Genomic DNA, 144,179 nt, shown 5'->3' with positions numbered 1-144,179 from the left:
TAAGCACATAAGCATGCCTAAGAGGGCAATTATGTTTTTCATGAATGTGATGGAAATAAATTGTTATAAATGAAACAAGTGGATGGAAATAGATGTAGATAATAAGAATTCAGCATGGAAGTAGTTTCAAAGTTTTATTTTTCAGATTTCCACGGATGCAAAAGTCTTCTAACACCTAAGAATCAATACTAGAATCTCAATGGACCTTGCGGGTTTAAAATTAGCTATAGCACGGGTTCTGCTCTTCATGCCAGGACAAACCAGCATCCAAACTGGCAAACACTGCTGCTTCCACAGCTGGGTGGCAAGCACTATGGTAAAAACACCATGAACTCAGGCCTTTCCATGTGAGGAGATACTGTAGCTACCATTTTGCAGATAAAACCTCAGTATCGCTCTTATATACCTGTTCAATAACCAGCTGTGGAGGATATGTTTCCAGCCACATAAGTTTTTTTAGCTTGTGGGGGAAACTGCCACTTTTGTATCATGGAGAGAAAATAGGTTACTTGAGACAATCTTCAACCACACTTAAAGTGTAAAGGAGAGTAAATGAATATTAAGATAGAATGGTAGACAACTTTCAGTTCTGAAAATTTGAGCTCTTTTTTATTTTTACAGCGGTAAGCTGCCACTGGAATTTCATAAAAAAACCTTCTCAGTTCTCCAGCATTCTCCATCTGGGCATCTCAAACTTTGTCCATGTTACGGTGTGCAAAGACAATAATGTCATCCTTTCAAGGGGTGGTGAACTAAGCTCCAGAAACTCAGACAAAGTTTGACTTTTCACTCTTGGGCAGGATGTTGAAACAGAAAAATAGTACCCTTATGTGTAATTTCCTGCTTCTGAAGCTTGGCCTTTCTCAATATAAACCAAGAGAAAACCAAGCCCAAACTTCCTCCCAGTATGGAATATTCATGAGCTTATCTAAGAGCAGACTGTGCTGCTGTTCTTTTTATAAGAAATAGCTCAGGCCACACCTTAATACCAAGCGATGAACATTTGTGGCATTTGAGCAATTAATTTCCCAGACAACATTTCTGTTGGTGAATGGCAGAGGATAAGGATGTTGTGTGGGTTTGTTTTTTTTTTTTTCTCTCTCTCTCATCTTCCCCCACCCCTGCTGTTGGTCTTGCTGCTGTGTCTTTATCATACTTTGTAGTATGGCATGTCTACTTTGGGAAATGATGATTCCAGTGTGGGTGGATGGAAAGAGATCTGCCAGAGGGTGCAAATTTCAAATTGCTGCCACGGATACACCCTTCTGTGCTGTCTTCTCAAGATACCAGAAAAAGTCTCTAAGGAATGCCTGGGGCTTGACTCTTGGTGTAAAGATAGACTTCCATACCACGTGTTTTTCTTTCAATATTAAGGAAATAGACAGCGTAAATACAGCTAATGAATTCAAATTGACTTAATCACTTATTCATACAGGAGGCTATTATGAAATCCTTACTGGAAGTGGTGAAATATTTGTATATTTATCCTGCTGCTCCCATTATTGGGCTCAGAAAATTGTTTAAAATGCTGCTTCCAAGTCAAGGTGACTTATCATTGATGATCTTTACACTAAAGTTAGACTACATAATTTTAAAATATTGATAAGCACAATGTGTAAGAGATATTCCAAAGTAGGGAATAATGTTTACACAATAAATGTAGGACTTCCTATGTGAAATATAGGAGAAATGGAAACACTAGGGAAGTAAAAAATTTCTGTCTGAAATAATGTTAGTAATGATGACATACCGTATCTACCTCAGCAAATAACATGCTTTTCCCAGACAAGAAGAGTGCCTGTCTTTAGCTGGGTAAACTGATTACTCAGTTTCTGGTTCTCTGCATATCTGTCCTTATTAAAAGGAAGTGCAGAAGTTCAGCTGGGTATGTGCTGTAGCCTGTGCTGCTGACTGTTTTGGGAGCTGGGGGGGGAGGGAGCTGATGCAAGGAGGAAAATGAAGATTTCAGAGGCAGGATATTTATGGTAAAGTATTCACTCCAGAAGTCACTTGCTTAGGAAATGTTTTGTTTATTGAAAAAAAAAAATATATGTATATATATATATACATCCCTGTTTAAGGTCTTTATTCCCTCACATAGTATAATACAGACTCCCAAGTGGATGTTTCACCGGAGTCCTGAGTAACCTACAATGTCTGTGTGTATTTAACGTTTTGTACATGAAAACTGTTGGCTGATGTAACAGCTTCATCTTCCTTGAAGTATTGCTAGACCACTAGATCTAGTCTGCTTTCCGTTAGCTTGTATATGTGTGTGTCTGCCACCTAGCATAGTACTTATAAGAAAACTCAGCTAACTCATGGTTTCTGTTCATCAGAGCAAGATCTAAACAACAAGGGAATATGCAGGTCTACCTGCTTAACCTGAACCATATTGCACACCCAGGTTATGCCATTAAGACCCATCAACCTTTTTTTTCCATGGATACTAACTTATGCTTTCCTCCCAACAGGCACACTTAATCACTGCATATGCATAATGACTAGAAATCATGGGTCTTGATAATAATATAGGATGGAGTTGCTTCCACAAATTACTGCTTGAAATAATGCACACTGTTCTAAATCAGCGTATTTATGTGATACAGAAGAAGGGGGGGAAAAAAGAATACATGATCTGTGTCAGGGAATTAAAAATAGCATTCTTCTTCTATGAAGAAATAACAGAAATTAGATTCATCAAAGCTTAGGCATCAGTGCTTGATGTTTATTAGCTGAATTAGTGCTATATGCTGGTTAGTGGAAGAGAGAGAGAAGCTGTATTAATTTCTTTCCCAAACAACACAAGGTCTTCTGAAATCAGGACATTTTCAAGGCTGTGTTAGACTCCAGGAAGTCTCAAACAAGTGTAAAATTCATATTCATGTGAATATAGTTTTCCTCTCCCAAGAAAATAGCCAGATACTTTGATACTATGATTGGTATTATGTGAACAATGTAACAGGCAGCTGTATGAAGTCTTAATATTTTGCTGACACTTCTTTTTGCTTTACTCCTCTGACATAGACATATTTATGAAGCCATATATTCTTATACAGTTAAAAAAAGAAGCATACAAAACCCAAAGCCCAAACAAGAAAACTATTTGACGTGAGTTATGCAGTTGCAACCACACCTTTGTTACAGTTTTTACCAGTGTAACTGTGGCTCTGCAGAGATGTCCTCTTTTATATCTAGCTGTACATTTGAAGATGGTGCTGTTAACAGACTCTTTCTGGTGGAAGAATCATGTCAAGCAAAATCAGACCATTTAGCTCCTACAGATCATTTAGCTCCTACTCTCCTCATCCCTGGAAAAGAGGCACATATCTTTGAAAAATGAGAATTGCCCATGGCTTATATTAGTAAAAGAGAAATAATATTAAAATAATAAATATTATCCTTCAGTCTTTCACAGTTGTAAAGTCAAAATATTTGAGGCTTTTTGTGATCAAGCCTAATATAGGTATGTGAGCTATTGGCAGTTGAAGGGAAAATAAAGAAAAGAGGATAAACAGAGAACTGATGAGGTGTTGAATGCTTTAAGTGAATACTTATTTGTGAGTTTGTATTGGTAATGAGGTATAATCTTATCAACATTATTTCAGTATTACAAGTTATGTGTGTGTAGAAGGAATATATCTGTTCACCACACATACCTTCCATTTTGTGAGCCCTTGTAATGTATATGTAGATAAAGATATACAGAGTATGGTATCTTAGTTACTATACGTTGACTTATATGTTTGTGAGTATGTATATATATGTATGCATACATGTACATATGCATGTATATATATATGCAGCAAAAAAGAGACGTGTATTTAAGCTCTTAGAATCAGATTTGGCAGTGTCAGTGATACAACACAGCTGTTTTAAAGTGGTTAGCTCACCACTTATCTATTACAGCCAGGAACAATATCATTAGGAACATTATTATTGTATTATACAAGCTCTAGAGTTTCCAAGTAGGGAAAAAAAAAAAAAAAAAGAAAAGGAAAAAAGGCAGATGCAAGTGGGTACTGTTTAGGAATGACAAATTGTATTACGGTTTTTAAGCATGACAGACTGAACCTGAATTCTCAATGGAATGAGGAGGCAGAGATATTGACTCTTCAGCATCCCATTACAAACAACTGTAAAATATTTGTTTTCCAGAAACTATTTTTGGTCTTCACTGAATAGCCTGCTGTTAAAGTATCCTGTATTAACCATGAAAGCAGCCTGCTGCAATGTTGATTCTTTGGTGCTTAGAACCTCTCACCCTGATACACTCAATTTTCAAGGTTTTGGTACGTATCTAAGTGAACAAACAAACCTATATCTAGTCTATTTAAGCAAAAAACCATGGGACCTTAGGAAAGGCAAATGGAAAATTCGTATGCATTTAGAGCCTTTTTGAAGGACTTCAGTAGGTGTTAGTGTATTTTCTTTCTAAAAGCACTTAGAAAGTCACTGCCAGCAAATCAGATAATCCGAAATTGACGAAGTGTAAACTAATGTGCTGCTTAAAAATATTTATATTTGACACAAAAGAACACTACTTCTTCAAGCAGTTACCCGAGTTTGGGATCACTGAACTTCACTACATATCTCTGAACCTTAAGTTAGTGAATCATCTGCTTATGAGAACTTTAACCACAGTAAAATCTGAATCTGGAAGGAGCAATATGTCAAAGCACTTTTGAACCCTTATGTTCAGAAGCTTTTGAATAATTAGGTTGTCTCAAAGTCTCCTTACTGATTCTGAAATTAGTATAATACTCCAATATACTGATAAAATCAAATGTACACAATAGCATATGTACTTACAATTACAAGTAATTCAGTTACCACACATTGGCAAATTATTGCTTATCAGACATCCACAGTACATGGTTCTATGTGAGCTGCTTGCCTTGTGCCTGCTGCACTTGTGAAATAAAATCTATTAGCATAAACTTCCTCGTTGGTTTCACTGTTTTTGCAAGGAGGAGAAGCATGCAGATTAGCCATTATCGTAGCTCAAATGACAAGTGGTAACTTGTTAAATCCTGACAACTGGATCACTCACAATGGCTTGAACACACCCCTGATATGTCTCTAAGAAATCCTTTTGAGCTACAAAATTACTTTTTTTTTTTTTTCCAGTAGAGAATTCCTGAAATTATAATCTTCCAGTGAGAAGGAAAGAAGGACTTTTTAAACTGTTGATGTAAGCATGCTAAGTATTTCTTTTCCTGTTTCACATAAAGACAGAGCTTCTAAGAATGCTTAAGAAAATAGATTTAGAAAATTTAGTGAAATTTCACAATACCAATCAAAACTTCCTTTTGTAACATATGTTACAGCAAGCTATTAGGTGAGATGCTCAGGACTCTGGTACAGAGTTCCTTGTTCCGGCTGAATTCCAGTGACAGAGCCACACATTACACAAGCCAGTCAGACACAGCACATTAAATTCTTTGTGCGTTAGACAACTACAGGCACTGAGCTAAAGAATCTTCTCCACTGAGACATCTTCATTGAAAGAGTGGCAGAAGTAAAGTATGACAAGAATGTCAGCTAGCTACTAAACAAGACTTTGTCTTGATATTGAAACTATCTGTCATAGAACAAGATATCCCACAACGGCTGTTGGAGTAATTGCCAGGGTGCTGAGCCCACCAGGAGGCCCTGTGCTCCCATCCCCTCCGGCAGGGTCAGCTCTGATACCATGGAGCTGTGTAACACTGGAAAAAGCTACATGTGAGAAAGGGCTATGAGGAGCTCTGTCTGAAGCTGCTCCACCTTGGCTCAGGAGCTGCTCAGCCCTCACCTTGATCCTTCCCTGAGCAGTGGTGGAGGCACGATGTGCCTAGCTGTGTACCTTGCTGGTTTTGACCTTGCCTTGCTGTCTTGGCTTCCTAGCTTCATCTTGGACCAGTCCTGCCACTACAGATTTGCCTGGACACCACAGGGCTCTCAGCTGACCAGGGTTACTGCGATGGTCCCATTCTGCTCACCTTGTTTGAGGGCTGTGAGATGAGGCCTGAGTCAGTGACACCCTATCCAGCAGAGCTCGCTGTCCTCCCAGGCTCCCGGCGCCTCTGCTCTCACAGGGAAGCCCACCCTTACTGCTCTTGGACAGTACAATCTTCTGGACTAAAAATAATTTTTGTTCTGCTCTGCATTACAAACAGAATAATTGTTCTGGAATAAAGTCACTGTGATGGCAAATTTCTTCATGTAGACCAAACCTAAATGGATTTCCTACGTTTAGGATTGGAGATTTGATGGAGGTCACTGTCCATAACCTGGAAAATCCTTTGCAGTATGGAAAGAACATGTAGAGAATTAATGATAGAGCTGTGTGAAGCATTTGTGATGAAACCAGACAGCACAAATTGACCTCTTTGGGGATTTCATTATGAAGTAAAAAAAAAAAAATAGGCCTGTGTTGCCAAGAGTTTTCCTAGTGTTTGCTGGCATTACGGGTCAACCTTGCCACCTTGTGTTTTGCCTTGCAAGTCAAGCAGTGTTTGCAATTTCTTGTGGCTTTTATGCAATGTCAGATAGAATGTGTTTTTACTACATTTTGCTTTGCATTGCTGAACAGATTTCAACCAAGCACTTAGGAGAGAAAAAGTAAGTTTAAGTAGCTTGAAATGGAAGGAAAAATTGGCAGGAGTCTCAGTGAAGAAGTACCAGAATGTTTCTCATAAAAAGTAACAAAACCCCATCAGTATTTTATCAAAGACAGTTAGCAGGATAGTTCAGGTGACTTCTAGTCTGTTCTGTGGCACCAGTGAGAGCAGAATAATGGAAAGGGTTGTATGGAATTCAATTAATAAAGAATTGAAGGATCAGAATATATTTAATGCCAGCCAACATGATCTAATGGAGAATAGGTCTTGTCACAAAAAAAGGAATTAACTTTTTGATGAGATTACAAGTTTGGTTGACAAAGAACCTATGTAGACATAATGTGTTTAAAGTTATGCCAGGATTTTTTACTTCGTGGGGTAAAAGAAATATAGCACTGAATTATGTCAAGAAGGCATGCAGTAAATGAATTCATAATTGGCTGACATTTGAAAAGGTAGCTGTCTATGGCAAACCATCATCATCTTTGATAAGATCAGAGTTCTGCCAGGATCAGTGCTGGGTTGATTCCATTGCACACGGATCTTCATGGGAAGAAGATGATAAATCCTAAGAGGCAGTTTCATCTGGGAAAGGAGGGTAAAACAAAAATCAATGATAGAACATTTTAAGTCAAGCAAATTAAAATCAGAAAAATTAGGCAGAGGCTTTCAGCAGTCAGGTTGATTACCATTGAAATAAACTGCCAAGAGAAGTATATTAGTCAACTACCTCTTCCTTTTTTAAGTGTAGAAGTAATCCATAGTAGCTTATAATGTATAGGAAATCAGAAAAGATGTTCTAATGTTTCCATAAACACAATAAATCTCACAAGGTTGATCAATCATGCCTGCTGAGCTCCTGTGGATGTGTTGTTGGGGGAGCCACAGGGAGCTTCATGAGTGTCATCCCTAAAAACACTGGGTAAACAAGCCCAGGATGTAGCACATGAACCTTGTCTGCACTTGAAGAGGCTGTTAAATGCAGGGGCAGAGAAATGTTGGTCAAGAGCACCCTGCAGAACACAAAGAAAGAGTTAAAGGCTTAGTTGTTTTGTGGCCAAAGGCATTGTGCCTAGGAAGGTAATGATGGAAGAAGTACCCAGCTATCCCCAGGGATCATCTTGCATGTGAACCCTGTGAGGTGCCAGGTTGTTACCGTGTGTTCAAAGCATCAAAAGGCACGGCTACTTGGAAAGCAGAGTAGACTCTTGTCTTGGCACTGTGAGTCCATATGAACCTCTTTGTCTCAGACCAGAGTTGGACTACATAAGAATTTGTCATGACAGAGAGAGGACACAACCAACTATCTCATATTTGGATAATTAAGACTGTGATGTCACCCATTGTCTGGATTTTACAGGACCAGGTATTCTTATCCTAATACTTTCTTTAACATCAACTGCAGTGGAGGTACTAGGTGTCTGATTTTCAGAGAATGCAGGGAGTAATCCAAAAGTCAGATAAATATGGTCTTTATTTATGGGTACCCATGTATTGTATTTCTAGGCTTGCAGACAACATAACAAAAATGATCGGTTACAGCTTGTAGATTAGAATAATTATAACAAAATAATAATGACTACAAACATGCCTGAGGAAGAGTAAGAACAAGAGCAAGAACAAGAATAAGAATCAGATAAAGACTGAGGCTACATATATCTGCCTGTTAATGTTTTCCTAGCTTCTGACTACTGTTTAATGTAGGAAGTGTCTTGACCTCATTGTAGTTTGCCTGCTTAGTTACCCTTAATGGATCTCTCTTCCAAGTGCCTGTTGAGTTGCCTCTTGAAATACTGTAAGCTACTTGCATCCGCATCACTCTTCAGTGAGGAGTGCCATAGGTCTGCTACCTGTGGAGCAAAGAGCTAACACTCAGGGCTTCATTAAATGAAGGAAGAAAGAAACCACTCAAAACCGACAGTATCTGAAACTACTCATGTATGACTCATTTGAGATTTGATAACTTAGGTAGACCTGTTGCTTTTATTTATATGTGTATATAAGAAGACCAACATGAATGATTCCTAGCGTGTAATGCAACATTCGTGGCAGCACCATGACTTCCTTCGTTTGGTAGACTGCTTTAATTGTAAACCTTCAGGAAATTAATTATGCCTGAAGATTTTCCAGCACCTTACAGCCAGCTTCACATTCAGCATGGCCAATGGACTTCAAGATTTTTTAATCACACAGTGCTGTTTACAGCCAGTTATAACACACTTTCATCTGCTCTTAACTGTCTCAGCCCGCTACATGGATATGAAACATCTTTAAGAAATATTGATAGAAACCTCAATTTAAAATGTTTTTGAAGTGTTGTTGAGCACTTTTTTTTCCCTACATTGATGTAATTGTTTTCCTTCTGCTATCAGTGCTGAAAATATGTTAAAATAAAATTTTAAAAGATTGGGTTTGAAATTCTTGAAAGCTGGATAAGGACTTTGACACAGAACCTGTAGAAGTTAAGTTAATTTTTCTTTATTAATTTTTAAACAAGAGATTATTTCCTTCTGGGATACATGAGAACACTGTCTTCAAGACCTTGAAAAAATTGAATGTTGGGTCTCATTAGTGCTGTCAGGCAGCAAGATAATGATTTGAGAAGTGGCTCGTGAATGGGAATATTTTTAAAGTAATTCCTTTGTTTCATATTTTAAAGGTTATTCTGAACAAAGAAAATGTGCAAACTCTGTCTTTCACAAAATATATCAATATTAGAATTGGAGACTGCTTTGCAATTTAAACTAGAATAATTGCTCTGCCAGCCAAAGAGGCCATAGGAAAGACCTGGTCTCAGCTCAACTTTTATTGAAACCTGGTTTCGTAGCTGGGAAGGAGACCTCAAATCCAATATTGATTGCAGTCCAATAACCCTTGGACCCCCAAAGTCTCTTCTGGTCAGCAATACAGTATATTACTGTAGTAAAATGAAAAGTTCAGCACACAGAGAGGAAGTGTTCCCTCTCCCACCACAGCTTGGTTATGTCTTGAGACAATGGGGAAATGAGTCCTTCCACTTTAACCATAACTAGTTCAGATACATCACCATAAAAGCATGGACAAAAGGACTGTTTGCTCTTCTGAAACATTATGCAAATTTTTCATTTTATATTTAATCTTTAGCAACTATAAGGTAAAAAACCACCAATACCTAAACTGAACAATATCCAAGCTGTATGATGAGAGTCTATTTGTTAAAAAGCAACTAGTAATTTTGCTAGAGTAACATAATACCCCTTAAAGCAACCTAATCTTCAAATACATGTTGCTAAGTTTGGTCTGAAACTCAGGAGTCTTTACAATCTGTTCTCTGTAGACTCAAAAATGGAGGCAACCAGAATTGCTAGCAATCCCGAAAATGTAGGTCAAAACGTTTATTTTGTGTGATGTTGAAGATTTGTTCTTAATTCTTCATAATAATAATTGTTATTAATTGGGATAATGAAATCATTGAGATGCCTGATCTCATACCATTTGTTGAATAAGGCAGTTTAGGAATACTGCCATCTGTTATTATGTACTACAGTGATTAGAGACAGGCACAACTGAAGTCCTCCATTTCAGCAGTGTGGAGATCATGAATATAAGTCATCAAAACATACTGAGGAAAAACGCCCCTGCCTTAATGGGAAGAAAACTGCTATGTTCAAGCAAATAATTGTGTAGCATCTGAACACTGAATTGCTAAGACTAAACAGCTCTAGGATATAATACAGAATCTAATGAACAAACACCTCACTTATGATGGTGCCACACAGGGTTACGCCAGAGTTATTGGGAGGTATCACAGGAATCTATTGTTAAAAAAGAGAAAAGTTTTAAAAAGTTTCATTTCCTGCAAACTGCTCAGAAAGTTTTGCCCTCACCTATTTATCTAGCCTTAGTTCTCTGTTAAATACCTGGATATATCTGGATGGGAGAACGGGTGCATTTCTATTTTAAATTTCAGCCAAGGGAAGGTGTAGCCTGCAGTCAGGTTTCTCCCCTGCCTGAGATATTTTTCAGCTGTGCCAGGGTGGGGGTCCCTGGCTAAGGCTCAGACCAGACTTCAGGTAGGTTTGGGACAGGCTTAGGGTGAGGAGGAAGATCAAGCCTAGAGCCCCAGTGGGAGTGGGACTATGGAGGGGTCACCTGCAATCTGTTCTCTAGAAATACAGGCCTCCTTTTTTTCCACATCACAGCTCAGCCCACAGACTCAAGCTCAGCAAGTTATTCCCAGATCTGCTCAAGCAGCTGAGGGAACTGGGGTGGTTTAGCCTGGAGAGGAGGAGGCTCAGGGGGTATCTTACCGCTCTCTACAGCTGCCTGAAAGGAGGCTGTGGGCAGGTGGGGGTCGGTCTCTTCTCCCAGGTAACTAGTGGCAGGAAAAGAGGAAACGGCCTCAAATGGCACAGGGGAGGTTTAGATTGCGTATTAGGAAAAAATTCTTTACTGAAAAGGTGGTGAAGCATTGGAACAGGCTGCCCAGGGAGGTGGTGGAATCACCATCCCTGGAAATGCTTGAAAAACACACAGATGTGATGCTTAGGGACATGGTTTAGTAGTGGACTTGGCAGTCCTGGGTTAATGGTTGGACTTGATGATCTCAAAGGTCTTTTCCAACCTGAATAATTCTATGAATAAGGCTTTGCCCCACAGCAGTGCAGTGTCCTCTGTGCACAGGGGTGTTAAAGGTACACAGCACTGTCCCTTTCATTACTGAGTCCCAGCAGAGACAGAGCAGCACGGCAAAAAATCATAAGGCACAATTTTTGTTTGGATGGAGGATTGCACAGTGTTGTTACAATGCTGAATTACTAGTTTTGCACTTCAGGCCTGTTTCTCCCATCATTCACACCAACTGCCATAAGAACTCAAATGCAGTTACTACCTCAGCACGGTCCCATTAAACACAGAAGACTAAACCTGAACTAAACACACTGCCTGGTCAAATGAAAGAAGAAAAACCTTAGCAGATTTAGAGACTATTTCTTGTGTATTTATTGTAAATAACTCAGAATTTCAGAGCAGGATAATATATCACGAAAATAGCATGGCTTTGGCACCACCTTTTAATTTAAAACTATCACCTCCCCTTAAATACATCCTTTTCATATTTAGAACTAAATTTACTAGAAACTCTCCACATGACAATATTTTAATACCTTCTGGGAGACTGGTCTGGAATAAGACTAGACTGTACCTACACACCAAGTTTTGGGACAAACACAAAAAATTATATCTGGCTTATTGTGCTGCTTTATGCAGTCCTCAAAAAAAAAAAAAAAAAAAAAGACTCACTGTAAGTGCTCAGTTTGAATAAAGAGTCTCTACCTGTTTGGCGAGACCCTATTATGTTCCAAATACATTGTTGCCCTGGTCATAGTGTCTTGATAATGAACTGTATAAAGCAAGGATTAATTCATTGTTAACTGCTTTATCTCAAACTATGCAGACCTTGCAAATCATTTGCATTTCAAAGCAGGGATTTGCTCAAAATATTCAGATTGGCTTGAGAACACCTGCTTTTCAGATGCAGCAAATAACATACACACACTGTTTCTGAAAGGCAAACTTCAATCTTATCATGAAATTCAGTATATCAGAAACCAAAGGATGGAAAAATAAATAATTTGAAATGCATAAGCAACATTCTAGAGCTTTTTTTCTCTATACTAATGCACAGGGATATATTGGAGGTTGAGGCTTTTGCCAGGCATTTTTGTTCCTTGAGTCACCTCAGTAGCAGGACAGAAGCATCAGCCAGAGGGGAGAAGCTGGGGTTTACAGTGTGCTGGCACATGACTGGCATCTCATTGTGGAGCTGCTCAAAGAGCAGCTGCAGAGGAAAGTAAGTGTGCTGCCTCCCAGCTCCTCATCTAGGTCATACATGAAGACAGCACATTAAAGGAATACGAAAGAAAAAAAAAAATGCAAACACAGTATTTCAAGCGGTGCCGGCTGAAACGTTGAAAACAGATGAAAACCTTAGAGCTTTCTACATGGTATGCATAGGAAGCACAGAAGGGAGGAGTGCCAGGGGGATTGGAAGTGACCTGGCTGAATTGTTAAAAGCATGTAAGTAACCATCAGGAAATGTTTGACTGTCAAATGCAGAATGACACAGTGAGTATTGCATTTTTCAAGGATCCAGAAAACTTAAATTCTGTCTTTTCTGAGGCGTTTATCTGACTAAACATTGATATCTACAATGGAGGTGCCTGAGTTTGTTATCTTAGCAATGGAAGGAAATAGGTATTTTTTGACTGATGAATTTGATTTAATTCAGATACTTATATCGGGAGGTGATGACTCACCACCAAGAGGTGACTGTATCTCCGATATTTGGTCAGAAGAATCCTGCCTCTGTCTTCTTGAGACACTGCTAACCCTTTGCAGTTAACCCTAACGTGCCTCATTTATCCCTTACTGAAGCAGAGATATTTGTCTCAAAGAGAAAAGACTTAACCATTTGTTTTTAAGGAATACTTGGATAGAAATTATTACATGTATATATAGTTCTGTGAATACAGAGTTAACAGCATTTTTAGTACTCAAGGAAATGTTCTCATAGTCACTGCCAACCAAAAGAAGCTACCCACAATGCAGCTGGAAAGCCATACTACTGTTCATACATTCAATGATATAATCTTTTGTAATAAATTTACCGAATTGAAGACAGATGTCTCAGCTTTCTTGCATTGCTCCTGTGAAAAACATTAATTGTTTGACCTTACCAACTTAAACACTATGCATGCAGAATCATAACACTTTGGGGGAAACTTTTGCTTTTAAATTGCTCATTCAAATCTAAGATGGTTCAAGAGAAGTTTCAGCTGTTGCCTGGTCAGAAATTTGAAAGAAATTTTTAAAACGGACTTTAAAATTTAAAATTTTTAATTTTAAAATGGAATTCCCTGGCCATCGGGAAAATTTTCCTCATGCAAAAATTCTCATGGGATTTGTTCATTTGTACCTTGAGCTTGGGTCACAAGCTGACAAGATGCTTGCAGCTTCAGGAGAGAGGTTATGGATGCAGATTAGACTCATCCCATCAAAACCAAGGCTAAAGGCTAAGGCACCTGTGTTACGATGACAGTCAGCCATGGTTCTCTGTAAGCCATGGATCACCTGTGGTTCTGCATAGCCTTCTGGGAGAGCCTGTTTCTTCAACTATGAGACAGAAAGACTGAGCTGACCATTTACCATTATTTCCCATAACCCACCTCATTGAAGGGTGCACATTTTAATGTAATGTTTCCAGACATATATTTCCATAGGTAATCCCGCAACCACTTTGACCTTCTTAATTTGGAGGCACATTAGAAGACAAACATGAAAAGAAATGCTTCAGTTACAAAATAATATTCTACGGGACGAGGGGTTTGTTTGTTAATTTTCTTCTTTAATTGCACCAGTGAGTTGTAGATGACTTACTGAGGTCCCTACCAAAAGAAAGTGTTCTGTGATTCTGTGTTTCTATTAATAATCACTAGAACTAGAGTTCTCAAATATTTATTTTCTTTTGAGCAAAAAAAAGAATTCCAAAGAAAAAACTTAGTCATAAAAGCAAAAATTCTGGTTTGTTTGATGGTTGGTTGGCTTTGTTGTGTTTTCTTTTTTCCTAAATGATATGCAGAAAAGAATTTAGGGTTCTTTTTTAAAGTTTTTCAAGGTAAAACTGTAGTGTTCAGTTTCAATGCCATTGCATTTTTTCAACACCAATTTCTGTTTGATTTATCTGAAATTTCTCTGAAACTGGAAGAGATTTTTGTTGGGATGAGGCAGTCAGGCTATCACTTGGAAATTTCCCATCCAGATTGGGGCATCCTCTGAAAGACAGACTGCAGTTGAGCAGGCATTGGTACTAAAGGAGTAACTGGGTGAAATTGTATTGACTGAGTCAAGCAGGAGGTCAAACTACATAATTATAATGACACCTCTGGCCTTAAAAATCTATCTCTACCTGCATAAATAATGCATCAAGCATTATACATGGTACGCAATAATGATATGATTAATTATTTCTGATTTTCATTACATGTGCAGCTGCTAGTCTTTACTTATCAAAGTTACTCCTTCATAAAGGCATGATCTTTGAAAATTTGAGGATATGAAGAAAAATGTGAGTCAATTTGTTGCACAGGGTTCACATTCATGAGCTGGTTGATAATTTACTGACTATCTTGTCTTCTCTTTTTCAGTTGTTTTTACCCTTCTTCTTTTCCTGGCTACTGCTAACTAGAGACCAGAATTAACTAATATAAATTTGTTCATATAGAAAATCTTGTTTCTTTTCCTCTGTGCCAGTCTTTCTCTAAGTTCTTAAAAGGACTCAGCATTTACCCACCAATGTAATTACCCATGTCCTCAAAAGAGTTCAGAGCTCATTTAATCATGAAACACTTGAGTTAGACTTTCAAAAATGTTCTGTTTGCATAACCCATGTTTTGAAATTCTTATCTTTACAGACACGTCTGTGCTTTGACTCTAGTGAGGGTAAGGATTAGGAAGACCAGTATTCAAAACATAGATGAAACACTACTAACAAGAAATACTGATTCTTTGAAGGTAGGGGAGGAGGAGAGTTCTGCAGGGAGACCACCCCACCAGCAGACCGAAATGCAGAAATTGGGAGGTATTAAATGCACAAGCAAGAGAACCCTGTGGAGGCTGCTGTGAGCACACAGGCTTGTTTGGGGGCTTGTTTTTCTGGAAAAAAAGTGAGCGGCACTTCAGAGCCATTCTCCAGGCTTTTCTGATATGTCAAAGCCACATTTGGCTTTGCTATTACATGGAAAAACTAAGTTACAGAGAAAAGCTGGTCAACTCACAGTCAGAAGTGGAAATCAATGATTTCCATTAAAGCCATTGGCCATATTTAGGTAGATTTCAGTAGGAAGGGAGGGTGTTGGTGCTCACAATATTTCAGTATGTACTTCAACAGAAATAACCCTTTCCAAAAAATATTTTATTAGGAAATATCTGAAGCCAAATAGAAACACATGCACAAAAAGCCTTGTGGAAAATGCAGGGGGAAAAAAATCCAATATGATAGTTTAGTTGGTTTTTTTTAAGTATCAGTCCACAAAAAGTTCTGTTTGTGCTAGAAAAGTATAGCATGATGTCTCTCAATAATACCAACAAAACCAAAACCCATCACAAAATAAAACAAAAGAAAAAACAGACCAAGCTGCCAGGAAATTTTAGAAGTTATAGCTGAATCTTTAAAACAGTCAAGAGTGTGTTGGCATCAGGAGGGTGTTGCATCTGGTATGTGGCCTTCCATGAAAATGAAGGTGTAATCCTGCTCCAGAGATAACACTTAAAGGTTTGATACTGATTTCAGTGAGAGTCTGGTGAAAAAACAAGGTCCAGGCCTCCCCCATTCCACCCACATAATTTAGGCACCTATCTCCAGTTAATGTAACAGAAAGCCAAAATCTTTCTCTCTGATATTACCTAATCCTGGAGATGCCTGAAACTTATTGGGACCTTTCTGATCAGCCTGAAAATTCCCAAGGCACCTCAGCTTGTGTTCCTACATGTTGTTAGGAGCACCTGGCTGGGGAGTTGGCACTGACTGCTGCTTCAGGGCCACCATAATGAAAAGTTCAGGTGGAAAAGTGCCTGGGGCTACAGCTTTGTGTAGTTTTTTGTTTAATTTGGTGGTGCAGCTGGCTGACAAGATTCTTCCCCCATCTGTTTTTCCCACCCCCACATCATAATTTGCCTGCTCCTCGGTTGCTCTCTTGCAACAGTCTGTGGGGCTTTGCTGGAATAGGATTTTTTAAATGACCCCTCTTTGGAAAAAAATTTAGAAAATAACTGTGTTTCAATGCAACTCACTCTTGTTGTCCAGCTTACAGCTTTGCTATGTGTGCAATTACACCAGAAATACCGAGCAGGTAAAAATCTGTGATGTCAAAGCAGGAACGGGATAGCAGGAGGGATGAAGTCGTAGTGAACAGGCTTTGCCACGGGTGGGAATCTCAGCACAGGTTTCCTGTGAACAGAGGTCACCAGATGTACTCTGAACGTGCTGAATTCCTGCTGACAGCGTGCAGTCATTTTGACCCAGGCCCACGTCTTGTGCAATAGTCATAAGAATTGATTTTGCAGCCAAGATGTATCCATGTATGGCTTTTAGGCCTTGCCTAACGTGATGGGACTTAAAACATATATTTCAAAGAATACCAGAATAACCAGCTACCAGGGCATGTCCAATGTGTTGAAGCAAGGCTTTACTGGACTGGACATTTGACTGCTTCTGGTTTTTAATAATGGCTGTGCAGTGTAAAAGGGGAGTAACAGTGAAACATCATATGGTCAAACCCTGCTGGAACTGCAAAGGCTTGAGTACTGGGGTCAAGATAATTTAAATAGGTGAAATCTGAAAAAAAAACCCCAACCTTATGATGATTCACCTTTGTGAATCATCATAAACCAAACTACTTTCTGAGCTCTTTTCTCCTTGTAGAACTGCTTCTATAGTAAAGTTTAAGACTACACTATGAGCAGAATTATTATTTTTTAGGTCTGGGATATGAAACTTGTGATATTTTAAAAATTAGGCTCGTTAACGTAGTCATACCCTTTCTATGGCAGCCAAGGACCTCAACAGCAATAAAATAAAATGTAAAGGCCACATGTGAGGCCTTCCTTGCTGAAAAGTCAAAAATTGCTTGTCTTGCTGGGGCACAAGAAGTTGTGGAAAGCAGGAAAAAGAATTGCAGTGGCAATGCCTGAAGTCAATTTCTCTGGTGAGTGGCCCCATGCTAAACACAGTCTATAAATCCTGTGCAGAAGACTGATTTGAATGTTTTCATGCACTACTGACTTTCAGGTGAATACTTTCTGGCCCAAAAGTAGGTTAGAAAGAAAAGAGATTTGAGGAGTGTGACCTGTTTGTTGAGTTGCACAGTTAAACGTGCCAAACCAACCGGCTTTCAGGGAAGTATTTTGAGCTCCCAGTTTGGTTTACTTCAAATGGAGATGCACTTGCAATTGGCACAGCAGATGCTGGGACAAGGCAGTGAGTGGCAGCCAGCGATGAAGTCAGGAATTTGTTAGCAAAGCCAGCAGCACACCACTGAAAAAAGCGTTCACCTTTAGGAACAGAGAATTAACGTGACTCACCAGACACTGCAGTATTGTGTATCTCTGACAGTTATCTTCTGTGCCTCACTATTGCAAGCCGTGCAAACATCTCAATGTCATCCTGCTTGTTTTTTTCCTGCGGTGTTTGCCTAAGACATATGATGTGGGATGAGAGCAGAGAAAGAGAGAAACGACCCCGCTTTTGAAATCATTGAAAATCCCCGAAGCTCATCAGGATATTGGGTGATGTTATCCTTGTGTGTTTGTCTGGGGGTGGTTGATTTTCTCGGAGGAAGCAGGGAAGTTAATTAGACTCTACTGAAGTAACAATGAAGATTTAAATCTCCTTCTTCTGCTATTCATGAGCAAATAGACTAGAGATGGTTGAACCTGATCCCACTGTGGCACCTCACACATGCATCTGGTGACTTTTACTGCAGCAGACTTTTCTTAGTTCAGATTTTCAAAATTCTGTCAGAGCCTGCTACTCAGCTGAATAATCTAAGTGTTTATTTACATGCACATATATGCACTCAAAAATAATCGACTGATGGAATGACTATGTATTTGTATTCTGTGGATTCATGACTATTTTAGTTATTTCAGATTGGCATTACATGTTAAAAAGAGCCAACTGACAAAGTACAGTATTTTGTTTATTCTTTGCTTTCATTTCTTTCTTACAGTGCAAAATCTGATTCTAACCTGGGAAGGAGCTTGTGAGTGACCTGTCCAGCACTTTCCCCAGGCCAAGAGCCTGAGTTACGACGTAAGGGTGGCAGAAAATGCCCCTCCATCACAGAGGCATATTAAAACAAGTAACCTTTCCTTAATTTTGAGCTAGGGTGCTCTGCTAACCACTGAAGTCCTGCTTCATAGATTCAGTGTCTGGAGGACAAACTGCCATGCAATGTACAAATTACCCCTATCTCTAGCAGATACACACAAAGATAATCACCACAGGTTTAGAGAGGATCATTACTGATGCTCATGCTAGTAACTGGCCAGTCAGAAATTTTTCAGAGAAATATTTTTGTGTCAGAAAAACGCTGATGCACTGAGGTGGAGCCTCTTACAGGGAAATGCTGAGCTAGGTGGAAGTTTTGGTGAGAAGGGATGCTCAGGTGCACTCTGTAGTGTCTTGTCAAAGTCAAACCTAAAGAGGAAGGGAGAGGCTTTGTCCCTTCACCTACCTCACCCTCAGCCCATGGGTCGACACCTCTGAGCCCCTATGTCTGTCCTGGTCACTGGGAACAGGGATGGAGCAGGGTCCTGGGATGGAACAGGGTTCTACCTCCTCTGTTGCCCTGCAGGGTCCAGCCAAGAGCCTTCGTCCTTGCAGGGCAGCTGGGTGTAGCCCCAGGGCTGCAGCAGCTTCCTGCACCCACAGGCACTGACCTCATTGGGGAGCCCAGTGATGTCCATGCAAAAGCATTATAGATGTGGCATAAGAAAGAAACCCTCATTTTTTCCAAATTATTTATCAAACAGGGAAAGAGATGCTTGTTCAACTGTTACCCACAATTTATGGGACAGATTAGCCACTGTGAGTAGTATCGGACAACACCTCCCAAGATATCCAGCTGTGCAGTAACACTTAGTACTGCCTTCCATTTAAGAAACATTTTACACGGGGCTTCTTAGGCAAGCTAGACTTTTAAAATTAGACTTTGAGTCCACACAGCAGATTGCATAATTCATTTTGCTACTACATAAATGGCAGTTTACTAATTTCAGTTCCTGAACCTGACTGTCAGAGGGAACCTTCTGCACCATTTTCAGCAGTCCCTCCCCGCAGAGCTCTGTGGAGGCATGAAACTTCCCTTCCCTGGCTGCAGCCCTCACAGCCATTTCTTATATATAAGTGCCTGTGTATTAATATAGGCATACAGTGCACAGGCAGGCACACATCACTACACAGGAATAGCTTGGCATACTGTATGCGGGTGGGGAGTTAAAGTAGCAAAGGGATGGTATGAACAGACAATTCAGGTCCTTTTAGGAATATTTGAAATAACAGTTTTAAATGCAGAGCCTGGCTGTGATTTTTGTTTAATTATTTTTTTCACTAACACTATACTTCTAGAAGCACATAAAGAATCACAATAAAAAAAATAAATTAAAAATTAGAACGGTATGTTTTGTTAGAAAGCGGCAACCTGATACTCTTTATTGGTACCTCCTACATTCAACCCAATTCTTCTGAAGCTCTAGAGCCTGTAGAGAAAGGTCTTTTTCACATTTCCTTCCCACAAAGAACTCCTTTGCTATGAGATCTGTAGTATTGTGACATGGACATGCAACTGGGTCACTGGTAAATCCTCTCTACACCCAGGACCTTGAGGCAGCTTCCGATGCAAACTCAATAATTTATGAACCCCAAATCCAACTTGACTGTAGCTCCTGGATCTTTAGCAATAAGGTTAGACCCCCAGGAATGCCCAGGTTGTATTAGAGCAGCTGGGAGTTTATAATCTCACGTATGTGGTCAGGAGCGTGAAACCTCTGCTTTTTGCATAATTTTCAGTCCCCTTCCCACATTTGGAAATCTTGGATCAGTCTTCCAAAGTTTACAATTCCAGGGTAAATCTGGCAGGAAGATTCCCCCTCAGTGTGTACCACAGGGCTTTCAGACTCTCGACCAGCTGATCCTTGCCTTTAGTAGCAGCAAAATTAGAAACGTAATTTACAGCCAGGTTTCAGCAGCACACATTCCTTGCGAACAAGCAGGTGCTTTGGAAATTTAGCTGTTACTGTGTCTTTTTTCAGATTATTGGAAATAAACACATTGAAATTGCCTAGTTGCAGATTCAATTGACTGGGTTGCATCCCCAGTAACAAGCTGGTATGGAGTGGTGTGGTTTTGAAGTGAAACCCCTGATCAGCTCCATGTAGTGCACATGGTTCTGTTTCCAGGGCAAGCCCATGTAGAAGGAAAGGAGACAAGAAGCTCTGCTGGAGGCATGCACCAAGCCTGCTCCAACCTCTGATGGGTCATAAAGGTCCAAAATAGTGACTGGGCCTTTGGACAGCTTCAAACCATATGTGTAGTGGTGATATTCAGTCTAGACTAAATTTAGTCCAAAGCAAAACCCCTGGACCACATGTGGTGCAGATGTAGGAGCTTCAGCAGCAAGGGCTTTGATCCATTGATCTGCTTTTATTGTGATGAAATGCATACAAATATAAAAACCTTAGAGTATTAAAACTTAGCCTTCGCTGAAAATCTCCAGGTTTGGCAAATCTGATCAGTCATAATCTATCAGTCTTTCAGAGCTCATTCATGAAGTGTAGCAGAGATCACATCTTGAAAAAAAATATTAATGTGATTTTTATAACCTGTAGTGTCATTTATTTTTTTCTGTCTGTCAGATGAATAAAAAGGGTATTTTTTCTCGTGATGGTATTATCCACTGAGGTAAATCAGGTCCAGATTCTAACAGGAACTTTTGGCTTTGTTTTTTTATTATTATTATTTCAGTTTAAATTAAACTGCTTACTTATCATCTTGAGTAAAAGTACGCATTTCCTAACAGAAAATGTTCAGTGTGAAAATCCCTGCTTGAAATGCCCAATTTCCTATATTTATAATGAAGTATATTGGGAAAGTTAGTTTCGTTTATTAACTTTTGGGATATCATGTTGCTCATGCACAGTACTTGTTACTCTTTATTTGCAATCCCTCTATTTTAAGTGCTTCGTTATCTATTTAAGAAGTATAAACAAATGCATGTGATTAAAACTGGAGACTGTACACCTCTGAAGGATTAAATTAAAGAAATAAGGAGGAAGAAATGTGATACAAGTACCAAGCCCCACAGTACTTCAATGCCCACTCAAGTTCAGGAGAGTGGCAGTGGCTGATAGACGTGCTAAGCACTTGCCATGAGGTACTGACTTTCCTCCACCCTTCCTTCCCATGCAGGATGCTTTGTGTAGTCCAGATACTTGGTCATCCCACTCTCCAGAGATGGCTGATGCAGGGACTGCAATAGCTGAGGCCACACACTTGCTGTGACTGTGTGCTGGGAAAGTGCTGTGTCTGCTCCCAGGTCTTCTGTTTCATGGCAGGAGGCAAGAGGCACTGCCAGGGGCAAGTCTGGTGGGTAGAAGTACAGCATGGCAATAGCCCTATTCTCCTCTGGGGGGACTGGTGTGTGTCTGATGTTCTGTGTGGCCATGTCTTCCAGCTGCTTTCAAGGCCACTGAAGGGATCTCCATCCTCTGGTGAAGGCAGTGGGAATAGGGACTGTGGGATTTCCCCAGGCTGTTCCCTCACACTCATCTTCCAAGGTTTGCAGTGAGGATGCCAGGCCATCCTCAGATCAGTCAGATATGAGGAAAAATGTTTAAATGCTGCCTTGAGGCAACTGGCAAGCAAATGAGCCATTTACCTGAGATGTAAATGAACAAAAAAACCCCCTGAATTTAAGGCAATTCATAATCTGCAAATTGTTTGTTCTAAGTCATCACCACATATTTCTGAATAGTAATTATTATTGAAAATTTTCAGAACTATCAGAAGTTATTTGCACAACTAGAAATTATCCATATTATTAAAGAATATTACTGCAACAGCTATTCTAGTCTGCTGAGTTTATCATTAATCATTTATTATTATACAGTGGTCATAGTTTCGCAGTGTGGGAACAAGTGCAAACAAATGTAATATGGATGGGGTCAGCTACTGTGTCAGTAATGTCATTTGGTCTCTGAACTCATGGCAACTTGGAGAGCTTTCCAGCAGAACACCATGCAAAACATAATAAATCTTTCTTACCTGAGGTAAAACATGGGGTAACAAATACTTCAGCTATTATATGCCAGGGAAAGACTAGGACAATGAGCCAGGAAACTTTTAACATCAAGATGTTGTGAACAAAGCTAGTGTTATACTAGAACATATAAACAGAACCACACATAGTCTGTAAGACAGATGAAATCCTCTTGGTACTCTCTGCCAAACTGCTAAGGCTTCAACCAAGCAACTATTCAGTTTTGGCCATGGGACCACAAGAATACGGGTACCGATCACAGAGAGCTCGCTCAGGGGGGAGCAGCAGAAGTTATGAGAGTTATGACTATGTTGCATGACATACAACTGTTTCCTGAAATGAATGGGATTGCTTAATCTGAAAAAGACCTGCCAACAATTTTCAAATATGTAATAGGTTGCTGTGAAAAGAAAGAGAAAAAAAAATTATTTTTGTCCTTGGCAAACACAAGAAAAAGGATATAAGTTAGGCATCTGGAAAAACTTTCTAGGAAGAGTGCAGCATTAAAAGTAATAGGCTGGAAATATTGAAGAATATGCACCCAGAAAGGTTTTTAAGAATGTATGAGGTGGGCGTAGGCTAGGAGTGACATGAGAGTGACATCTTGCCATGGGACAGGTGAATTGGCTAGATGATTTCTCAAGACTGCAGAATCACAAGTCTACTACGATTGTGTCTTTCCTTGCTTCTTTTCCTTAAGCCCTCCATAATCAATGTTTGCTGTTTCCACTACGAAGTGCTAATATCTGTTGCACTAGCTGCAGTCCAAAGCAGTCACCAGAAAGGTGACAGCGTTAGTGAAACAGCATTTACGACGTAAGCCCCAAATGCTGTGGAATGAAAATCCTCAGGCACATGTGTAACATTTTCCAGGATTCTCCGTTTTACCGTGAGAACTGAGAAGTATGTAGTTTTGTTTTTAAGTCCTGATCTTTTAACTCCTGTATCTTGTAAACAAACAGGGCTATAACAATATTCTCTGCTTTGCTTCCCTCTTTGGGAAAGAAGCCTTGAAAGCTTAACTTGATACTGCAACTTTCAGGTGAGCCTTTGGCTCTGTGCAACTTTTGGCTTAAAAGCTCTAGGAAGAACACCTGACTTCAAAACAGGTTTATTGTCATTCAGCTACTAGATGAAAAGTTCAGTGTAGCTGTGTGCAATACACAGCACTAAAATCTTTGATCTTTTACATTTCAGTTCACATTTACAGTTGTGGAAGTTATGCATACCATTTCTTTCAAATGCATCTGAAAGTGTTTCCTTCAGCCTTCAGGGTTGTTGTATTTTCCCAATGCAAATGTATTTGTTTGTTGCCATGTATTTAGACTTGGAATTGTTTCCCACACACCATCTCTGAAAAATAATGAGCATGAACATTTTATTATTAAAATAACCCATATCCATTACAATTAGCAATGGAGGCTAGTGTCAGGGTTTTCTGACCGACAGTAATGTGTGAATTCATAACAAGATTTAGTACAGCCAGATTTTAGCATCCTGTCAAACATGTAAGTAGAATTTAATGTATTCAAATCCATGTTTTACAGCGCTCAAGTTTACAAGCTTATTAGCACTGATGGTATGGTAATATAAACCTTTTCAGCTATTTGTACTGTAAAATAGTGAGAAATATTATTGGATAATTAATTACATATTCTTTCAAAAAGCTCTCCATCTAGTTCCATTTCTCTGTCTCCACCTAATTCTGGATAAGATTAATTTCTTTTTCCCTGCGCATTATTATTATTCAGTTCCTGCTACATTACTGCTACCGCCACCAGTTACACTGAACAGCTGAACTCGAATATGAAGCGACATATTTTTTCCAAATAGGTAAGAGTGCAACTACAGTTAAGTTTCCTTGTAAGAAAAATACAGTCTGTCCACCTCCTTTATCAGCTTCATGGATATTCAGGTAGCAAATGTTGACAAGTTTGTTTCTTTTAATTATGTGTTACTTTATGAAAGCTGGAGCTTGTCCTGTAAGATGTGGAGCTCGTAACATGTTTTTGTTGCCTCAGATATGGGCTACTATAATATGCTACCCTGGTGCTTAGTGTAAGAACATTTGAGAATGGCATTTCTTGTTGGATAAGGTTCCTTTCTTACAATATTGTACAGGAACAATATGTTTTAGCTCTGCTCCATGACATGTACTGCCATCAAGACGATTTTTGGGTAGAGTTTAAGTGACAGTTTTGGTGTGCTGTATACAGTCCTGACTATCCGAAAGATTAATTCATTTCTGTGCAATAATTTCATTGCTAGTATAGTCACCAATACCCCTGAAGTCACATCCCTTAGTTTAAATGAGGGACATTCTTCAGTTATGGTCCTAAAGGCTGGAATGCTTTTTTGCTGCATTCCAGTAGAGCGCTTTGTGGGTGATCAGAAGCTTTTACATATTTTTCTGGAGAAACATAGGAAGAATGTGGAATAGCCTTTCTGACAAAAGGAAGAAGGGAAGCTGATGTGGTGGTGAGATCCAGTCCTTCATACATATCTAGATCTGCTGTTGGAGAACTTGACTTCCCAGAAGTCTGGGTTTGACCTCAGCAGCCTCCATTCCATTTAACATGCAACTCAGCACATTTCAAGTCCAAGTAGACCTCTCTAAAAAATGGTTTAGGAAGGAAAGATGCCCTGCCATCAAGCTTGTAACGTGATCCTGTATTTTGGGACACTTCTTAATACTGGTGAGCAATTAGTTCCAAGGCACAGAAGGCACATCCCTAGCAAAGAGCAAGGATCAAGTTTTCCAGAGTTACATTCGTTATACTGGAAGGACTGGGAATAGTGCTGTCCCTGCTTCAGCCTGTTCAGATCTGGCAAGGCTGTGGTTGTGCCACTTTTATATGATTAATGCTCTGTGCTTGCAGTACCAGATTGACTGTTTTGATAAATACAGCAAAATCAATCAATCAATCTCTCAGTCTCTCTTCCTTACAGTTCAGATTTATTACACCTATACAGGGACTAGAATAAAACACTTTTCTGTATTAAAGGATGACTAAAACAGGCCTACCTGAAAATCCTAAAACTGGGGGATTTAAGACAGAAACTAACGTACAGAGAAACTACTGTGTTTTTTTCCGTTTCCAATTCTTCTAAAAACAGTTAAGATATTTAATTTTCTCTACAGAAACAGACATTTCTTTGCATTTGTGTTTTCCATAGGTGTGAATGCACTGAATACAGGAATTGCAAATTTGGCATAATTTATTATTTTAGAGGAAACTTCATTCCCATTTCAAGATGCTACTGAATTTTGATCACTGAAATGAGCTCACAGTCACATTTCTTCATATACATCGCAGAGGAGTTGACTAGCAGATCTCATGATAAATGAGCAGGGCTTTTTTGGTGTGTACCCACTGGCTCCATCTCTGCCCTTGTTGTTCCTCCTCATTTGTCATTCAGAGCGATGTGCCTCAGTACTGCTCTGACCAGCAGGTCACTGGGGTAGGATGAATTTGCTGACAAATAGTTAGGGCTGGTAGCTCTAAGGCAGGCAGTGCATTGGTTGCAGACTTCCCAGGCTGTCAGCTGTCACAGTTGCAGAAGTTGCTGCACAAAGTGATCATGGAGCAAAACAGTTTTTTCAAGCTGAAGTTAAACTGTAACAATTAAATGTATCACATCATAACTAATGAGAATGACTTTGTTTAAGGGACTCCTGGCACTTAAAACTTGGGGGCTTAGTGTGTGCCTCCCTGTAATGATTACGTAATATCACAACGGGAAAATTTAAACACATGAAATATAAATTAATATAAAATAATGTGATGAGTCACAGTATTATACGAATAGCAGAATTTAAGCTCCATCAGTCAATGTGAGCAGATTCTAGCTAGGAAAAGGGGAGCAGTGCAAATGTCACTAAAGACCTTTTTGGCCTGTATTGACTATTTCAGTGATGCAAGTTTGTGAAATGAGAAAACATATCTTTGTCCACAATGAATTTGGAGATCAGGGCCCCAGAAATATAAACCAACTTAGACCATTGAAGACTCATCCTACAATACAGTGGTGTTTTGTGTTTCTCAGTGCTGTTCTAGTTCTGAGCTTCTTAAACTGCGTAACATTTTTCTGCTTCACATAATTGGAGACATCAGATGTTGAAAAAACCTTGTAGATCCCCTCATCCACCCCCATGACAATACAGAATTGTCCCCACAGAATATTTATTAGTGCATTGTCCAGTCTAGTTTTAAATGTCACAGCTGATGGAGCTGTTCCATTTCCCTTGGGATAATATTACACAGCCTAATAGCTTCTGCTTTCAGGAAGTTTTACTTAGTATCCAATCTGAATTTTCCCATACACAGCTTGATCCCAGCTGTAAAACCTTGTAGCAAACAAAATAATCCTTCAACCTCTTTGTAAAAGTGAGAAAAAGGAGAACAGGGTAATAAAATTGCAGTGGCTGGTACCAAAAATATTTTCTTACTGCTGATATGGGAGGAAAAAAAGGGTGCATGTGTACATCTTTTAATCCCAACTGTTCTAAAATCCAAGAGAATTTTTGGCCATTTACTTAAATTGGGCCAAGCTTTAATGACATGTCTATTCAGAGTTCCACATAAATGAGGGAAAAGGCTCTAGAGTATTCCCTTGTGTAGATGATGAAGGCCACATCCTTACAAATACTTAGAACTTGGAAAAATAATGAGCAGTGCAGAGTTCTCTTTTACTGCAAGACTCATGCTTGTAATTGTTGTGATCCATGGCAATTTCAGGCAGCTCCATAGGTCATCACCAGGGTCAAAATGTGAGCAGCAGTGGTGCAGGGAAGAGATCTCCCAGCTTTCTCATCTTCCACTAGATGGAAAAGTGAATGAGGCTGGATGACGCTGCACCTCGGAATTTTCATTTTCTGTCTGTGCCCAAGAACATCGATGAAGGACTGTAACACTTTGAGGAACAGCCCATCTCCTGCCCCATCCTGAATCTGAACTGCTGAGCTTAGCCCCATCCATCACGTACACTGGGAGTCGTTGAGACAGCTTCACTAAGGACTCCCCCATTATTTCCCTTCATCTCCTTTATTTTACTCACCCCCCCCCCCCCCATTTCCTATAACTTGATTGAAGACATAAAAGGGAGGCACAATCTTTTCCTGTCTTTTAATTTTATTTTTTTATATATATTTATTTTCTGCATCAGTTTTATCTCCTTTTTCACTGCCTCAGGTTATTTTCTATTTGGTTTCAGCTTTCCTATTTCCTGCTGAACCAAGAGAGAACCACACTCCTTCGGACAAGAGTCTGACACAGCAGCTGGTAGAAATGGGAAGAAATGGCCTGCTTTTGTGTATTTATTTTCTAATGAATCAGCCTAAAGGTTAGGAATATGCTAATTCCAAACCAGAGTGATGTCAGAGAAATGGGAGGAATTTTCAGGTTTTTTAATGTTTGTTTGTTGTTCCCAGGATCCTTTCCCCTTTAAAGTGAGATTGATAATTTTGTTTGAAGGAACACCTTTTTGATATGCAGATTTTACTGGAAATAGGTGAGAAAAAGCAATACCTTCTATGGAAAACAGGAAGGAAGATACCTTATCTACAAAATATATTTTCTGTCAAAACCAGATTTTGATGGGAAAACTTCATTGTCTCATCTTAACTTCCCAAAATCATTTTATGTCTGATAGTGTACTTAAACACTGCTGATTTATATCTGCTCATGTTAGCTGTGAAAATGAAAGACAAGCTTGGGAGAATGGCTGCTAGGAGACATTTTTCATACATTTACATTTATTAATTCATTTTAGTGACAATTTAATTAATGGATTTTAGCTTTCTAAAACTTTCTGAAGAACATCGGCTGAGCCTTACAAAGGGCTCAGGCTCTCAGTGTACTGCACCAAAACTCTGGACTGAGGATTGGCACTACTCCACTTTCCCTGCAAATCGCATTAAGACAACAATCCCTTTTATAGGAATATTTACAGTCAAGATTCATCCTGGTAAGGTGCCTGCAATGTAGATCCGACAGCAGAAGTTTACCTTCACAGCTAGATTAACTGATAAGAAGTGGGTGTGAAATTTCAGAAGTGCCAGCACATTAAATCTTCTTTGAATTTTGACTGGAGTACTCTGCTCCCCTTTGAGGAATTTGGTAACACAGAGCTCACAAGGAGGGTTAAATACAGAAGCTGTTGTTTGAAATGAAGCAAGATAAATCATTTTAGGGAGAGGATGGAAACAGCTTGCTAGGTATTTTGAGTCCATACAAAGATATTGTCATTCTGGAATATGAAACCTCTGAAAGGTTATCTGAATCATAAAAGTTTGTGCCTCTCATGTTCAAAGGAATGAAACAGTCTTAATAAAAACTGGCAGTACTCAGGCATTACAGCCAGCTACCTGCAGGAGCTGCAGTGAACTTCACCTAAAGCTGAACAGCACAATCTTTCTTACAGTGCCCATCTAAATATGTTGTTTGGACACGTTTGGGGTTTTACATCGCACACACTTTGAAAACTCCACGACATGTGATAGCACTTTGCTCAGAGGCAAATTCTCACAGGAACCTCATGTTACATATTTTACATCCCTAACGTAATTATCAGGCCAAAAAACATACATGGGAGCAATGAAGCTTGACCACTGGAACATTGCATTTCCATTTCATGGCGGTTATTCCTGAAGGAACCAAAGAGAGAGAGGAAATCCGGGGGGTGCTGAGCTGAACTTCAGAAGCCGGTTCAGATTAATGCTGGATCATGGTTTGTTAAAAGTGAGCTGCAATCTCTGCCTAGCTGCTAGTGATCTGTCTGAGGCTACAGCATGAGGACTGCCTGCAGGGCTGCCGGGCATTTTCTATTGCTAATTTATGGTTGCCAGGGATCTTTTGTTATGGCCACATGTTATGTATTTATTCTTTTAAAGTATTATTTTATTTATATTTTTTTTTTTTAAAGCCAAGAGGAAAATGCGAATTAGCCTGTGCTTTGCAAAATCACTGCAAGCACGCTGCACTGGAGAGAGGATGTACCTAATAATCACCAGCCCTGAGTCAAAGGGGAAAAAGGAAGAATATCATTGCAGTTTTTAAATCTGACTATCAGTAGTGAAACTCTTCAGCTAGACTAGATCAAACCAGAAACAAAAGGGAACTGGAGTTACGCTAGCAGCAGCTTAATAGCTGCAATTATCAGCTGGGCTACCAGTTGGAGTTCCCACCCATCGGAGCCCGAGGTAAAAGATGTCAGGGGAATAGAGTGAAAGGCCTGCCTGAAAATGCAAAACCACAGAGCATTCACTTGCTAAAAGACTTGGATGAGCTACTTGTTCTGGTCTTTGTGCTCTTTTAAATACAGCCATCTAGTTGTCTTGGAGACAGGCACGTGGGAAAAAAAAAAAAAAAAAAAAAAAAAGCCACTCAATATTCCTACCCCTGACTATAATCCCCTGTTATGGATCAGCTAAGTAATAGTCTAAATACAAAATGTATAAAATATTAACCTGACAAACTGCTCTGCTTAAGTCAATGACATATGGATAGAAGATGGGGGTAACAAGAGGTTTATTAAAATGCTCCGGTTCAGCTGCAGCAGGAATGACAGGATAAAAGCATGACTTGTAAAACAGAAAGGTTAGGGAGATATGAACACTGAAGTGCAGTTGAGCAAATTCTCCTGGAAATCTCAGTGAAGCAAACAGCAAATGAGGTTGATTAAAATTACTATAATTGTGGTGACAAGTTGTATGCCACTTGAACACCCTACTGTACATAGTTGCAGATGCAAATTTGGGCTCTAATTTGCCTGTCCTTGAAGACAGGGATGAAACTCCCGTTGACTTCAAAGGAGAGCAGAAACAGACTTTTCAATTCATAGAAAAGAAATAAATGTCTGACTTTCACACGTAAGATCAGCAGCCCTAAAATATACCTTGAAAGCATCACTGGATTTTATTGATGGTAACCTGATATTAATTGCTTTTATGATCTTCAAATAAATTAGAAAACTTGAGTTATTTCTTGTTTGAATGTGGTAAGTCTGAATCTGTGTAACCAAATAACAGCAAACATTTGTATTAATACTTTTCAGGAACAACCAACATTAAGATCAGTATTTTCCCAGGTAGTGGCACGGGAAAACTCAGCTCAAGCACAGTGCTTGGTTTTAGATATGTTAAAAGGGAATTATTCTCACACTGAGCTCTCACCTTTAGAAAATCAGTCCTTCTAAAAGGATTTAAAGCAAGGCACTTAGAAGTCATCCAGAACCATTAATCACTTCTAAAAATCTTGGCAAAAGCATTTGTTTTACCAATTTACACTAATGAAGTCATGCTGTGTCTATGTTAATACACTTCTATTTAATTCTGAGACAGCCACTGTATGCTTCCTATCCAAAAGTGGATGTGTCTTAACCTCCCTGAAGAGGACAAATATGTTTTAACATCTGGGTAACTGAGGTAGAACTAACAGACATGCTTTGCCCCTAGCTCGTACCATTAGAACGGAGTCCAGATTTGTTACTACAAACCATCAGGATATTTTTCCCCTTTATATCCTTCTCCCACAGATGGTGTGTGCATCACCACAGCCTTTTGAACGCTGTTGTTAAACCAACTGTCCGTAGTCTGCAACCTGTCAAATTCCCTTAAAAAAAAATAAAGCTAAGTATTTGCAAGAATATATTTCTATCACCTGCTGTCAGAAATGATTGCACTAGTTACAAAAGTCTCACTGTCAAAGTGATGCTGAAATAGAAGAAAAGAAACTGCAGTTAGGTTACCACTTACGGATGGCATTTGTGCCTAATCTATTCACTACTCACAGTACTTTGAAATTAGTGCACTTCTCTGAGAAGTCGCTATGTTTATCCTAGTTTAAGTCTACTGAAATTAATGGGGATGCAGAGTTTTGTTTGTTTGGGTTTTTGTTGTGGTTTTTTTTTTTTTTTTTTGGGTGGGGTTGGTGATCTATGAATGACATAAGCAACCTTAATCATGTAGAAGGGGTAATAAAATCCTGCCTTCAGCAAGGCCTATGAGATTTGAATGCTATGCAACTATGCTTACAGTGACTGTGATTTCAAAAAAAAAAACCCTGACTGCTAATGAAAAATAGGCCTGAACACAGCTGAAGAGGTATTCAAGCTTGTGGTTAGGTCGATGCCAGATGTTGATGCAGAGGAAAGGGAAGCTGAGGAAATTTAAGAAAAATAGGTACATGAACCCTTAGGATATTGGGTTACCAGCCAGCTGGGAGACACCTGGAAAGCGGCTATTTAAATCTGTTTGAAGTAAGGGTCTCTTGTAGAAGGCTTGGTCAGAGGATCTGGAGAGCAAAGAAGGTGGATCTGAAGCCCTTTCTGGTCCTCCTAATGCCTTCTGCCTGCCTCGGTCTGCAAGGGGCAACCTGCAGAGCCCCACGGCCTTGGGAGAGGGGCCAGGGGCAGCGGGCGATGGCTGTCCTGCCCAGGGAGCTGGGTGCCAAGGGCACTCCAAGGGCATGGCACAAGGGGTGGCAATGGACTATTTGCAGAGAGAGGTGGAGGGACGGACAGAGAGGGTGGGTTTTATCAACTGGAAACAACTTTTCTGGGTTTTTTTATTAGCTTTAAGTTTTTTCCTACTTTTTTACATTATCTTTACATTAATGCAAAATTATTTTTGTGATGAGTAGCTGATTAGTTGGCATTTATTTCTGTAATTACCTCAAATGTCATTTTATTCACCTACATCCAAAAGACTGCTGCTAACTTTTACAGATTTCTTTTTTACGAGGTCATATATACACATGCATGAATTCATAAATACACAGAGAAATAGATAAAAATTAATTCCTTTCTACTTATACTATTTATATATAGATGTGCAATTAAATTATTTTAATCTCCAGTGGCTTGAATTGCAATCTTGCATAAGAATACAATATTTCATTAAGTATGTATGATATATATTAGATATAAAATATATTATATGCTTTGTATATATACCTCATTTTCAGAATTACATAGAAAAAAATTGAAAAAGGAAAGAGAATGCATTTTAAGGGCTATAGAAGTGAGAAGGCAAATACAAATCCTTTATTTGTTATTCACAGAATTGTTATTCACAGAATTCACCCACATTCTGTGATCTTGAAACAATTCAGTACTCAGGTAGGATTTATTTTATTACTACCAGTGATAGTCATGAAGCGTAGGAAAACCAATCAGCGTTTAAGGCACTTTTTGGAGACACTCCAGAGGATTCGTTCTTGTTTTGATCACGGGCTTCTCCTGCCTCAGTTCTCCACCTGTGGAATGGTGGTAACCATCTTTGCTCTGCATGGCATGACGTGCTCTGAAACAATGTGCATCCAAGGATATTTGGAAATTAGTGCAAGGAATCGGTATAAACATTTCATAAGGGGGCAAACAGAACAATATAAAGTGCATTAAATGATTACTCTCTGCTTTGCTTTGTAGTTTTACTCTTTTGTGTTTGCTTCTTGCTTCTGCCTGTAGTTTTGCTGAAGGGGTATGTTTCTAATTAATAAGAAGCTGAGTTTTCTGGTTGTGGCTCAGCATTTTAAGCCTAGCTGTTGCTCTCACTATTGTTCAGAAGCACACTACAGCCCCTTGGGGAAAGCCTAATTCAGACTTTAAATAGCCAGTTCAGACAGAGTTCATTTTAGCTCATCTCATTGTGGTCAGTTCCTCAGGAGAAGGGCTTGGCGTGTGCCCAGCAAAGCACCCCAGAGCCCAGGTGAGGCACCCTCCCTCCCTGTCAGCATCCGCTTAGGGAGGAGGGTGTTCACACAAGTCTCTTTCCCCACTCCTTGGTGCTATTCATACTTATCTTCCTCCAGGGCATATGTATTCAAAGGTAACAGGAGATACTGGGTGACTCAGTTTTGGGATGCTCTGTTAAAAGGGCTTTTGGTTTTGGAAGTCTCTGCACCCTTTCCCGGTGAGTATTGACATTTCCTTAAATGCCGTCCTTAATCTGGGCATTAAGGACATGACTGAGCACTGCACAAAGCCATGTTTGAGCCCTCCTTCCTGCTTCAAGACCCACTGGCCCCTTCACAAACTTCCTTGCCTTGCACTCCAAATATATCCCCCGTCCCAAAAAAGCACCTCCATGCAAGGAGTCTCTGTGTTTGGCAATAAGACATCTATGGTATCTTTGAGATAACATCACACTTTGATACTAAATGCAAGGAATTACAAACTATTTTTAACCTTTCTTTTTCTTATGGTAGAATTTATGTAGGTAACAGAAACAGTGATGCATTTCATTCTCTACAGGAAGTATTTTTAAAACATGCTGTAGCTGATCATATCTGCTTTCTGTAAGCCTTTCTGATGTATACTAAAGAGCGATGTGGCTCTGTTGTAAAGTGATCCAGTTTTGAAAAAGAGCACTCTGATATTAGTGCATTTTAACACTGCTTAATGGGTTTATAATTGTATTCAACATTTTAACTGGAAAGCAGGAATAGAAAGTAGGTGGGAAAATATGCCCATGGAACCAGCCCTTATTGATCATTATGCACCAAAACCCAGAAGACGAGCAGCAGGGTGTGGGATCTGGTGTCTGTGGACAGGTAGGAGACACCAGTACATTACCAATCATTCAAAACTTGCATTTTGAAACCAAAACAGCTGTGAGTCTGTTGAAAAGACTGAATATTTTAACACACATATTCTGCTCATAAAAACACTTACTCTCACTTGCCAGTGCTGTCATTTTATCTACATTAACAAAAACCATTATGAATACAAGTCAAACTGGCTATTGCAATAAATGAAAATGGCAATTCCATTTATTTAATTGGCAGGTACCCAATATCTTTTTATTTTTACAATGAAACAGCTGGGATCTTGTGAAAAGTAACAGCAACTATATAATAGCTGCTGCATGATATCATAGCTTTCATAGGAAGAAGACAGAGATTCACCTGGCAGAGAAGAGATGGTTAAAATGCACAACATTAAAACATAAAATCAAAATCAACAATATCTTTTGTCCTTCCTACTCTTTGGGGAATAAATTTCTGGGAAATAGAGTCATTATTTCGAGTATTCACTCCAAGATCCATTCCATCACTGTTAGTTCCGATGAATAATATCTGTTCCATAAATAGCCTTAGTGGTAGAGTCTGGGGTCCTTTCACTTTTCATACTGACTCATTATTCATGACAAAGAAATTATTTGTTGGGTAAAATACTACTTAAATTAGTGAGTAGTATAAGAATTGTTCATATTGGTTAATCTTTTTGTGTGCTTAGGTCCCCAAGCTTCATGACCCCACTTCTGGGTTTTGATGGGATAACTAGAACTATTTTTAGCAAGATGGCATGCAAGGATGAATACCAAGTGCTACATAATTAAAGATACTGGTGTGCAGATAAATGTAATGTATTTTCATTTTCTTCTTGATATCTCACCCCCTTCAAATTATTCAGGAAGGAAGGCTTAGCATGTTACAGAGGCATGAAGCACAGACTGAAAAAAGTCCTGGAAGCTTTTTCTCCAGAGCTGTGGCATTTTGTACAGTCTCTGAAATGTCTACCATGGCCTTTGTCCAATCTGACCACATCTTCTTTGTTGACTTGGAAGCTCTTCACAGGAGGGTTTATGCATCTAAGGGTCTCTGCTCTAGCAAGGCTTTGGCCAAAGTATTTGTGTATCTTCATAAAAAGCATTGTCAACAGCAATAGGTAATATCATAATGTTTCCTTAATATGCATCCAGAGTCAATGCAGCAAGCACCACCTGCCAATACATTTCTGTTGATGTCAGGGCAGTTTTGACTGTTCTCTGGAAATGATTATTATTCACCCTAGGATACTTTTAGCCCACCTGTAGAACCCCAGGCACATGTGTGTTAACAGCAATAGTACAACGAGAAGCGATATTTTAAATAAATCCATAACTTTTAAGACCAGAGGGATTGTAAGGTTATATGGTCTGATTTCCTATGCACTAGAAGCTATAATGTTTTTCCCATAAAATTCCCTTTGCTGAGCTTAGTCACTTCTGTGTGAACAAAGCATACTTTTCATACTTTATTTTTTTCATGCCTTTAGTAGCCACACCTGTAAAGCCAGGCTGTTGGGGTTTTTTTTGGGTTTTTTTGTTTTTTTAATATCTAGGTTTTGCATCTATAGTTGGATGCCAAAACACACAAAATGGTGACTTTCTCAGTCATTACTAAGTGTGGCAGAAAAGCTGGACAATATTTGCAGAGCAAATTGGGTAGCACAGAGGACCCTACATCTGTCCCGTACACATTTTGGGAATGGTTACTTTGGACTAGCTCTAGTCAGGTTGAATGAATACTCCCTGGCTCTCGCAGCATCTGAGGCGTGCTCCTCCACGACACCTTCCAGGTTTGATTTATTTTGTGTAAAAGAGGGGCCAGTTTTGTGCTCAGAAACTTTCCCAAAATATAAGCCAAAGTATGGTAAGTGCAGGTGATTTGCTTCAAAAACGCACTCCTGAAGCTGAGAGGGAAAGTGACTGAAGTGATTAGCTTAAGACCAATATTTAGCAGCACGAGTCTGTAAAAGAGACTTTGAGAACAGAGGGAAAAGAAACAGGTTGCCAAGTTACCTAATGCCTGAGCCTCCTGTTCAGGTTTGCATTAGTATAATTGGGTTGGACCATGGAGTTTAATGACTGACAATCATTTAGGTATGATCCCAAACACTGTGTGGAATGAAATCACAAGAAAAGTGATTTATCCTGCTGCTGGTGCGAGCATTTCACTTTTTCAGTGTTAGATCGTCTGTCTGTTTCAATCATGTAAAAGACTCCAACGACAAAACTGCAGGGCGGGCTATAGGAATCTATAATCAATATTCAGCAAGTGTTTTTAAATCCTGTACATCTGGATGAGAGGATCCAACTCAAATTTTAAAAAAGGAGGACTGGTTCATGGAAATGCCTCAGAACATGGACAAGCAGTTAGGTTAACATTTGCCAAAGTCAACAAAATGAATGGAACATCTTCCAAAACCAGATAACTGCACAAATAGCAGGAAAGCCAGAGAGCTGCTTCAATGGGAAAAATGTTATGTTTAACTGCAAATGACTTCTATCACAGGCTACTGGACCCTCTGACAATTTGTATATTCCCAACTGAGGTGAACTAAATGGTCTGTCAGATCTACTCTACTGACAAAAACTGTATTAAACTATTGGTAGTGCTAAAAGTAAAATATTACACTCCCTCCTCCTTTAGAGTTTGGGCACAAAATTGAGTTAAGGAGGTAAAACAAGTTGTCAGCCAGTGGATGATAACCATAACTGCTCATAAATGTCTGTATCAGTTTTAGTCAGTTTTATTTGTCATGTAACGGGCCTTAATCTAAACTTCAGAGAAAGAGGCTAAATTACATTAATGTTCATTTGGCCAGGCTAAGTGCACAGACACATTCACTGCAGTCTGTTTCATGAGCAGTAAAGCTTCTTTAACACTGTCTTCTGCATGCTGCCCTGTGTGGAAGAAAAAAATCCTCATATAAAAATAGTTGTACTCTGTAGCTACTGAAATAGCTTATTCCCACAGGATGGAAAAAGGTTAAACTTTGTTGTATTAACAACAAAGTTAAGAAACCGGTAACTGTACAAAACTGGTGAGAAGCAGAAATGTCTGTGCAAAGAAGGCAGGTTGCACACACCCAGCCATGCAGGTTTGACGAGGGTGGGATTTCAGCACGACATCTGTTTGCTCATGAGTGATGCCAATAACCTTTTGGGAAGTCTCTTCTCTTGGGCAAGAAACTGCAGGAAAGCAGTTAGAGAGGGCTCAACATTTGGAAGGGACAGACAGGGCTGATCTGATATTTGTGGGGGAAACACCCTAAGCCCGAGAAGGAAACAGTGAAGCTCTGTGGAGGCTGTGATGTGTGTGGGAAGAGCCAGCAGGGCAGCCACTGGAGACTGGTGGGAAAGAGCAGCCAAAGCAGGGACAGAGCAACCTGCAGCTAGGAAGTCAGGAAAAGCACTGCCATCAGGGTTTTGCAGGTCAGGAACTGCCCTTCTTCCCCAAACCCAAAGAAACAGTGTGTGTTTGCAGATACGTTAACACCACAGCACCTGGTATCACCCACGAAGGGCATGCAAACTAGCTCGGTGTGAGTGTGACAGGAACAGATGATGACACAGCAGCACGTCTCTGAGCAGAAGTAGGAGGCAAGTTCTTGCCTTAGCACTCGCGAGCTCTGTTTCTATGTACTAGTTGCTCTTAGCTGTCGCTCTGTCCCCCCAAATTTATACCCCATGTGTTTATATTATTTTCCTAAAATAGCAGTAAAATGGTGCATTTATGTCAGGACTATGCTTTTTATTTAATTTATTTTTTGTAGCTTGAAATTTTGTACTTGCAAGTATTTGAGTTCTCTGATCCTGTTGCCTAGTTTAAAATTTTGCCTGAGAACTTTGTGCTTTCTTTCAACTTTTGCTTATAGCTAGGAGACAAATTAATTTTTCATCTCAAAGGCTAAAGTAAAAACAACTAAAAAACCCCATGTCAACTTGATTGGAAATTATTAATTATTGTATTATTTTCTTTTTCAAAGGAAAAAAAAAAGAGCAATTCGTCCCTGGCCCCTGAGTGCCATCCCCACACACACACCCACACCCCGCCCCCAGTAAAAGTTATCAAGCGGCTTTAAAAAAAGTGAAACAACTTATTTAAAAATATATCGAAGTGGAATTTCACTTTTTCAGGATTTAGTCTCAATTTCTTTTATTTAAAACTATGCAATAAATTCATTTTACTCCAATTTTGACAAAATCTTAACTTACTGAGTATTGGTATAGTTTTTCTCATTATATTTTTTAGACATATTTCTGACACCATTAAAATTATAAGGTAGATAAATTGAGAGACAATTTTTTTTTTTCTGAGACATTTACAGTGTGGAATAAAATTGATCATAGTGTAAGTTAACTAGCCACCTTTATGTGATCTGGTTTAATTGTTGAACTGACTAGGAAGAGACTGAGATGATGGCAACAGGGTTGCCCTGTCTGCTATGCCCAAGTGACACCTTGCAGCAACTGGGAAATGGAAAGTGAGCTCCATGTGTAGATTGTCAGAAATACTGGGAACAAAAAGCTTAAAAATAAAATACCGTGCGAGATAGAAACTTCGAAACTGAGGTTTGAATGAGATGGGAGGTCAGCCCATAGACAGCAATCATGCTGATTTTCAGTGATATTTTCATTGTAAAACAGTTGCTTAAGTCTTTTGTAGCCTGCAAGATCAATTGCTGGATCAGAGCAGTACGTAAAAGAAGATTAATTACAGCTGGTGTTGCAGCATAGGGAACAGTGCAGGAAGGGCAGGCGGGCTGGAGAGTAGCCCTGGAGCTGCCCATGGCAAAGCCTAGAGCTGGGAAGGTCTGTCCTTCCGCTTGTCCTTCACTCCCGGTGGCCTTTGCCTGCTTTGCCTGTGCCAGGACAAATCAGTGCTGCCGGGATGCCGTGCTGCTGTTGCTGGCACAGGTCGACGCTACCCTGATGGTAAGGAGTGATGCTGCTTCCTTCCCTTCCCACACATCCCCGTGCCACGTCACATGATGACTCTCCATTTCCCATTAAGGCCTCAGCTTTTAAGCTGCAAAGAAAAGGCTACATAGGTGTGTGCTCATCCTGGCGTTGAGACTGTTGTGCTGCTTCTCCCTGCCCGACTGGCTCTCGGCTAAAATCCCCTGCTTCTGGACTAAGCACAGGCAGAAGCATTTCAAGGCCTGATGGTAGAGAGGAACCTCAACTCAACGTCCTTAAGCAAAAGTGAACTCTTGGTGTCTCTGGGTTCAGCTAACTACCTAAACATAAACATTCAGAAAAACAAATGCAAACCTCTAACACCTCCAAATCCCCTTCCTTCTTCCTTCCAGCTTTTGAAAACCCCAGACTTGGGCTGTTTGAAAGGAAAGGACAGTGCTGACAGAAGCATAGCCAAGAAATAGCCCTGCCAAGAAGGGGCACGTCACAGTATGCTGATTTCATTGCAGTAGAATTAAAGGTACATAGGTTGAAATGCTTCAGAATGGCTGAGAAACCCCCTGAGGAGATATCTGGGCTGGCAGTCAGGCTCTCCGGAAGGTGCAGGGAGGGCAAAGCATCTGGGCTGAGGTGCTCACAGGCAAGTCTGATCTTGATGAGATAAGAGGTGCTATAGGAAAAGTAAATAGGTCAAAAGCAGAGGAAATGTTATCTGTATCTCATATTTTCATTCTATTATAAATGTAGTTACCATGGCAGCAGCAAGCAGTTTTGGTGTTTGGGTTTCTCTACAGACATACAGGCATCTTTTGAACTTCCCTCTTTTTCTGCTGCCATATCTGCTGCCAGGAGGACAGGCTAAAAACTCACTCATGTTTGCTTCCATGAGCAATATATTAGTAATGAGAACAACAGCAACGAAAGTAGTATAAACCTCCCTCCCCAAAGCATGATGATAGTATTTTAATCTTTTCTTCCAGAAAACCCAGCCCAATCCTCCCACTTCAGCCCCCCCCCCCCCCAATTTCATCAGCAACAGAATGGTCTTTGCACTGTTTCTGCTACATTCCCTTCTCTTGCTGTTCTTACTCATTTTTTAGAGCAAGAAGAGAAATTCATCAACATCCATTCATATTTCCAGTCATTCACATAAGTTGACTATTTCTCTCACAGTCCTCTTCTTCAGGCTCCTCTTGGAACGCAGCATAACTCAGGACCTTCCAGATCTTATGGGTTGAGCTGACCTGAAGAAAAATGCTGGATGGGAAGAAGAAAAATTTCCATATTGACCTGTGTCTGTTTGAGCCCAACTGCAGGCGGGAGAGACCAAGCTCTCATACTGAGGCACCCAATCATTCTGGCCACCAGTAGGTTATGGTTATGAGATATGGGGTATGAACCTCACACTTAACACTTGAATGACAAGAATCACTGATGCTTAGTTCTTTACAGAACCTCTCTACTAAAGTAAAAGGATTGTAGTCTTAGCTGCTTTTATCTGAGTATAAGTTGAGAGAGTAGCAAAAGAGAAGTAAAATGTGACAGAGCCTGCTTTCTTTTGTGCTACATCTGAACCTAGCACAAGATAATATAATAAACAAGATAACAAGATGAAAGAGAGCTTGAGAGGGCCTCTTTTCCATTCCCTGGTCCCAAAGGAGAATCAATTATTTCTAAACCATTCTTGAAAGATGTTGGACTAACCTGATCTTTACTGTAGATGCCTGGCTATTCTCCTCTCTGCACCTATGGTTTCTAGGTAATTACAGAGGACTTCTAGGCAATTAAAAGCAAAGAACAAAGTAAGAAATCCTGAATATACTGAGGACAGTTCTAAGTAGCCAAGTATTTTATTTACTTAGGATTAGACCTCATTTTCATAATACTTTCAATTATTTATTGACAAATACGGTGTATTAAGGACATGGTGTTACCCTTGCCTTACGCCCAATTGTACCTTTCCAGGGCTTACTCTGTTGTTCCCAGGGAAAAAAAAAAGTTTCTCAGCAAAACCCTCCCAAGAAAGCACTCCTCCATTCTTTTTGAAGATTCATTTTTGAGCTGAATCACTTTGTTTGGTTTACAGATGAAAAACATTTCATAACTTACATCAGCAGAGGAGGGGGAACTGTGGTAAAACACAGTTTGGAGTCAACAATAAATAGCCAGTGGCCAGAGCTACTGGAAGTCACCGTGTCCCAAGAGAGCAGCCTTTAAAAGCGTGTGGGTTTACAGCACCCTGGAAACTGGACACAAACTCCTAGGTGAGCTTATAATATGTAGCAGAGGAAAGATGACTAACTCCACTCTTAAAGCCATGCTTTTGCAGTGAGTATATGCCTTCCTCCTCTCCTGCGTGAGAGGAATGTTTATCTGGCAGTTAATGCAGAACAATCTCTATGCTACTGAGTGCTAATTTCTCTTGACACACACCCCCTCAAATCCAGCCACTATCAAATAACTGTAAATTGGTAACTTTAATTGCTGAGGACTTAAGCATTGTAGTTCTCAGTGTGTTTAAAGGAAAAGAAAAAGCAAAAGCAAAAAAAACCCCAAACTTAAATCATCTCTCCTGGGGTGTCTACTTCCCAGTCAACAATGTCAAGTTTTCAGGAAAAGGAAGCATGGCATTTGCAGACTTAATTAAATATGAGCAATCAGAACTCCTCATCAAAGTGGTAGATATTTCTGAGGCTGCAATTCATTTTGAGAAACTGCTTCGGACCTGGAGGGATACTCACAGTGCTATTTTACACTATACTGAAGGTAAGGACCTAAATGTAGCTTGAGGGTAACTGGAAGGCTGGTAGTGCTCCCCTATATTGTACGGGCTTTGTGTGTCACACCAAATGATTTACAGCTGTTGCACGAGGCGTACATGCTCACTGTATTGCCCTTCCATGATCAAAATATTCTTGCCTCACAACCTTGCAGCCTGCAAAGTATTTCCACATGTTTGTAAAAAGGAGGTCAGATACCCCATGGCATTCTACTCCTCTGCTCTTCTAACTGCAATGCTGGGTTGGGGTTCACTAAAGACATTTGCATCATAATGGTTGTACACATATTAATGCAATCGCTGTGACGTATAACTCTGAGGCCATTTTTGTCTCTTTCTGACGACTGTCTACATCTCATCCTTCCTCATCTTTATATTTCCCTCCTTCTCTCTAGATAAGTTCTTTGAAAGTAAAAACTTTTGAGCTCTTTTTCCTCCCATGGAGATGAGTTAGACAGGTTTTTTTAATGAAAGCAAACACCCCATGGATGCTGCAAGGTCTCGGCTTCCACAAGGAAAAGAAACGTGACAAGCATTATTTCAGCAGCATTGGCATCAGGCCAACAATAATATGTCCATAGTTCCCAGTGACCTCTCAGTGAGCTCCAAACTAAGATGATTTTATATTATTCTTCTTTATATGTATCCTTGACAAACAATGCAAAGGAAAGGCAGGGATTTAACTTTGGGACAGACCTTGTAAACGAAAGGTGAAGTAAAGGCTACACATCTAACATTTGCTTCACAGGCTTGTGGTAGAACTGATATTTAGAACATGGGGTAAAGCAGGGGGCAGACGTTGTGGGCTGGTATTTGAACATTACCTTTAACTTTGGAACTTTATACAGCCTTTAATCTGTTTCTGGAGTGCTGGGAAGTGTTCTGTGGATTTTATGAGTGAACTTTTTGTATTAAACATTTATTGCATGATTTTGTCTATCTGCAAGCAGCTAGATCAATGATTTAAGCTAATCCCTCCAGATCTATGTTTCTATCGACTGCTTTTTTTTTTTTTTTTTTTTTTGAGAAGATACCTGAGCCATGGTTTCAAGTGGGGAAGAATTCTGCTGAAAAATGCACTAGGAAAACTAAAATGCTAATGTGCAAGGGCAATCCCCTTTCTGACAGAGGGAAGGAACCATGACCAATACTAAATATGTGAGAAAAACCCTGCATTGTTCTGTAAGTTTTGAACAAAATAAGCACTACCTTTTCAAAACCAAAATTTAATATTTTTGATAAGTGTAGATTAGTGTGACGTGTCTTCACCTGCCTTAGGCTTGTCTTCCTCTGTGTCTGCCAGGACAAAGAGGTCACATAGCTTAGTGTCGCTGTTGTCCCGGACATCACTGCACCAAGGTGTTCATTGAGTGCAGTAGTGGGATCTCTGGGAATTAAGCAGTTGATCTTACAAACATCTCCACAGTGCTCAGCCACTGTTCTTTTCCACTAGGGAGGGGCTTCCCTCTGTCTCTTTTCCCTCCACTCCTTCACCGAACTGACAGACATGTGTCTGCATCCTGCTGGCCAGAGGTCAGCTGCATCTGCAATCACGGCTGTCCCTGGTGGGCTGGCATGTCAGGGACTGAAACGTGAGGCCATGCTGAGGCATTATGCGTGAGTGATCAATCAACAGCCAGAAGTATGACGGGATGCACGGATTTTGTGTGTGCCAGAGTCATGCAGGATGGCGCATGGCAGTGTGCCAGCATCTGCATGAGGCTCTTGTGCCCAGTCAGGATGACCCCAAAGCAGGAGCAAACAGACAACCCCGTTATCTGGCAAAATGGAACATGAGGTGCCAGCAGAAGCGTTTGACAGGTGCATTCTTGTTCCTATGGGGTAGGGATGCATATCTGTATGTATCAGTTACACCATGGGTAAACATGTTCAGCACCTCAGAAACCTCGTTCCAAAGAGGATTTGAGTGCCACATGAGTCACAGTTGACATTGGTTGGGGAAGCAAGGCATCCTAATGTGAAGCATCTCCAGTTAACCTTTCAACAAGTACTAAATGCAGGCAAGTCTTTAAATATAGTGCACAGCCACCTCCTCCAAAATGAACACAAAGCTGTGTGACAGAATATCATGAATGTACATGACAACAAGCTACTGAACTTTCCAGAAGGGGGAAAATGTACATCAACATTAGAGCATCCTACAAGAAGTTAAAGAGTTTTATTATTTTAAATAGGGACGTGCTTTTAATGAAAAGGTCTCCAGTCTTCAGCTATCTGTAATAATAATTATGTGTCTATTTTTAAATAAGTAAACAAGAAAGCTAGGTGAAATAACAAAAAACCTAACTAGAGACCTGGCTAACTGTCTTTTATGCCAATGATAATGCCTATATTAGAAAAGATGTAAGTGTCCCTCCCTTATTCTTGAACTTCAATGATCTTCTGATAATGTATAAATCCTGTTAGCACTTTCCCCAGGACTCAAAAATACATCCCTGCCCATATCCTCCCTGTATCAGCCGGCTCAGACAGCCAGCAGCTGTGTAACAAAAAGGAAATGAAATTTTCCTGTTAGCAGCCTCCTTCAATTCAGGGAAACAGAGACAGGCACTGAATTTTCCTGCAGTACTCTTAAGGTTTCTCATATGTTAAAAGTACTTTCTTGGAAAGAGTGGTTAAATGTGGCTCTTAGACAGGTGAAACCATGTGTGGCTGGATCTTTTTTTTTTTTTTTGGGGGGGGGGTGGGGGGTGGGGGGGGTTGGATGTTTTAACAGTTTTTTGATATTCAGGTCTCTATTGCTAGTTGTAAAGAGACAGGTAAAGGTTACATTTGCTGAAGTTCAGCCACTACAGAAATAAGCCATAAGACCAAGTGAACGAAAGCAGCATGCTTTTGGAGTATACTTGTACAGTTCAGAAACATATAATCAACCTCTCAATACTAGTACAAGACCTTTGATAATAAACTTTGACTGATTCAATTTAACTACAACTCTATGATAGTTGAAAATAATTAAAAATAATTAAAAATAATTGATAATGTAAATTCCATTGATAATATAATGCTGTGTTTACACCACTCCTGACAGTCTAGCCCTTGATATAACTGAAGATTGAGTTACAAACAAAATGAACGATGGCTCACATGCAGATTCGCATGCAGATGCTGCTCTACTGTGTCTGCCCCCTGGAAATGCATTCTGGATCTGGGGTTTGTTAAAAGATGCTCCTTGTCCACAACCCTTTAGTCTAATGGTAAATCAGCTCCAAAAGTGGCAATCATCTATGGGGAAGAAGAAGAAGAAGAAAAAGAGGAAGAAGAAGAGAAAGAAGAAGAGGAAGAAGAAGAAGGGATAATTGTTTGGTTTTAACATGATTCCTTGTCTACAGTTATTTAATAATCTTTCAAACAACTCTCCACGTTTTCAGATTGCACATAAAATACGTATGTATTTTATGTGCAATCATCCTGTAACATTTATTTATTTTTATTTATTTATCATCCTGTAACATTTTTCAGGGGAGCATTTTAAGAAATGAAAATCTTTTCCCTGTTAAAATCTTTCTCAGCTCAATTTTCCACCCCCTGTAATTAGCTTCAAAAATCCTCATTCTGAAGGATTGCACCCTTACACATATTTCAGCCATTAACCAAGCCGACTTCATCCCTGCTGACATTGTGGCTTCAGGCTGTGCTAAGGGCCTGCATAATCTTGTTTTCCAAGGCTTCTGCCTTCTCTGTGAATGACAGGAGGAAAGAGGAAGCCAAGTAAGATCCAGAATTTCTTCGAAGATTAAAGCTCTAGAAAGCATGCAGTAATCCAACATCTGTTACTTTCGTCCTGGAGCTGTGAAACTGTGCTGCTGTTGTGCCATCTGCTAGACAGTCCAGGCAGAGGAGAGGCTGCTCCTTCGCCAGTCGGTGTGATTAAGGTTGTCTATGTGTTTGTGTTTGTATGCAACAGGGAAAAAAAATGATTGCACACTTTGTGCTTGCGCAATGCCATGTGCGATGTGTCGGAGGGGAGAATGTGGGTCACTGTACCTGCTCACATCTGGACAAAGCATAGGGAATAAATGAGAAAAGCAAAAGGCCACACAGTTGTTAACATACAAGTAGCATCTATGCCTCATGTGCGATTCACACAGAAGTCACATACCATCCTGATTTTATACCGGTGGGTGACCAAGGCATGATTAATTCACCATTGAGCTTTAAGGGACTTTTGGTTTGCTCAGCAGGAGTGACACGAACCACTGCTCTCCCGGGAAATGTTCATTCTGAGGGGGAGGCATAAGTTTTTCATGCAATTGCCAAGTCACCCAGGAAGATTGGTGGTGATTTCTGTGCCTCTTGATGACTTTTCTCTGTATTAATAAAGAGAAAAAATATTTTTTCTGTATATGCTACTAAGGCATAGTCCATTTCAGCCTTACCATTGAAGTCTGTCGGCACCCTCTGCCTACGTGTGCAGTGACTGTGCAAAATGTCCTTGTGTAGCTGCAAACCTTTTGGGTTGACTCTGACATAACCCTGAGTCATGCCATGAATGGGTACTGAAAAGAATGAAGGGCATCTTGCATGAAGGTGCACTTATACAGGGGTTATGTTGCTCTTCAGAACTGGGGAAAGTTCCTGCCTCAAAGAAGCACCGTCTGGACTATAAACATTAACATGCCCAAGTCATGAGCACATTGACAAAGAAGGAATGGACACCAGACTTGATTTCCAAGGTGTCTTTGGAACAAACCTTTATTTATCAGCAGGAAGAATCCATGGCTTCCACCCTGATCTGATGGATCTGAGCCCACCAGATTTAGGTTCATTTCTCTCTTCTTCTTGATGAAAGGGATTTTAAACTTGCAGGCCTTATTGGATCATAGATAAAAGTTGTTCTACATCAGAATTAAATGGTTCTAGACTTTCCTGGAAGAAGATATTTAAATCTTTAGGGAACTTTCTGGAAGTTTTGTCAATTCCAGTAACTGGCACCCAAGTCAGAGATTGGAGCTTTTGCAGCTGAAGCACCTGACATGACAAGTGGAAGGGACACGAGGGCTGTGCGCACTGCTGTCCAGATGTGCGATGGCTGCTCACAGAAACATTCACAAGCTGGATTTAAGCTAGCTAGACTCAGGACAAGTCATAGGGTGGTGATGGCAGAAAAACCATCATGCTTCTCTAGGACACCAGCTGCATGTTTAGTAGGCTGGAGAGAAGGCTATGCTGAGTCTGGTTCTTGAAGCTGCTAGTTTAAAACGGTTGCAGCCGTGCTGATAAAGCTGTGATTATCTGTGAATTCGGCAATTTGTACGGTCAGCAGCAGCTGCACACAGCGGACAGTGAACTGCTTTCAGCAGGGCTACCGAGAGCAACAGTCTGGCTCGTGGCGACTGCAGGTGGGAAGTGAGCTCGCATACCTGTGGGCTGACGTGGGTCGGGGGCATCTCCGTGTTGCTTTATTGCAAGAGCAAACTAGAAAATCAGGCAAGGCCTAATGTGCAGTTTTTCACCTCTCTTCCTGTTCTTCTCAATCGAATCACCAATACTCCCTTTGTGCACTGGCTTGCCATTTTCATGTGCAAACCATACACTCTGGCGTTGATGAAGGGAGGTTTGAGACCCCAGCTCCTCCTGCTGACAGGTCCTCTTCTCAGGTGAGCAGGCTGGATCCTGCATCCTCTTGCCATTTGCTGGCTGGCATCACCCAGGGAGGGGCAAAGAGCAGAATAAAATAGGAGGACTTTCTCCGTTCTGTGGCTGACAGCCCTGACAAGCTGGCCCTATGCTTAAAGAAACACAAGGCGTTCAATTGTGTGTCATTTTGATGTTTCTGAATAGCATCTCTCTGGAGATGAAATAGTAATCATCACCAGAGCTACAGATTAGCAACTGATAGAAAAAATAGGCATATCATTAAGCTTACACACTCCCTTGTTATCTCACCACTTCTCATTCAATCCTTGTCTGCAAACAGAAGAAGGGAATCCCTGCATGGCTACACTGCTGGGTTTGCATATAATCAGGTGTTGAAGCCTGCCTTACTTAGACCTTTTGTTCAGCTACAGTCCCTGCTGGATTTTTTTTCCTAAGATTTGTGCTTTCACCCCTGGATAATAATATAACAAATAGCTCTTTGTCTCTTTAGGTTTGTTCATATAACTTGTATTAATATATTGACAATGTAATAAAAGAGACATACAAAGAATCCTCTTGTCTTCCCCAGCTACAGCAAAAGCTGTAGCAATTATTGCTGATGTGAAGCACAATCTGAGACTCCAGCGGATAAATGTGAAAAAAAGCAATTTTGAAACTCAGCTGTAGAAACAAAATAAACATCAGTTTAGACTTATGAGGATTTGCTTCATGTTTAGTAAAGCCCTTTTTATTAGGCCATTTATCAGATGGTCTGGTGGTTAAAATGAATGTTTTTAAAGGTATTTTGAATACAGCAGTGATGACACCTTGAAAAACTAAACAACTTCCAGCAGGTTTTTCACTGGAGCTTGATTGTAAAAATAGTGTATTTCAATGTTTCAAACACTCCTACTAAAAGGGTTGATGTTAAAGTGATTTTTTTAATTTATTTTGTGTTGGGGATCTTCAATCTGGATTCTGAGGACAGCTATATGCTTTATATTGCACTGCCAACCAAAATCCAGAGTCCTTTATGCTGCTGCAAGTAAGAAGAAAAAAATTATGGTAGAGTCAAGCCCTAGTATTTTCTGCTCACAAAGCGTGCAGGATCCTGTCTCCCTGGGAGGACATGAGCCTTTGGTGCAGAGCAGCATGTCCCTTCTGCCATCCAATGAAGAAAATCTCTCTCCTATTCCCTACTCTGCTTCTTTCAGTCATATTCTAACCTTGTCCAGGTTTTGCCTGAATCTTCCTTTCTCATATCTTTACTGTGCTTCTCACTCTAACACATGAGTACACCTACACGATCATACTCAGTGAAGCTGTCTTTTCAAATAGGTCAAATTTCTAAGTATATTCATGTATGCCTTTAAATTCTGGTGGTGATGTGCACTTGTATTTTTGTCTTAAAAATTACTGTGGCTTCTCAGGAGGAACCTAAATCAGAGATGACTGTTAATCTCATCAATTCCAACCTACCACAGTGTGGTACCTAGTGGGAAAAAGTTTTGTAAAACTCGCTAGAAAAGTATCCATATAGAAAGAAATAGAAGGAGGAAAAATAATAATAATAAAACTCAGCAGCTAGGCCTTAATAAATCAAAGGCAATAGTGTTGACACGCAATAGTTCATATTCCCTTTTAATGACAGAATCTGGAATTCAGTTGTTTGGAGCTCTGTTTCAGGGTCTGCTGTGGACTCATGAGCCAGAACAGTTTTCACAAGCTCTGAAAGTCCTAAATTGTATTCATCTGCATCTCAAAAATGCTGAAACGTAGTCACTGCTTTGAAATTTTTTCAGAACCACAAATGGAACACTTGTCTGAACAAGAATGGAAGTGTAAAGAGTAAATTTCAGTAAAATTCTGATTTTACTGAAACCAGTGGGAAGTTTGCCATTGAGTTTGTAGGGCTAAAACTTACCACCTTTGTTCCATTGATAGCTGAGGTTGAGAACAGAATTTGGCCCATAATTGGTGCTCCATTGTGTGAGGCATGTGAAGAGCTTAAGGGAGTTAACAGCCTCCCAGTTTTGTGCTGTGAATAGGAACTTTGAAATGCCAAGGTTTTTGTGTTTTCCCTCCCAGACACATCTTGTCATGAGGCAAGATTATTATTGGAGGCAAATTCCATGGAATTCAGCTTGTACAACTGGTATTTGTGCGTCAAACACCTTTAAAAAACTGACTGGGGGATGGAGTGAAGAATGTTATGTGCATCACCTTGATGCTTCGTGTAATTTTAAATATCCAGTATTACTGGTCTTGAGAGTTCTTTATTTCTTATATACTGTTTCACCTACTACTTGGGTTTTAATTTGTTAAATGATCCATTACTTTTATTTTGAAAGAATTAACTTCAGGAAGAACTTTACCTTAAAAACTACAGAGTAAAACCCCTTAGAGTTTTAAAAGCTAAATGCACTTTCCTCCTCCTTATATTGGCATCATCCAAGGAGAATAAACTCAACAACTTACCAGTTTAACACTCACATGCCAACCCTTAAATTACAGCTCTAGTACATCATTGCTGATTATTATTAAAGTACATGCATCACTGATAGATCTGTAGATTCTGAAAAAAAAAACACCGAAACAAGACAGAAAAAAGCAAAAAACTCAACAAGTTTTGAGATAATATGAATATTATGTGGAGACCAAACATTGTTGCTAATGCAGACAATTTTTAAATTAATTCAATTTTTCAGTATTCTGGATAAACCTGTTCTCTTATTTGCAAAATTTTGAGTTTCAACAAACTCTTTGGAAAAAAGTAGACAATATTAAAATAATCTTTATGAGTTCTGCTTACCACTCAAAACTTTAATTAGAGCCAGGCATTTATTTGTGGGTTTCAGTTTGGTTTTTCAATTCGTCTGGTGTTGTGGTTTTGGTATTTTTTTTGGTGTGTTTTGTTTTGTTTTGGTTTTTTTTTTTTGGTTTTTTTTTTTTTAGGAAACAGCAATTTCTTTGAAACTTCAGCTGGAAATGGTTTCCCTCAATTGTCATTTGACATGAATTCATTCAAATGGCTTCAGCTGGGAAAAAAATACTGGGACATAATCCACAAACCTTGTGAATCCCTGTACTTTTGTCTAATTGACAAGAAGCCTGGGGATCCATGGAGTTCATAGTGGCATTGGAGAAGAGTCACAGCCTTCTGCCTTTCAGGGTGGCCTGGAGGAAGGCATTTGCAGCTGCTGGTATGCATGCCATAGAGGTAGGTGCTGCTGGCTCCAGGTCCCTTTGACCTACCAGCTGCCTGTCACGGCTTGATGCAGCTCCCAAGATATGGTGAGGGCTTCTTCACTCTCTTCTGCTGGCATTGTCCAGCTTCCCAGATGACATTTAGGTGTTTCCCAAGCAAGAGGAGTCTTCTCTGGGAGTGAAAGCTGCACAGTCACTTTCCAAGACCAGGGGGTGGGGTGTGAGGAGCACAAACTGGGCTCCTGAGAGCATTTTGAGAGAAGGCACCTGCTATTTTTGATTAGTATATCAGCTCTCAGAGCTGCACTTTATTTAATTAATTTTGGCAGCTAACAGAAATGACTAAATTAAAAAGAGGGGAAATCAACACATCATTCCTGCATATCTATTGACTGATTAGCATGGGTAAATGAGTTGCAAAATGAATTTCAGCTTCAGGGAGGACATGTTAGCTGCCTCTTACACTTCATAATTCAAACTGAAACTCTAGTGGTGGTGTATGCATTTCTTTTTGAAGCAGAGATAAGCATTTCATCTTTTTATTTATTTATGGTCTTTCTGAAATGAAGGACAGGTTGCCCAGAGATATTGTCGTGCCTCCACCCTTGGAGTTATTCAAAATGAGACTGGACATGGCCCTAAGCAACCTGCCTTAGCTGGCCCTGCTAGAAAATCTCCAGAGGTCCTTTCCAATCTCAACTATTCTATGATTCAGTCATTCCCAAGCACTGCTTGAGAAGAGAAAAAGTGGAATTACAGTAGTTTAAAATAATGAAACTGAAGATCCTGACTGCATTTTTTTATATGACAATTACTAGAGAAAGAAAGTAGTTGACAGACCAGACTTTCCAATATTTAATATTCCAAATACAGAACAGATAGCTATGACCTGATTAGAGCTATCCTGTGCTCTGCCAGTGTATGTAGAAGGCTTCAGTGATGATTGCCCTACATCTTACTGCCAAATAAACCTCTTTATCAAACAGTTTCTTCAGACATGGTTTATTGTTGTTATTAGTGGCATGTGGCTATTAATAGCCTGACCACATGAATTTAACATTCTCGTTGAACCCAGAGTACACTTAGGTCATGAGCTGGTTTCAGCAGTTTTGTAATGTTTTATCACATAGTTAATTCCCTGCTATTAACGATAACCTCGTGCTCTAAGTCCCAATATGATCTTGGATGGTTTGTTCAGCATTTGTAAAAACATAATAAATGCAAGTGGATGCTTGGCAGGGAGAGCTGTGTCAACAATGCAGCATTGACTTGTAATATCAAATAACATTTCCATTTCCTTAGAGAGGTTTTGGGGCTTGATACTAACAAGATTTTTTTTTTCTCTTCACAAACACACACACACACACACAGACACACACACACACACTTACATGGTTTAGTCAGTGGAAAAGGTTATCAGAAAAGAATACAGGTTGTCATTTTTGATACTAGGTTTTATGTCTTGGTATAATGTTTCTGTTACATCTCAATTCAAATGTCTGATTTGTTCCTTTCAAATTTTGGGTGAAGATGCAGTCATCTTGAAGGTGAAAAGTTACCAGGAAAATATAACTCATCAAGCGGTGTATGTTTCTGCAAAATAGGTAATTCTAATAAGGTGAGGTTCATCTTTCTCAGCTCAAGCATCAGAAAGTTGGTTGCATGTAGTTCTCTTATTGCTACTGGAGACAAACAGGTGCCCATTTCAGCTCATGTCAGACATCTAAGGTAAAAAAAAAAAGTAATTCTGGAGATGTTTCTTTCTCTCCATTGACTAAAAGGCTTTGACATGGAAACTATCCTTAAGTGTGTTAAATTGAATGAGGCAGAACCCAACCCTGGAGACTAAAACAATGATTTTCAGCTTTCTCAGAATTCATACCAAAACAAGACCCACCTCTTCATGATTTTTTGGGCAGTTATAGAATAACAGAAAAAAATGAACTGGAAGGGACCTCTGGATGTCATCTCTTTCAAACTTCTTCTCACAGCAAGGCCAACACCAAAGTTAAATCAGGTTTTGTACAAAGACCAAGAGGTGTATTATTAAGATAAACAAGGTAACATAAGTACTCACAGGGGTTCCTCTCCTTTCCTTGCCTTGCCTTGCCTTGCCCTTCCCCTTTCCCTTCCCCTTCCCTTTCTCTATAGAGGTTTTGGTTAAATCTGTTCAAACTATCAGAGTACAAGCCTGTTTTCAAAGAGGAAATTTGCAAAGAAGACAAAAGTCTTTCAATCTGGAAAATAAAAAGTAGGAAAGGGACAGCTAGGAGGAGGGTATAAACCTGCCTGGCTATGGGAAAGGTGGCTGGATGCCAGTGTGACCAGCACTCCTGGTAGACTAAAGAAACCAAACTGGCCAGAAGCAGAGATGGCAAAGAGAAACAACTCATCATTTCAAGAAAGTAGGAAAGGGAGAGGGTGCAATCGCGGTCCACAAAGGGCGGATATACTTTCAATCAGAACCCTGTGCACAAGACAGCAAAAAAATGTGGGCTTTTCATATGAAAAATTTTCTTTGAGAAATACACAGCTACAATGATTCTGGTTTTGCTACTGTTATTGTTATTATGCACTTGAAAAGTCTCAGTCTTGAATTATTGCCACTTTGTCTTTGTGAACCATTGCCTCCTCATTGCTGTGCAGGTATGAAGGTAATGAAGGTCCCTCTCCTGGTAAGCTCAGAAGTTAAGTGTAACACAAGAGACAATACAGCTGTGTGGAAGGAATGATAAGAAAAAAAAAAAATTGAAAAATTATGGTCATCATATTAGGCAGTTGGCTTAACATACCAGAAAGCTGTCAGTTGCCCATGACTACTTGATTTTTTAAGAAGTCAGGAAAACAAAGAAAAAAAGGAAAAGAAAAAAGAAAGTTTAAGGATACAGATATTAAACATCAGGGAAACATCAGGAAAAGCACAAACCTTATTTTTCAAAATATAACAAGGGGTGAGGTTGGTATTACAGGCCAAGTGGAAGAAGCCCTAAATGCAAACAAGCTTCAAGAGTAGTTAGGGGTGCAGCAGAAAATGCACAAGGAATTAAACCTCCTTTATGGTTGATGCAATAAACAAGGAGAAGGGGCTGAAGAAACTCAGAAAGAGGAGTACCATGAAGAAAAAGACAGGCTAAATAATGCACAACATTGTATAATACTTTCAGCTGTGTGAACAAACAGAAAAGTCCTGCAGAAAGAAAAAGAATAAAATTTGCAATTGAAAGTACTTGGTATACTGTTTTTAATCTGGTAAGTATCTGGTGTGCTGCCCTTTAAACAAATTTATGTGATTATCCAATTTTAGGTTTGTTGGGATGCATTTTCATTGCTTTTATGATTTCAAAAATTCCTTGTGCTTTTTTTTATGACTAAAAGCAGATAGGTCAGGTTTCTTGCTTTATACTATACTAAGTGTGTTGAAGAAGATGCTTTAAAACTGAGATAGGCAACTGATGATGTAAAGGGAAAAGGACAAACAGGAAAGTTTAGACCTCAAGCTCTTAATCCTGGATTACTCCAGTTGTGAATGTGAACACTCCTTTAGCAACAAGGACATCAGACATACATCAAACTAATACACGCATGTTCATTACATATATCACACCAACATTTCCCTTGGAGATCTTCTCAAACCTAAATAAAGCCCAATTTGCTGGTAAAATTAAAATGTGTCCTAGCCCCAGGCAGCATAGTGACAGCCAGAAAAGAAGAGAAGAGGGAGGCACTTCATCTGGTCCATACATGGGATCAGCCTGGTTACAGTCATGGTGGGGTGATCTTAGGATGACCTTTCTGGGCCAGCAAATGTCAGAGCTGGAAAAAAGAATTATTTGCTGATCATATGGCAAAGTGCTCTAAACTTAGTTAAAGAGCACATAAGCATTAGCAGCATCATAAATGTGTTCTTACTTTTTAATAAGACTTTGAGGTTCTGAAATAGATAACAGTTCCACATTGGGTACCTGTAACACAAAAGTTTTGGTTACTGCTCCAAAGAGCTTTCAAGGTACAGAGCAGCCACACATTATGCTGATGCCAAGTCTTCCTAGACAAAATGTGTTTACATTTATGTTCTGAGAAAGCCTAGGAATTGCATTCTGTGCCTTGGAGCTGAAATGCTGGAGGGGACGTCAGTCAGAGCTGAATTGGAAACAAAACAGGGATGCAAGTAAAGGGAGGTTAGGAAGCCCAAAGCCTGAGGAAGGGCAGCTGGCAGTGGAGAGAGACTGTGGTGCCCATGGACCGGGGCAGTACAGTGCAGTATCTGCGTGTCAGCGTGGGGGACCTGCACCCCCAGAGTGTTCTGGTCCTCCAGCAGAACAGGGAGACCTGGTCCCAGCGAAGAACCTTGAGTGAAACCAATACTTCATAGTGTGTAACTCTAAGGGGAGAGGTGAGATCTCTGAGTTTAATGAATTGGAGAACCAGGCAATACATAAAAGCAAAAGATTTGCTGTTAAACAGCTTCTTCAAGGATATAATTTTATCTGTTTCCAGGAGAATCAAGTAAAAACAAAGGAAGGATTCCATCCACACAGAAATACACATTTGTATGGAGACTACAGAGAATATTCTGCCTTAAATTATCAGTTGAAAAAATCAGTTGAAGTGTATGGAATGAAATAGAGTTTGCCATTTAACTTCTTTTTGGCATAGTGAAATTGTGATTTCCTGTGGATAATGTCAGCTAGAAAGGTAATGATCTGAGTTAAATATCATCTAATGAAACCTCTTGGTAGGGTAGGAATACTGATGGTGGTATGAAAAACTGGCTTCCTTTTCCATATATGATTTCTTATGTTATGTTCATTAATGCTTCAGTCTTGCAGAGTGTACATACCGCTCCCCCTCCCATCCCACACCTTGCAGCTTCAAGGAGACCCGAATACTGGATCTAGATATGAAGATCAATCATAAAAATAGGCTGAATGGTGGTAACCGATCTGCATTTTGTTTTGGTTACCGTTGTTTACATTATTAAAATACCCCATTGAAAATAACACTGCTATTCCTGTGCAGCTGGAGATGAACTTTAGCATTGGCTGGGCTTTGCATGTCTGAGTGTTCAGCGCCAGGATGTTCTATAGAAACTGTCACATTTGTTGAACTGCCACAAAGAGAGGAAGACTGCACTAAACTATTTTTCATTCTTAAACCATTCCCATTAAAGTAAGCAACAATCAAATGCTTAAAATGATATTGACCTACTTGTGAAGTGCTTTGGGATACGTATTGTTATTCAAATGCTGTGTTGTTATTATTTTTATTTCATTTTAATTGCATCTGTCATGTGCAAAACTTTTAAAGCTTCTATCTCCTCAGCATAACACCTCCCTGCTTGTTCTCTGCAGAACAGTGCTTGATTTTTGTAAGGGCAGAGCAAAATATTTTCAGTCACTTCTGAGTCAGAAGATAATAAAATGTACTCACGGTAAACCAAAGTCTCTTTTTTTTTTTCTTCATTGTTAAAGCTAACTGTGATCATATGGATTGAAAGGAGAAAGAGTAAAAACCTGTGAAAATTGACTTGGGAATAATTCCCATTATGATGAAACACCTTTGCTTAAGCTCGGCAAGGGGAAAACAAGGTTATAGGTGCTCAATCACATCAGCTAAAATCTGAGTAGAATCCCTTCAACACACTTGCTGTGCCCTACATGATAATCAGGGTTAGCTGCTTTTCATTAATAAGGGGTTTGGGCAAGGACTGGGGTTTGTTCTTGGAAAAATTTGTGCAAAAGACACAGTAAATTACTCATATTCATGATTCTCCAAGGCCTGAAGCCCTATCTAAACATAGAGTTTGCATTGCTTTAAATATGCAGGTTCATTTAAAGTAGTAAAGCTGCAAGTCACATGCCATCTTCCCCTTTTCAAACCCAGCTATAATGACATGAAGTGATTATATCAGGGTAGTTGATTCCAGTGCAGAAAAGGAAATGAACAAGCTACACTGGTATTATCATACATATAATGGTATGTTTCTACCTACATCAAAGGTTCAAATGGTCTGTGCATAATGTTTAAAAATAAATGACATTTTTAACTGAAGCAGTTGAACTGATAGGAAAGCAGTTTTGATAGGGAATCTATTTTAGGCTCAGCTTTCTTTCCCCAAGTATCATCACTAGCAGCAGCAAAGGACTGCGGAGGGGATCGAGCATGGGACTATTGTGATGCTGTTGGTACTTCTGCTGGATATACAACTGATTTTACACTTAGAAAACACTTTGAAAAAGTTTAAGCAAAACAAGAAAATACTTCTCTCGCTTCCTGACCCTCCAAATAGTAAAGATAGGTCACTAGTGCTGCCGTTAAGAGGAGAAACAATTATTCTGATTTTTTTCAGAGCTTCTGTGGGTGTAGTATTTAACTTAATGACCCATTTCAGTCACCTCAAGACAAGTTCAATATTATGAGGAGCTGTGATCATTTCTCAGCACACAAGATACCACTGTAAATTTTTGGAAATCACATTGCCACTGATCCTTGAAACACCTAAAGGATGTGTATTACGTTTACTGTTTTGATAGATTATGACCAACCAACATGACCTTCTGCAGACCACAGGTCAGAGAATTTCATCCTTGTCATGCCTTTTTCTCTTTCAGCAGTTTCTTCTTCATTAAAGACTATTGTGAAACAATGAAATCGTTCCAGAAAAGTGATATACTAACAGGCAGGTCTGAGGCATGCCAACAGCAGAAGCATCATCACATCTACAGGTCTGTTTTCGTTACATTCATTTCAAGAGACCATGCAGTTTGTAAAGGTACTGCAACATCTTCCTCTCTCTATTTTTGGAAATTCTGACTGCAAATGATTCAATAAAAGATTGTTGAATTCAGGGTTGTGGTCTTGAATTCAAGGAAATTCTAGTATACTAGTTCATATATTTCCATATTTATTTCCCTATTTTCCTTTGTCTTTTTTGTTTTTTAGCCTCTGAAATGTGATGAAAAGAATAATGTGTGTGTTTATTATCAAAAATCAGCAATGGAAGAAAGAACTGCTCACATTTTAATGGAAAATTTGTCATTTGTCTTGATATTTTAAACATTTTTTTCACAAATGCTGCTTTTCTGAGGATGTTTCTGTTCCCATTTTTCTATGGAGATATGTTGTTAATAATTTTTCTAATGAAATCAAGTTAATGTGGCTGATGATAGAATCAGACAGACAAATTCTGATCTTTTCTGTAATGACTGTATAGACTAATGAAATTTCTTGGATTTGCACTATGAGAACCGGGAGCAGCCTGTTTCCTGGTTCTTGCTGCTCACATGTGTGCCCTCTCAATATGGGGTGAACAAAGATTTAATCAACTATTAGACTCGGTGTTTTGGTCATCAAGTTGCCTGTTGTCCATCCATCCGTCTCCCCCACTTTAATCTGTTTAATTTGCTTTTGTTTTCTTTATTTTGTTTGTCTGATTTAATGACTTTTCTTCAAAGCTTCCCCCCCAGCTGCTATGAACTCTACGGAGGTATTGCAGTGAACACTTTCCTCTTTTTCAAAACTGAAGAAATAGATTAATGGGGTGAAAACTTCTGATTAAAAAATTGCTCTAGCCTTTCTTTTCCTAAACAGATTCACTCACCTGCATCTGCTAATAATAGTCCTGATTTTCCCATCATGCCTTATTACTATTCCACCTCTTCTTATCTTGTAGCCATGTAGGTTTTTCATGCTGAGAGGCGGGACTGCATGAGCATTGATACCAGTATGTGCAAGATAATTTTTTCACAAAAAAAACCCCAGACTTCATACAGAATTACTTGAGGAGTTGGAAGAAGGACAAATCTAAGTCTTGGATTATATTCCATAAACACAGGGACATTTCTTATTGTCTGTAATAGTCTTATTAAAAGCCTTGGGTTACCCATGTGACCAAGATTATATGACCAGTCCCTGAATATGTTAAACCGTCAGGGTACACCACATTTTACAATTTCAAACATACCACTGTGTACTTACAAAATATAAATTTTAAAAATACTAAACCCAACAGATAAAATGTATAAAATAGCTATTCAAAGAACAGCTTTTCAACTGTTTGACCTAAAAAATATCACGGTAAAAGACATCTACAAAACACACATTTTCACTATACATTTTTAATATAACCTGCTGGCTGCATGTTGCACATCCTGCGATAACACTTGCATTGAAATCAACACAATGAAATGTGACGTGTCAGATCAATGAAATGACCCGCACTTCTCCATGTGTAAATTGGAAAGGCATGCAGAAAGTTTATGCAGAAAGAATTGACAAAACAGATAAATTATATTGTTTGGGGTGTTCTTTTTCTGTCACTGATAACAAAAGAATTGGATGGGGCATAAAACAGTAGTATGTCTTTTTATTTCTTCATCATTTTCACATCTTGCAATAATCATTACCAGGATAAAAAAATAATAGAAAAGAGAAATATTTTTTTTAGGATTTTGTTTTGTAAAGGATTTTGGTTTTCTTTTTTCTACTTTTTTTCATAGCCATTTTGCACCTTATCCTTGTTTGCTGCTCTGTGGTTTTATTCTTTGGCTAAATAACATGGGAAAATATATTCCACATGTAAACACTGACTCTGTTTTCATCTGTTAAAATGAAATGGTAATTCCATTTAATCTATTAACCACATTTGCTTGCAATTATAAGACATCTATTGCATACTTTCTTGCCTCTAAAACAACTTCACAATCTGTTACCTTCCTTTTTCAGAAATCGAAGTGCTATAGTCATTCTTACTGTATGCTTACAATTCCTCAAAATATGAGCAGTGACATCACACTTCCAAAGAAAAGCTAATGATTTAATAGCCATTTTTAACTGCATATTGTTGTTGTTTTGAAACCTGATATTAAATGTACTTCTTCCTTGGAAGACTGAAAGAACACCACATAAATTAATCAAAGCATAGCAGCACATTGCTGCTTGAGGCCTTGAAAGCTATTCTATACATTCTGTGTACTTGAGAAACAACAAGTAATTAAATGGTTTGCTCCTTCAAACTAAGCTAGTCTTTAAAAAAAAATAAATCACGAACCCACAGCCCTCTCTCTCATAGCAGAGTCTTTTATGCCTGTGCACAAATACAGAACTAAACGTTTTAAAAAAAATACTCCTTCCTGGAGAAGGCACGTTGGGATTTAATATTTGCCCCCAACAACGGGTTCACTTGGCTAAGCATCACTGAGCATCAATGTGTAAATTGTGCGCTCTCATTCAGAGCCACTGCATTTCCACAATATAAGTGCATGAGACCACATGCTGGTATTCTCCACAAAAGTCACTTGTTATTTAAATCAGAACTACAAACCTGCTCCCTCACCTCCCCCTCTGCAGCCCCTAGAGGGGCATATTCTCATTAACATTCTTAATGTTAATTGGAATTACATGTGCACATCAAGAGGAGAATACACCTCCAGATGCGATATTTGCAAGCTTCATATTAAGCCAGGTTGTATTGAAATAAAACACATCATTGAGCATACAGTCCTATCCTGATATTGAACAGTAATATATGTGTTTATGTACAAAACTAGGTCTTACACACAGACAAAAATGAATTCAGCATGATACAACCATAGCCTCCATTACTGTAGGATCTGATCTTGCCGTTTCTCACTCATGTGAAAAATCCTACTGCCTACGAGGTACATATAGGCTTATGATCCAGCACATTTTTCTGTAATGGAAATTACTTGCAGATCTGAACAATTTCTAAATGGTGACAAGAGAGCATGACTTAGACTCACTTGTTCAGAAAAGAAGCTGTACAGTTCAGCACAAAAATTAATTTTTAAAAATTACAGGTCACCGCCCATGTTTTCTAGCCTCATAAAAATAATGAAATTTTGTTAATAAAAATCATCAGTTCTCAAAATACAACCTGCTCAGAAATAAACCTGCAAAAGTATAAAAAGCAGCCAACACCAAATGCACTTTCAAACATGCTTTAAAATTCACTATAGTTTTACAGTTTAAATTATGTGTACACTAATTTCCCTACAATTTCTCTCTGCAAAATGTAAATGCAGAGTATATTAGAAAGCAGTGCAATCTGAAATCTGGAAAGCCCAAACAGATTGGTTTAATCTTTGCAGAAAATCCATGCTGGAATAATATTTTCTTTACTGAGCCTTTCCACTTCCATGTAATGGGAATTTTCTATTGTTATTTTTAAGCAACTCACCTAACAAATCATAAGCATCTCCAGCAGAATTACATAAAAGCTCAGTCCCAGAAGAAAGGGACAGATTTGACTCAAAAGGCATAAACTGAGGTTTCATTCCTTTGAAGAAACTCTCCTAATTTTGGTAGAGAAACATACATTGAAATAATGTCAAATTCTACTAGAAATCCTAATAAATAAAACCATATGCTGCAGCATCTCAGCTAGAATTTGCCAAGGCTATAAAACAGATACATGCAAGTCAAGACAATATCAGGGAGAATGGGGTTGGAGCTGAGGAAAATATTCATTTAGTAATGATCTTTCTTCATGTAATGACATGCTAGGTTTAAGCCTCTGACATCTTGGAAGTGCTCATGTAAAATCTGATTTGCTTATTCTTCTTTGCTAGCAAAGATGGTCATCAAAGACAAGGCTTGTTTGGGAATAAGTAATGCAAGCATCATGTCTGTCTTGCTAATATTATAGGAACACAGAAGAGGTGTATACCAGAGTATTTTTAAAGAAGAAAAACCCAGTCCCCTCCCCACACTACAATAATATACTGAATGCCAGCTTTCGGGTATGTTGCAGTCACAAAAGCATAGAAATTAGAGAGAGAAAAAAAGAAAAAGAGAAGCCTTTCTAGGTCATCTATTCCATCCATCTGCTGGAGTAAGATCACTCCCTACTATACACATGCTAGAGCATTTCTCAGGCTGATTTTAAATGTCTTGTTTCCATCTGTTCAATTTGACCTTACCTATTTCATCTTGGGTAGTTAAAATGGCTGCTGTATAGTGCAATAATTCAGGGCAACATCTAAAAAATTTAAAAAAATCGGCACGCAAAAGTCCTCATCCTTAGTGCAGCTAATTTTGAAGATTTGTTTACCCACAAAAGATCAAACTGGACAAACAATGCCTATAAGACTGTGCTGTCTGCATGTGAAGCGTCACCTTTTACTGTATCATATGGATTAGATCCTGAGCTAATCAGTCAGATTCAGAGCTGAACTGCTTTGGGTCCATCTTACAATGCAAATATTGGGGGGTGGGGAATGTTCAGCTGAAGTCTTCTGTGGTTAATGAGTTGCCTTTTCCATTCTTATTAACTAAAATGCTTTAACCACTTTGGTTTTTTAAACTTAAACAATTATATTAGATGTAATCGTTATTTTATTAACATTTTTCTCCAAGGATATTTCTTTCTGATTATGAGTACTTTGCAATTTCAGACAGTATGATGGATGCTACTCTTCTATGACAAGAATTTTAACAGCCCTCCTTCAGCACTCAATGCACACCCAATTATGCGTCTGAGCTAGTAACCTTGAATTTATGTTGCCATGGCGACAAACTGGTCATGCATTATGGATTATCATTGAAATTCTACACCCCTACCTAGCATAATGAGAGTTGGGGACTTAATCAAATCAGCCATTCTGTGTGACACAAAGTGAAGAACTAGCTCTTATTGTTCAGCCTGGAGAAAGGAAGCAGGCCTGATGGAGTGGCAGCTGCAGTGCTGCAGCCTGATAGATTGCCCTTATATACATTTGTGAATGTATAGACAGATGGTTTTCAATGCCTGGAATTTCTGGCTTAGGAAGCAGCTGTTCGGGTAACCTCTGCCGTCTCACCTTGTTGTCATGGAGCGTTGCACCAAGACTGAGAATGCGGACGGGTACATTGCCAATCTGACTGAATTTACGCGGCATGGCACCCCTCTTTCATCCCGGAGCGGCAGGGCTGGGGGAGGCAGGGCGGAGGGGGAGCGCTCTTCGGGATGAAGCTGGGCGCTCAGGCACCCTCTGGCCCCTCTCCCACCCTGCCTGTGCGGAAGGGGACAGGCAAAATTGTGGTGAATTGGAACCCGGGGATTTGATCTAGTTTGCATCTCCTCCACTGGCTTGAAATCGCCGTGTGAGGTGCGTGCTATTCACACGCAGCTCAGGCATCAGTAAGTGCAGCCAGGTCTCAGGTTCCCCTACTGCATCTTGTCAGTGCCTGAGAGAGGACACCAGCTTTGCTGAGGTCAGGGCTCAGGAAGGTTCAGTGCCAGAACAAAAATCAAACCAAAAGGATATGAAAAATCAACCACCGTTACATACTTCTTACCTGCCAGACTCCTTTTCTGCCTTATCACTGAAATTTCCCTTCCTAGTCTGAGGTATTGCAGGAAGCTACAGAAACTACTAGAAGCTCATTTACTTCTTTTTCTTTAATAAAATAATAGAAAAACTGTAGCCATTTCTAGAAGAATTGGGCCATTATAAACATTTATAAAGCGTAAATCTGTTTAGTGTAAGTACCTGAGTATTTTGCTCTGCAACAAAAGGAAGCTGATCTATGTAACACTACTCATTTGTTCTTACGGTTAATTTTAATTATTATAACTGCAAGAGCATTATTTTTCTCCGCTTAGTTCTACATCCCTCAAAGCTTTAAAAGCTTTAAAGCTTCAAAGCTTCTGATTCCTCATAAGCGTGCTTCTACTAAAAGATCCTTATCTTTCCAAAATCTTGATTAGCCAATTATTTTGTGTCACCGTTATATTTTGGAAGCCTAGGTGTTGTTGCTGTAATATCGATTATTTACTTATTCATATGTATAAGGTGACCATCACCATGGTTTCTGCATAGAGAGCGATATATGTCTGTCAGCCCTGCCGGTACAGGGTCACTAGACCTGTGATTTCAAAACAAACAATATTCTCCCAGAACAAAACCTGATATGACAATAACATTTCAAATAAATACTTTATTTTAGATCTAACTGCTTTATTAACGTCACTTTTCTTTCTGCCAAACTGTGTTTGTGTTTTGATGTATAAAGTGTATAGCATGCATATATTATGAATTTTAATTTCCAGTGCATGTGCAGAAAATGAATATTCCAGCAGGCTTTTTAAAGAAATCAATATACAAGTTATCCAGGAGCCTTCAGTAACCACCTTTTATCTGTCTATCTCTCTGTCTATCTACCTATCTACCTAGCTACTCATTCATCTATCTGAAAGATCGGATGAACCTTTTTCAACATTAATTTACAGCGCCTGGAATTTCCTTGTGTGTGTAAATTTAAGCCAAATCCTTAAATCTGATGTTTATATCAACTTTTCATTACTTACATTAATTTTTTTATGGTTGAGTAGCTTTTATTGTGGGGGCATTTTGGAAAAGGATGTTACAGTTGAGTCTAGCAGAGTGAGCCAACAAAAATAATAGTGCATGCTCTAAATTAAAATGTATAGAGAAAAATAAGAAATAAAAGAGTACCAACATGGGCACAGGGAACTAAGTGCTGCCTTCTGTTTAAAAACATTCCACAATAAAGAAGAGAAAATGTTCAGAACCTACTTTCATTAGGTATTTTAAAGAAATAATTTTTAATAGGGTAGGCTAAATTCAAAAACAGTATAACAGGATGGTAAGGAAAATGACATTAGGCTAAGAATAAATGCTCAGGCCCAGTACCTGATTCATGATCAAATTGTATACCTCAGGGAATTAAGACGTATGTGAAATACTGTTCCTAATATTGACAGCAAGGAAAGAACTAGATTTAGAGCCTATTTTTGTAATCTTTATTTAGGTTAAATAGAAGGTTTTCAAGGAAATATTTTTGTTGATCTCAGTAAAATTATTATCAGGAGTAAATTTTTCTTTAGCATAACTTAAGCTCACAGAGAAGAATCTGAATATCAAAAAGTATTTAAAGTTTCTGAATTATAACATTGCCATTAGCAGGAAAAGCTGAAGAACACACTTCTGTGTTACTGTTGCTTTATTTTTATGCTAACTTGCACCAGGCATTAATAACAAACTGTAACTGGAAATAAGCCATAAGCATTTCCTTGGAAACTTTAACCCTGTTGGATTTAAAATACTGTCTCTTGACCTTTTTAATCAAAGATTCATACAGCCCTCCCCGCCCCCCAGTAATCAAGGATTAACTATTTCCTCGATAAAACAACTTTAAAATTACCATATTGTGGGGTGCAGACTGCATAATTTTTCTCTGGCAATTTGCAAAAAGGAGACAGAACTGTAAATTTTAGTTTACTACTTTTATTTTTCCCCCTAATGTTATTCATGCACTTTCTTGCAGGGGTAGTAACTTCGTATAAATGTATACTGGGCATATATACATATAAATGTATACTGGGGTGGGTTTTGCAGTCATTTTACAGCCTTCCTCCTGCTGCTGTATGGACCACCAGCAGCCACGTGGCTGCAGGCTGGGAGATGTCCCTGGTGTGTGAGCAGGGTGGCTGCAGGTCACCTCTGCGGTGCCTCATCTCCTTGGCTGCGGGTCTTCCCTCAACATAGCAAGCAGAAGAAAGGATACACTTCTCACGTAGCTCCTGCCCGCCTTACTGTGGTGACAGCCAAATTGTTACCATTTCGGGGACTCAAAATATAACTTCTTAAATTCTTAAACTTTGCAGGCTTTTTGAAGAGAGACTGGGGGAAAGCTGCATTTTAGTCACTTTGGAACAAGGAGGTCAGAGCTGAAGAGTTGTGTAGGGTAATACAGGATACAGGTAGTCTTGGAATTTCAAGGTTTAAGCAAAATACTGTTTCCACCATTTCTAAGAGGCCGTGACAGTGAGCATACCAGTAACTGTAGGTTTGCTTAAAGACACTACTTCAGTCTTAGTATGTAAGCCCTCCCGTTCTGCTTAAATTCACCCATTTTGCCACAAACAGTAGAGCCAGATGATATGTTTCCCTTCGCTGTGAAATGCATTTAATCACAAGAATTGAATGCTTGTGTAATGAGAATATTTTTATAATCCACTGTGCCAGCTTGCTCCCTTCCAGGACCTGACTGGTGTGCTCTGAAATCTTTTTACTGTCAAACTGAGATGTTTCATTTCTAACTGGAGCTCAGCTGATGAGAAACATCAGAGTTTGTGATAATCCTGACAGCAGGACTTCCACAAAAATATAATTAAAATTGTCTTCTTTTATGCATACATGTGTGCAAGACATTTAGGATGGTCACCCGAAAAGCCCACCCTCCCCATGCCTTGTGAAGGGTAATTTAAAAGCTAAGCATTTACTGGTGTAATTAAAACTGCTGCTAAGATTCTCTTTTATTACATTTTGCTTGGATATTTGCTCAAAACTGTGTACACTTAGGGTTCTGAAGGCACCAGGATGTCTAACTGGCCCTGGCCAGCCTCTCCCAGCTCTGTCCATGTGCCCAGGACCCTGCTGCAGCTGGCCTCGGAGGCATCAGTCCCTGCCCAGCAGCATCTGCTCCTTGGCCCTGCTGCTCCCCTCAGTTCAGCATTTACAGCAGCACAGAAAAGTAAAACTTTATTTTTTTTTTTTTCCCAGCCTACCAGAATTCTTTGATATCTGTATGAAGTTCTATGTTGCATATTTACTTGCTGTTCATTTATACGGTGGTACGGCAAATTGAGGCACATGAAATTGTGCATTGACATCATATACTTATTTGGGCATCCTGTGCATGGATGTGCGTGTATGCACATTTCGCTAATACATGAATGCTCTTTCGGACACTTTGCTTCTCCTGTGAATACTCAAACTTGCATTTTATATAAATATTTGGGACTTTTGTTCATCTTTTAAGGCAGTTGAGTGCTTAAGGTACAAATATATCTATGCAGTTACATACACAGTAAGATGCTCCAATAAAAGCAAGTGGACAAGGAAAAATTTAAAGAAGGAGATGCTGTTCCATGGCTTATCTGCCTGAGAGCTGGGCTCATGCCATGGGTGAATGCCTTTGCCTCCGTGGGGGTGGCCCGGCTAGCATGGCTGGCTCAGCTCCAGCCACCTCTGCTGATATACACCCACTCAGCTTTTGATCCAGAAGACCAAAAGCTGATTTTCAGAGAAAAGATATCAGATAGGAACTGGAGTGTTTGCAGCTTAGCAGGCAACCTCCAGAGGCAAGAGACTGGTCTTTGTAAAAAGCAAAAAGTAAGAAATGATTCTTTGCTAGTCAATTTGTGGCATACAAGTTTTCTGATACTAGAGTACGTGTGACAACTCAGATATCAGAATGCACATTGAACCAGCAGTATATGCAGACAAGCTGCTGCAGATTTAATGATGCTAACTGGGGTAGCTGAAAGTCTGCAATGATGCTGTGGAAAAGAGGCAGCTTGGGATGGTCATTTAATCTGGAAATAGCTTTAAAAAATGGAAGACATGTCCCTGAGGACAGTCTCAGCCAGATTAACCGCCTAAGGCAGAGTATTCTTTTACTTTAAAACTTGTAAGAGGAAGGCAGGCAGGACAAGCATGGGCACAGTCTGAGGCAAATGCTTTGCAATGAAAGATACAGTGAAGGCAGGCAAACAGTGTAAACAACTCTACTTTTTACTTTAAGTTCCTCATTTAATATTAGGAAAATCAGGCACAATTATTTGACTGTGGTTCTTTATTTAGCAGCTCTCCTTATGTTACTGAGTCTTTTGATTGAAAACCCCTACTTCAAGTATCATCAAATTTTTTATTCGTAAGTAAACTTTCTTCCAATGGAAAAAGGAGGAACTTTCAAAATCAATTCTAACTAGGCACAGATATAGAATCTAGCCCCTTTTAACACCAGAACATACCACTGTGTAATTCTCTGGCATATAAGTACACATAGATAAATACAGTGATGTTGTTAAGATTCAGTGTGTACAAAAAAGACCCATTGGCACACTAATAACAAATAAAGCTGAGTGGCGTTAAACATGTCATTTCTACCAGAGCTTGGCATGTGACATCCGTACACTTTTCTTTTCACAGTACGTCATTTAGCCCTTCTTCCCTGGCAAAGCCTCTCCCAAACAGATGTTAAGACAAATAGTAAGATACTTTTGTATCTTTGCGAAGTGTAAAGCAAGCATTAAGAAAATGAAAATTACATAGACTGTAGAATAAGAATTACATGGTAGACTAGATTCTAACATCAGATTTATACAAAAGCATTATTGTTTCATGTGAATAGGCAACTAAATATGTTGATGCAATGAATGAACAAATGTAGATACTGGACTTCTTTTATACACTCTCACTCCTACCTCACCATATATGTAACATGATACAATAAAAGCTTTCATTTTGTATACAATGAGGGAGCTTAAATAAGCAGGCCAGTTTTTTCTTATGGAAAACTGTCACCAAGATAAAGTTTGGAAACAGATACACAGAGCTTTTCTTGGGGAAATAAAGAAGGTTGGGGGGAAGATCTGTGAGAGACGCTTTTTCTTTTTCTGAGTAAAATAAATGAGAATTTCTCTCAGATACAAACATACTAAGTGTCTCTTCTTCCCATAGATAGTGATTTCCTATAGGAACAGGTAAAAAGAAATAACACAAACATTGTCCTAGTTACACAATTAAGTGTTTCAAAAAATTTGTAGAGATAAGCCTTTGTAGCGAGAAGGAGGATTTCCTGGTGTTGCAGTGCTCAGAAACTGGCTGAGTTCTTTACTGAGGCAAAACTCACCCTGAAGAGCTGGATGATGGGCAGTCCTCTATTTACAGGCACTGGGAGACTAAGGGAATAAGGAGTCAATCGTCCTCGTGTTCTAGTTACTTACACTGCAAAGCACAGCTCTAGACAACCTGGGAAAGGGCTCCTGAGTGCTAAGAAGGTGCAGTGGAAAACTCTTCCCCAATTTGCTGGCAGCATTATGAAGTATGTGGAATACTTAGTGATGAGGAGACATAAGATCCAACCACTCACAAAACACAAGAGAGAAAGGAGACTACAGACTTCGCCCCCAACATGCAAGTTAGTGCAAGAGCTGGCCAGCAAAATGATGGTGTCACATATATAGCATTCATGGCAGTGAATCCAGCAAGTCAAAAATCTGGATTCAGATTTTACTCTCATTTGTATGAATAATGTGAAGAAGGTCCATTCGGAACAGCCCCACATTATAGAAATATTTGGACTAGCTCGAATTTTAATTATGTCCTGCTTAAACCTGTCCTGCTTAGGCACATTTTTTTTGAAGGCACAGTGATCCATAGGAACATATAGTTCCCTCAACAGGGTTACAAAATACAACTTGGCGCTTTATAAACCTACAGAGCAAGCTTAACACTGCTGAAAATACCTCAGACTTGCTGCCGGACCACAGTGCTTGAACACCATGAGCATGTGGGCTATGAGATGCAAAGCAGGTTTAAAGAGCACATGCACAGCTATTGCATTGAAGTCCCACAGAAATTTTAGAACTTCTGAACAAGGATAAGACTAATACATAGGACAAAATCCTGGCTGTAATTCCTCAGAATTTTCCCAGCATCCATCTCTGGGGGGAAAGTGGGCACTTGTCTAGAAAAAACACAGTCAAGCATCTTACTTCTCTAGCCAGTAAGTCAGTCAGGTTTTATGGGGCTTTCCTTAAGTGAAGAAGCATTAAGTGTTTGAATATTTTATGCTTTTATGTAATAAATGTGATAAAATAAATAATCCATAAAAGGAAAGAGTGAAGTTTGAGAAATATCGTGCTAACCTTTCTTGCAAACAAGTTGTCTGTGACTTGGCTCCCAAGTGGTGCCTCTGCCTGGGTGATGGGTATCTGCCTCCTTCATCAACAGCAGCAGCTCAAGTGCAGGGATCTGGAGCACATCATGTGTAAGCCTGGCCTAGAGGGATGCCCACAGGTAGGAAGGGCTGACCCAGACCTCACTATCTTAAGCTTTAGGCTGCTTTTTCTAACTTCTAGGTGGAGCAGTATTTGTATTTCACAACAGCTGCCTACCCTACATAAATAAACCTCTCCATTTCACACCCAGTTGTCCCCTGGGAGGGGGGAGGAACCACAGGCCTTGGTGGAAGTGGCTCGTGGCAGGTTCAGGTAAGGACTCTATAAAAAAGATTAAGCAGACAAGAGGTCCAGGAGCTATCTGCTCTCTCAAGGAGAGAGGCACACGTTTACATGCCATATTTTCTTCCTGAGTTCTATTTTTAAAAGTAAGTATCAGAACCATGGGATTTCTTGTTTCCTTCCAAATATGAAATGTAGCACATAAAAAACCACAGGTCTTTAAACAAGACATTTCGTTTGCACACTTTAGTTAATTGCTACTTATCCTGTCCTGTGAGGAAAAATGTCATTTTACAGCCTCTTTCCACAGTGTTTAACTTTGATACAAATATGTGCAGTCCTCATGTTAGATTTTTTTTTTTTCCTTAAACAGAAACAGTTGGCTGGAGCATAACTTAAATTGATTTTTTAAAAGATATAATATAACATTATCTGCTATTATACAGTAAGAGAATTGGCTTGTGTCTGCTGCCTTATGTTCTTTAGATCAGGACCATCTTACTGCCTCAGTGAGTCTATTTCGCTGTGTGACCTGTTTAACTGTAATCATACCTTGGAGTCTTTGATTACAGTAAAAGCTGATGCCATGGTGAAATTCCCTTTAATATTTACATTGTGAGACCTGTTGAAATGATGCAATGTCCTTCTTATCTGAAGTGCATTACCTCAGTGTGTCTGTGAATCACCGTCATTAGAGCTGCATGAGTTCATGCTCAAAAAGGAATAAAAACCATTACCTGTTCTGGAAATGGGGGGAAAAGCACTGTTAATAGCAATTCTTATTTTATTCAGGGTACATGACGTTTCTGTCCTTGTTCTGCTTTTCTTTTCACTTAAGGTATTTAATAGTTGAGAATAAAACTGCTGACGAGGCAATGGGTGGACAGAGATTTTTGGTGTACACTGCTGTTTTTCTGTAAGATATTATTCAAAATAATCTGTTCAGGGGGGAGTTTTTAGTATATTCCTCCCCCTCCTCCTGCCCCCGCCCCGCTGTTTCTTTCTTATCAAAATTGCTTAGAACGCTTTATCTGTCTGATGTCTGGATGTGCAGGATATGCTTTCTATGGGTAGTATCTTACTAAAAGGCAAGAGGGGACAGCAAGAAAATAGTAACATTTGTTATGTTACAGGAGTGCCACTAATAATTCTAGTTATATCTATGCTGGGGTTTGTACTGAAATAAGAATTTAATTTTTTGTGGCACTTAACATAAATTGTTTGGTTTATAATATATTATTTGGGGTAACAGCATACAAATATAATTTAAACTACAAATTACATTTTGTCGTATATGTCTTGGTAGAATTTTAAGTCCATATTATTTTAGATGGCCTTTCTGGAGGGAAAAAAAAAAAAGTAGTAACCCTTCAGTATTATAGGTCTCCTTTCAAAGTATCACAGCTTTTGTTGTCCTTTCCACTTGTCCCATCACCCAAGAGCATAAAAAAACCCAAACCTTGTACATTCTTCTGAGATGAACACCATATTATATATAGAAAGGCTTCCTTTGTGAATCATTGGTTGAAACAAATTTTATACCCACATTTAAATTCGTTGTTACTGCTTACTGTAGATGAGCCCAGGAAAGGAAGTGTATGTTATACTTTATGTGAGCCCTGAAATGCTCTTGCCAATGCAAACTGTATGAATAGCTCTAAATTGTTCTCTCACATTGATCAAGATAACAAGAACCACTTTTCTCCTTGAAACATTTTGATGAGATTTTGTTTCTTCTAATCTACATTTTTCTTCATATTTTTCACTTCGATTATCAGTTTTGCTAACATCCTGGAGTTTTGGTTTTCAAAAGTATTAGAGCTTCAGAATTTCTCTGAAAATGAGAATTTTTCAAAAGCATTGCTATTATTGTCAATTTTTCAGTTAATAAAAAAATTCTAATATAACAATATTTTGTCAGAATTTATATGACAATGTTGTACAGTCAATGTATTTGCATAAGCCAGAATGTTAAGAGCTAGATGTGGTCATCAATATCACTCAGTTTCAAATCTGGATTTCATACAGACACTATGATTATTGTATGTTTAATATATTCTGAAACAATTTAAAAGATTTTTTTAAAAAAGCAATCAAAAAAATTCTTTTGGCTATAATGTCTAGACATAGGTTTTGATTCAAGTGTAGTTTTTCTCAAAATCAAGTTACAGCCGATTGAACTGGGTACCTCAACATTTGCTGTTTGACATTATCACATGTAATCTCATTCACATTACTGTGAGACTGATAATGTCACTTGCCTGGAATGGCTGGTAATGTAGTGGAAATCCAATGAAACTACTTGTGAAAGCTGTTCAGGGAGAGAAAACTGCACTGGCAGTGTGTATAAAACACCATACATACTCAATATGTATACACATGCTTGCATACAGAGATATGTTTACCTTTATTGAGTTTTGCATCAGTTCTGATGCTATCGTGATTTTTTTTTTCCTACTAAAGACACAAAGTGAAATATGAAAATGCAACCATCCAAGCAAGAAAAATTATTGTGTGAGGTATGCACTTCTTAAAAATGGGGTTACATGCACTTGGAAAAAGGCAGAAAATGTACGTAGACACTACTTATATTCACTTCACCTCCTCCCTCCTCCCAAAAAAGTGATCAGACAGCTAATACTGTAAGAATACAACCTTCTAGGCTGACCAGTATTTTACTTCACATCTATTTATGTCTGTAACTCACTTATCTGTCATATTCAGATGTGATCTTCTAGGGGCAGAAACCATCTTTTTGCTTTATATTTGAATAGAGCATGTTATATTGGAGCTGTGCTCTGTGGTAAGATCTCTGTGTACTGATACATAAAAATAATATCATTACAAGGCATTTTGAAGCTAACAAGATAAAAAATGGCATTATGAATGCTCTAGACTTCTTGGCAATGAATGGTTATTGATACAGGTTCAGACAGCCATGCTCCAGCTCTTTAGCATTTTATCTAGGAAGTACCGCAGCAAGAGCAGCTTTCTAGAGCCATCTCTTTAGAGGAAAGGAGAATCTGATGCCAACAGACCTTTAAAAAAGTCTAAGGGACAGATACTGAATCCCTCAGTCCCGTTACACAGTACTGGATTTTACATCTGATCTTATTTCTTCTGCTAGAAATGAGATCTCACTGCTGGCAGTGTATGTGTCTTGTGAACTTGTCTAGAAAGAGGAAAGAACCACGTCCTGAGCTGGATGGACTGTCGGTATCGTTGTGTGCACCAAGGCACTAGAAAACACTGTAACTTGCTTGCCTAACTGACCATACAGAAAATCCAAAGAAATGTTCTAGGGAAAGGGGTGATTTGCTTCAAAACATTATGGTACAAAAAGCTGTTAAGACACAGTTCTCTTGATATACTTCCCCAGTGTATTAGCACAGATACCAGTTCATTCACATGGAGCTTGAATAAACTGGAAGAAACTTCTGGGAAAGTTTTCAAAGAGTTAAGTTAGGCTTTTTGCTCTTGCTTCAGGAAGCTGTATTATTCATTTCAGGGTCTTAATAAATCAGGTATTTAAACTTGGTCATGCTATATAAACATGATATGAGAGAAAGTAATTACTTATTATAATATAGTCTAGCTAAAATTAGACACTGATCCTTCAGTATCTATTTAGCATAGGCCATTAATTTTTAAGAACTGTTTTCAGCTTGATGTTGAATGGCAATAAGAAGAAAATGTCACTTCCAGAACAAGTATTACAAATGTAAGGCCATCTATTTAATACTTGGAGAGTTTCATATCTTCTGAGTGTAAATGTTATATAAACTCCGCAATGGTGACAGAAAACAAGACACTGTATTGCTCTTTTTCATTCAAGAAAACTGCAGTACAATGACTCTGAAGTGCTTACCTAAGTAAATCAGAGAGGCAAAAGAGATAAGTGCTATTTGCAAAAATCCCTTGGGTAGAAAAATGTTAATTTTTAATTTAGGAATTTGAAAATTTTTTATAACCTTAGTGTTTGGAAAGACTGTTTAAAGGTGACAGCACTGTACAATATCAACCGGCTAGAGTATCTACCTGGAAAGTGGGAAAGGAGCATAAGAACAAGCTGAACCTGAAAATGTTTTCCTGACTGGATTTCCACGGGCAAAAGGCAGCTGGATCATTCACCACACATACTGGGCAGAGCTATTCTCTGTAAAGGGAATTGTTTCTGACTCCACAATCACTGAAGAACTGAAGGTAATCCTGCCTCTTTGCGTTCTTTGATCAGCTACCATTAGGTATAATTGTAGATATAGAGTATGCAATTGCCTGCTTTGGAAAATGCCACAGCTCCTCTCTGGAAAAAGAAAGAAAGAAAGAAAGAAAGAGTGAAAGGAAGGAAGGAAGGAAGGAAGGAAACAACCCAATCTTACAGGCTCATTTGGGAACTGTCGGAGGGTGTGTTAGCCCAGGAAGGGTACATGAGTTAATTTCAAATTACCCAACTGAACACAATTTGATAAAGAAACATGAAATGGCAACATCCCTAAAGCAGTGCTTCTTTCCCAAGAAGAAATCCATGCTGTCAAATTGGAATTAATTCTTAAGACAGACAGAAAGTATCCTCATGGCAGTGATGGGAAAAGAGATACAACATGTTGGGAAATTGGTCATGCGCTACACCAGGAAGAGTTCAAATCACCCAAGAACAAAGGGAGTTGCAAAGATCCAGGAAAGTCTTTTTATCTTTAGTGAAGTTTGTGAAAACACCATTCTGCTAGTGTCACGGTCTTGTTCTTATCCCCTCCAAGACAGTGAAGATTCCTTCTAAGCTTACATTTGTGCTTACATTTTTGCAGTGGAAGCCAAGAGTGCTCAGCATGACCGAGGACAGAGTCCATGGTAGGAAAAGTGTCAGGGATGTACTTGTACCCTAGGCTGTCCTGAGTTTGATGCAAAAGAAATCCACATTTGTGTGCCAACGTGCAGCCATGCTGCATTCTAGTGGATCTCTGTATTGCTACAGCTCGGGTACCAGGTTGGTGGGACATTCTGGAGAGACCTTTCCTGCTAGGTAGACATGAATGCTCTACAACAGACCACAGTCTTTAGCTTTTCAGAATGGAAGGACCATTGATCTGCCTAACACCCTCCTGGCTGTGAGTTATTCTGAAAGTTACTGAAGGCATGATAATCAGGAATGGGTGATGCTGTACCATTAACAGGCATATAGGAATGGCACATCTGACTCAGGAAAACATATAGCTCTTTATTGTTGCTCTTCCCCCAGAAGACACTGGATATTTTTCATGTGTCTTGTTGCCTGAAATAAGCTCCTCTGAAACAAAATAGAAAGACAAGCAGAAAGAAATTGTACTATACCTAGTCTTGGTATTGAAGAAACTGTCTAAATAGCCTTATTTTCTATGTTCAATCAGAAAAAAAAAAATATTTCTACAGCTTAAATTTCCTTATCAGTATCTAGTTCATTGATAAAAAGAGCTGAAAAAAGTAAAAAAGATCACTTTGCCAGGGAAAATGAATGTTCAGGTACTTCTACCTTCCACACTGGGAGCTGTGATAGAAGAAAGTGTTGTTCCATGGTGCTTTTGAGCCTTGTCTGACTCCCGCTTCCCTCAGCTCTGCTCCACCCTCCTATACTATTAGCAGCTTAAGCAGTGGAGAGCTTGACATACCTCGGGAAAGGGGCCGAGCACCCCCACCGACACCACTTTCTACAGTCACAAGTTCACGAGCATTGCTAGAGTTTCAGACTGAGACCCAAATGTCCGTGGGACTTAAAAACAATTTCCCTGTCTGCCTTTGCCGGCTGCTCCCACTCGTTGATTTATGCTCATGATGCTCGAAGCTGCGGCATAAGTCTGGTTATGTAATAGAAACTTGATAATAGAGAAAGTCAATACGGCAGGGCAATAGGGCTGAAATTACACACTAGCACTACGTTATATTAACCCTTTCACAGTTCACCCCAGCTGCTTCCTGCAGACAAGTTGTCTGAATTTAGGGAGAGGAGTTTCTCACTCCTTGTAGCAGCACTGGATTGACCCCTCTTTCCTCTGTCTTACTGGAGCCAAACAGAATAATTTTCTAGAAACATTTTGAAACAAAAAGATCATTATATCTTTGCTTCAGGTAATTATATAATGAAAAATGACCAATTATTTGACATCAGGCAGAATATCTATAGAAATATATTAAGTTAGTTAAACAAACCTAGATAATTCATACCATCAAAGTGTTTCCAGCTTGGGCAGGTTTTCTGAGGGAAAGCTTCTTTGTCAGTTTGCTTGTTTGCTTGTTTGATTTTTGTGGCACTTTTTTAATTTCTTAGCCACAATTTCACAGCTGAGCCCTGGGCTGTGTGAAAGCAGGAGGTTTGGCAGGTCCACAGATGAACTTCTGACAGCTACAGTCTGCATCATTCCTCATTTTAAGCAATAAAGAAAACTTAAGGTTGTAGTTCTTTAAAGCATTCGTACATGAAACTTCCACTTTATGCTCTCATAATCTGATTCCTGCTGTTATTAGAAACCCCATTGTTATTAGAAACTCATTTATCACAGATCTTTATATTCATGGCTTCATTATTTGAAGTCCTGATGGTGATACAATTTCAGTTTTTCTTTTTACTTGACTGAAGCTAGGGGATTTGCATATTTGATATCTGGGATTTAGGGAGAAACATGGAGATGAATATGAATAAAATCATTATCTGTTCTTCAAGGTGAGCTTTGCTTCTCATGAATATAAGTAAAATACTTTTGATTTTATATGCATAAATTCTTTATAAAATTCTGTTAATAACATGATCTTTCTGTTACTCAGCATAAGATGACTTGAATCATCAATAACTGAAATATATGTGAAAGACATTAAAAGAGTTGATATAAAGCAATATTTCATTAGTGTCCCAAGAGCAGTATTATGAAATATGAAGCTAACACCGTTATAAAAACTTGTCTGGAAACCATTACTTGAAGATTGGAAGAAGTCTAAAAATCCCACTTTGTCCAGGTGCTCCTGAAGTTGCTTAGCAACTGCCTCCTTAATCACCTTCTCCAAAAAGGAAGGTTTGACAGAGGGTAGTAATTAGACGGTTACTTGAGGAGGGTCAGGACCTCAGCATACTGTAGCCAGGATGTCATTTTGCCCTTCAAAAAGAGGTGTTAATGAAATGCCCATCCACTGGGAAAGTGCTTCCTCACTGACTTTCATAAACCCTGTGGTTTCTTCACTGGAGTTCTTTGTCTGCTCCTGGGACAAGGCACTGTCAAAATCAGCCCTAGGTGTGCTCATGACCTCTTGTTCTGACATCCCTGGTTGCTGGTTGATAGCTTCAGATATGAATGATTTTGCCCAACCACATTATGAAGATGAATTCCTAATTTCCTGTTTCAGAAGAAAGGAACTGACAGGGGACATGACTCTCCTCATTAACTTTGCCTAGCGGCTCTAAACTGTGTGCATCACAAACATAAATAACTACTCAGACAGGAATTTTGAGTAAAAGAATTGTAATGAAGTACATAAGGAAAGTGTGATTATTTTGGAGGTTGACACTTTGGGAAAGAGTTCCCTGTCATCACAATAAATTCCAAACTGTAATTTTACTAATGAAAATACAATATGGTCTTTGATCCCACGAACATTAAAAAATATTACTGAAGTCCTCTTTAATAGTTGGAGAAATCTGAGGCAAAGGGGACACTGAATTCCTCGGCTTTATCTGTCTCCCTTGGCACTGAACCATCCTTCCCGTTCAGCAACAGTTCCACATTCCCCTTATTCAGTCTTTTACTACTAATATACGAGCCCTTCTCTTTGTGTAACTATCAAGTCTCAGGTCCAGCTGAGCTTTGACTTTGCTAACACCTCCCTACACATCCAGGCAATGTTTCTGAATCCCTCCTATGCACTATGTCCTTCCTCTTACCTCTTGCCTTTTTGCACTGCATCTCACTTTTTTTTCAGGTCTAGGAAAGGACACCAAGCTAGTCTGACAAAGTTAATTTTAGCAATGTACTAAATGTCTGCTCATTAAAGAGTCTTTTAAAAATTATTCTTCTTATTGTTTGCTTGCTTGTTTGTTTTTAAATAATCAGTTACCTTACAAGTAATTAATTGATTCCTGTCAGTTTTGTAAAAAAAAATGGCCCTAGCAGTATGTTATGTATTGTATTTTCCTACCATGGCATGTTCATTCTTGTCCTTGTGCGTATGTACCTGCAGTGACTGCTGTTGTATATTCCTTTATCTCTTTTCATCTTGTTAAAAAAACTGAGTTACTTTTTAATAAGCAGATTCTTGTTCATGGTGGTTTTTTTCTTTGTTCCACTTCTGCTAAAGGCAGCATATAAGCTTTGAAAAATGGTTTATTTATTTATCTATTTATTACTTGCAAATTAACATTTATCTCTGAGTCACTCATAACGTTTGAGAGGTTCTCCTTTCTTGAGTTTTAAATGTACTAAAGAATCAGCTCTGTTATATGTATACTGGAAGGGCTTTCAGAATATTCCAGAATATTACTGGTTCACCTTCAGACATTAGCAAAGGCATTTTCCAGTCTACTTGAGGCCTTAAACTTCCTTACTTTTCTCATGTTGCAATTTTATTTGTACATTATCCCTCTCTCAGCCTTTAACATTTCATTTCATTTAAACAAATACATATTTGCAAAATGTTTTTATGTTCTAGGTAAGAAATGCATTTTTACCTTGAGCAGCATTATAGTGGAAGCTAGAATATTTGTAACAGTGTGCAAAGTAAGGCCCTAATTTGAGAAAACTGAAGCAAAACATGCTTTGCAAAGTTGGATCTTCTTGCATTTTTTACAATTAGCACGTGTGTTTTTGCTGGTTGATCAAATCTAGCAAATAATAAAAGTAGCTGACAGATTTTAAACCACCTTTTTTTGTTGTAAAATACCCCTCACGTTTAAACTCCTTCCCACTATCCCAGGCAAATGAATGATCTGATCTCAAACAGGTGTAAACCCAAAAGTTTCAAAATAGACCTGCAACGTACCCTTTATTACCATTATTTTTACTATTTCAACCTCCTCCTTTCCTCATTCTTGACTGTAAAACCCCTTGGAGCAGATAAGCATTGGCAAGAGGATTAGTTCTCCTCTGTTTGAGAAAGGTTGTTCTGTGGCAAAGTCAGAGCTACAGCCGGTGCCTTGAGAAGCTTGGCCAGCATGCAATCAAAAGCCTTGAAGTTATTTCGCAAGAGTGCTTCTACAACCTTGATCACAACCATGATTCTCAAAATATATGAAGGGAAATGATGTTTACTGAGTAAAAAAAAAAAAAAAAAAAAAAAAGGTGAATGTTTCAATGCTTTGTGTGATTTAGGATATAATTGTTTACATTAAATTAAAAAGCCCTCTATATGCATTGGTGTATCACTGCACAGCATTAACTTATTTAATGTGTTCAATTAAATGTAATCAAAATGCCAGTTCAATTAATCAACGGAGGGAATAGTATGTACTCTAATCAGAGTTCTTTACAGAAAATGTTTCTTGTTGAGGCTGTTAGTCAGGATATTTTGAATGGAGGTTGATTTTGTAGTTTTGGAGAGTAAGAGAATTTGTTGATATATGAAAATCATTTTATGTCTCTTTTGGTTTTCTCTTTTTGTTATATTTCCTGCTATCTGGAAATGCTGTATTCCTTTATTTCGGAATTTTGAAAAATTGATTTCATTTTTGCCTGGGAAAGTATTAAGCTTATGAGAGGGTCTTATGAATTTGAAGCTGGGGGAGGCACAAAGCAGAAGAACAAACTCCACTGGGAATGTTTTATCTATCCACCAGCTAATCATTAAGAAAATATTCAAAGAAATCAAGTAAACAGCTCTCAATTAATTTCTTTTCTGTCCTTTCAAGCACTGAAGATCCTTTAAGTGCATTGCAAGGATTGCGGTAGTAGGTTATGGCTGACAGTTCCTTCTGGGCGTAAGGATTTATGGCTAGTTAAGAGAAAAATAAATGGGGAAGAGGAGCTGGGTATTCATCATCTACCCAACCTCATCAGAAAAAATACAGACAGCTATTTTCTTATGCATCCTTCCTCCTCTCTGTGTGTCCCTTAAAATGGCAGATAGTATCATTTTTCCTGGAACTTGATGGGTTTTCCAGCACCTGCTGGAGACAGAGGAGTTTCCTATGAATGACCACAGTCATTTGCAAAACTCAGGTAGTTTGCAGACTGTATTGTGGGGGTGTTTTCTGTCTGTTCTTCAGGGAACGTGGCCAGCTGGATCTGACATTTTCACATATAAGCCTTGTGCATTGGATAATTCAGCATTGCATCAGGAGCACCCTTACCTATCATAAAGAAATCTTATGTGGATAAGGATCATTCACTCATTCCTACTGGCTAGGACATGATACTCAGAAATGGCAGGTACCTGAGTCAAGGTGGGGTTTCCATTTTTAAATTCAACATTTCAAAGGTGCCTAAAGCGCACAAGGTTACCCACTGCAATTCTCACCCCACAGAGGTACTTGGGCTGTTTGCACGGCTCAGAGAAGAGGATGAGGTAAAGGCCTTCAGACACATCTCTGGAGGCATTTTGTTCTCTACATTGACTGAATGCCAGAGTATCTGAAATAGGTGTCCTGATCTGCCTTGTTGATATTACTCATTCATTGGGGTATTTAACTTCATCTCCCACCATTAAAAATACGGCCTTGAATCCCCTAGTCTTAGACACTTTATTTTGGAGTTGGATCGGTCTTAAAGGATTTAGGAACTAGTACATAGTAGACTACAAGCATGTTGTTTTTCTTCATTCCTGTCTTCATTAAGACCATCAGTAGGCAGAGCTACCAGCTTCAGGAGGTGATCATTCATGATAATAATTTAATCAAGACATACACAAAACTCTTCAGGCTAAAAATGTAAAATTTGCCTTTTATTACCCCTGTTCTTCAAAGTATGAGATACTGTATACCTATACAGTTTTGTTAACAATTGTAAGGGATTTTGTTGGGTAACATGTTTACCAGTAATAATTAATAATAGATAATAATTTTGATTATGAATATGATAATATTTTTCAAGTTAGAATTAATTCCCCAGAAACACTGGGAGTACTGTAATTACACACTTTGATAAACATTTTGCAATGAGTATCTGTGAAACTTCGGAGGTCTTGTATTTTCTATTGCATTATTATTTAATTTCATTTGTGGCAAAGCAGTATATTCTAATTATCTGAACTAATCTCTTTCACACAGAAAATTGATCTTGAAACATATGTCCCTTATATTTTATTTGTATATAAGACTCACCAAACCCAACATTTTCATATAAGTTTAAGGGTTATTTTTTTGGGATACAAGTTGGTTTGCAGTATCCTAGAAAAAAAATTACCAGTGGATCAGTTGCTTTTTATTAAATAGTTGCACGCTGAGACTATACATGTATTATATAAAGAGAATATGCATATAAGACACTACTGAGTAACTGACTGACAACTTATGAGTGCATAATGTTGTCTGCTCTCTTGTGACTTTTTATGTGTCCATAGGCTTATTCAAAGGAACATTTAACGGCATGATTAACTTTATATGTGCCTGTAATCCAGTGAAGTTAATGAAATCAAATATGGATGGAAATTCACTGTGTTCAAGCACAGAAAACTAAATGCAATGGTTAAGGAAGTTACTGCTGACTTATTGGAAGTAGTACAGCAGAAGTGAAGTGTGAAAACAGCTAAATGAAAAAGTTATACAAAGTTAAAAAAGAAGAAGAAAAAAGAAGACAGTCCAGTGTTGCAGACTTAAGGAAAAGGCAACAAAGAGCAATGCATATTGTGCTCACCTCTTTAAAATTCCTTAGCTCTTAACAGCAGAACTATATGCTCCACACCATCTGCCAGCTGTGAACAGAAAGAAAATCACACATACAGGTACTGTAAAGTACAGTCTAATTAGTGTACTAAAGCTTAATATATTTGAGAATTTTTTTTTAAATATAAAAACAATTATAATAGAACAAATCTATTCCCAAGACAATATAATGAAGAGGCTTATGCTTCTGTAATGAAATGTTTCATTATTCTGCATCATGCCTTACTGAATATATTATATAGTCTCATGTACAGCAATTAAAATGGTAATATGCAGGAGCAGACATACAGAATCTGAATCACTATAGAGTACTGAGCAGACTACCAAGACTTACTTTTCCACGGATGTGTCACTCTGAGATGTGAGTTTCTTGACCTTTGTTACCTTATATAGGTAACAACAACAAGCAGCCAAACTTTCTCAATACAGCCAACAGGAATTGTTCCAAATTAAAGAAAAGGATATTTAGCAAACCCTTACATGTATAAACAAAGGTATTATTTTCCAGCACTTACACCATCCACTCTACAAGCCTGAGGAGCGAGCTGTAAAGCCACAAGGAAAAGCAAGGAAACAGCAATGATGCAGAACAGCTTTGGAAAGCACTAAATTCTCTTGCACAACTTTCATGCACAAAAGCATGGCTTTGAAGGATTGACTTCTTTCATTTGGCTGTTCAGGCATCATGATAAATCCCGTGGGATGATTCAGACCATTCGGGAGCCAGACAACAGGGACCTCAAGGAGGAGGGCTGTGGCTGGGCAGGATTCAGTCTCCACTTTAAGCACCACTATCCACTCATTTTTTTAGGAGATCACCAGGATCAACAGTTCTCCTTTTGTATGGACATCCAGTGCAGTGTTTCTGAAACTTTTTGAGAAACAACTTTCCCCTGAACATCTGTGTTATCCTTTAAGTTCAGTTCCTTAAGAGTGGAAAACCCCAGCTATAATTACTGTAAAGAAATGGTTGCTCCTAGTCTCTTGTTTGAGATTAAATGTACCCTTGCTCTCAATTAAAGACAGCTAGTGACTACCACAGTCTGCAGCACATGGCTAGAAACAGCAGCAGAAAGCCACTTGGACTTGAGATGTTGAAGGTCTTTTCCAACCTAAGTGATTCCAAGAGTAAGCGAGAAGGACCACAGGTGTGGTGCCCAGTGGTTAGGTCCTCAGGCAGCGCAAGGCTCGCCTTGGTTTCACTTCAGTGTTTCTGTTTTATTTGCAAGCAAAAAGCGTAAATACTCCAAGGACCCATAACCAGAAACATACCCCAGAGTACCATATTGTGAAATCCGCATTAGGGACATGCTGTAAAACCCCTAACAAGCAGTTCTAGAGGAAAGCCTTTCCAATGGAGAATCGCTTGATCCCAAGAGAAGAGCAACGGTCCTGTTTCCTGGAGCTGATTTTTAATAACCACTTCAGGAACAGACCAAATTGCCTTTACAACTATTACTATAAAGTTTTTTGGGTTTGGAACTTAGTCATAAAATTTAGACAATTTTGGCAGCTCTGCTGAGGTGAAGGAACTACATTTTGAGTGTTGTTGCATGTGGCTTAGGTCTCTAAAATAAATGGTCTAAATTGTTTTCTGCATGTTGTGCTCTCTTGGTGCCACGAGATACAGTAGCGTATCAGCTGAGATGACAGAGCACACATTGCATACTGCTCCTGTTGAAGCATTTGCTTTGGAATTTTATCTTGTCTGCATGAGGAGTCATAGCAGCACAGCAGTGCAAAATACGATGTATTTTAAACAACTCTCACCAAGCTGGTAATGCAACAGTAGGATTACCATAACTATTTGCAAAATACACTATATGAGCAACCTTCTGATTACTCCAAAAGCAACAAAGAACACTGTGTATTATAAGCCATAATAAGTATCTTATGGCCCCAGTGACCAATACAAGACTGAAGCCACTGAAAGAATAAATGAAACACATTCATACCCATAATTAAAATAAAAGACTACCACTGTTTTGTTATAGGCCCAGTGCTTGTAAAGTCAGTCACGGTTCTCCTGACAGCCACCTCTGGGAAATACCATGTGGCCATGCCACCTTGTTCTTGTTGGCATATAACATGCTTTGCTCTGAGTTAATTTTCTTTTACTTTCCTTTTTTAAGTACCCTAAACATGTACATTCGAATGTCAATATATCCTTGATTCTGTTATAGAGAATAACCTGGACAGGGTTTGAGACTTTTCAGCTGCTCATGCTTGCCATACTTGCCAGCTGCCCCAGAACAAAACAGATTCCCATAAATTATTTATTTTGCCTTCACTACTAATCACTGCAAATCAATTTTTGTGCGAAAATTTTGTTCCAAATTGGAACAAAATTTTAAAGGTATAACAAATTCCTTGTCATTACACTCTGGGGAAACATAATCTTTTAACTTTTTGCAAGTACAAACCATCAATGATTTGATTAATTCGCTAAGATTTTTTTTTAGTCTGTTACTTGATATTATAAGCATTTCCTAGAGAACTGCTGGGGAAAGAGGCAGAGAGAGAAAAGTGTTGTAGAAATATATATAGAGGGACCACTTCTCATTCCCAAAGTTAGGCAATGATGCAGCAGCAGCTGTGGGTGTCTTACAGTGTCAGGGCCAACAGGACAGAGACAGTGAGATGAAAATAGGACTGAGATAGAGAGGGAACACAGGCGATTTGAATGACCTTGATGAAAGGTGTCTGGGAAGGACACAAGCTGAGATCACACAGAGGTGGTGGGAAGACACAGGTATTCAGAGAGAAATAAAAGGACTTGGGAAAGATGAGTGTAGATTGTCATGGAAGTTTTCCCTCTGTGAAGTGTATGTTTTCCATGTCGGCAGTTCCCTCCTACTGCCAGATCTATTCCCTCATCCACTGTCTTTACACTTCATGCAAACATAGCACTGTATATATGCACAATCCTGTGGCTTTGCTAAGAAGGCAGTTCTGTTTCAGTAGCTTTTCATAAGCTTTACTTAAGAAAGATATTTTCTTCTTTTCCTAAAAAGTATAGCAACCTGGTTACAACAATAGCAAAGTCAAACCTTCCTTCAAGGAAATTATCAGGATGTAGACTTCTTCAGAAGACTTTTGAAATATGTCACTCTTAAGAATACTAGTAAAAAAATCTCCACACATTCTGTAAATTAAAAAATTATAGTAGACATTAAGATCTATTTTCAGAAAGAAAACCTCAGCTTGTTTGAGGTTTTGCTGTTGGTCTGAGTTCTGTTGTGTTTGTGGAATTTGGTATAGATCAGGAAGACAAAGGTGGTTTACGTTTCTCAAGATTTGACTACATGTAGTTCATTTGAAAGTAGGATATTTAATTAAATTATATTAAAATACACTAAGTCCCTGTACGAACAGGTTAAATTGTCTTAGTGCATTGAAAGTGAGTTAAGTATTGGAGTGTGAAAGTAAAAAGAAAAAAAAACCAAAACAGAATAGAGAGGACTCTGAGTCTTCCTAAAAATAAACAGGGCTGTAATATACAGCTTGTTTTAGCTTGGGGTGAAAGAAGACAGCATAGCGGTTAGGGAGGGTGATCACAAGGCTTTCATGGAAATGAGGTACACCAGAGCATGTTCAAAAGAAGAGATCCAGAGCATAATAAACCCATTGCTCAGTTTCTCCTATTTCCCTCTAAATGCAACCCATGCATGAAGTCTCGTCTCACCATCACTGTGGCTTAAGTACTTTCCAATCTTTGATATGTTCCAAATTATTACAAATTCAGCTTCCCAAAAGTCAAAATCCTCCCAAAAATTCGAGTAATATAACATGTTTTTGGTGTGAGACTGAAAGCAGACACGGCTATGTCTCAGCTGGTGGAAATGTCGTAATGAATTTCAAATAATTTTCAAACATTTGTTAAACTCCTCCTGAACAGTTTTACTTGCTACCAGTAAAACATAGATGCCATAACAGCACTCACACTGATGATTTAAATTACACTTAGAATGAAAATAGAGTATAATATTGAAATAATCTGTCTTCTGCTCCACTACCCTGCTGTCCTGTTCAGAGTAAACTTTTTGTTTCTTTTCTTTCTCTATTTCTCACTTAATTTACTGTTGAAATATACAGTTTCACAGTGGTCATTGAAACCAGGTAAATTTATATCTGATGATCTTAAAGACTTAAATTACATATATTATAAAGCCTCCTTTGTTTTTATTTTAGAAATCTCTAAGTAGATTTTTTGAAAAACAGATTTCACCAAATCTGTTTTCATAGACATATACGCTTCATGTGGCTGTCTTACTGACTCATGTTAATAAAAAGTTTAAATAAACATGTGAGAATCAAACAGCAGGAACTAATCAGAAAAGCGCCTGCTATACCATCATAGTTTTTAAGGGTGGACCAGGAACTTAAGTCCTTTCACTTCAGTGGAATTAAGCTAGTTCCTCCCAAAGGAGGTTTTGCCTCTGCATAGTCAAAGCAAAGTAGCTATCTCAGTAGTCTGTAATTATACCAAGTTTAATTACATATGAAGTATGGGAACAGAAACATCTGATTTTGACTTGTAGAAATAGAATCAGTGTCCTATTTTCAGTTGTCCACTTGAGTGTTTTACTTCTTTCCTCCTTGTCCTGAAATGAAGGACACTCCATCCAACATCCATGGACACAGGAGGAATGGAAGATGCGGTAATGTATATTATACATTTTCAAAGTCATTAAAATGCACTAGCTGCCAATGAGTGCAGAAAAGATTCTGCTTTTCATTGCTTCCATCTGCTGGTTTCCTTTTGTGTTGAACTGGTAAGAGAAGCAGCATCTCATCACGTGGAACTGGTGAAAGTCTATCTCACAAGAAAACAGCAGTTTCCTATTTTGCATCATAACCTGCTGTACTTTATCACACTATGAAGTTAATATATAGCAAAATGTGAAGACAATTACACTATGTTGTAAGCTGCTAGAATACAAGTTTACTAAAATTTAGCATGACATTTTTTTCGCAGTTTCCCCAAATTTGTTAGCTAAGGACCTCTATACAGGAACCTAATGAAGTGGCTTGGTTTTCAAAAATGTGCTTAAAAGCTTTTGTACTATTTGAGTATAGCCAGCATTATTTTTTAAAAAAATACTTCAAGACATTAATTAGTTGATTAGCTTTAAGCATCCAAGTCTGAGACATTGCAGCATTTTCTAACAGTTGCAAAAAAGTATTTTCCTGAATGTGCAAACATACCAACGTTTCAGTGAAACCCTACTATTTATCGAAATTATTTGTTGACTGTTCAGAACCATTTCCATTTGAGTTATTTTCTTTTGCATGGCAATGTATATGATTAACCAATTTTGAATGTTATTTTATAGAAGTTTACAAACTTATTCTTTAATGATAAAAAATCCACTCTTTTAGGACTATGCAGTATCCTCAGTATGCAGACATTTGAGTGATAGAGGTATTCTCTTTAGATGAAGCCTATAAAACTCGAATGTCTGAATATCAATTGGATGTGATGCCTATCCATATACAGCCAAGATTAGTTACTCTATAAATTGGCCACTGTGGGATGCCCCTCTCCCCCTCCCTTTCTGCATTAATTTCATAAAGAATAAAAACAGATTCTAAATTATCCACATTTTTTTAAATAGTCTGTAACATATAAGATGCAATTCGTTCGACCTAACTATAAATGTTTATAATACAGATGACTCCATCTCAGATAGTCACCTTACATCCCTTCACATGTAATGCAAGGAAAAGACTTTTGGAGAAGAATTCATTTTACCTATTTTAGATACTTGTTTAAAGACAAATGGAATTTTTCTGAATAATGTCACCTTCTCTTCATTATTTGTAGAGAGGCTGTAGATGTACACACCTGTCTTTCAAGCATCTGAATTCGGAGAGACACTTCCCATCCAGAAGCAAGGTGATACCTCTTAAATCTTCTGTCATTGCCAGTAGTGATAACAAGTGGAAAAACAACCATGCGTGCCCTTTAAAATGTTTGGATTCTAAGAAGCCAGCACAGTAAATGGGTCATAGTCACAACTGCAAACAAAGATGGCAGTAGTTTTTCAGCAAGCTTTGCTTTGACAGTTGATAAAAGCATGCTGGTGTCTGGGCCCTGAGAACTTTAAAGGAAGTTGCCAACTACAGGAGAGCAAGGACAATGTGTAGACATATTACATCATGTAATTGATTAACTGACACAAAGAACTTTCAGGACTTAACATTAGGATAGAACACGGGTTTTTTCTCTTTTCATTAAAGATATTAATCATTAATCTAATTGCCAAAAATTAAATTATATTTACTACTATAATGTTATAACAAAGAAGGAAAAGAAAACGGGAATGAAGAAGTCCTAGAAGAAATTTTGTAAAGATGTTATCAAACCCACACATACCTCCTAGTAAATTCTCCCTGCTCCTTCCACATATATTTATATTTAATTTAATTGGATTCATGATCTTGACCTGTTATTCACCTTAGCCTCATCTGAGCTAGTTATTTTGCTAGGTGGGTCTAAACTAAACAGGTAGATAATAAAACTCAGCGTAGAGATGTACCAAAAGCCTTCGTGCAGCTCTGGTTATCCTCAAACTACCTTGTATTATGGAATCCATAATAACTTGCCTCATTATATGGGGGAAAAAACCCCCACCATTCTCAAGAGTTCACAAGAAGAACTTGCTTTAACCAGGCTGTGATGAGGAGAGACTAATCCTGACAGTCTGAACAACAGACACCAATCATTATGCTGTGGCAAAACTCTTCCTGGATCCTCAGAACCCCAGAGGGACATTACCACAACTCAAGAAGCCTGATATGAATATTTAATCTCTCTAAAATTGGATGATTATGCAGATACTGTGCATCTGGGAGAGTTGTTCCCCCAGGGGCTTATAAAAATAAATACTACATCTAAAATGTAACAGCCAAAATGCAGGTGGTGAATTCTCTCTCCACCGCTTACTTGCAGCTCTACTTGGCTTGTCTTGATGTGCCACTGAAACAAATGGGCCTTCTCTGAAAAACAATTGCCAAGGCACATGCACCATCCGCAAGGGATGAAGGGGCTCATCACTGGAATATGAGGTGTTCCTCCAAGCCATCTACTACCGTATGGTTGATGGGTTTGATGATACAGAGGAGAATAGTTTATAGGATTTCTTTTTAGTGTGTGGTATATTAACGTCTCACATTTTAATGAATTCCATAAATAAAAGATGATGAAATGCCAATGTTTTGTGAACTACATGCAGTTAGTTTCATCTTGAAATCTGGCTACATAAACAATGTTGTAACCAACATTTTTTACCCTGTCTTCTGTGTTGATGTTCTTGGAATTACTAGTTAAACAGCAATAGATCACTTTCATTACCAAAAATAAAATATTGAGCTAGCATCATTCTGTTTTTTGTACTTTCACCTCAGCTTCATCAGTCACACTGAGAGCAATTGATCTGTTCTGGGTAATGGAGACCTGTCTTCATGTGGGAAGTGATTTGTTGTTCTAGCTGAGGCCTTTGGCACACTTCACCCTAGTACTCTAAAACTGTACCTAACGTGGGGACGTGAGGGTCTGTGCCAGTCATCTGCTCTTCCCCACAGTGTTTGGTACCAGACTTAAGAAAGGTTATACTGAAGAAGAACTAGGACCTAGAGAAACCTGCAACAGGAAAGCTTTAATGGTGTCATTTAAAGGAGTATAAACTCTCCTATATATGATCTTTGGGGGTTTTTTTTTCCCCTTTTTTTGGATTAAAATAATAATGAAACATTCATCAGAGATTCTGGTTCTGTCAGGAACAAACAGCAGCTTGATGAGCTTCTACAACTGCTGTTCATGCACATACCCTGAGGAAAAACAGAGAATTAATAGCTTATTTGCTTTGCTTAGTGAGAGAGAAGATAGTGCTTGTAAGAGAATAATTCGGTCAGAGAAATTGCTAATAAATACATAATTTCTTGCTTATTTTCATAGAAAAATAATCTACTCTGACTTCAAATAGATTGATCTTTACAAGACATAAAACCATGCAGTGCAAAGAGGCTGCTCCTGGTGGCAGAAGACCTTAATCCTATTTAAAAAACAATGCCTGTGCTGCAGAGGCATTCAGCGTATTACCATGGAGAGGGCAGAAAACTCGGTTTTCTTTCCCGCTCAGGTGGCTGGGCTGGAGCACAGTGTCAGACTGCTGATCAAAAGCAGAGTATTTGTTCTTTAACCTCTCTGCACCCATCCCCAGTCAAAGAAGCAAAGGTCACAGAGCAGAGGGGTTACTCTATCTGCCACCCCAGCCCAGAAACTAAGCCTCTAGCAAACACATTAGTGTTTAATTTGTCATCCTCTATGGTGTGGCACCAGTGCCTGCTGTCCCACCACTCCCTGCAAATGGTCGATGGGGGCTTTGTGCAAGCAGCCGAGTGAGGAGGAGATGTGCCAGCCAGGGAGACAATGAGTGGCAAACGCTTATTCTCCAAACATCTCCCCCTTTCCTCTCCCCTTGCCTCCATCCTCCACTGCTCTGCAAACAAAGAGTGTTTTGATTGCTTGGATGACAGCACAGGAATTTGCCTTTTCAAAAGCACTTGCTATATATATGACCTATGTACTGTAACCAGAAGCACCTTTAAAAGCCATCATGGGGAATGGAAGCTGTAGCAGTGACTGCTTGCAATTTGAACCGGAGTTTCTAATGAACACATAAAACACAAAGACAACCCTGCACCTTAGTCCAACAGCATGATGGGCAACAGTGAGTAAAAAGTGATTTAATAGGTTGGCGGAATAGTTTCTATTGCTTTTGGTTATGTTAGATTCCCTCCAGTCTCTCTGTTTACAATGTCCTATGTTTACAAAGCTGTCTCAAATATGTCATTTAAATTCATTGCATAATGCACAAAAATCAATTTTCTTGTTCAGCAGCCAAAGGGCAGGAGAACTAATTTTTGTGCAATGCAGCATCATTTCAAACTGGTCCATTTGTGACAGGTTTTCAAATGTACATTATGCCAAGTTAGATGAAAGGCACTACAGGGTGATTACATACATGAAGGGCAACTAGGAAGGCAGTCATGACAGTTCTCCAAAAAGGAGAAGAGATTTCTGGGAAGTCTGAGAAACATGAAGGCAGGTGGTGAAATCCGTGTGCTGCAGAACTACCCAGTTTAAATGGAATTCACAAAATTAAGCCAACCGAATTCTCAAAATTGAACCCTATTTTACAAGATTTGTCTCCCTGCAGGTTAAAAATGTTTTTTAGTTTGCCCACTTCCTATTCCATATGAAGACCTTGTCTCTGATGTACTGTTTTTTCCATTTTACAGTTTCCCTTGCCCAGTCCTAATCCTGGTACTCTCACAAGCTTTGCCTCTCTATTCACTTGCCAAATTTGTTTTTTCAGTCTGTCAATCATTCTGACTTTAACCTGTTCTAAACTTAACTCCTGCCCACCCAACACTCCAGCTAGCTAAGGTGCTACTGCCCAGAGCTCTTCCCCAGTCTTCATCTGACCACACGGGCCTTTTGATTTGTCTCACTATTCATTGACCTGCTCTCTTTCACAACTCTGCAGGCAATGATTATTCCCATGCTTGATCTGCTGGATGCTCTGGGGAAAATTCCTGAACTATAATACTCTGTATGAATACAACTTTTATAATTTCATCTCTTCTGTCATCCAAAGTAGGTCTTCAGGTTTCATTTATGCCCTTTCCCAACTCTTGTTTTCAAAAGCTCTTTAAAACTTTCATCTAAGATTTTGCTGGCATCTCAAAAAGTAATAATGACAGGCTCATGCACAGCCTATCTGTGCCTTTGTTATTTACTTCTCTTTACCACAACTTCACTTTACTACAGCCTATTCAGTTTCCAGTGTCATTCCAAATGCCTCAGCTCAAGGATGTATCTCAGTTTAAACATCCTTCTCTTTTCCGAGATCCTGAGACATTGTCAACCACTTCCTTTATCTATGCATTCTTCCTCCCTTATCTATACCTTGTTGGGCTCTTTGTCATTGCCCCAGCTCACCCATCTCTCCTTGTCTCCTGTCCCTCTCTTTCTGTCCTCACTGTGAATGGGCTCTCTCTGCTGGAGGACACGACATGATGCTCTCTGACTTCTACCTCATTCCCCTCTATCCTTTACTCTAATCTATACATTACATCGAATTTACCTTTACAAAGGCAAAAAGTTCCTCATTATTTACCTGTAAAACAGTCTTTTCCACTATGATTATCTTCAGCTTCTCTGCTGGGTTCACTCCCCAGCTCCTCTTAACTAGCTCTTTGTGGAGTAAGGACCTTTTCAGTTTTTGTCCTACATAACTTCACATTTATTGAATCTTCTTCCCTCTTTTCTCTTCATCTCCACTGCTCCTCAGGTGATACTGGTTTACCCTTTTGTTTATACTGGTTCTTTTCAGACAGTGAGGTCTTGCTCATGACATTCATGCTAGTGGTTCTCATATATTGCTTAGTATCCACAAAGTCTTCTGAGCTCCTCAGTATTTTCTCACCACTGTCTCTCCTCTTACTGAAATTAGAGCATGCATGACAAAACTTGAACATCTTATTTTCATCTTCTTCCACCCCACTTCCTGCTTTGCTAGCAACTTTTATTGGAAAATTTGTAATTTCAAAATACTTCTCTCTCTTCTGCCCCATTCACACAGATTTCACCAAAATTCATATCCTTACTATTAATACAACGTAGGAAAACCTCCTTCTCTCCTCCTCCTTTTTAAGCACATTTTTCCAATTCTTTATTAGTTTTAAACCACCTGCAGTGATGGCCATTAGATCAACAGAAGTAAACTGAGCCATGGAGTTTAGGTATATCTCTGCATTGAGTGTCTAATAAGAAACGGAGATGATAGAAATATCATCCTCTTGCAAAATAGCCCATGATTAGAAGAGGTCTGCAACTAGAAGTATGAGTGACAGAAAGAGAGAATGATTAGATGACAAGGTTTTTAGCATGCAGAGAGGGATTTCAGGTATTGTAATGTACGCGTAGGCCACATCAAGAGCTCCAAATATTCCTCCTTTCCTTAGAATGTAGTTTCAGCCTCTATCCTATCTAGTCCTATTTTCACTCTTTGATTCTTGCAATCATGGATAACTAGAGAGCACACTCCACATGAGCCAGACGTGTGCCCAGATGGCCAAGATGGCCAGCAGTACCCTGGCTTGTGTCAGACACAGTGTGGCCAGCAGGACCAGGGAAGTGACCGTCCCCCTGTACTCGGCACTGGTGAGGCCACACCTGGAATCCTGTGTTCAGCTTTGGGCCCCTCACTGCCAGGGGGACTTGGAGGGGCTGGAGCGTGTCCAGAGACGGGCAGCGGGGCTGGGAAAGGGTCTGGAGCACAAGTCTGATGAGGAGCATCTGAGGGAACCGGTGCTGTTTAGTCTGGAGAAAAAGAAGCTATGGGAGGACCATATCCCTCTCTGCCTACCTGAAAGGAGGCTGTGGGCAGGTGGGGGTCAGTCTCTTCTCCCAGGTAACTAGTGGCAGGAAAAGAGGAAACGGCCTCAAATGGCACAGGGGAGGTTTAGATTGCGTATTAGGAAAAAATTCTTTACTGAAAAGGTGGTGAAGCATTGGAACAGGCTGCCCAGGGAGGTGGTGGAATCACCATCCCTGGAAATGCTTGAAAAACACACAGATGTGATGCTTAGGGACATGGTTTAGTAGTGGACTTGGCAGTCCTGGGTTAATGGTTGGACTTGATGATCTCAAAGGTCTTTTCCAACCTGAATAATTCTATGACTCCGTGATTTGGAATATCACTTACTGGTTAATATTATTTGCATGTAAATCTCACTTAAATTTCTACATCTCCAGGCTGGAAAGAGTATAGTATCAGGGTGGGTTGCCTGCTTTCTGTATCAGTGTGCTAGATTGTGATGCAGGAAATTTTCCTGTAGGCAGTCAGTGACATTAGCCATAGTCTTAACCAGAAAAGGTGAAATCGGGGCCACCACAGAGCTCTGAGGGTGTGATGGATGCCTATCTGAGCAGGGTTGCCACATAGATGTGAATGCATGAAGATGGTCACTTAGGAGAATGTAGGCAACACCACCAGATGCACAGCAAGTTTAGGGTGTACAGTATTGAGTAGCTGCGGACACCAGGCGGCATGTATTATTATTGTCTGGGACTTCAGTGAGATGTTTCAGTCATACTGTGAGAGTGAGGGACAGTAGATTGCCCTATGTTCTTTCATTCTAACTTTTACTGGTTTATTTAAATACTCACCTTACCTCCAAGCCTCCATTTGTTTTTCCTATTATAAGTCAGCTGTCTGCTGCAGCAATGTTATATCTCAGATCTGACCATTAGGAAAAGTTACAGCAGCATTCCTGGTTCTGCAGGTGGATATCTTAACCTTAAAGCTAAACACTAAAGCCAGGATCCTACAGGCTTCTTCCCACTGATTCTCCTGAGCACTAGACAAATAGCAATTAGACAGCTAAAAAACCTTCTGATTTTGGCTGTACACCAGAAGAAATCTATAAAAGATTAAGAAATGGTCCAGGAACTTTTGAGATCAAAAATGATATGGCAGCTACTGAAAAAGCCCTCTACCTACACAACTGTATTTTCCAGTTTTGATTGCAAAACTGATTTTGTATTTTCAAAATGTATTGACAATATCATTATAATATAACAATACTGAGGAGACAATCAGGCTTTATTTCATTGAGTGAAAAAAGAGTCTCAAGGGTGTCAAGAATCTAAAAATGTTTATTTCACTTTAAGGGGCTTCCTTCAAATGGGCACATAAACATTGGAGTGTTACTTAATTCTTTGTAAAGGAGATACCATCACATCTCTTTGACCATCAGAATGTAAGCTGGTGTCAACTTACCCTATTCAGATCACATTCAAAGCCCTAATTACCCTGCTGTAAGAACTTTATAGTCATTTGAGATACTGATCGAAGCACTGGTTACTGTATATACGGATTTTATCCTATGACAATTTTAATAAAAAGGAAACCTGTACTAACAGCTGACTTTACTGATACTGTTAGTACTGTTTAACTGTTTTATTGGTCTTAGAAGCCAAACAGCATGAAATATTTTTATTATATCAGTTGTGCAGTCTTAGGCTATTATATGATAGGGAATGTGCTGTATTCACATGTGAATAAGATCTGGTGGTACACCAGTGCTGTGGTATATTACACAGTCACCCCGATGCAGATAAAACCAGTTACTAGAAGGTCAAAATTAAGATACTAAAATCTTTGCTATGAAACTCTGGTGGCTTAATTAACAGACAAATTCTGATTTCACCCTGCTGTTTCAAGATGGAAGTGCTTTTATCCTAAACTAATTTCTTGCCCACAATAAATAATAATTTAAATTTCCTGCTAATCTTACATAGATACAATCTAGCCTTTCAGTTGGCATTTGGAGGATAGGGACATCTCATGCTTATAATTGGTTTGCTGTTTTTTAATATACTAATCTTTTTTTGAAGGACTACATAGCTTGCCAGCAGGATATTGGAGGTTTTGGGGGATTTTTTTGTAATCGTTCCTGTGCAGGATTTGTGTTTCATTCTCCCCACGATTTCTTTGAGTTTAACAAAAAACAGACTTTAGAAGATTTGTTTGGTGTTTAACTTGATTATTTAAATAAGAGATAAGTAATTGCCATTACAGCAGCTAGGCAATAATTTCCTGAGGTCAGGGTCTCTCTTGCCCAGCATACACCCCTATTGTTAATGGAGCTGAACATGCACACACACATTTTTAGAAGGGAATGTTAAACAGTCCCCATTTATTTTACAGTGCAAATACTTACATGACAAAACACAGACAGACTTCAGGAGTCAGTCTGAAGACTTTAAAAAAAGAGCTGGAAGAACAAAGAGATTTAACTACCTAACCATTACTTTTCCCTCCTGGGTTCAAACTTAAGAACTGCAAAACTTTACTTAACCATCATAACCCCACTTAGCCATCACCTATTCCTAGTGAGGTGGGGCCCAGACATCATTGTTTTTCTCTGCATTTCTTCAGTGGACTAGCTGAACTCTCCTTTTAGAAACGTAGCACATCTCACTACAGGGAGCTTAGGTGCCTATCAACCAAAAAGCAACTCTTATTCTAAAATCCCTAAATGGGCATTGCCCAGACAGGTTTCTTGTTCAGTTGGATGAGTATCTGTAGCAGTATTAAGTGTGAGGGGTCAAACCATGACTGCTCAAGCACATTTGCAGGGTACTGTAGGAGCCCGAGAGCAGGAGTCTGTATCAGTCAGAACCACATCATTATACCACTTCATGATATAATGACAATTTTTTTTTTCTCTGTAATACTGGCGTATGCCTCTGGTTAGCTTTTAGCTACCTTTCAACCAACACAAAAGTGTGCTTTCCCTCACTTTTCTTGACTGGGTTGGCTCCTGCAGCTGCCACTGAGCCAAAAGTCAAAGTGCAGCAGGTGGTGGATACTATTAGCAAGATCTGCTGAATCCCAGGGTTGAAAGTCTCCCACTCCACACTACAGTCACCTCTTCAACCAGAACAATAAACCTGACTGAAAGATTTATTACCTGTGCCTGGGGCCTCACTTAATATAGCCCTTTCCCTATATCTCTCCCCCACTCTCAGGTCAGGAGCAGCTTAGCTCTTTTTACTGCTGGATAGAAAAATCATAAGGAAGGTTTTGGTTAGTTTTGAAGGCAACTTTTACATGTTTTAGCCCTTGTATTTTCTAGACCACGTTGTGTGGGTTTTTCTACTTCAGGCAGAATAGGTTTGCAAGTTGCAGTAGCCGAGTACATTAAAGATGCTTTGCAGATTGTTCTTCAAAGTTCTGTGGCCACAGCAGGAAGGAGCTTTGCAAGGAAGTCAACTTTATATTTGCTTTGTAAAGAAAGAATATTGCCATTTTGACATTTATCAGTAGTAAAAGGTACATCTCAGGGAGGAAAATACTGTGACAGGGTTCAACCCACACAGCATTCAAATGACGAAGATTTTAAAAGTGTTCTCCATTTATCAACAATAAATGTTCTGCAAACTTTAATAAGACTTGCATTGCTAAATACCTGAGTAGCTCTTGGAAACTTCACCCTAGTAGTTCTTGAGGATAGTCCTTGTGAGAAATTTCTTCTGGAGACTGGCACTCACGGCTAACCCAACAGCTGCCTGTTCCTGCTCCTAACTATTCTCTTCAGCCACTCTCCCAAAGACGTACCAGCCCCTGGCAGGCATGGCTGAAGGACTGCCTCTGCATGGCAAAAACCTGAGACAGTTGGGTCTCTTGGTTCCTTTTTGTTTCTTTTGACAGTCAGAGAAATCTGTGTAACTGACATGGGAACGAGCTGTGTAGCTTAGGAAAATATACAAGAGAAAAGTAATGATACTTGGTCATCAACCAGGAGGCATTTGTTATGAGGATATTGCAAGACTGTGTTAGATACAGTGATATTTATCTTTAATAATGATCTAGAAGAAGCAACAATATGCTAACAAAACTTCAGGTTTCGTTGTGAAAGATATTCCCCTGTAAATCATGTGAGCTGAATAGTTGCTTCTGTAGTGGTAAGCAAGGATAGATACAGTAACTTGAGGGTCTCAGGGCACTCCCCCACCCCCACTCCTTCCTTACAAAGCTAAAGTTTCAATTCCAAAACTGGAAAGTATGTTAAAAGGAAAGAAATATTCAAAGGAGCACAAAACCCCAACAGCCTATCTTGAAAAATCTCATATTCAAAAGTTACTGTATATCAAAACATAAAGACTTTGCAGAAGCTATGCTTCACCCTCAGAGAATGCATATTGTCAGCTATAAAATGTCATATACCTCGAACTTAACAGTAAAGTTTCTTGCCACGAATACAGAGGTGTTCATTCTTTGTTATGGGGTGACTCGTTAAGATGCATGAAGTCGTCATGCCAGCTAGAAGACAGAGGTAAGTTTCATTTTACATATATAATATATATAAAGAGAACAGTGAAACTGCTTTGATTATCAATTAAAGTTGGTCTAGAAATAGTGCTGAGGTCCTGTGTGCATCTATGGATTGCTTATCTCAATCTCTGGACATATTTTTGGGTGAAAATTGATATAAAACTTCCTTTTTTAGATATTCTAAGCTCCCCTCCTAATATGTGAGCACTGCATTAAAGCTAAAAAGCTTTCCAAGCGAAGCAGTTCAATGAATAGGGTGTAAAACATATGAATGTATTTTGCCTGGTATCTATAGCCCATTGTCTGAAAGATCTTATATCTTTGACATAATAGACAACGAACTTCCTTCTGCTTTCAGTTACACGTATATAAATCTGGAGTTACACCTTTGGAATCCGAGATGAGTTCTGCCTCAGTCTCTCTCTTTTTTAGATGCTGGACCATGGCCAAGCTTTTTACTTTGAATAACTGCCTCCAATGCTGGGATTCTATTCACAAGTAATCCATAGGAGGGGCATTAGAAAAAACTGCTCTAAACTTAGGGAAATTCTGGGCAATTAACGTCTGTGCCACATAAATCTGAAGTCTAGCCCGTAAGTTTCAGGAGAAGTATGTAGCTGTGTGTCGCATGCGCACAGCTGAAGAGCGGACAGGCGTGCCTGCACAGGCTCTGCAGCTTGCAGACTGGCTGGAATGTGAGGCTGCCCCCGGTTTGCAAAGGGAGGCAGGGTCCCGCGGCTCTTCCCTTTTCACGTATCCTGCTTTTACTGGTTTTAATATACTTCATTAAGTAAAATTCAGAAATTCATCTCAACACCATTTTCACAAGTATTTAGAGCTTTAGATGGCCTTGCAAGCCGTGGTGGGCAGTTGTGCGCTACATGCAGTCATTCACTTGTGCTGAGAAGTGACACTGCCGTGATTTTCACTAATCAGGTTCGCGGCTTTTGAAACCACACTACAAACCAGGTTAATAAAATAAACCAGGTCAGAATGAAGCTGACAAAAGTACTAGAAACAAAAGGTTTGGAATTGTAATTTTCCTGCCAAATTATTTTGTAACCTGCAATAAATTTGCTTAAGTTATTGCAGAATCTGCTGCTTTGCAACTAATTCTTTGAGAAACATCTATGATGTATCAATCCACTGATATCTGCAAGTCTACAATTGTGCTGTAGAAAACTGACTAGACAGAGACCCAACAAAATGTTTTAAGCTCCTCATGTCAGGATCAGAAACATCCTTATGGCCTTTCTGGTGCATGCATGTGGATGTGTACGTGTTCTCAGTTTGTCTCCATGATCGTTTATCTTTTTGTAGGAAAAATTCATACATTAGCAACATTTTCTACTCAAATGAGTCTTGACTAACTTTGTATTTTGTTAGGAAGGCTTCCTGGTTTTACTTATATGCCAAGCCTTAAACAACTTTTCTTGTATTTAAGAGACAACTGTACAGCAACTACATCTCCAGCTACTTAACAACTCATGTGTAATGTGTTTCACATTTCAACAATTCCCACCACTCAGCTCAGAGTTTCATTAATTTTTCAGGTGAAGTTTTGATGATATGTGGTTAAGGGACTGAAAACATTGAAATTCATTACACTGTATTTCTCTGCTACAGGCTTCCCTTGGAGTAATTTACTTAGTGTTAGTATAGCATCACTCCGTGCCACTTTGTCAAAAACTGAAGAAAAAAAATTACACTTCTGAAGACAAGAGCTAGTAAATCAGTTTTGCACTAGCTCAGACAGTTTTTCCCAATAATAAACCTATCAATAATATTTAAAATTGTGTGGGCTAAATTATCTGCAAAGGTTATTTTTGCAAAGAGAACTGAAAGCATATTGAGCTTCTGTTTCAGGGAGAAAAGGGCAAAAAGTAAAGTAAAAACACTGGACGTTATTTTAAAATTAATAGCGAAGAAAAAAGAAGTAACAGACTTTGTAGTGTCAAAATCGTGCTAAAGTAAGGTAAAACAAAATCCCAAGACATGCAGAGGGTGAGGGCTGACTTGCAGCACAGGGCAGCACTCCTGTCAAAGGCAGGCAGCCAGGCTGGCTGACCAGTTGGCCCGGCCTAGTCTGGAAGCATTTACCTGGATTTAGAAATCACTACAACTTTGAATAGTACTTTTTAAAACAAAAAGTTCCTTTCTATGAAGTAAACGATGTCATTAACCTTTCTAAGCTAGTCAGAATCACTGGGCCTAGTGCTGACATCCATATGTATCTGAATTCATAGAGGACTGTGAAGGTACTGAGGAAAGAAAACAGATTTTGCCCATAATGTTACCTTAAGCCCTAAACTACCCTATGATCTTAGATTGAATATCTCAGGAGTAAACTGACTTATTTCTATTTACTTCATTATATTCTAGATGAAGCCCAAAGGATTGTAAAATTTAAATATAAGAGTAGGTCTTTATTTTACAGCATGCGTGCACCTGCTGTGGAAACCTGAATTACTGCCACTTAAGAAAGCAGCAGTTCCCAAAATACTATCAAATAACAGAAAACTTGCAAATCAGCCGTTCATACCATTCAGGCTAGCACCTGTAGGGGACAGAGAAATGTCCAGATGAAATTTTCTGGGACAGGAGCTGTACATACGACAACAGGGAAGGGCTGAGCTTTCCAAGCCCTTGCAGTCAAGAAAAATGGTGAAGATTTAACTTTGCTGCCCCAAAAATGCCTAAGCCTTAAAGAAAATCTTGCTGTAAAGATTTCTTCCAAATGACTGAATTATGTGCCCTGTGTGCCAAAGCTTTTGGTGTCTGTAGTGCTTGTGATGGGGATAAAAACCAGAGTATTCAATTTAAATTATTGTTGAGAGGTAATTTAGCAAAGAAACCCCAACTGGGACAGTCTATAAACTGCTCAACATTGGAAGTTGGGTAGGTTTTTTTTTTTTTTCTTTTCTTTTTCTTTTAATATAAAACCAAGGGCTGAATGGCAGATGTTGTGTATGTGCCTTGGCAGCAGGATTAAAATCTTCTAGTGAGGTTGGGGAGGTTTTCAATTTCAACGTGGGCATGGCTTCCCTTAGGCCTTCCTAACACTTCCCGGCTGGCTGTCCCTGCCCACCTGGGAGGCAGGGCTGGCGCACAGATGGGGAGGGCTGGATGCTGGAAGGGTGCATTACCTGCCCAAGCTGCAGCAGAGCCCCAATTATTGCGGGGCGCTGGGTTCATTGTCAATTAGAGTGGCAGTGTTGGCGAGCAGCAGCTGTGACAGATGGCCAGGCTCCAGCCACCTTGTGGCAATGGGATCAGAGCCAACTCAAATCTTTTCTTCCCTCTTCAAAAAAAAAAAAAAAAAAAAAAAAAAAAAAAAGCCAAAAATAAAAAGGAAAAACACCCCCGAAATCCCAACACATAGTTGTCAGTTAGTTGCAACGTATAATGGGGAAGTATCATATCTATAAAGGCATCATTTCTCTGTTCTCCATTAACCCTTACCTTCAGCTTTTTGAAGTCAAGATTTTGTTTATTTATTACTTAATTGAAGCATGTTTTAGTAGGATGTTCAACCCAGATTCAACCCAGAAGACATTTTACATTAAACCTTTTTTCTGAGGAAACTTTGCAAGACACTTTACTCATAACTGAACCAATTTTACCCAATTGTTAACTTCTTAATTGGAGAAATCTTTCTTTTAGAACTGTACAGGCTCTGTTTCTGAGCAAAGCACATTAAAATAAATTCAATACAGAACCTATTGTCTCTGATGAAATCTGATTCCATGATTATTCCATGATTAGATTATATGTACTCCATGGTAAAAACTGGAGTCATAGCACCCTTCCCAATCTCATGTAGGCAAGACTCAAGGTGCTTTCTGGAGGGCTTTCATTGCTTTCGTTTCCAGGTGGTTTGTGGTGTTGGGAACCACTTTGTTCTTCTCTAGGTTCCCTTACTGCCAGCCTAAACCTGCTTTTGCAGACACCAAAGGAATGCCTCAAACTGTACCTAAGTACCCAGTGTGGAGCAATCAAAATGAATGCAGCCAGCACCAGCCACATCTTGACAGCACTCTGCACCAAAATCAGACTTTCTGAACAATTCAGTCCTTTTACAACACAGTAAAAAACTGATAATCTGGTCAGATATGTGCTTGAATTTATTGATACCACATGGGCCACAGCAGTACCAGAAGTGTAGTTCTCTGAGTTGTAATACTAATGCTCCATAAGGAGGTGGGAAGGAATACACAAAAGGGATGGTGGGATCCCATCAGAAGATCTATTCCTATTTCAGCAGCAGCAAACTTGAAAACACAAGTGCAGAATAGTCTAGAAATTGAGCAAATGGAGATTGTTTGATGTTGAACAAAAGGTGTTGGCAGGTAGAAGGTATAAATCAAAGAAGGAAACACATTTGGATTCTTTGTCAACTAAATCAGTAATTCTTTGAGAAAGAAGCAGTAAGAGGAAAGCAAAGAAAGGAGTGGATTACTTTCATGCTGACTTTAAACTAGTCTTTCTGCAAGTGCTAGGACAAAAGGCTTTTCCTCTCAGGATCCAAGCAGCCCACCAGAGATTTCAATCCAAAAGACAAAGCATTTTCATCTATACAGAATAAAGGAAATCTTTTTTTTCATAGAAGAGAAAAGTTTGGGCAGGCTAAAACATAAACAGAGCTAACAGAATCCGGGCACAAAAAATTAGAGCAATCTGTCACAAATGAAAGCCTACAAAACAGAAAAGGAAAAGGAAAGGAAAAATTGAAGCAGACAAACCCCCAGCAGCATTATTAATTACTATATATTTGGTTACTTATATTATAATGCTGTCTTGAGGCCCCTATCTAGAGTTGAAATTTAAGCTTGAGATATGAACTGTTGTGTATCTGGTTGGCTAATGCCCCCAAGGGGGTGGGAGAATTGAAAGAAAACTTAATCTGTGATTGTTAATAGAGTTTCCAATTGACTACAGTATTAGGACAACACAAAGTCTTTTTTGGTTTGATTTTTTTTTTTTGTTACTATTAATTTGGGGTTTGTGATTTTTTTTTTTTTTAATAATATAAAGAAAAACTCCTCAAGCTGAATTCAACAGTGGAAAGAGGGCTTAATGAGCTGATACTGCTTAGAGTTTGTGCTGCAAAGGTTTGATTGACTTACTCAATTTTCCTTATTCATTAAATTAATAAATGTAATCAAACCAGTGTGATACTTTATTGTATTAAAGCTTTTGTTGTTTGTCTATGGGGAAAGAAAAATATTTTTCTTTGTTTAACTTTTGGTGCAGTGGGGTTTTTTTGGAGGATGGCAGGGCAAGAAAGCATCCTCTCTTCTCAAGTATGTTTAGAATTCAGCTCAGTCTGTCAAAACCATAGCTACAGCTGGTAAATGCTCAATGATCTGAAATCAGTGATGTATACAGAGTAGATGATCCCTTCTTGCTTGATTTTTGTATTTCTATGGATTATTCTACTTGGCTGTGCAAACTGTGACCAGCCACTGTTCCTTTTCTCAAAAACTCCACAAAGTGCTTATACTCCAAGCAGGTGGAAAAACCCCAGAGATGATGGGGTGAGAGAGCACCTTCTGTTTGGGTTTTTCAGGTGGAGACTTGATAAACAGAATAAAGGAAGTGCCCGTGGTCGCACATGCAACATGTGCAAAACAGGAGAAGAAATTCAATTCTTCCAGGTTGCTTTCAGACATCCTAATCATATAATCAGCCGTCGTATTTTGAAGGGCAAGCAGGTCAAAATAAGGAGAGAGAGATGCAAGGCTTTTAAAGAGAAGTGAATATTTGCATTTATTTATATGGACATCAACCTATATCTCATCAAGAGATGAATAAAATTATTTTAACAAAAGTAACTTAATGATTAAAATAAATAATTCTAAAATGTAAAGGCTATTGAGTGGCTTTGGATGCAGTTATCTAGACCAGATAAAAACTGAACAAGAAATCCCTTCTTTATCTCCAAGCAATAACCCCTGCTCTATATTTCAGTGAAATGCTGAAAGACACTTGAATTATTTTGAATTATATTCTTAAAAATGGCAACAAATTGTTTGATAATTATTTTTCAATCTATTCTGAAATCAAACTTTTGAAATTGTGCTTTGCAATAATTTTAAATATATTGGGGAAGTTCTCTATTCATTAATTATACCGGATCTGCAGTTTCAGGCAGAACAGAAGCTGAGATCTCTGCAAAGGTTAAAGTCAGATTTAAAATGAAAAGATACTTTCAACATTAAGCAGGTGAGTAACTTTACACATGAGAACCATTTCATTTGGCACCATTCATGTGTATAATCACATATCATTACACTGGAGTTTAATTCTGCTAATCCCTTATTTTGGGCTGGATCACACTGCTGATTTTTAAAAGACTGTTCATCCATTTTAGTGCATATTTCTGGTTACAATACAAAAGAGCTCTTTCATTTAAAAATATTCTCAAGAAAAAAATCTCTGTGAATCTAGTAGCCCCTTTCTTTGGGGGCTGAAGCTATTGTTTCCACTATCAATAGATAAAGATAACTTAGTAGTTAATTGATACAGATGATATGCAAATGAATAACCGCAATCTGCAGCAAGTTATATATATATATATATATATATAAAAAGATAAGGCACTTGTTTTATACAAGGCCACCTTGTATCTCTTTATTAACTTGCAGCCTCTGCAATATCTTGTATATTGTTGACATTCCTTAGCTTGGGCTAACAGTAACATGCATGCAATATGCCCATCACACCCTTCACTAGCTCAGTCGACCCTCATCACGTGTTACGCACCTGTGCAAATTTGCAGTCCATTTAACTGCTGTGTGAGAAACATTCGCTTTCAAGGTGGACTCGGTAAAGATGTTTCCCTCCTTTTTTGTACTTCACAAGCACTGAAGTAATAGTTAGGGAGTCATAGGCCCTACACCTTGCATAATTCTTATTTTTGATGCTATTGTGGTATTGTATCAGTTCCACTTCATCAAATAAGTAAGAATACAAGTACATCAACAGAAACCCCACACCAGGCAGTATTTGGTTCTTCTCTCAACTTTAACAGATGGTCTAATGAGAGACAAAGTTTCTTCCTCTTGTATCTGAGATGATCATGCACACTAAATTGTCACCACCCTGAATGTTCAAATCATATAGGAGTATCCCAGCACTTTAGGGAGATAAAACTTTCAATGGTTCTGCATTGCAAGATTGTACCAGAAACCATGGGGAATCTTTTAAGGAAGTTATGAGATTATTAGTGACAGTAATTTAAGAATTTATACCTACTTTTTACAATCAGTTCAAATATCTGTATTTGCTTATGGCAGATGAAATGCACACTGTACTGAATTTTCTACACTAAATTCCTGATCTACATGGAGAGCTCAGTGGATGGAGAGGATGTCACTGTCTGCAATCCATTGCAGTCTGCACTTAAATGCAAACCACTCTTACTCCTAAATGCCTGGTTTCCTCCTGTAGGAATATGGTGGTTCTGGAAGTGTTTGTTTATAGTCACACATGGGAGATATTTTGATAGTTCGCTGTCTTCTTCATTGACACAGTGGTTAATTTCAGGCAAAATTTAGTCCCAGGGTTGAATTGAGGTTGAGGTTGGCCTGGCACCTATCATCTGACTGCTGTAGTTCTAGCCTATTCCATCACTAACAGATTCTGTTTAGCCTGAATGAGGACACCCCAATCCCAATTTACCTGGAAACTTACCCCAGCCACAGCCAAGAAAAGGTTATCAATTTTTTAAAAAGGTACATAATTATTTTCTAGCACAAGCTACTTTATTGGGCAGGGGATGTAACTGTCCTAATTACTCAAAAATAACAAAGAAAGTGAATGAGCAGGTAAGATATATACTTACAAAAACTTTCACATAACATACCTACATGTAGTTCAGATGTTGGTGTAAGTGATGCTTTAGGTGTCAGTGCTGGAGGAAATACAATTTTACCGTAAGCTTTGGGTCAAATGATAAGTTAAAAATTACTTTGAATGAAAAAAATGAACAATTGGTAGCATCGCCTCTCAAGTGTTTGGTGAATTATCCTTTCTTATGTTCATTCTCACATGGTTCAAGGTTGCATTCTACAGCTACTGAAGACACACAAAAGCCCTAATTCATGTTTTAAAGGCTTGTCCTCAACTGTTTCCTGATTTACTCTTACGTTAAAAGCCCTTTTAGTACATCTCACTGCCCCATTAGGGGATGCAGTGAATGAGTTTACTATTGAATGAATAAAAATGGAGAATAAAAAAGGTCTAAATCCTGCATGACAAGCGTAAAGAAAAGCTGTAAGGTAGCAGCTCCTGAATGGTGAATGTACTCTCCCTTTTCTTCTGTAATTCTAATTCTTCTGTAAATTCTAATAATTTTCCAAAGAAAGCAGTGAAATTCATAGTTTTGAAGACTTTTAAAACAAGGCCTTTATAATTTTAAAAAGAGTGGACAAAACATTAGAAAATAGCTTATAGACATGAATTCATCACAATTGGGTATTTAGTGGATTCACTAAATGAATAGATAAATATTTCAGTATTGCAATGTCACTGAATCATACCATAAAGTCATCAAAAGAATTGTCACATTACTGCAGTGGGGGATTCTACTGGGGAGGTGATGGCACATGAGTCTGTGATGCTATGATTCTGCCTGCCTTAACTTTTACAAAGAGAGTAATAAAAATAAGATAATAAACATGCATTTGTGATATTTCAGGCAGCATTAAACCACTGCTGTGGGGAAAAAGAAAAGAACTGATATAAAATGAATTATTTGTAAAAATACCCTAGTCTATCTTCATTTTGTCTTGAATTGGTAAAGTGGTTATGAAACTCAAAAAGAACAAGCAGTGCAGAAATACTGTATAATTTCGTCTGAGATCCTGACTGAAATGCATCCACACCTGTAAGTTTTAGAGAGCAGTAGTACAATCACTCAAGAGAGAATCATGTTTCAACCTTTCTTTCTCTAGACCACTTATTTCTGCCAGTAAGATTATGAAAATGAACTCAAAGAACCAATTTGAAAATGATTAATTTTCCCATTGCAAGTGTGTAACATTACCATAAGGATGCAGAAAGCATAGGAGCTTACAAAATGAAACAATCACTCGTGTCTAGTTAAGTTTACAGGGTGCTAATAAGAATTTTTTTTTACATAATCTTTTTTACAGAAAGAGGCTGTGTGCCAGTTCTGAATAAATTTGAGGTCACAGGATATATTATTTTTAACTATCTATAAGTGAGATATTGTTATAACTCAGTCACTGGAAAGATTTTGAAGTATTTGTGTTGCCTTAAGCTAAGTACAAACAGAAAAGGTGTAACGTGGTCAAAAAATTTGCAATTAGTTTAACAACATCTACCTATGTGAGACTTTGCCATGCTCACATGCTTTCCTTCAGAGTCACTGCTGTCAATTCAGTATGTCCTTATGAAATTGATAAAGAATTGCTAGTCATGCAAGCTCGGAATTTGGCTGCTAACTTTTAATATTTTTTTAATGAAATTCAAGTATGTTTGCAGCAGAATTTTAAAGTAGTTTTACTGGGCTCTAAAACATATAGCTAATTGTTGTGAAGGAACAACTATCTCAGAATTATTTCTAAGAAATATAATTAGGTTAATTAAACAGCCATACCCTGGAAGGAATCACAGGATTTTAAGCATCTTTAAAACCTGGTGGGTTTGACAGTGTAAATGGCACATCTGACTTCAATGAAAATACCCTTATACAAGTAATTGATACAGTAATTGCAATGTGTAAACCTGGAAACCTGAGGTGGGATTTATGGTCACCTTATTTTATGTTTATAATGTGGGAGTATACACCAGAGGTAGTCAAGTCACCTGATGATTCTTTTACAGGCAATGGGCTTGGACAGCATTCAATTCATCAAGTATAGGTGTCTATGTTAGGGTACCATGTCTTGGGATCCATTTATTGTATTGACTCAATCTCCAGTTACCGTTTCAGCAGCCTCAGGTGACTAACTCATGTTTTATTTGTTATGGTGTGAGCAACCATGCTTAATGATATGAATCTCACCACTACTACCCATACTGATAGTTCTGTTTAAATCATTGGTAAATTTCCCTTTAAAAGTGAGTACTTTGAATTACCTTTGCACATGAAGAAAAATAACCTTCCATTTTTTTTTAGTGTTAGAAGAAGAAATACATTGAAAAGTGCCTGTCTTGCTTCTCAAGTGCTAGTACCTTCCTACAGAAATTCCCAACTACTTAGATTTCCTGGCCCCACCATCATTTAAGCCAAGCATTACTTCAGGTTGCAGCCGGAACTCCATGCGTCTTGAACTTCAGCAAAGCACCTAATCTCTGATTTCAAATGCCTCCACCTCATGCAAACTCATCGTTCTCTTGCTAGCTAGGATTTTAAATTCTAATTTATTCCAATGTTAAGCACATCCATTAGTCTCACAGCTAAGCAAGGTTACAAAACAAAGAAGGAAAAAGAAAATCACTGAAAATTGTGTTGTTAAACTGGCAGGAAACCCATACAGCTCCAAGCATATGATGCCATGAAATGAACAAGAATAGTAACTTAATTCGCAATGGGCTTGCTCCAGCAAGACTGAATTTAACAGGAGCTATTGACATCTGAGGAAGAATCAAGCCTCCTAAAATTATCTATTTGATATCATTTAGAGAAATGGTACAAAAGCACCTACCTAGACTTTAGGAATACCCTTGGTATTATTTAAAGAGAAATCCATGTGTAACAATTCCAGACAAATTATTCCTTTCCTTCTAAGCAATTCTGAAGTATTAGACTTAGAAAAGCCTTGTTAGGTCAGAGTAAATGTCTTCAAATCCTGCCTTGGAGAGGGGAAGAAGGGAAGGGATTAAGAACAGGGCAAACTTGTAGCAGTGCTTCTGCAGTGATCTAGAGTGAGGGAAGCTTCTGAGGAAAAACTTGTCTTTGCAGTTAATAATTTCCGATAGCCATTGCTTTCTTTACTTTATGCAGGTAGTTTTCTATCCCTTTTTTTTCATGTTCTAGCAGCTACAGAGTAGTGTGGCATGGAAGCCTATACAAGGTGAGATGAACAACCTTTTTTGTTTGTTAGTTTTGAGTGTAACATCTAGAAGTTTTATTTGATGCTAGCTAGTTTTTGGTTTTTTTTTTTTCCTTTGAGAAAAAGGAAAGCAATTATTCTATATTGAATGTCTCCAGGCCATTCATGATTTTATATTTCTTCTATTACATTCCTTCTTTAGCCATTTCTTCCTTTTCCTCATAGGTCTTAGTCCACTTAGTCTTTCCTTATACAGAAACCAGTGCATAATTTTGACTTTTTTTAGTCCTTCTCGGAGCCTTTTCCAGTTAAACTACATGCTTTTTGAGTCAAAGGAATCAATAGTTCAAAAAGTACTTGTAGATGTAGCCATACTCTAGACTTACTCTCTGTTTTGCTATTTCTCCCCTAATAATTTCTAACATTTGGTTAGAGTTCAATTAGCCTTTACTGAGCATTGATCTGATGTTTTCATAAAATCATCATGAAGTATACATATATATATTAATACAAATATCTACTGCAATATTTGATGATGCTACTTATTTTAGTTGCCTATTTTTTATGCCCTAGGAGTATTTCACATTTATTTTAACCTTTTTTTTTTTTTTTTTTTTTTTCCTCCTTAGCCAAAGGAGAAAGAAAGTTAGATACTTCTGTGGAATAATCTAGTGCAGAGACAAAAAAACATCTCTTTCTCTCCACTGACTGCAGGAGGCATTGATGGGCATTAAAACATTAATTTAGCTGATGTCTAAAATTGCATAACATGAAAATCACTGTAGACCCTGGTGTGCAGATGGCTGAAGATCCCTTTGATTTTTTGCTAGAAAAGCACTTCCATAGTTTTCACAGATCTTCTGCAGATTTAGGATTAGAGTTATATCGAACTAAGAGAAAGAGTAAGTGCAAAGCCTTCAGTGAGTCTCTGTACAGTCTACACTCAATCACACAATTGCAGGGTTCAGCTTTCTCTCCCCATCTCAGCTGAAGGAATACAGATCAACCTTGGTCCCTTGTTAATATTTAAAATATTTTCCCTTGCTTCTCTGAGGCATCTAATATAGTTATCTTTGACCTATTGACTGGCCTCATTCATACCAAGTATTGTTCTTGATGCTTGAGTATTCTTGTTCAAATCAATAAAGGTAAAGGTGCCATAATCTGCCTACAAATGGGAGTTGTCCTTACGTATTATATGCTCTGTCATGTTGGCTACATAAACCTATTTTAATTTCACAAAGAAATTATGAATGAATTTTATTCAAAATCCCCTGAAAAACCCAGTTTTGCCTGTAAATTACAGTATTATTCATAAAAAATAAGTTCTTTTGATATTATCTATCACTTCTACAAAGACATAGCATAATACAACACCTATATTAAGTTTCAACTTAGTATTGACACATAAGCATCTCTGATTGTTGCTTCAAAGATATGTTGGGGTGCATCTGAACTCAGGTAATTTTGTTACACTTTGAAGTACTTTCAATAGTGACAACGAGAATTGAATAGGAATTTCCAGGGATCCATGCAGGGTCAGATTTTTTTGGCCAGGAATCAGTTTTTAAAATCGTATAAACCATGTAGACATGTGCTTCTGGCTGAGAGATGTTTATTATTTCTTTATTACTAGCTGAAATTATTTTTACTCTATAAACTACAATTTATGCTTTTTTTTTTTTTTTTTTATGAGAAGCTGCCACCTCTCAGAACTCATGAAAACATCGAGCGAAATGTGAAAATTTTACAGCTGTATTATCAAAAGGCACATGTTTGTTGAAGTCAGCTTGAGTAGGAAGAACCAGCTATATCAGAGGTGCCACAGCCTGGCAACAAATTGTGAAACCTCTAGAAAAAATCTCTTGGACCAGCTGAGTTCACTGGTGCACTGAAGCCTTGCGGGTTAGATTGTGTAGCCTGCAATAAAACGGATTGCCCTGTTCCTAAGGGCAGCAAGAAATTGTCCTGTCTTACCAAACTAAACCCGCTGTCCCTGTGACACAGTAAACAAATAGAAGAGAATTATGAAGGCAAGGAATGATTGCTTCAGGGGTCTTGGTACATTCTTCAACTAGTGTTATTCTTTAGTTCAGCCTCACTAAGTCACAAGCACTCCACTAGAAGGTCAAGGTATTGCATAAAGTACTTGAGGGGAGAAAGGCTCCCTGTTTCCTTCTCCGGGTCAGGATGAATCTCAGCTTTGCTAAAATTTCACTTCAGCAAAAGCTGCAGGATTTTGGGGTGCTTTTCAATCCTACAGGCAAGGAACAGGGTGAAAGCAGTGACAGCACTGGATGACATAAACCTTAGAGCAAAAAAAAAGACCCTCAGGACTCTGCTGCACACTCATTTTCTGTCTTCTTTCTGTTTTTTATCCCTTTCCTCAGATCTCATGAACTCCAATGTCATTTTACTGCTTGCATGCTTAACAAAAATGTCCCTATCAAAGAGAGAAAAATTGCCAAACTTGTGGAAAATTTACAATACCTTGGGTTGAACCTACTACTTACCTATTCCTTATTCATCTCAAAGAAACATAGAGCTATGAATCAATCCATTGTTCCCAGGATACTCTCAAGGAGAGGTGGCTCAGCTTGCTGTGAAATTCTGCTCTAACAGCAAAGTTAAATTGTCAGCCACACGCTTATCCCAGGAAGGAAAGAAAAACATCAGAGATGAGAGTGGAAGTGTCTGGGTTACTGGCATAACATAGGGATGGGGAGATCACTGTGACTGTAGTAATCTGCACTGTGGGACTGGGTGATGACCTTCAAGTGTTGGGAATGCTTTAGATGAATAAATGAAAACCTGGCTGGTTTTGTGGCTTAAAAATCAGAATATTCTCAAGCAAGGCTATGCTTGCTTCATGCTCACAATGCAATGTGCTGTGTAAGAAAAGGATAGCCATACATTTTATAAACCATTCATTTTACGTTACAGATGTACATATGTGTACGGAGTGTTTTGACAGAGTAGCAATGGTTACATCTTACGGAGAGAGCAGGTGAGAAGACTTGTTTCACATGCCTACCATCTCAAGAACAACTCTCTCTCATCTGGATTCTGTTAGAGCTATTGTCAAATAAGTAATACCAGTAAGAGATATTTCATTTGTAATAAATGGCTTTCTCCGTGTGTGTTGTGGTCCCTAGATCCAGAAAAATGGACAAATTCATCAATTGGATGAGGACTATTCAGCTGTATTTCATACAAATGGGTTATTTCATATCAAATTTCAGTGTAGCTGTTCAAAACATAAGAAGATTGTATTATCTTTATAATTAATAAGTGCTCCAGTGATTTCACTGTTCAGGAGAATAATCTTACTTGGAGCTTTTTGATTAAATTCCCACATCAACCCTGGACTGTTTACATCTGTTTTAAATAGTGACAGCATTATTTCAAATAAGTGGATAATATTAGAGGGCAATACAGATTAAAGTTTCCTTAAGTCATTGTCCTAAGAGATTATCTATTGTTGACTCTTCACTGAAAAATTTTTGGAGGCGCACAAAGCTGTCAATCAAACTGTATTTGCTCTACAAGGTTGTAAAATTAATAATTCTCTTCTGGACCTTAGAAATGTCTGGCTGCACCTTAGATATCAGGGCTGGTTTTCATTTTATTAGCATGAACTAGCATTTAAGTTCTTCATCTTCCTACCAGGACACACTTTCACCAGTTACATGTAGTTAGTTAGTTATTTTCTCCTCCCAGTCTGCTTTTTCTGAAGGTAATGGTAACACACTTTCAATTCCAGTACCGACTTCTTGGTTTGCTTTAAAAAAAAAGTAGGAACGGCCATTAATGGCACAGACAAAAGAGTTCAAGGCTGTAGAGTACATGTCCTTAGTAGAAAGTCAGTCCTGATTATCTCATCAGTGAAATTGAATTAGAAACATTTTCTGTATTCTAAGTGCACCTGTCTGTAATCATAAGATCAGATACTGCAAAACTTGCCTAGTGGATTTGACAATAATTAGATATATGCTCTTCAAGAACTACTTTTATGAAGTGGATGCGAGGAGTTCTGGCCTGTGCCAATCAAAGTTATACATCTCCTCAAGGCTGGCAAGGCATGTTTTGAACATCAAGGTATTGGTTGTCTTCGCCTGTGAGACAGTCTAAAGCTGCAGTATCTTTCCTAACTCTCAGTATTAGGATCAAAAATATATTTATGAACATGTAAGCAGAAAAGACATTCAAGATTTCCACCATCCACAGCACCTTTAATAAATTTCTTAGTTCCTGATCTTTTTCATCATCATTCTGACTTTTAATATGTTTGAAACGTAACCCATGTCTAGGAAGTCTAGAAAACAATCTTTCTAAGAAAACTCTTTCATCTGAAGTCAGGCATATGGAATTAAGAATGCTCAAATTTACCACATGAATACCCCACCTTAGCCAGTATCTTGCCTCCAGCCATGGCCGGTAAAGATAATTCACAGGAAGAGGAAAAAATGTCTTGAGAACTAAATGAAACTTTCATTTCTGCTCTGAATGAAAGGTAGTACCTATTCTTCTGTATCTATTTCTTGTCACATTTTGCTGGAGGCATGATTTAGCCTTGAAAAACAGCTTTTTAAATTAATTGTCTCAGTATATTAATTCCACCTTGTTCAGAATAGGAGGATATAATGAGAAATTTCTGTTTGTCTCTTTGAGAAAGGTCAGGAGTTCACCTAAGCTCAAACAGTCTAGGCATTTTAAGGCTCACAGGGGCTAGCAGCATGCACAGGAATCATGCAGCTGACATTACCTCTCACTGCCCCAGCTAAATTGACTCACTGACAGTGGAGTAGGGGGGAAGGTGGTGAGATGGGGAGAGAATCTTCGGCAAAAGACCATAAAGATGCTGGAAAGGGTGTCTCTGTAAAGAGACGGTAGCCATTCTGCCTCCACACCCTACCTTTTCTTATGATCTTTCTTGTTATTTTGATATTGATACTGCTCATGCCTATCTCCCCTTTTGTAACTACCTGTTCTTCGCACTTTGATGTTAGGTGTTATGGAAAGAGTTTTAGGAAAGTGATGAATAAGGCTCTGTAAGGCATGGAATATTGTTTACACAAATGGAACAATTGCAATTGAAGTGCACTGTGTATCACAATTATTGGAAGATAGAAGCAACTGATGTTTAAGACCCAACTGCAGTGTTAAATTATTTCTATTTTGTTGTGTTATATTGCATCTTGTCTATCTGTTTTATTATAACTGTACTTTGAATAATATTAACTAATGTTATTCTCTGTTATACTTTGCTGTCTTCAGTCTATGCCTGTAGATAATTTAGGACTGTAAGTGTGTATAGCCTGTTGAACTCTCTTCTTACGAAAAATGACTTTAGCCTTACCTATGAAATAACTTTCCCATAACACTGTCCAATTGTTTATGTCAGCTGGATCCTTCTTCAGCCTCTCTTGAATTTACATTTTTTTTCCCACATATATTTTGATTCATAGCAAACTAGACTCCACAAACTACTGAAAAGTAATTCTAATAAATTGAGAAATCTTTTATTGATGATTCTAGTAACTGAAATCTACTGGGTTGTAAATTGTCAAGTTAAAGCAACTGAAGCCATATACAGTAGTCCAGCTGCACTTTTTGCAGCAGAGATTAGGTTCTGGATGAACATATATAAAATATGTAAGGCTGTTACCTATTGTATATATGTCACTGGCTACCACACTCATATCTTGATCCCATCTCTTGCACTGATTAAGGAGGAACATCCTGTCTAGCAATATAACTATCTTGGCCTACTTGCATACTGGTATATTCATGCTAACCTGTAATATGATATAAGGTGGATTTTTCTTGTGTTACTCACCTAATTCTCCACTGCAATCTAGAGGGATTTGCTTAAATCATGTATGGGAAAACTGGTTAACCGGTTTTCACATTTGTATTCTGGTGTAACTTCCATTGGCTCTAATGCTGTGTACATTTTTCAGAGAGACATGTTTTGCCTGCAATTCAGATCTATCCTTAATGGCATTAAAATTACCTGTATAGTAATGGTGTGCAGATTTGGATCCTGAATACTAGTCATTATTACACTATATGTCTGATAAAGATGCAAGTTTTCATCCCATTTCCACCATTTCTACTGAAGATATTTCATCTTGTTTTGGTGTGAATCTGGAGAACCCAACCCATAGTCACTAATTTGTGTACATTCATGGGGTGCAACATACCCCTTCACTGCTCTTTTTATTCTGGGGCACTGTGTAGCTTTCTGCAGAAGTGTCTGTTTGTACTGCATACACATTTAAAACTACAAAAAAAAAAAAAAAAAAAAAACCACCCAAAAAAACCACAACCAAAACCAAAACTTGAAAAAAAAAAAGATTCAATTTGTAAAAAAAAAAAATAAATTGTAAAAGAAAGTCTGTTATGTTTGTACTTTTAATTTAACACTGGTTGGGATGTCTGCCAATGCAATATAGGCACTTTTCTGTGCACTGGAAAACCCAATTAGGACTTGTTCTTAGTTTGATTATCAGTCAGAAACATGCATACAGAAATATTCATTAGAGACCTACTGAGAGCTGTGATAAAGCAGCAGACAGCTGAATTATAGAGTCTGTCAGTAACCCCACTACAATTTTACATTTGCTTGATAAAGGACAAGTAACAAAATATCTAAGATGTAATTTGGTGCCCACTGGAACTGTACTTCATTATAGTAGATATTGTTCTGACTCTCTTCAGGAGGTTGGTGAGTGTTTCATGACATGATATTGTGCACAAATGATAAATCACCAGGCTAAATGTTGCACCAGCCTTCATGCACATAGAAGTAACATACACGTCAATCGCCTCTCAGTCACAGCCTAAAGCCAGTAATTTGGGGGTTGAAAACATAGGACAAATTCCAAGAGCTTGGACTCAAAATTGTGATATTTTAAAAGGATGATGATTCCACTGACCTCACTTATCCAAATGAAACAATAGTTCTATACAGAAGCTAGAGAAAAGGGAAGGAAAAATCATTCCTGTTGGGTTTGAGTCAAATTTGTATAAAATATTTCAGTTACAGTTAGATAGCTTTTTCTTTTATTTTTTTTTAGCTTACAAACTCTTTACTATTGGCCTTAACTTCTAGCAATCAAGCCCATTGGCAGTGCAACACATGATCTGAAATGGTAATAGGCTTTCAATAGAATTGGGAAGGACATATGCATGGAACTGTGATATCAGTCAGCTAACTAGATCAAAGTCTCTCATACAGTTTACTTAAAAAGCACTTGGGAAATCTGGTTCCAATAATTACTTCAATGTGTTTTCCTTTCTAAACAGAAACAATATCACATTTGTAAATGAAAAAGATGACATTTGATCCCTTCATTGAATGTGGCATTTTAGTAACAAAGTTGTTTAAGATATATAAACTCCCATCTAAAATTAAATTATTCGAAGAAATATCAAAAAACCCTAGTAAGGTTAGAGAATAAAGGTTCATTCAATATTCTTGACATGAATCAGAACCATTAGCAGTGTACTGGTTGCAGCAGTCCACAAATTGAGCAAAAATAGTAGTAGTGTGTTTTCTTTTTTTGTGTGATTGAATTTTATTTAGACTAGGATTCCTTAGCAGTCTTTATTATACACCACACATTGCATCAGCAAGCCTAAAATAAACACATTAAATCATGTTACTAAACCAAACTGTTGAAAGATCAATTTCCCTAAGCCATTCTTGCTATGTGTGTATTCAATAATTGTACAGTATTCTCTGATGAAGGATTAAAACCAGCTCACTATATGAAAACAAGACAGAGACCCATGCCTCAATGAAGCACTTTAAAACATGCACAGGCTTTGAGCAGAGCAGGATACTAAAATATAAGTATCCCTTTCTCAGCATCTTAATAATTTTCTAATTGGGAACTATATGCATATTTTTGGCATAGTTATTTTCAAGATGCTTGACTGGCACATCTTACTTCAGTGTTTGGAAGCCTCGCAACCTGTGAAAGAATTTTCCCTCGGAACATGTTTCCCTGTCATGTAAGGTAATACAGTTTTCCCCATTACCAGACAAAGAGCAGATGCACAGAAGCTATGTGTAGGTGTACATTAGCAGGTACAGGCAGAACTGAGCTCAGTCTTCCCATGCTAGTATTGAAATTGGAAATATGATGGGAAAAGACACCAATGTAGGCGTCTGCATCGAAATTTTTGGTCCAGACACAGTTTTAGCCACATGCTGCAGCAGAGCTAACATACTGTGCTGAAAGTCTGGGGGCTGACTTTCACAGCAGAGGATGTAGCTGACAGGGTAGTTCAGACCTCCCCCTTTTCTGCCTGGGTGTTCCTAACAACTCCCTTTTGCCTGGCCTGAAGTTAGCTCAGCTGTGTGAAAAGAATTCAGAGATGTTACCCAGATAAACATTTGCCCAGCAAATAAAAATGGTCATTTTCCATCAGGTCAAGTTCCTTCTCCAGCTCACTGTGCAATGACATGTTTCCTAGCACCAGTGCAAGGCAAGTCATGGGGACTTGCAGCCATAGAAAGGTGGAGAGGGCTGGGCTACCTCTTTTGATAGCACGAATGGTTAAGGATACATAAAAAAAGACATGAACCACACCCATAGTATATTAGCACGGGTGTAGTACTGGAGAAACACCTAGTGATTTGGCCAGAGATAGTGAAGATTCCCTTTAGAGCAAGACTTGGAACCTGGAGATGAAACCTTGTCTTCTCTGTTTTAGGACACCCTTCTGCTCTCAGTGATCTCCAATGTGTCCTATGCACACCTGCTTGTTGGGAGGTATCAAGATGACATCTCCATATAGAGTTGGAGGCTAATGAGGTTTCACTCAGGCAAAGCACTTTTGACATGTGTTTAAAATTAAACGTGCTGAAGAAGGATGGTCTTAAGTCTGTGGCCACTGGATCTGCTAAATCAAGATCTTCATCCTTGATACAAAGTTAAAGGAATTAATAAAGCCAGAAAAGGCCTGTTGATTTCTGTGAGACTTGGTTCAAACCAGCTCAGTTTTCCAGCACTTGGACCCATTTTTAACTATCATATATTTAGAGCTCAGGAAAATGACATATTGCCAGTAAGCTGTTTATAAACTGTGAATCTATCCCAATTTTTGTGACTACATTCATTCTTCTTGTACAAAAGAATCATTCTCAGGATACACATTTCAATGTACACCTGATTATGTTGGGCTTCAGCATGACTGACATTATGGTTAGATATGTACTACATAAAATCAAACTTGTGTGTCAAAGTGTGTGCGTGTGCGTGCGTGCGTGTGCGTGCATGTGCGTGTGTGTGTGTGTGTGTGTGTGTGTGAGAGAGAGATCTCACTGCTGGAACCACATGGAGTTTGTAAGTATATTTGCAAACATGGTTGCTTACACACTCAGATAGTATAAGTTTCTAATACTTTAATGTTATTTAATTCCTGCTCTGGATTTATTTTCATTTTAAAGAACCATATACTTTTATAGAACGATGAAGACATATATACATGTATATTAATACTGTAACATGTATTTTTTTCCAGCTGAATTTCATTCTGAAAAAAACCAACAAAGCTACAGCTGAATACCACATGAAAAATATTTAGCCTTGCAAGCACTATTTATATATCAAAAATCTTTATTAAAATCATGGGAGCACACTGCTGAGTAAAAACATCTGTCATTTCCCCTCCATCTTCTTTTTCTCCCTTTAAACAGTAACACCCACATTTCAAATGGCTGAAGAGTTTATTTAAGTTATTCTGAGCATATGGAAAGTCCCTGTATCATCCACACACAAAGACAGATAGCAGTAAAACTCTGAAATGAAAAGCCCTAAAACACGGAACAGGAATGGAAAAGAGTGAAAGAAAACACAATCGTTACATGCCAGTGCTATACTGGATATGCTAGGTTTGGAGACACGTGTTCAGTACAGCTCTAGGAACTGAACCTTTCCCCTCTGTCATTACTAAAGATCGGGTGCGTGAGCCATTTTTCTCCAAAGGTATATTTCTACTTTGCTGTCAATTTTGGTTTTTATGATTAAAAATAAAAATGTTCCCTATAATAGACATGTAATTATTCATACTTTGGAGGCTCCAATCTTAGTATGTGGAATACTGGAGAGAAAAAAGGGATGGTCCCTGCCTTGGATAGTTTATAATCTACTCCATAAATCTGTCATTCAGTATGAATTCAGAAAGCTGGCCAAAGTTTTTACTCTTGTTTGAGCCTGGTTTTGCTTATGTTGCTTATATATTGATACTGACCCTCCAACCTTTGTGGTCTCGCTCCTGATTTATAGCAGTGCACCTGTAAAGGAACATGTCATGTCAAGTGGCTGCTTGGATGAGCTGGGCTACTCGGATGAGTGTGAGCTGAACTACAGCCCGATGGCTCTAAAAGTGGAAGGGCTTAGGAGATAGTGCAGCAGCAGCAGTAACAGCAGACTGGGGTTTGTCTCTTCGCTGATGGACAGGTTAGGTCATCCAGTTTCTGGGACTCTGTAGTAATTTCTCATGATTTTTAAGGGGAAAATCTTCTTATCTTCAGCAGCTGCATAATTCTTGGTCAGACATTACATGACACTTCTTTTTCCAGAACACAGTTAACGACTCTGCCCTGGCCTCCTGCCAGGTATGCATTTATACACTGCTTCAGACTTAGCTTATCTGGAGAAGGAGAGCGAGAGAAAAATACTGTGCATGTAACATATAGCAGAGTTCCCGTAGGGCAACACAAATGCTATGTATAACTGTGCTGCCAGGCCAGTTTTGCACTGGAAATAAAGATTCTCCTCCCTGTCTTTTTCTCAGCTCTATAGTCAAGTGAAAGTTTTTAGGTTTCTCCATTTTTAATTGAATTTAAAATGAAATTAATATGCATTTATTTAATAGGCTTCTAAATTTTATAAACATTTTCTTTTCTCCTTGAACGATAATTGCTTGACTAACTCCACATTTCCTGAAGTGCAGAGGTCTCTGCAGGAGCTGAAATAATTTCTCAGACACACACAGGACTAGTTTGTCTGCTGGAGTAACTTAGGCCATTCCATTAAGGAAGCAATCTAACTTCTGTGATTGCATGTGTTTGAGTTTTAGGAATGTTCCCATTTCTGTTTGTGAATCTGGCTGTCAGGCTTAAGGTCAGTAAAATCAAGAACAGTTTTGACCTGGGGACTTCTCTAGATTTCACAAGCAAGATATAGGGAAAAATGAACTTAGACTGAATCAAGCTAGGGCAGTAATTCAGCTACAGCATTTTTTTTTCAATATTTCTTAGCAATCCAGAAACAGTGAAAGAAAATTTTGACAGATGTTGGTGTTTCACAGATATGTCAGATACCAAGTTATTTTCATCTGGTTAAAGTCTGCTGTGAAATTTCTGTAAGTCTAGTTGATGAATTTTGTGGTTTGAGTCCCCACAAGTTATCTTCTTTTCCCTCCACAGCTGTTATACTACGACATCCACTGTTTGGAAAAGAGAAGATAGAGCTGCCTGCTTCTTCAGTGCTGTCATTGACCCTTACCCTGTCCATTAATTGTCCATCCCTGGCAATATCTGCTCTCCTACCTTGTCTTCAAATAATTCCATATCCAGATGGGCCTAATCAGTTCTTAGAGATGTGATTAATGTAAAGTCAGCTGCAGGTCCAGGTCTAAGCTGTGACATGGCAAAGGAGCTGTGCCCAATACAGACGGCATGTTGTCCACCCACTTAAACAAGCTTTTCAGCTCTTCAGCTGCAGTAGTTGGCATCTGTGATGCACTGAATCTGCAAAAGTACAGGATGGAAGGGGAGCGAGTGGTTATTATTCTTTGAAAGCTATTGATGGGTGATGTGCTTTCTGTCTCAGAGAGAAGCCGAATTTCTATTAGAGGGGAGCTGTGGTGGAGGTGCTGAGCTGTCTGCACATTTGAGCAGAACAAGCTGGTCCTGAGAAAAGCATTGTATCACCAGAGAGGAAATAAATCAGTCTGAAACAAACACGTCTGAGGCACCCAGATTTTGCTCCAAACAGTTAAATAATAAAAGACTGCATCAAGTATAGTAAAAATTGGCAAAGGATCCTTCCAAGACTACAATTCCATTGTCAAAACTTCTGTTTTTAGAACAGCTTTGGCACAGACTTGGCCCAGGATAAGGAATACTTTCAGAAACAATGCTTGGGTGCAGTTCAGGAGTCGGCATTAGCCATGGACATCTTCTCACTATGAGACATGAATACAACCATTTTACTCTGAAGGCCAAGAAAGTTTAATAGTGTAAATAGGACATTTCAGGCCGTTGATTTCAGTTCCAGAGAGCACATTTAATTTATCAATACAGATTTCCAGGCTCCAAAGTTGAATGCTCCTGTAGTCGCCAATGGTCCCCAAAAGGTCAGAAGAGAATTTCTTCAAACTTGAAGTGCTTGTTATTGTGTCCTGCAAGCAACAGAGCACCACACCTCTGAGTACGTCTTAATGCAGATTTTCACTGGTAAGGCAGCACCTAAAACCAGGGCACAAACTTGTCTGGATCCTTTTCCAGTGCCTGTGAAGAAGCGTAGATGTTAAATCAGGCAGACATAGGTAGGCACTGCCACTTGCAATAGACAGCAGCACACAAGGAGATGATAAACTTGTGTTCAGATCAGACAGCAAACTAAGTGTCCAATGAACCATCCATAGCCTGGTGAGACTTTGACTTAACTTTGTAATTTTAATATAACAAAACTTAAGCTTGTATCGCAAGGGATATTCCACTACCATCTCCTGTTTAAACATTGCAAAAGTCACACTTTCTTTTATGTTGTATCAAATAAGAATGGATTTAAGAAAATGTAGGACAGCTGATTCCTAATCCAAAGTAAAAATCTCCAAAATCTATATAGCTGCTGCTCCCTCAGCAGCCAGATTTTGCCGCTTCCCGTTTCCTGTGCAGTTGTCACTGTCAAAGCTGCTCGCTGCAGGTGGCAGTGCCTTGCTGCTAGATGGAGAGAAAGAGCTGAGACAGGAAGCTGCTGCCAAAACCGGGGATTTGCTTGCAGGATTGCAAAGAGGGCAGCAAGCAGGATGGATGGTGGGGGTTGCTGGCAGCACGAAGAAAGGGAGACTGAGGACATGCAGACTGCAGGGGTGCAGAAACAGAGAAGATACCTTTAAAAGCAGAAGAGGGAAAATCCAGATAAGGAAGCAGCAAAAGTGGAAACTTCCATTATGGTAGATGCAAAGAAAGGGAAAGAAAAGGAGGGGAACAAAGTGAAGAATTACATGAGCGTGAGGAATATTTCAAAGTATTTCCCTATCATGAAGTGCTAAAAAAGCAAAGGGTGGCGAAGAGGCTGATGGCTGGTTTTGCACCTACAGTAGTCATCTATGTCTCCATAATTCATTAAGAATTCACCTACTGGATAATTTATGAAGATGGGAGATGCCAGTTAGATTTTCCCTAAATGGGTCATCTTAAAAAAAGCTTACAGATCATTCCTCAATCTTTTCCTTAAGCACCTTCACAGCCCTTCAGCCATCTTGTATTTTCCAAAGAATTCATCTGAATTCACAGTCATCAAGCTTTTCACTTTGTTACTGCTCTGATAACATAAATGGCAAAGGACTTCAGGGAGACATGAACAGAGCTTGAAATGCAAAGATGTGGCTTGATCCTAGGTGGCAAAGCAACCTATTAACACCCAAAAATAAACTTACTTACTGTGGCAAATGGAATATTTGGAGTCTACATGTTTTGTCTGAAAGCTTGGCCCAACATTAATATCATTATATAATCACATGGTCATTCTTTTCTGCAGTCTCTTTTTTTTTATTTTTTTTTTATTTTTTTTATTTTATTCAGGGAAAGGAAAAGGAACCAACAGCAGGAGATGAGAAAGGAGGGTGGAGAATGAGTTCAGCAAAGGAGTTGGTGAGTGTTTGCAGAACTGGAAGTTCAACTAGAGTACTTCGCACTGCAGATGTAAATGAATTGTATTTCTGACTCTATCTTATGAAAAAATTAAGAGTCCAAATAAATGGATGGCTGCATTTTGTTAAATAGTACCTTTTCTTACATCCACAAACTGTCCTTAAAAATATCATTGCTTACTAAATGCTAAATAATTCTTTGGGGATTGAGTTGTCCCACAGACTGTGTATTTATCTACTAGTTCATGACATCTTCGCAGTCAACTATAAGTTAATCTCACTTTGTTTCTTGTTCTATTCTTGCTTAATATGAAGAGTTATTATTATCCGTTTTAAAAAATTATTGAGCTAAATTATTCTGCTAAGAATTAAGAAAAAACTCTGCTTCCCAAACTAAATGGCTAATCTCACTGCTTTTTGTAAGGGTGAAGCAATATGTAGGTTTTGCAGTGAAGACAGGGAATCACGGGACTCAGACCTTAGGGAGCTGGACAAATTGGCAGCGTACAAAACAGTTGCTCTGAAAACAATCGTGTTTCTAAACCATCAATTCTCATTCATATGTCATGTCATGATCTTGCTTCTGCTGAAATAATTGGTAAAGCCTTTCCTAATTCCGCTGGGACTAAGATTGGTCTTTTGGGGTTCCATTCTGCAAACACGTGTGCATCTACTGAACAGTCCTATTCACATGATTAAGTTAAGCATGCAAATAACTCTTTTCACTTGTAGTTTGTACATTATGAATGTTTGGAAAATAGAAGAGTTACTTTTCCCCCTGAAACCCTTGGTGTAAAAAATCCACTCTTTCCATTGATTGTAAATGAAAAATATTGACTCATGAGCAGAAAACAGCCCATTTTTTGTCATGTGTTTTTTTTAAATCCTAAATATGAGAAACAGTGGTTACAAAGGGCCTTTGTCCCCACACGTTAGCTGCAGGAAGAATTTCATTAAGTTGTTTACTGGCCATGGCCTTTTTCCTTCTAGATGAGTCTTGAAAATCCAGACAACCCTCAAGGAAATATATAAATCAAGAAAAATATATTTGAACAGAATAATAAAAAAAATATGTTCTACCAAGATGACATTGTTCAAAATTACTTGGTCAAAATTAATATCCTTCCAGGAGCAGACTACTTTTTTAAGGCATCATGTAATATAAAGAGAAGAAAAAAAAATTATGAAAGGACTTCCTTGCTTTTTATATCTCATGCTACATGCTCTTTTCTTATATCTCTGCTCACAAACCAGTCTTCTCTAAAAATGACTCATATCCCGTTTCCTCACTTTGAAACGTAGTGAATTGTACACATTCAATTTCTTGAATTACATGAGTACTCTGCCCACTAATCCTGCTAAAATAGGAGGATTTATGCTAGCATTCCAAACCTCAAACAAATGTCAATATCTTCATTTTATCTAAGTAAGCAAGGCTGTCAGGGATTTCTTTTTTCTTTCCTGCTTTCCAGGAAATGTGGAATTCCTTTTTTTGACTAATAGAGTGGCAGATATTGGATTCGTAATTTAGTGGGAATTAGTATGGTATTACTGTTGGGGAAAAGGTGTAGAGCCAGGATAGATATGGGCTCTCAGCAATAGCTGGTGTTATCCTATCTGGTATGAGGGGGACTGAATTTGCCATTGCTGCTGTGGACCCTGCACATGACTCTGTGCAATGCAAAGGGGAGCAGGGTGTCACAGAACTAAACCCTCCATACCTGCTGTGAAGGTTCAGGGAGAGACCACTAGCTTAAGCATGGACTTAGATGTGGGACATGAATCCTGGATTCTACCCTCCCAGTAAAATTTGCTGATACAATGTCTGTATATTTAACGTGCACTGTGTATACAGGACTTGGAGCAGGGGATAAAGCCATCACCTCTCTTGGAGCACTTACATATAAGCCTGTGATTATATTTCTGGTTTCACACGTTCTTTCTCACTTTTCTATCGAAACCAATCTGGATTCCTTTCTGCAAGTTATATCAGTTTCAACCGTTTTTGATACTGCCACAGTAACATACATGAACAAATATTTTGCAAGATCACAAACTTCAGTTTATTCAAAGATGGATTTTAAGTTGCTTTTGGTCTAATATATATTAGGTCAGAATGGGCTAAGGATCACACAATTTCTGTCTCCTTTTGGGCTTTAGCACTGCCTGGGAAACCTGCTTCTGTTTCACAGTCTCTGATCTTCATAGCTATGTATGAAGAACAGCTTTGATCTGAACCTGCGATAAGGCATCCTTGGACTTTAATGATAGGACAATAGGTACAATTTGGGTTTTAGGAAATAGAGAGTCTTCCTCTAAACATGTGAAAATTAGTTGCAGACAGTAACAGCATAGAAACAGCTTTGCCTTGCTGACACATGTTGAGATAAACCAGTCTCTAAAAGTAGGTACAGGTAGAGAACTTCCTGCAAGATCAGCAGACGTACTTTGATTACTGTTTGTGTGCTTACCTCCATAGCCCAGGGTACAAGGGTTTACACTGTGGAGAGCCTGAAGCATCTGTCTCAGTTTCCTAGGACATCAGACTTTCCTGTTCTCTGCTGGTGGCACAAGAAAGCTACCACTTTATTTATTAAACCTAGATTTTAAGAGACTTCTAGGAAAAGTTTTGTTGCCTGCAGAGTGTATTGTGAATAGCAGTCCTTCCAGAGTTTCTGAACAAAATAACCCTACACAATTTTCTAAGTTTCCAGAGTATTTCAGTTGATGACTTGAATGGCCTCACCTTACTGTGCTCCTCTAGTCACTTAAACTAGCTGCTGGTTGGAAACTAAAATAAGCTTTTAAGATAGAATTGCAGCTCACCTTACAAGAAGTTGCTCAGTGATAGGAGTCAAGGGGGATTTATAAAGAATATTAGTGGCAGAACTTTGCTTTCTGAGACATTCTCAGTACTGTTCAAAAAGCCCAAACAGAGTCAGAAGTGGCTGTTGTTTGGGGAAAAAAATCCTAATTAATTATATGTAGAAGGAAATACCTTGGCTACCAGATGGATTATATTTTTCCCAGTCCATTATGTCCCAATAAGTGGATGTCTCCAAAAGGGGCCCAAGACACATTCATGGACTGATGAATTCCTGGTCACTGTGAGGGAGCTGCAAACAAGTGATTTGCCAAGTGCACCTCAGGATAAATAGGTTTAGACCTGACTTGTTTCTTTGACTACAAGCAAGCATAGATGTTTAAAGACAGCAGGTCTCAAACACTAATGTATTATTCTCCAACTTAGAAGCTTAACTTTCTAAAAGTGTCAGAGGCCTCTTGGGTTAAAGAACTTTGTGCTGGATCTTTCTGCTGTCATTAAAAGCATGTAGTGTAAAGTCGTTAAAAACATGTAAACTCTAAGAGTTTTCTGCCACTTTTCAAAACAAGGTTTTATAGGCTCTTTGTGTGCATTCCCTATGTGATTAACAGGATTTGGAATGCCTGGTGAGTTTTTAGTGTAGAGGACTTTTTGTATGTCCGTTAGGAAAAAAAATTCTATTCTTCACTTTTGAGTTGTTAAGAGACCAGGTAGCCTTTTTTACTTTACTTTTTACATGCCTTTATTGATGCATTTCTTAAAATACATGACAGTTTATATCTGGTCTTCAAAGCATAACTTTAAGGACAATCTCTTCTCATTAAGAAAGTGACTGAGAGACTCTTATAAGTTGCTCAGGCATTGAATCAATCTAACATGAATCAGTAAAAGTCTACATCACAGGAAGGTGCCACCTTTGTGTTCCTGCTGCATAATATAAGCACACATTGTAATGTTATTATATTTTTAGAGATGTATTTTATTATAATTCAATAATTATTTATATTATCTTAATGTTTAGGTGTATTTGGCTGAAAATGCACAAGTTGTTTGAAGGTACCTAAGCCACAGAAAAGGTTGTTTTATTCACATAATTATATGCTTATACGTATACAGATGTATGTGCATGCACGCAAGCATTTTCACTCTAGGAATTTTAGACACTTAAACTTAATAGAACTTCTTTTTAATATAATAACCTAATAACTGGCGACAACCAAGTACTTCTGTGGGGATTTCCATCATTTGTGCGTATTTGTCATAAAGAACAATAAACCACATTTATTTCTGGCATATCAAGCTCTCTCCCTAAACATCTAACCTTATGAATGTATCAGATGATATATTTCATTACTCAGTGTAAGATTACACCAATTTTTGAGCTGAAGCCCGACAAGCTAGAGTTTTAAGTGGTAATCAGCAATAATGTATTGCTTGTACCTTAATGTCACTATTGGTGATTTAGTGATTAATTATCTGACTGCCATGTAGTGCTTAAAATAATCTAAATGCATAGGGTAAATTAGTTGATCAGGAGAAAATTCTGTCATGCAAATTCAGTTCTTACAGAACCTTCCTGTCACACTCATCAATGACAGCCTAAGTGGGTCACCAGAGTGGATGGCCCCTGTTAATTTATTTTCTCAGACATGCAATACATATTCATGATATCCTGCTGTTTGTCTGTCACCTCAAAGAAACTCTCCATCTCCTCCAAATTATAATTAATGAAAATATGCACAGTTAGGCTTAGGGGCTTGGAAGAAGAGATACTGGTATTATGTTGCAGGGGGTTGCAAGGTATTGGTATCAGCAGTTGTTTGCTAATGTGACAGAGGAAAAACATTGTTTTGCCTGGTGCCTTCTCTTTTCCCTCTTCCAAACAACAGCTGTAAAAGATCATGTAATAAAAATATACATTTTTTTAAAGCAAAGTATATGTGTGTATATATACATGGAAAAATATACAGAAGCATTATTCACAGTGAATTTTTTAGTACCATACTATTCTAAAGTAGATTTTTTTCCAAGCCATCACAATAAAAGATCTATATGAAAACTATCCACATACAGTCATATTTTTCAAAACTGTACTTGCTTATTTGTCCAGGTTGAGCACTTCTTGATAAATATGCCTTTTTTATCCAGAATTATCCATATTAATACCAGTCATTTCCTGTCATCACCATGGCATTATATGATATAGCAAAAGATACATTGTGTGCATTTTTTAATAATATATTATGGACCTAAACAAAAGCACCTTGTACCCAAACTAGTGAAAAGACAGAGGTAAAAATAAGCAAACAAATGCACATTATTACACAAGTAATGGCAATAGCAATGAGATAAATTGTGTAGTCATATGATAACCATGCTATAAATAAAATTCATCTCATGCTTCTTCAATTTATCAGTTACCTTTGACTGTCTCATCTTTTTCCTGCCGCTAATCCATCTCCTCTAAGACTGCTTTGAATATTCCGCACCTCTGAACAGCTTCACACAATGGTCTGTTAAGTAAGAAAAAAGAAAATCCTACTACCAAAGAAGAAATTGTTCCATATGGAGCTTTTCCAGTACTTATACCTGACAAAAAAACCCAAAATGTTTGACTCTGGGTCCTGGAAATCTTGTTATTATTGTGTTACATTTTGCTCTGCATTGGGCTGTGTTCTTCCTCTTGTTCTTAGCATCACAGGTCTACTTTCAAAATGTTATAGGTAATTTGGGTGTAATAACATCTTCGTTTCAATGCTGTCTTTACTCTCTGTTAATGAATGACAACCGAGTTTAATTTTACTAAAATCCCCAAATTTTAAAATGTTAAATTTATGTATGTGTTTGTTGTCAATTTAAATGCTTTCAGGTCAGAAGGAGTGGCATTAATAAAGGAAATTAACATAAATAGTTTTTTAATAGTTCTACACATTTGAGAAGTAATTCTTCTGTTGATAATACGTGAGAAATTTATGAGAAAGAAGTGGAAGGATTTTATCACTGACCTGCATGACTTACTTGTGGCTTTGTCACTCATAAATAATGTATTCAGCCCCAACTCATGCCACTGAAACATTTATACCACAACACATCATTGTGTATGTTATATAAATATTTATTATGATGAATTATTAAAATAAGCAATGAATATTTATTCCTCTTGGAGCATGAGTATATGCCTGTATGCATATTCTGTGTTTATATAGATATGCACATACAAAAATATTTAGGTAGCTCTATACACATGGATATACATGTATATATATTCTCCCATATATGCGTACTCTCATGTATATATACATCCATGTATACCCATATCCACATCTGAATGTGCACACAGAGTTGTAATTCTGGAAGGCTGTAAACATGCTCTTTATAGATGTGCATTATGTATAAATAAAAGCATCAACATGAAAGGTGGAATTATGTACATTTAATATTTTTTTATTATCTATGATTAATTCTGACAGGATCATGGCTTAGCTGCAACTATCATAACAAAGGCAGGGCAAAGGCCTCAGTCAAACAGTATCCAAGTCTCTGAGAACATGACGTCTTTCATTAGCCAAGATTTACAACACAGGAGAGTTCTTTCAGCCACTGTTTTCACACGTTTGTCTGCTTAAAGAAAAAAAAAAATACTATATAGATTTTGTGATACCCAAAATGCATTTAAAGGAACAATGTTATATTGTGATTCAGATGGCTCTGTACAACAGATGCCTGTTGAATGCTGGAGCCTGTCTGGGTACATCTATCTAATCATATCTGATTTCATAGGCTGTTGCCACATTTTTTAAAAATTTGCCAGGAAATCATATGACAGCACAGAGAGAGAGAATAGAGCAAGCTATGTCCAGTGCTAGAAAAACACAGGCGAGGGAAAGAGCTTGGGAACCAGACATGGGATGCATTTTCCAGTCTCTGAGAAACTTTTCACCGCACACCATGACATAAAACATTCCAAAGTGGGATGCACATTTGAAATATTAATAAGAATGCATCGAGCTCCACAGACAGGCACCTATTTCCCCATTTGCTATGTACAAAGCAAAGGATTAACACCACTGGCAATATTTGTGTCAGGCCATACTGATTAATTTAATATTCTGATTGGATGAGCAGCAGAGCTTTAACGGCTGTTAACTTTCTGGCAAGCAGTGCTGAGAAGGTGATAATGAGATTAACATTTGGAGGACCTGATTTGCTTTTGCACTGTATTTAATTACTGCTTTGACACCAACTGGTATGCACCATGGATTGTGCAGATATGCTGATAGATATCCATATTTGCTAAACTATAATATTGGCTTTAAATAAATGTGTTAAATTCTGTGATTTCTTTTTTTTTTTTTTTTTTTTTTGCACAAGACATGAAAAATATGTAATCTTATGCTCAATTAATAACAGCTTAAAGAGGATATTTGGAGTAAGCAGAGTGCCTACGGGGAATGAAGAAAGGGGTTGATCAGCAAGAAAGTTCTACAATGAAGGGTAGGAGATATAGTAATAAAGTGAGGGCTGCCAAAAGTTGACTGAGCTGATGAAGCTGACTCAGATTTTGCAAAGGAAATTAAAACATATCTTAAAAAGAACCTGAATTCTATGTATAAAAGCAGAACAGAGAGGAAAAGGAGACATTGCTGCAATCAAGACTTTTTATAAAGAGCTTGGCATTTCTTTCTTCCTCTAAAAGAAAAAGCATGGCTTGTTTCACTCTTCAGGAAGATTCTGTAGGAGCTTAGTAATGCCATATAAAGCTTGTATTTTGAAATCAAAAGTAATTAAGAATACAGGGTAAATAAAAGAGGAGAAATGCAGTCTTTCCCTAAACAAACTCATAATTGCTTAATCTCATTTTCTGAACAACTGGAATGTGGTATTGGCCAGTTGTGGATGAAAGGAGAAAAGACAAAAGGTAAGACTATCAGGTTGGAAAGAATTTTTTACAGAGATGGTCAACAATTATTCTTGGTACCAGTCTTAATGACTTTTTAAATAAGATGTTACTAATGGCAGGAAAATGGCAATTGCTGAATCCGAATTTACACATAAACCCTCTTGTTGTTGTTACTTGGTTTACCAAGAAAGCTAACTAGGACCATAGCCCATTCATAAGCAGTTAGGAATTTGAAGAAGCGTAGTGTTTAAAATCTGTGTCTTCTAAACACACAATTTGCACTTGTTTGCACAAAATCATATCCATTGTTCTCAGTCTTCACTGGCTGAGCAAACCATATATTTAATTACCTTGACCTCCATGAATGAAACTCAGAAGAGGCCTCCTCTTAGACAGCTATTGTTTTGGACCCAACTTGAAGCTGAAGCAATCATTGTGGAAAAAACAGAACACACTGGGGCTGTCAATACATACTGAGTGTGTCCTTCAGGACCATTCTTATCTCAATAGCAGATGTGTTGGAAAGCAGGAAATGGAGAAAGAGAATCCAATTGACATAAACACAAAAGCCCATTTTGCTCTTCTACAACTGCAAATGCAATTTTCATACACTGTAAGTTCATTTACACTGTTAGTGCAGTGGAAAAGGCCTTAGGCTAAATGAGAAACCAGGTCTTTTGCTTCAGGTACTGCTGTCTCTTTGCAAAAACTACCGGATATCCCTTGCAGCTCTCTTTTGCTGGTGAAGTAAATGTGGTCTAGGTATCAAAAGTCAGGTTCACCAAAAGTGACCCTAGGATGATTTTCTTTCTCTTCCATTGATTACTTGTGTTATATTAAGCATATTATTTATTTTCATCTTGCACACAATATTTTCCTCCCTCACAACACTGAAAAATCTACCCACTAATTTGGGACCAATTATATGAAATGACAGCACTCATAGTTGGAGTACCAGATAATAGCTAGCGGTACTGCTGTGAATTGGTGATATGTAGATCCCCACTACTTTCCCATCAGTTTTGTGGAAACTGATACCTTCCAAAGAGATCATCCAATTTCAGCCTTTGCCACTGTTCCAGCTTTGATGTCAACTTCACTGAAGCCATTTGTCATAACTTCAAAGCTGAAACAGTCAAATGGGACAGACAGCCCTGAGCAAATTGAAGGAGGATCTATTGAGCTGCTGTGACTAGACATGTAACACAGGAGGTTGTGCTAAGGCTTCTACAGCATTGTTCAGGAAATCTGCCATCATCCTGGTATGCTGGAAACACAATGTACCTGCTGCACAAGTCCAGCAAAAGGACGATAAATCTGATGCTTGTGGGATTCCTTAGATTTGCTGTGCATATGTCATGGTTTTCATTTATACAAATACAACCACAATTTTTTTAATATCCAGAAGGGTAAAGGACATCTTAAATCTGAAACTGATTAAGCCATCACTTCCTACACTTCCTTTAAATTCCCTTCTGAATGACCAGGGCTCAATCCTCCTTAAATTTCAAACCTCTCAGGATGAACAAGAGAAATAAATTTCAGCAAAGCAAGAATGAAATTAATAATCAATGATGCTTAAGAAATTGAGTCCACTTTACTAGGTCTTGAACTTTTGGTTCTGTGGTAGGTTGACCCTGGCTGGACACAGGGTGCCCACCAAAGCCTCTCTGTCACTTTCCTCCTCAGCTGGACAGGGGAGAGAAAATACAATGAAAGGCTCATGGTTCAAGATAAGGACACAAAGATAGCTCGCCCATTACTGTCATGGCCAAAGCAGACTTGACTTGGGGAAATTAGTTTAATTTATTACCATTCAAATCTGAGTAGGATAATAAGAAATAAAACCAAATCTTGAAACACCTTCCACCCACCCCTGCCACCTTCTTGGTCTTAACTTCACTTCCGATTTTCTCTACCTCTTCCCCCTGAGCATCACAGGGGGATGGGGAATGGCGTTGGGTCAGTCCATCACACACTGTCTCTGCTGCTTCTTCTTCCTTGGTGGAGGATCCTCACACTCTGCCCCTGCCCCAGCCTGGGGTCCCTCCCATGGGAGACAGTCCTCCATGAACTGCTCCAACGTGAGTCCTTCCCACAGGCTGCAGTTCTTCATGAACTGCTCCAGCGTGGGTCCCTTCCATGAGGTGCAGTCCTTCAGGCACAGACTGCTCCAGCGTGGGTCCCCCTCTGATGGATGGGTCCAGATGGACCCATCTTGGAGCTGGCTGGTGCTGGCTCTGTCAGACATGGGGGAAGTTTCTGGCAGCTTCTCACAGAAGCCACCCCTGTAGCTCCCCCTGCTACGAAAACCTTGACACCAAACCCAATCCAGGTTCAAATCCATGGTGCATTCCCAGATAATCTTAAACTCTAAAGCAGACATAGAGAAATATCTACAAACAAGGTTGAAAGTGTCCAAACTGAATTGTGGTTCTTTGACACGATCAAAGATAAATTGTCAAAATTTGTTTGAATGACTTTGCTGACCAATCAGAGGTAGAAGTCTTCTTCAGGTTTCTTTTACTGAAAAACCTGCCATGAATATTTCAGAGAGATTTTCTGAGTTGTTGAGGAGACTGAGTAACTGTTTAGTGAAGGTGAAGGAATTGTAAATGTCATGAATCTGTCTAGATCTAGCAATCAAATGAAGAAATACTATATAAAGCAGAATAACAGTGTTACTAATTTTTTTAAAAAATATAACTCAGGAATACACATAGGATGGACAAATCTGCATTTGGGCAGTAGTATTAGTTTGTGCTGAAGTATATTCATAGCAGATTTATATTCCTAACAGTGCTTTCCAGTCACACCCTGGACATTACACATCTGTCTGCCCACTATAAGCCTTTTTTTTTTTTTTTCTTCTCTTTTTGTTTACTTCACTAATATTTGAAATGCAAACCAAGGCATCTTGCTTATTAAACTGGAGAGACTTCAAATTTGCTTTTGTACAATCGGAGCTAATTGTCTGAGACAATTTACATCCATCAGCACAGTGTTTTATGGCTTTCAGACTCAGTGTAAAATGAATAAATAACAGAGCTGAAATCATTATTCTCCTTTATTACTGGAGATGTGCTGGCTAATCTGAGAGTAATTTGAATGCTAGAGGCCCATCAAACACTGGACATCTGTTAAGCTTTAGCTTCAGCCACCAGTTCACAATCTGTGCCACTTAGTAACCTCCTCTTTTTCTATCCTGGCAAAAAACACAAGTTGGAGTGAGTTATTTTGCTGGGGTTTTTTTTGTTTGACTTGGTTTGGTTTACGTTTTGGGTTTTTTTATCTTTTCTTCTTTGAAGATTTACTTGGAAAGATGTAGAATTCTGATTTTTTGTTAAGCCTGGTTAAGACTTAATTTTCATGCTGTTAGAGAATGGTAAATTTTTGAGAATTCTAATATTTCATTGCTATGTTAGCATCATTATCAGATAGAAATCAGAGAAAAAAAGACCATCTGCCAATTGCCACTATCTGTTTCCTTCATCTTCACACAGGTTGTAGCTGGCGTATGCAGAGCCACAGAACTGTGCAAAGGAAACAAATGGAAAATTGGGAGCGAGAGGGTGGGCGGTGGGGAGTCAGGGGGAAGGGTACAGGTCTAGGAGGGAGGCTGTATAAAAAACCTATGGCAGACAGAGAGACTTAGCAACAGAGGAAACAACATTTGAGGGATATGGGGGAAATAAGGGTGCAAAATAGCCTGGCAAGAGAGAAAAAGAAACCAGAGAGAGACAACGTTTATAATTTAGAATTTGGAAATGCTTGGTGAAAATTAGGTGGGGGAAAAGAAGAGACCTGGAACTATAATTGGAAATTGAAAAGGAAGCATATAGAGAAAATGAGGTAGCTAGGAGTGAGGTATAAGAAGGGAAATGAAAGAGGGCAGGCTGTAAATCCATACCAAAGATGCAGAAAAGTTCAGGTAGCAAGAAGAATATTATTAGTTACATGAAAAAAATAATATGATTTTTCATTCAGAAGAACATAAACTTGGCATTATACTCAAGAGTATCTCTGAAAAAACACAATTGCAGATGTTACAGTCACTTCTCTAACGCTTAGTTGGTATCAGGAATTCCACAGCACACATACATATGCTATATTCTCCCTATTTCTTCCCCGTTTCTTCAGGGCAGTAGATGGCTATATATTGGAAGATATCCTGACAGGAATTGCCACTTGTATATCCAACATTTTTACATGGTGTCGGGCTACTGTGGCAGAGTTCAAAGAAGGAGTGGGCAGTCAGGAATCACCCGGTGTCAGAGGAAGTTTCGCTTCAAAGCCACAAAACCTACAGATTTCCTCATGTCTGATACCAAACAACCTGCATAAATCTTGAAATTTCAGGCCCAAACTCTGGATATTCTTACCATACAGATTACTTACATACTGATTAACAGAAATGTGTCTGGGTCTCAGTATCATTTTGCAAGAGGACCATATTATCTTATTATCATCTCATGAGATACACTAAACAGCAGGTTGTAATGTATTTTAATATCACTAACTATTCTGTATAATTTTATCATTCCCGCTTCTATTAATTCCCATCTAAAATAAACAATCTCATTCTTTCTATGCTCTTTATGAATTTCTTTGCACAGCTTTAATCATTCTTGCTGCCTTTCCCTAAATTATCTTTTATTCTTCTGTCTTGGTTTTGACCGTGACTGAACACAGTATTTTGGATGCAGAACTACCACTGAGTTATATGTTGTATTATTTACAGCCACCAAGTATTCCTTCCTAAGTAATCAGACTAACCACTTGGGGAATCTGTGATGCAAATGTCCATGAGGAAATTTCATTCTCACGGGTTATGAAAGTGCCTTCCACAGGTTAATACATATTAGCAAGCTTTTTCATAAATGTCTGTAGGGCCAAACCATTTTTCCTGCCAGTCACACAACCACCACACAGCTGCTTGCTCATGCCCACCATGGTGGGATAGGGGAGACAATTGGAAGAACAAAAGTGAGAAAACTCATGGGCTGAGGTAAAGACAGCTTAATAGGTAAAGCAAAAGGCATGCAGGCAAGCAAAGCAAAACAAGAAATCCATTCACCCACTCCCAACTGGCAGGCAGGTGTTCAGCCATGTCCAGGAAAGAAGGGTTCCAGCACAAGTAATGGTTACTTGGGAAGACAAACGTAATCGCTCCAAACATCCCCCCTCCTCCTTCATCTTCCCCCAGCTTTTATTGCTGAGCCTGATGTCATATGGTATGGGATATCCCTTTAGTCAGTTGGGCTTGGCTGTCCTGGCTCTGCTTCTTCCCAGCTTCTTGTGCCCCCAAAACCTACTCACTGGTGCAGTGGTGTGAGAAGCAGAAAAGTCCTTGGTTCTGTGTAAGCGCTGCTCAGCAGTAATGAAAGCATCTCTGTATTGTCACTATTGTTTTCAGCACAAATCCAAAACATAGTCCCATACTAGCTACTGTGAGGAAAAGTAACTCCATCCCAGTCAAAATCAGCACAAGGTCATGTGTTAGTGTCGTTATTATCAGTAGTAACGCATTACAGAGCCTGACTTACACAAGTGTCTCATGTTTCTTTATATGTGTAAAAAGTACCAAGAAAGTTTCCTGGTGCTGTTCATCCAAGGTCTGTAATGTGGAGGTGTTGAGATGGTAGAGCAGTCACTGTGTCTGGACTGAAGCCACCAGGCAATTCTGTTGTGCAGTTTGGGATCCCTTCCTGATGACAGTCTGCATGACTCTACTGTCTTCTGGAGGGTAATAGAAGGTGATAAGTAGTATGTCTGTACTACGTGTCATCCAGCTGGCTGCAACACCAGTGAACTGATAGAGAGGTCCCAGGTATATTACATCTACTAGTAAAGATATAGCTTGTGTACTGGCTGATATGCTATACAAAGCAATAGACAGTTATTTCTAAAGGAGATTGTTGTGAAAAAGGAAGGAAGCAGTAATAGCTGCTTATAACTAATAAGGAACTGCGAGATGAGTGACTGACATGTTTTGAAAACCAATTAGATGCATCAAAATAGATCGCTTGACTTTTACAGAGTTAAGCTTAGAAGATGTACAGACCTTCTCAAAGCTCATCGGTAAATATCACGAGACAGGAATATAAAGGAAAAAAAAAAAAACAACCTCTGGACTTTTGGATAATCTTGAAAATAAACAGCTTTGTTGTGGTGAAAATCGAATTGTTTTGCTAATACAGTCCCAAATGCCTACAAGAAGCCATCAACTGAATGGGGAGTTTAATCCTGTTTCCTGGATCCCACAGGTGTACTGCTGACATTTGCAAATATAGTCTCTCCTACAGGATGAAGGGTGTATATGACTCAGATTATCCACTGCTAAAATATAACCCATATCTTTTTTTAACATATTACATTTAATGTGCCGTATGGCTTAATTTACAGTGTGCAAAATGCTTTGAGATTTTGAAAGATTCAGAAGTGCGACATTTTTTTTTTAACTGCACCTCTTTAATTACAATCTTTCAGCAGTAAAATTACAATACATAATAAACATGATATTTTGGTGAACTGTTGTCTTATTTTTGGAAGTAGGTTGCTCTATCTTTTGCTGGAAATAAAAAAGAACAAAGGAAAAGGAAGAGTTTAGTAAAACTATTTTACAGATGATTTTCCACTGAACTCAAGTATTTACACTATTGTAGCTGTGATCAGAATACGACTCAGATTAAAATTCATTTTAGCACTGATGCTAAAGTAGACTGATGCTACTTTAGTGACCTATGCAAAGCATGGAAGAGAGATGATTAATAGTAATCTCTGTTTGAGAAATGATGTGTCAGGTACAGAGTGAAACAAATGATCCCCTAAAATTGTACATCAATTAGACATGTATAATAATTGTGCAGGGATAAGGATTTGTGAATGATTTTTTTAAATAATCAGGAAGTGTTCAAAACCTGTACAATAATAGACTAGATCCTGCAGTTCTTGGTATTCACTGATCCATATCCTCAGGTTATGATCTGACTTTAGTGAATCAGCAGATTAACAGTAGTTGAGGGTCTGGCCCCTAAATTAAACATAGGGATGGTTTTTGCTTCTGCATCAGACACCAGGGATTATGCAGTCCTGTTTTAGGTACTGATCAAGAACAGATGCTTAGGGAAAGAGTATAAAATCATGCTAGGTGTAGTTTCCTTCTACCTTCTGGCAAACAGAGGGTTGCATCTGAAAATGGACACTGCAGTAAGACTCTGCTAGGTTCCAAGCAAAGGAGGAAGATCTATCTGCTTTGATGTACCTAACAACCAAACTTTATAAAGCTGTTAGAATTTAACCATGAAATTTATTCCCAAGTTCTGGTTCTCCACTTGTCCATGTTGCCTAAAGTTAGTTTATTCCTATATCCGATATTGCAATGAACAGGCTAATTTCCTCTAAAAAAAAAAATCCCTGATTTTTATTCCTGGAAACATTTTGCATTAGGCTTATGGAAAATAAAATACCTGTTTTGGTTCCCTTCACCCTACACAGTTCTCTAGAACCATTCCACTCCCAAAAATTTCCAAACATTGTCATGTTATAACCTGGAGTATGTCACACATACTGGTAGTTTCATGTTACAACAACAGTAAAAGTGGAAAGGAAAGAGGTCTCAGCAGCATGTCCACTCCTTTGTATTTGCATTTAATGTAGGAATGTGTCTCAGCTATATCTTCAATTACATTTAGAGGAGCAATATTTCAAATCAAGATTACATCTGGGGAAATTCCAAGAAGCTACTTTAATACTGATTTCTTCAGCTGCATGTGTTAGGCTGATGTCTTTTCATTATCCTTTATTGCATAGATTGGTGTTTTGGTGATAACTAAAGCTGGGGATTTAGAGTCTGGTGTCTACTGATTTGAGAGCAAATCTATAGCTGGATTTTGAGGGGTTTGAGGAGTGAAAGAGGGAGCTGGTGCTAAAATTTCATTAGATTCTTTTTGTATGGAGATTAGTTCTTATAATAAAAAGTCTCCAGATTAGGCTACAGTTTGGGAAACTAGTGCCTGATTAATTGAATTTATTACTGGGTTCTCCAAGGCCCTAGAACTAGCTAGGAAGAGGTATTCAGAATTTCTAAAACCTTCTGGCTTCCTGTAATCTATTCTTAACTTTTACAGGCCCTTGAGAACAGGAATAGGTTACTGAGCGATCAGTAGGGTTGATGAGTATCAAAGGTCTTTTTGTTTGTTGGTTTTTCTTTTCCTTTCTTTTTGTTCTATTTCTTTCTTTTTGGAACAGTTACCAAACCATCTGGCATCATAATGTTTGGATTAGATTTGGGATTAAGGCTTGGTAAGAGCCAATCACTCTGCTACAATTAACTTTAGAACTCAGGCTGAGATTTCATGTGGTATTTGGGAATATAAAGCTTCAAAAGTTCAGTTCATTACTGCAGAATTAGAAGTTAGGGAGCGGGAATGTTATCCACAGAAGACAGTATCATGTTTCATTCACTGTAGGTTGTAAGCAGAGACTAGAATAGATTGTGAGTTTGGGGAGGGTCTCAAGAATGAACCTTCAAAATTCCATGTTATTAACCAACAGGCTCACAGAATCAGGGAAAGGTCTGATGAGTCACGTTCTCTTTTAAGGTACAATTGGTCCTTCAATAATTAAAGTTAAGTTTAATTAGGGTTAGAATTCAGGGTTGTTGTTGAGGTTAGAATTTGAGAATGCACACATTCAGAGACGTGATTACTTCTGGATTCAAAAGTGCCCAGGGCTAGGAAGAGGGCATGGTGTTAATAGGATAGAAATAATAGGATCTCATTTAGCTCTGGGATTTATTTCCTGGATCTAATTACCATTCTAGTAAGGAATAGGGTATAGGAAAAAACAGGGCTTGAAAAATCTGTATTTTCCAGCTTACTAGTGAGATTTGAAAGGACTGCAAAGTCATGCAGGAAGCTGGTTTCTTCACAGACATGGGTGTTTACATGAGCTGTGAAAGTGGTTAAAGGACTTATGATTACAGCTTGATTATCTAATTCATTTGGGAGCTTTTATTTTGGTGTATGCTGCAGAGTTCAATGGATTAGGAAGCTAGTTTTTTATCAGATGTATCCTCTTCCTTATGGGCCTTCCCACTCACAGGAGGTGAGGGCTCTGCACAAGCTTGCAGGGCTTGGGTTTGGGAATTATAAGCTTCATTGGTCTGCTTAATGAACATACCAGCCAGAATTTGCAGAGTGAAAAATAGGGTTAATGTTCATAACCACCATGGCCTCTTCTTTCTTTAAGACTATGGATAGCTACCTTCACCGTGAGCTTAGGGTTAAGGCGAGAGTTGTGCCAGCCTTCAGTCTGGGTGCTTATAGTAGTGGAGAAAGCACATCGAGAAAGATCATGGTGGCCATTCTTTTACAGCCCTAGTATTGTCAGTGACCATCATCAGGACTCATTCTGGTGGTGAAAGTAGTGGTGATGATGGTGGTCTCCTTTTCAAGCTGGACAGGAGTGCTGGCAGTGGTGATATCTGAGGTTGAGGGTAAGCGATAGAAGTGCAGTATGCAGGGAAAATGACGATGTAGGGGGAAAACCCCATGGCTCTCCTGCTGCTGTCCCACATCACAGGTAGGACTAGTGCTCCTTCCTCTCCTTAATCTGCATCCACCGTGGAAGTGTCCTCTTCAGTGCAAGGTTGGAGTTAAGGTCCCTGTAAGTTGAGGGTGGTGGGATGTTTTGCAGAGGCAAGATGTGAAGGGAGCTGATCTTGACTGCCACATTTTCTTCTCGTGTGATAGACCAGACAGTGCCCTGGAGACGAGATAGGGGCATGGTTTGGGTATGGGCAATTGATTCCTGGCTGTGTTAGGTAGCATGCTAACTTGAGAAGAAGGAATTTGACTTGTTATGGCCACATCTCCTCTTGAATGTGATGTGGAAGTTCCCTCTGACCACATAAGACAGAGGTGGATTTGGGTCAAGGTTTGGGAAGCTGCCTCTCCCATGACTAGATCAGAAACTGATGTTTGTGATGGTTCTAAGAGTGATTTAGGGGTTACTAACCTTCAGTTGACCTCAAGGATAGTCAGCAGGTCTATCAGTTATCAGATTTTCAGAAGATACTGATTAGGATTAGGATTCTGTTCCCTAACCTTAAAACATACAAGCTATTGTATTATTTTCAGACACTCTGAAATAAGAAGTGGGTTGGTCTTCAGGGTGATCAGGGTACTACTGTTCAGTTTGCTTGTGTAAAGTTTAGCTGTGAAGTTAGGAAGAAGAGAAGGTTCCAGGGAAAGACGGTGCTTTGCAGCTTCAAGGGAACTGTGCCTGAGTCACAAAGTATTGTCTGTGCTCTCAGCCATCCCATCTAGTGAGCCAAGCATTTGTCTCAGGTTGTATTAAGGGCATTTGTCACTTCAAAAGACCAGTGTTTGGTCTTGAAAATCAGGGATTACTTACAGGGATTTAGAAGATCAGGATCTATCAAGCCATTCATCCCAACTTCTCTTACAGTTGGTTGACATGCGATAAGATTTGAAGGTAAAATTGCTGTTTGTGTTATGAGTGGGTGATAAAAAGATACATGAACTCAGTGGATTGGTATATTTTTTGTAAAGGATTTTGAGACAGGGAAAGGGCTGATCTTGAGGGTTGCCATTGTATCATCGTCAGGCGATGGAACTATCAGATCTGTATTATAAGGTTTAAACACAAAGGAAACATAAATTCAGGGCTTGGCAATGTAATCCTTTGGGGAACTGGTTAGGAGGGTACGAACTCAGCAAAGGAATTACATTACATACCATCAGAGCCACGCCTGCAGTTCTGGCAGGTGGGACCTTCAGGAGCTCTAAGAATAAGGTGAGGATTCAGCTCAGTCTTTAAGAGGTTTTGTATCACACCTCAGAAGGTATTGAGATTGAGTCAGAAGCTCTGTGTCCATCAATACTCCAAAGACATCTTCTATAAAGAGCCAGTTCAACTAAGAGGGGATAAAGTGGTCAAAGCCAGATGAAAGAGACAATTTAATAGAAAAATATGTTTGATAATTAAGAAGTGTGTCAATATGTCTTATTAGATGCCTCATAAGTCATAAGCCCATAATTATGTCAATGGTTACAAAACATAATGTAGTTAAGGAACAAAGCTAAGAAAAATGTTAAGTGTTGATAGGAGGAGAAAGTAACTTAGTTCAATTGATAAGGTTATAGCACATAAGAAAATACGTATCACCAGCAGAGTGAAAGAATATAACTTTAAGCAAATAATAATAATAATAATAATAATAACAATAACAACACCATCAACAGCAATAACAATAATAATAAAGAAATCTTTAGTAGGTGAAGAAATGGCAGAATTTCTAACTTTACAAGTGCAGGAAAGTTCTCCAGGGAACAGATTTGTGGACATATTAAATTAAATACCTTTTATGTCAGTAGTAATCTAATAGCAATAGAGCATATACTGAATGGAGTAGGAATTCACCGGCTGAGACTATAAATAAGGAGTCATCACAAAGCTGTTGCATTTATAATTGGGTTCTGTTAGTAGTCCTACACTACATTTAATGGCTTGGAAGAAAACATGGAAGTTATCTATTATTACAGACGATGCAATGATTGAAGACAGGTAACCAGTTCCAAATAATCTGGATCACCTGGAGACCTGGTAACAAGCAAAGTGCATATATACCCAAACACAATTTTGTGCAGATAATAATAGAAAGGGTAAGGTACACTTGGAAGGACTGGGGATCACCCTCTGTGAGACTAAAAATTCCAAAAGGACTTGGGGGACCACAGTAAAAATTTTAAGCAAGTATGTGCACCTAATGCAGCAGGGCCTGCAGCGCTAATGCCAAACTTTCAGGGGAACTTAAGGAGAAAAATGTGTTATTTGCATGCTTATCACACTTTCAAGAATCTCTTGCAAAATGTATTAGCTCCCATGTTACCATAATTCTGCTTTACTTTATAAACTTATCCAGTTTATATAAATTAATTTTGAATGCAGTAAAATAATATCAATGACTGATGGAGCTTGATAGCTTCCTCTTTGCTAAGATAATGTCAATATCACTGGTAACTTCCTTCTTCAATAGTGTATTTCCTCTTTCTTTTATGAATTTTGATTTCACTTTTATGAATTTTGGCAACAGAAGATTTTTCTTTTAGGTTAAAGTACAACCAAGTGTATCTTCATTCTGACTGGACTAGAAATCCCATCATAGTTGGGTTTCTAGTTCCTGTAGCTGAGGTTGTAAAACATTGGGGACCCTTCCCTTCTGTAACAAGGGTGTGCTTATCAGTTTATAGATTTGAGCTTACTCTTAATATTTCCATGTACAGACAAGTTCATCCTTTGCAGACATTCTGCGATACAATGTGTTTCTCTCCATCTCACTGTCATTGACTGTTTGGATAATTTCAGTGATAGAACTGTATTTTTCCTTTTCGTAGAGAAGTCAACCTAAGGGGAAAAAAACCTCTACAACATTTCCAAAGGAGGTAATTTGTCTTCACTGTTTATAGTGCACAATAAATACTGACTGCAACTATTGAGAGGATAAATTTTATTTCGTGGAAATAATTATTGCTCTCAAGTGCTGGAACTGAGATATTTACTTTCAGGGCTGCAAATAATGATAATATTACGTTTTTATATTATACTAAAGTCATATTCCTGCATGCAAGCTTCGTTTCTGTTATAATTAGCTGTCTTCAAGTACTTAAGATGTATCAAGAAGGCAGCTGGAATAACAGTTTTACTGGGAGAAATGTTTCTTCAAAAGGATCCCCATCAAGTGAGTTGCATCTGAGGCTCTTGCAGCTCTGCATAACACAGTAACATTACGGCTCAGCATTCCTTAAACAAAATGTATAGCAGATGAAATATTTTAAGCAGGATTAAAGAGATTCCGTTCAGGTTTAAAGTGCAATTTCCTTTGTATTGAATGTGTTGGATTTGTAGGACAGCTTATTACTTTAGACGATCTTGATGACTTTCACTGAAAAGTAGAGCGCTCAGTACCTGGCAGAACAGGTTCAGGGAGCAGTGCAAAATGTTTTTGTATGTATGACTCACCCAAGAAAATCTAAGTAACCAGAGGATATGCTGATTGAGAGGAATTTTAACATCACTGCATCCATGCCATAAACTCTCCAGCTCAATACCAGTACAGTGAAAGGGAATCAGAAGTTATGAGGCTGGTGGGATCCCTGAAGCTAGTGGTAGTTGAATTGAAAGGAAGACAGCTCTCACGTTTAATGAAAAGACGGAAGCTACAGACCATTTCAGGCATAGAAGCTCCTTTTCAGTAGCTTCTCCCATTTCTTATGCTGAAAGCCAGCAGATTTCTCCCTGAGAGTCTGCTATGACCAAAAGTGTTAACCCCTGTGTTCTCTGTCTTTGCATGAAGACAGAGATGAAACTCACTATTTTAAAAAACTTTGTGTCTTACTATTCCTAAGGCAATATTTGAAGCACTAACAGTAGCAAACACAATTAAAAAAACCTTTCATTGTCCATTTTTGTATACTGTGAAAATCCAAACAGGCAATGGTCTTGGGAAGAAAAAGGAGCAAACAGGCACACAGAAGTGCATCCCACTTTTGGAGGTGTGAGCTTTTGAGCCCTATTTCTTCTAACCTTGGGTCCTAGATTTAATTAAAATTGAAAGAATTATGGTGCAACTGATTTTATCTATCCAGTTTTGATGGAATATTGAGATGTGAGTAGAAATCACAAATATAGTATTCCAGTTATACAGGCGTGATTATTCCTCTTCTTTTCCTTGTCTTTGTAAAGCATCAAGCCCAGAAATATCTGTTATTTTGCCTGTGCTAGGGACTGTGCAGAAGATACTGACTGTTTGATCTTTTGACATTTAAATGAACAAGGCAAAAGCAGACGGCCGTGATTTTTGCTCTGGCTCTAGACTTGACAATAAGAGATCAAAGAAGTTATAGAAGTGTGAAATGAAGGAGGTGTAGAGGAAAAAGGAAAGGAAAATCATGAGTATTGAATATTCAGTCATCAAGCATGATTAATACAAGTGATTTAAGGGCAAAATCTCCAAAATAATAAAGCTTTGACTGTTTTTGACTGATATGGCTGTTATTAAACATGAATCAATAGTTGAAAACATGCTTAGATCAGTCAAAACTTTGCAAGTAATAATAGAGTGTAAGGTTGATTATGGCAACACATTTAGACTGAGTAAGACTTCAAGTGCATTCCTTTTTGGCTAGTCATAAAGAGATCAAACGCATGAGCCTAGAAGGACTGATAGCTAAATGTTAATGTTACACACAATTA

The 144,179-nt window shown here is 38.6% G+C and overlaps 1 long non-coding RNA gene across 1 annotated transcript; it reads right to left on the bottom strand.

Moving 5' to 3' along the window:
• Positions 1–51,876: 51,876 nt before the first annotated feature.
• Positions 51,877–105,572, bottom strand: LOC308064465. The gene is made up of 2 exons (XR_013928394.1): positions 69,194–105,572; positions 51,877–54,476 (listed from the first exon to the last, which is right to left on the bottom strand). It is a non-coding gene; the product is annotated as an uncharacterized lncRNA (long non-coding RNA).
• Between the last annotated feature and the right edge of the window lie 38,607 nt (positions 105,573–144,179).

Source organism: Falco punctatus, assembly GCF_963210335.1.
Source record: "Falco punctatus genome assembly, chromosome: 5".
Lineage (NCBI taxonomy): Eukaryota > Metazoa > Chordata > Aves > Falconiformes > Falconidae > Falco > Falco punctatus.
The sequence above is the reverse complement of the archived record's forward strand: the minus strand, read 5'-3'. Positions and strand labels throughout refer to the sequence as shown.